This window comes from Eleutherodactylus coqui, chromosome 1, assembly GCF_035609145.1.
Source record: "Eleutherodactylus coqui strain aEleCoq1 chromosome 1, aEleCoq1.hap1, whole genome shotgun sequence".
Lineage (NCBI taxonomy): Eukaryota > Metazoa > Chordata > Amphibia > Anura > Eleutherodactylidae > Eleutherodactylus > Eleutherodactylus coqui.
In genome coordinates this window covers 537042914-537187092 of record NC_089837.1, presented here as the reverse complement: position 1 = coordinate 537187092, position 144179 = coordinate 537042914, and the positions used below count along the sequence as shown (strand labels likewise).

At 53.9% G+C, this 144179-nt stretch overlaps 1 protein-coding gene across 1 annotated transcript; it reads left to right on the top strand.

Moving 5' to 3' along the window:
* The first annotated feature begins 39238 nt into the window (after positions 1–39238).
* On the top strand, positions 39239–133223 carry LCMT2 (leucine carboxyl methyltransferase 2). Its single transcript, XM_066589054.1, has 11 exons — positions 39239–39293; positions 39408–39564; positions 39640–39829; positions 46682–46789; positions 117263–117359; positions 117790–118026; positions 118861–119064; positions 121839–121936; positions 125320–125507; positions 126367–126502; positions 128819–133223. The coding sequence occupies exons 1-11, from the start codon at positions 39239–39241 to the stop codon at positions 128978–128980; spliced, it is 1632 nt and encodes a 543-aa protein (XP_066445151.1). The 3' UTR covers positions 128981–133223.
* The last annotated feature ends 10956 nt before the right edge of the window (positions 133224–144179 follow it).

The following is a 144179-nucleotide window of genomic DNA, read 5'->3' as shown; positions in this document are numbered from 1 at the left end:
TGCTGGTCTTATATCCCCTGTACATTGTGTTTAGCTGTGGTCCATATATATGTGTTGGTATACTGAGGTGTCGGACGGCGCCCCCTGCTGGTCTTATATCCCCTGTACATTGTGTTTAGCTGTGGTCCATATATATGTGTTGGTATACTGAGGTGTCGGACGGCGCCCCCCGCTGGTCTTATATCCCCTGTACATTGTGTTTAGCTGTAGTCCATATATATGTGTTGGTATACTGAGGTGTCGGACGGCGCCCCCTGCTGGTCTTATATCCCCTGTACATTGTGTTTAGCTGTGGTCCATATATATGTGTTGGTATACTGAGGTGTCGGACGGCGCCCCCTGCTGGTCTTATATCCCTGTACATTGTGTTTAGCTGTAGTCCATATATATGTGATGGATACTGAGGTGTCGGACGGCGCCCCCTGCTGGTCTTATATCCCCTGTACACTGTGTTTAGCTGTGGTCCATATATATGTGATGTATACTGAGGTGTCGGACGGCGCCCCCTGCTGGTCTTATATCCCCCTGTACATTGTGTTTAGCTGTAGTCCATATATATGTGATGGATACTGAGGTGTCGGACGGCGCCCCCTGCTGGTCTTATATCCCCTGTACATTGTGTTTAGCTGTGGTCCATATATATGTGTTGGTATACTGAGGTGTCGGACGGCGCCCCCTGCTGGTCTTATATCCCCTGTACATTGTGTTTAGCTGTGGTCCATATATATGTGTTGGTATACTGAGGTGTCGGACGGCGCCCCCCGCTGGTCTTATATCCTCTGTACATTGTGTTTAGCTGTGGTCCATATATATGTGATGGATACTGAGGTGTCGGACGGCGCCCCCCGCTGGTCTTATATCCCTGTACATTGTGTTTAGCTGTAGTCCATATATATATGTTGGGATGGATACTGAGGTGTCGGACGGCGCCCCCTGCTGGTCTTATATCCCCTGTACATTGTGTTTAGCTGTGGTCCATATATATGTGATGGATACTGAGGTGTCGGACGGCGCCCCCTGCTGGTCTTATATCCCTGTACATTGTGTTTAGCTGTGGTCCATATATATGTGATGGATACTGAGGTGTCGGACGGCGCCCCCTCCTGGTCTTATATCCCCTGTACATTGTGTTTAGCTGTAGTCCATATATATGTGTGTATACTGAGGTGTCGGACGGCGCCCCCTGCTGGTCTTATATCCCCTGTACACTGTGTTTAGCTGTAGTCCATATATATGTGTTGGTATACTGAGGTGTCGGACGGCGCCCCCTGCTGGTCTTATATCCCTGTACATTGTGTTTAGCTGTGGTCCATATATATGTGTTGGATACTGAGGTGTCGGACGGCGCCCCCTGCTGGTCTTATATCCCTGTACATTGTGTTTAGCTGTAGTCCATATATATGTGATGGATACTGAGGTGTCGGACGGCGCCCCCTGCTGGTCTTATATCCCCTGTACATTGTGTTTAGCTGTAGTCCATATATATGTGTTGGGATGGATACTGAGGTGTCGGACGGCGCCCCCTGCTGGTCTTATATCCCTGTACATTGTGTTTAGCTGTGGTCCATATATATGTGATGGATACTGAGGTGTCGGACGGCGCCCCCTGCTGGTCTTATATCCCCTGTACACTGTGTTTAGCTGTGGTCCATATATATGTGTTGGGATGGATACTGAGGTGTCGGACGGCGCCCCCTGCTGGTCTTATATCCCCTGTACATTGTGTTTAGCTGTAGTCCATATATATGTGTTGGGATACTGAGGTGTCGGACGGCGCCCCCTGCTGGTCTTATATCCCTGTACATTGTGTTTAGCTGTGGTCCATATATATGTGTTGGTATACTGAGGTGTCGGACGGCGCCCCCTGCTGGTCTTATATCCCTGTACATTGTGTTTAGCTGTAGTCCATATATATGTGTTGGGATGGATACTGAGGTGTCGGACGGCGCCCCCTGCTGGTCTTATATCCTCTGTACATTGTGTTTAGCTGTAGTCCATATATATGTGTTGGGATACTGAGGTGTCGGACGGCGCCCCCTGCTGGTCTTATATCCCCTGTACATTGTGTTTAGCTGTAGTCCATATATATGTGTTGGGATACTGAGGTGTCGGACGGCGCCCCCTGCTGGTCTTATATCCCCTGTACATTGTGTTTAGCTGTAGTCCATATATATGTGTGTATACTGAGGTGTCGGACGGCGCCCCCTGCTGGTCTTATATCCCCTGTACATTGTGTTTAGCTGTAGTCCATATATATGTGTTGGATACTGAGGTGTCGGACGGCGCCCCCCGCTGGTCTTATATCCCTGTACATTGTGTTTAGCTGTAGTCCATATATATGTGTTGGATACTGAGGTGTCGGACGGCGCCCCCTGCTGGTCTTATATCCCCTGTACACTGTGTTTAGCTGTGGTCCATATATATGTGATGGATACTGAGGTGTCGGACGGCGCCCCCCGCTGGTCTTATATCCCCTGTACATTGTGTTTAGCTGTGGTCCATATATATGTGTTGGTATACTGAGGTGTCGGACGGCGCCCCCTGCTGGTCTTATATCCCCTGTACATTGTGTTTAGCTGTGGTCCATATATATGTGATGGATACTGAGGTGTCGGACGGCGCCCCCTGCTGGTCTTATATCCCTGTACATTGTGTTTAGCTGTAGTCCATATATATGTGATGGGATGGTATACTGAGGTGTCGGACGGCGCCCCCTGCTGGTCTTATATCCCCTGTACATTGTGTTTAGCTGTGGTCCATATATATGTGTTGGTATACTGAGGTGTCGGACGGCGCCCCCTGCTGGTCTTATATCCCCTGTACATTGTGTTTAGCTGTGGTCCATATATATGTGTTGGTATACTGAGGTGTCGGACGGCGCCCCCTGCTGGTCTTATATCCCCTGTACACTGTGTTTAGCTGTGGTCCATATATATGTGTTGGTATACTGAGGTGTCGGACGGCGCCCCCCGCTGGTCTTATATCCCCTGCACATTGTGTTTAGCTGTGGTCCATATATATGTGATGGATACTGAGGTGTCGGACGGCGCCCCCTGCTGGTCTTATATCCCCTGTACATTGTGTTTAGCTGTGGTCCATATATGTGTTGGGATGGATACTGAGGTGTCGGACGGCGCCCCCTGCTGGTCTTATATCCCCTGTACATTGTGTTTAGCTGTAGTCCATATATATATGTGTTGGTATACTGAGGTGTCGGACGGCGCCCCCTGCTGGTCTTATATCCCCTGTACATTGTGTTTAGCTGTAGTCCATATATATGTGTTGGGATACTGAGGTGTCGGACGGCGCCCCCTGCTGGTCTTATATCCCCTGTACATTGTGTTTAGCTGTAGTCCATATATATGTGATGGATACTGAGGTGTCGGACGGCGCCCCCTGCTGGTCTTATATCCCCTGTACATTGTGTTTAGCTGTAGTCCATATATATGTGTTGGTATACTGAGGTGTCGGACGGCGCCCCCTCCTGGTCTTATATCCCCTGTACATTGTGTTTAGCTGTAGTCCATATATATATGTGTTGGTATACTGAGGTGTCGGACGGCGCCCCCCGCTGGTCTTATATCCCCTGCACATTGTGTTTAGCTGTGGTCCATATATATATATGTGATGGATACTGAGGTGTCGGACGGCGCCCCCTGCTGGTCTTATATCCCCTGTACATTGTGTTTAGCTGTGGTCCATATATGTGTTGGGATGGATACTGAGGTGTCGGACGGCGCCCCCTGCTGGTCTTATATCCCCTGTACACTGTGTTTAGCTGTGGTCCATATATATGTGTTGGTATACTGAGGTGTCGGACGGCGCCCCCTGCTGGTCTTATATCCCCTGTACATTGTGTTTAGCTGTGGTCCATATATATGTGATGGATACTGAGGTGTCGGACGGCGCCCCCTGCTGGTCTTATATCCCCTGTACACTGTGTTTAGCTGTGGTCCATATATATGTGTTGGTATACTGAGGTGTCGGACGGCGCCCCCTGCTGGTCTTATATCCCCTGTACATTGTGTTTAGCTGTGGTCCATATATATGTGATGGATACTGAGGTGTCGGACGGCGCCCCCTCCTGGTCTTATATCCCCTGTACATTGTGTTTAGCTGTGGTCCATATATATGTGATGGATACTGAGGTGTCGGACGGCGCCCCCCGCTGGTCTTATATCCTCTGTACATTGTGTTTAGCTGTAGTCCATATATATGTGATGGATACTGAGGTGTCGGACGGCGCCCCCTCCTGGTCTTATATCCCCTGTACATTGTGTTTAGCTGTAGTCCATATATATGTGTTGGTATACTGAGGTGTCGGACGGCGCCCCCCGCTGGTCTTATATCCCCTGTACATTGTGTTTAGCTGTGGTCCATATATATGTTGGGATGGATACTGAGGTGTCGGACGGCGCCCCCTGCTGGTCTTATATCCCCTGTACACTGTGTTTAGCTGTGGTCCATATATATATGTGTTGGATACTGAGGTGTCGGACGGCGCCCCCTGCTGGTCTTATATCCCCTGTACATTGTGTTTAGCTGTGGTCCATATATATGTGATGGATACTGAGGTGTCGGACGGCGCCCCCCGCTGGTCTTATATCCCTGTACACTGTGTTTAGCTGTAGTCCATATATATGTGATGGATACTGAGGTGTCGGACGGCGCCCCCTGCTGGTCTTATATCCCCTGTACATTGTGTTTAGCTGTGGTCCATATATATGTTGGGATGGATACTGAGGTGTCGGACGGCGCCCCCTGCTGGTCTTATATCCCCTGTACACTGTGTTTAGCTGTAGTCCATATATCTGTGTTGGTATACTGAGGTGTCGGACGGCGCCCCCTGCTGGTCTTATATCCCCTGTACATTGTGTTTAGCTGTGGTCCATATATATGTGTTGGTATACTGAGGTGTCGGACGGCGCCCCCCGCTGGTCTTATATCCCCTGTACATTGTGTTTAGCTGTGGTCCATATATATGTGATGGATACTGAGGTGTCGGACGGCGCCCCCCGCTGGTCTTATATCCCTGTACACTGTGTTTAGCTGTAGTCCATATATATGTGTTGGGATACTGAGGTGTCGGACGGCGCCCCCTGCTGGTCTTATATCCTCTGTACATTGTGTTTAGCTGTGGTCCATATATATGTGATGGATACTGAGGTGTCGGACGGCGCCCCCCGCTGGTCTTATATCCCCTGTACATTGTGTTTAGCTGTGGTCCATATATATGTGTTGGTATACTGAGGTGTCGGACGGCGCCCCCCGCTGGTCTTATATCCCCTGTACATTGTGTTTAGCTGTAGTCCATATATATGTGTTGGTATACTGAGGTGTCGGACGGCGCCCCCTGCTGGTCTTATATCCCCTGTACATTGTGTTTAGCTGTAGTCCATATATATGTGATGGATACTGAGGTGTCGGACGGCGCCCCCTGCTGGTCTTATATCCCCTGTACATTGTGTTTAGCTGTAGTCCATATATATGTGTTGGTATACTGAGGTGTCGGACGGCGCCCCCTGCTGGTCTTATATCCCCTGTACATTGTGTTTAGCTGTGGTCCATATATATGTGATGGATACTGAGGTGTCGGACGGCGCCCCCCGCTGGTCTTATATCCCCTGTACATTGTGTTTAGCTGTAGTCCATATATATGTGTGTATACTGAGGTGTCGGACGGCGCCCCCTGCTGGTCTTATATCCCCTGTACATTGTGTTTAGCTGTAGTCCATATATATGTGTTGGGATGGATACTGAGGTGTCGGACGGCGCCCCCTGCTGGTCTTATATCCCCTGTACATTGTGTTTAGCTGTGGTCCATATATATGTGATGGATACTGAGGTGTCGGACGGCGCCCCCTGCTGGTCTTATATCCCCTGTACATTGTGTTTAGCTGTGGTCCATATATATGTGATGTATACTGAGGTGTCGGACGGCGCCCCCCGCTGGTCTTATATCCCCTGTACATTGTGTTTAGCTGTAGTCCATATATATGTGATGTATACTGAGGTGTCGGACGGCGCCCCCCGCTGGTCTTATATCCCTGTACATTGTGTTTAGCTGTGGTCCATATATATGTGATGGATACTGAGGTGTCGGACGGCGCCCCCTGCTGGTCTTATATCCCCTGTACACTGTGTTTAGCTGTAGTCCATATATATGTGATGGATACTGAGGTGTCGGACGGCGCCCCCTGCTGGTCTTATATCCCCTGTACATTGTGTTTAGCTGTGGTCCATATATATGTGATGGATACTGAGGTGTCGGACGGCGCCCCCTGCTGGTCTTATATCCCCTGTACACTGTGTTTAGCTGTAGTCCATATATATGTGTTGGTATACTGAGGTGTCGGACGGCGCCCCCTGCTGGTCTTATATCCCCAGTACATTGTGTTTAGCTGTAGTCCATATATATGTGTTGGTATACTGAGGTGTCGGACGGCGCCCCCCGCTGGTCTTATATTCCTGTACATTGTGTTTAGCTGTGGTCCATATATATGTGTTGGGATGGATACTGAGGTGTCGGACGGCGCCCCCTCCTGGTCTTATATCCCCTGTACATTGTGTTTAGCTGTAGTCCATATATATGTGATGGATACTGAGGTGTCGGACGGCGCCCCCTGCTGGTCTTATATCCCCTGTACATTGTGTTTAGCTGTAGTCCATATATATGTGATGGATACTGAGGTGTCGGACGGCGCCCCCTGCTGGTCTTATATCCCCTGTACATTGTGTTTAGCTGTGGTCCATATATATGTGATGGATACTGAGGTGTCGGACGGCGCCCCCTGCTGGTCTTATATCCCCTGTACATTGTGTTTAGCTGTGGTCCATATATATGTGTTGGTATACTGAGGTGTCGGACGGCGCCCCCTGCTGGTCTTATATCCCCTGTACATTGTGTTTAGCTGTAGTCCATATATATGTGTTGGTATACTGAGGTGTCGGACGGCGCCCCCTGCTGGTCTTATATCCCCTGTACATTGTGTTTAGCTGTAGTCCATATATATGTGTTGGATACTGAGGTGTCGGACGGCGCCCCCTGCTGGTCTTATATCCCCTGTACATTGTGTTTAGCTGTGGTCCATATATATGTGTTGGTATACTGAGGTGTCGGACGGCGCCCCCTGCTGGTCTTATATCCCCTGTACATTGTGTTTAGCTGTGGTCCATATATATGTGTTGGTATACTGAGGTGTCGGACGGCGCCCCCTGCTGGTCTTATATCCCCTGTACATTGTGTTTAGCTGTAGTCCATATATATGTGATGGATACTGAGGTGTCGGACGGCGCCCCCCGCTGGTCTTATATCCCCTGTACATTGTGTTTAGCTGTAGTCCATATATATGTGATGGATACTGAGGTGTCGGACGGCGCCCCCTGCTGGTCTTATATCCCTGTACATTGTGTTTAGCTGTAGTCCATATATATGTGTTGGTATACTGAGGTGTCGGACGGCGCCCCCTGCTGGTCTTATATCCCCTGTACACTGTGTTTAGCTGTGGTCCATATATATGTGTTGGTATACTGAGGTGTCGGACGGCGCCCCCTGCTGGTCTTATATCCCCTGTACATTGTGTTTAGCTGTAGTCCATATATATGTGTTGGGATACTGAGGTGTCGGACGGCGCCCCCTGCTGGTCTTATATCCCCTGTACATAGTGTTTAGCTGTAGTCCATATATATGTGTTGGTATACTGAGGTGTCGGACGGCGCCCCCTGCTGGTCTTATATCCCCTGTACATAGTGTTTAGCTGTAGTCCATATATATGTGATGGATACTGAGGTGTCGGACGGCGCCCCCCGCTGGTCTTATATCCCCTGTACATTGTGTTTAGCTGTGGTCCATATATATGTGATGTATACTGAGGTGTCGGACGGCGCCCCCCGCTGGTCTTATATCCCCTGTACATTGTGTTTAGCTGTAGTCCATATATATGTGTTGTATACTGAGGTGTCGGACGGCGCCCCCCGCTGGTCTTATATCCCCTGTACATTGTGTTTAGCTGTGGTCCATATATATGTGTTGGTATACTGAGGTGTCGGACGGCGCCCCCCGCTGGTCTTATATCCCCTGTACACTGTGTTTAGCTGTAGTCCATATATATGTGATGGATACTGAGGTGTCGGACGGCGCCCCCTGCTGGTCTTATATCCCTGTACATTGTGTTTAGCTGTAGTCCATATATATATATGTGTTGGTATACTGAGGTGTCGGACGGCGCCCCCTGCTGGTCTTATATCCCCTGTACATTGTGTTTAGCTGTGGTCCATATATATGTGATGGATACTGAGGTGTCGGACGGCGCCCCCTGCTGGTCTTATATCCCCAGTACATTGTGTTTAGCTGTGGTCCATATATATGTGTTGGATACTGAGGTGTCGGACGGCGCCCCCTGCTGGTCTTATATCCCCAGTACATTGTGTTTAGCTGTGGTCCATATATATGTGATGGATACTGAGGTGTCGGACGGCGCCCCCTGCTGGTCTTATATCCTCTGTACACTGTGTTTAGCTGTAGTCCATATATATGTGTTGGTATACTGAGGTGTTGGACGGCGCCCCCCGCTGGTCTTATATCCCCTGTACATTGTGTTTAGCTGTGGTCCATATATATGTGTTGGTATACTGAGGTGTCGGACGGCGCCCCCTGCTGGTCTTATATCCCCTGTACATTGTGTTTAGCTGTAGTATATATATATATGTGATGGATACTGAGGTGTCGGACGGCGCCCCCTGCTGGTCTTATATCCCTGTACATTGTGTTTAGCTGTGGTCCATATATATGTGTTGGATACTGAGGTGTCGGACGGCGCCCCCTGCTGGTCTTATATCCCCTGTACATTGTGTTTAGCTGTGGTCCATATATATGTGTTGGATACTGAGGTGTCGGACGGCGCCCCCTGCTGGTCTTATATCCCCTGTACATTGTGTTTAGCTGTGGTCCATATATATGTGTTGGATACTGAGGTGTCGGACGGCGCCCCCTGCTGGTCTTATATCCCTGTACATTGTGTTTAGCTGTAGTCCATATATATGTGATGGATACTGAGGTGTCGGACGGCGCCCCCCGCTGGTCTTATATCCCCTGTACATTGTGTTTAGCTGTGGTCCATATATATGTGTTGGTATACTGAGGTGTCGGACGGCGCCCCCTGCTGGTCTTATATCCCCTGTACATTGTGTTTAGCTGTGGTCCATATATATGTGATGGATACTGAGGTGTCGGACGGCGCCCCCTGCTGGTCTTATATCCCCTGTACATTGTGTTTAGCTGTGGTCCATATATATGTGATGTATACTGAGGTGTCGGACGGCGCCCCCTGCTGGTCTTATATCCCCTGTACATTGTGTTTAGCTGTGGTCCATATATATGTGTTGGATACTGAGGTGTCGGACGGCGCCCCCCGCTGGTCTTATATCCCCTGTACATTGTGTTTAGCTGTAGTCCATATATATGTGTTGGTATACTGAGGTGTCGGACGGCGCCCCCTGCTGGTCTTATATCCCCTGTACATTGTGTTTAGCTGTGGTCCATATATATGTGTTGGGATGGATACTGAGGTGTCGGACGGCGCCCCCCGCTGGTCTTATATCCCCTGTACACTGTGTTTAGCTGTGGTCCATATATATGTGATGGATACTGAGGTGTCGGACGGCGCCCCCCGCTGGTCTTATATCCCCTGTACATTGTGTTTAGCTGTGGTCCATATATATGTGATGGATACTGAGGTGTCGGACGGCGCCCCCTGCTGGTCTTATATTCCCTGTACATTGTGTTTAGCTGTGGTCCATATATATGTGTTGGGATGGATACTGAGGTGTCGGACGGCGCCCCCCGCTGGTCTTATATCCCCTGTACATTGTGTTTAGCTGTAGTCCATATATATGTGATGGATACTGAGGTGTCGGACGGCGCCCCCTGCTGGTCTTATATCCCCTGTACATTGTGTTTAGCTGTGGTCCATATATATATGTTGGTATACTGAGGTGTCGGACGGCGCCCCCTGCTGGTCTTATATCCCCTGTACATTGTGTTTAGCTGTGGTCCATATATATGTGATGGATACTGAGGTGTCGGACGGCGCCCCCTGCTGGTCTTATATCCCCTGTACATTGTGTTTAGCTGTGGTCCATATATATGTGTTGGTATACTGAGGTGTCGGACGGCGCCCCCTGCTGGTCTTATATCCCCTGTACACTGTGTTTAGCTGTGGTCCATATATATGTGATGTATACTGAGGTGTCGGACGGCGCCCCCCGCTGGTCTTATATCCCCTGTACATTGTGTTTAGCTGTAGTCCATATATATGTGTTGGGATGGATACTGAGGTGTCGGACGGCGCCCCCCGCTGGTCTTATATCCCCTGTACACTGTGTTTAGCTGTGGTCCATATATATGTGATGGATACTGAGGTGTCGGACGGCGCCCCCTGCTGGTCTTATATCCCCTGTACATTGTGTTTAGCTGTAGTCCATATATATGTGTTGGTATACTGAGGTGTCGGACGGCGCCCCCTGCTGGTCTTATATCCCCTGTACATTGTGTTTAGCTGTGGTCCATATATATGTGTGTATACTGAGGTGTCGGACGGCGCCCCCCGCTGGTCTTATATCCCCTGTACATTGTGTTTAGCTGTAGTCCATATATATGTGTTGGTATACTGAGGTGTCGGACGGCGCCCCCTGCTGGTCTTATATCCCCTGTACATTGTGTTTAGCTGTGGTCCATATATATGTGATGGATACTGAGGTGTCGGACGGCGCCCCCTGCTGGTCTTATATCCCCTGTACAGTGTGTTTAGCTGTAGTCCATATATATGTGATGGATACTGAGGTGTCGGACGGCGCCCCCTGCTGGTCTTATATCCCCTGTACATTGTGTTTAGCTGTGGTCCATATATATGTGTTGGTATACTGAGGTGTCGGACGGCGCCCCCCGCTGGTCTTATATCCCCTGTACATTGTGTTTAGCTGTAGTCCATATATATGTGATGGATACTGAGGTGTCGGACGGCGCCCCCTGCTGGTCTTATATCCCCTGTACATTGTGTTTAGCTCTGGTCCATATATATGTGATGGATACTGAGGTGTCGGACGGCGCCCCCCGCTGGTCTTATATCCCCTGTACATTGTGTTTAGCTGTAGTCCATATATATGTGTGTATACTGAGGTGTCGGACGGCGCCCCCTGCTGGTCTTATATCCCCTGTACATTGTGTTTAGCTGTAGTCCATATATATGTGTTGGATACTGAGGTGTCGGACGGCGCCCCCTGCTGGTCTTATATCCCCTGTACACTGTGTTTAGCTGTAGTCCATATATATGTGATGGATACTGAGGTGTCGGACGGCGCCCCCTGCTGGTCTTATATCCCCTGTACATTGTGTTTAGCTGTAGTCCATATATATGTGTTGGGATGGATACTGAGGTGTCGGACGGCGCCCCCTGCTGGTCTTATATCCCCTGTACATTGTGTTTAGCTGTGGTCCATATATATGTGATGGATACTGAGGTGTCGGACGGCGCCCCCTGCTGGTCTTATATCCCTGTACACTGTGTTTAGCTGTGGTCCATATATATGTGTTGGTATACTGAGGTGTCGGACGGCGCCCCCTGCTGGTCTTATATCCCCTGTACATTGTGTTTAGCTGTAGTCCATATATATGTGTTGGTATACTGAGGTGTCGGACGGCGCCCCCTGCTGGTCTTATATCCCCTGTACATTGTGTTTAGCTGTGGTCCATATATGTGTGTTGGTATACTGAGGTGTCGGACGGCGCCCCCTGCTGGTCTTATATCCCCTGTATACTGTGTTTAGCTGTGGTCCATATATATGTGATGGATACTGAGGTGTCGGACGGCGCCCCCTGCTGGTCTTATATCCCCTGTACATTGTGTTTAGCTGTGGTCCATATATATGTGATGGATACTGAGGTGTCGGACGGCGCCCCCTGCTGGTCTTATATCCCCTGTACAGTGTGTTTAGCTGTAGTCCATATATATGTGTTGGTATACTGAGGTGTCGGACGGCGCCCCCTGCTGGTCTTATATCCCCTGTACATTGTGTTTAGCTCTGGTCCATATATATGTGATGGATACTGAGGTGTCGGACGGCGCCCCCCGCTGGTCTTATATCCCCTGTACATTGTGTTTAGCTGTAGTCCATATATATGTGTGTATACTGAGGTGTCGGACGGCGCCCCCCGCTGGTCTTATATCCCCTGTACATTGTGTTTAGCTGTGGTCCATATATATGTGTTGGTATACTGAGGTGTCGGACGGCGCCCCCTGCTGGTCTTATATCCCCTGTACATTGTGTTTAGCTCTGGTCCATATATATGTGATGGATACTGAGGTGTCGGACGGCGCCCCCTGCTGGTCTTATATCCCCTGTACATTGTGTTTAGCTGTAGTCCATATATATGTGTTGGGATGGATACTGAGGTGTCGGACGGCGCCCCCTGCTGGTCTTATATCCCCTGTACATTGTGTTTAGCTGTGGTCCATATATATGTGATGGATACTGAGGTGTCGGACGGCGCCCCCTGCTGGTCTTATATCCCTGTACACTGTGTTTAGCTGTGGTCCATATATATGTGTTGGTATACTGAGGTGTCGGACGGCGCCCCCTGCTGGTCTTATATCCCTGTACACTGTGTTTAGCTGTAGTCCATATATATGTGTTGGATACTGAGGTGTCGGACGGCGCCCCCTGCTGGTCTTATATCCCTGTACATTGTGTTTAGCTGTAGTCCATATATATGTGTTGGTATACTGAGGTGTCTGACGGCGCCCCCTGCTGGTCTTATATCCCTGTACATTGTGTTTAGCTGTAGTCCATATATATGTGTTGGTATACTGAGGTGTCGGACGGCGCCCCCTGCTGGTCTTATATCCCCTGTACATTGTGTTTAGCTCTGGTCCATATATATGTGATGGATACTGAGGTGTCGGACGGCGCCCCCCGCTGGTCTTATATCCCCTGTACATTGTGTTTAGCTGTAGTCCATATATATGTGTGTATACTGAGGTGTCGGACGGCGCCCCCTGCTGGTCTTATATCCCCTGTACATTCTGTTTAGCTGTGGTCCATATATATGTGATGGTATACTGAGGTGTCGGACGGCGCCCCCTGCTGGTCTTATATCCCTGTACATTGTGTTTAGCTGTAGTCCATATATATATATGTGTTGGTATACTGAGGTGTCGGACGGCGCCCCCTGCTGGTCTTATATCCCCTGTACATTGTGTTTAGCTGTAGTCCATATATATGTGTTGGTATACTGAGGTGTCGGACGGCGCCCCCTGCTGGTCTTATATCCCCTGTACATTGTGTTTAGCTGTGGTCCATATATATGTGATGGATACTGAGGTGTCGGACGGCGCCCCCTGCTGGTCTTATATCCCCTGTACATTGTGTTTAGCTGTAGTATATATATATATGTGATGGATACTGAGGTGTCGGACGGCGCCCCCTGCTGGTCTTATATCCTCTGTACACTGTGTTTAGCTGTAGTCCATATATATGTGTTGGATACTGAGGTGTCGGACGGCGCCCCCCCGCTGGTCTTATATCCCCTGTACATTGTGTTTAGCTGTGGTCCATATATATGTGATGGATACTGAGGTGTCGGACGGCGCCCCCCGCTGGTCTTATATCCCCTGTACATTGTGTTTAGCTGTAGTCCATATATATATATGTGTTGGGATGGATACTGAGGTGTCGGACGGCGCCCCCTGCTGGTCTTATATCCCCTGTACATTGTGTTTAGCTGTAGTCCATATATATGTGTTGGATACTGAGGTGTCGGACGGCGCCCCCTGCTGGTCTTATATCCCCTGTACATTGTGTTTAGCTGTGGTCCATATATATGTGTTGGATACTGAGGTGTCGGACGGCGCCCCCTGCTGGTCTTATATCCCCTGTACATTGTGTTTAGCTGTGGTCCATATATATGTGATGGATACTGAGGTGTCGGACGGCGCCCCCCGCTGGTCTTATATCCCCTGTACATTGTGTTTAGCTGTAGTCCATATATATATATGTGTTGGGATGGATACTGAGGTGTCGGACGGCGCCCCCTGCTGGTCTTATATCCCCTGTACATTGTGTTTAGCTGTAGTCCATATATATGTGTTGGGATGGATACTGAGGTGTCGGACGGCGCCCCCTGCTGGTCTTATATCCCCTGTACATTGTGTTTAGCTGTGGTCCATATATATGTGTTGGATACTGAGGTGTCGGACGGCGCCCCCTGCTGGTCTTATATCCCCTGTACACTGTGTTTAGCTGTGGTCCATATATACGTGTTGGTATACTGAGGTGTCGGACGGCGCCCCCCGCTGGTCTTATATCCCCTGTACATTGTGTTTAGCTGTGGTCCATATATGTGTGTTGGATACTGAGGTGTCGGACGGCGCCCCCCGCTGGTCTTATATCCCCTGTACATTGTGTTTAGCTGTAGTCCATATATATGTGATGGATACTGAGGTGTCGGACGGCGCCCCCTGCTGGTCTTATATCCCCTGTACATTGTGTTTAGCTGTAGTCCATATATATGTGTTGGATACTGAGGTGTCGGACGGCGCCCCCTGCTGGTCTTATATCCCTGTACATTGTGTTTAGCTGTAGTCCATATATATGTGTTGGTATACTGAGGTGTCGGACGGCGCCCCCTGCTGGTCTTATATCCCCTGTACATTGTGTTTAGCTGTGGTCCATATATATGTGTTGGTATACTGAGGTGTCGGACGGCGCCCCCCGCTGGTCTTATATCCCCTGTACACTGTGTTTAGCTGTAGTCCATATATATGTGTGATGGATACTGAGGTGTCGGACGGCGCCCCCCGCTGGTCTTATATCCCCTGTACATTGTGTTTAGCTGTAGTCCATATATATGTGTGTATACTGAGGTGTCGGACGGCGCCCCCCGCTGGTCTTATATCCCCTGTACATTGTGTTTAGCTGTAGTCCATATATATGTGATGCATACTGAGGTGTCGGACGGCGCCCCCCGCTGGTCTTATATCCCCTGTACATTGTGTTTAGCTGTAGTCCATATATATGTGTGATGGATACTGAGGTGTCGGACGGCGCCCCCCGCTGGTCTTATATCCCCTGTACATTGTGTTTAGCTGTAGTCCATATATATGTGATGGATACTGAGGTGTCGGACGGCGCCCCCTGCTGGTCTTATATCCCCTGTACATTGTGTTTAGCTGTAGTCCATATATATGTGTGATGGATACTGAGGTGTCGGACGGCGCCCCCCGCTGGTCTTATATCCCCTGTACATTGTGTTTAGCTGTAGTCCATATATATGTGATGGATACTGAGGTGTCGGACGGCGCCCCCTGCTGGTCTTATATCCCCTGTACATTGTGTTTAGCTGTGGTCCATATATATGTGTTGGTATACTGAGGTGTCGGACGGCGCCCCCCGCTGGTCTTATATCCCCTGTACATTGTGTTTAGCTGTAGTCCATATATATGTGTTGGGATGGATACTGAGGTGTCGGACGGCGCCCCCCGCTGGTCTTATATCCCCTGTACACTGTGTTTAGCTGTGGTCCATATATATGTGATGGATACTGAGGTGTCGGACGGCGCCCCCCGCTGGTCTTATATCCCCTGTACACTGTGTTTAGCTGTGGTCCATATATATGTGATGGATACTGAGGTGTCGGACGGCGCCCCCTGCTGGTCTTATATCCCCTGTACAGTGTGTTTAGCTGTAGTCCATATATATGTGATGGATACTGAGGTGTCGGACGGCGCCCCCTGCTGGTCTTATATCCCCTGTACATTGTGTTTAGCTCTGGTCCATATATATGTGATGGATACTGAGGTGTCGGACGGCGCCCCCCGCTGGTCTTATATCCCCTGTACATTGTGTTTAGCTGTGGTCCATATATATGTGATGGATACTGAGGTGTCGGACGGCGCCCCCTGCTGGTCTTATATCCCCTGTACATTGTGTTTAGCTCTGGTCCATATATATGTGATGGATACTGAGGTGTCGGACGGCGCCCCCCGCTGGTCTTATATCCCCTGTACACTGTGTTTAGCTGTAGTCCATATATATGTGATGGATACTGAGGTGTCGGACGGCGCCCCCTGCTGGTCTTATATCCCCTGTACACTGTGTTTAGCTGTAGTCCATATATATGTGTTGGTATACTGAGGTGTCGGACGGCGCCCCCTGCTGGTCTTATATCCCCTGTACATTGTGTTTACCTGTGGTCCATATATATGTGATGGATACTGAGGTGTCGGACGGCGCCCCCTGCTGGTCTTATATCCCCTGTACACTGTGTTTAGCTGTGGTCCATATATATGTGTTGGTATACTGAGGTGTCGGACGGCGCCCCCCGCTGGTCTTATATCCTCTGTACATTGTGTTTAGCTGTAGTCCATATATATGTGATGGATACTGAGGTGTCGGACGGCGCCCCCCGCTGGTCTTATATCCCCTGTACATTGTGTTTAGCTGTAGTCCATATATATGTGTTGGATACTGAGGTGTCGGACGGCGCCCCCTGCTGGTCTTATATCCCTGTACACTGTGTTTAGCTGTGGTCCATATATATGTGATGGATACTGAGGTGTCGGACGGCGCCCCCCGCTGGTCTTATATCCCCTGTACACTGTGTTTAGCTGTAGTCCATATATATGTGTGTATACTGAGGTGTCGGACGGCGCCCCCTGCTGGTCTTATATCCCCTGTACATTGTGTTTAGCTGTAGTCCATATATATGTGATGGATACTGAGGTGTCGGACGGCGCCCCCCGCTGGTCTTATATCCCCTGTACATTGTGTTTAGCTGTAGTCCATATATATGTGTTGGGATGGATACTGAGGTGTCGGACGGCGCCCCCCGCTGGTCTTATATCCCCTGTACACTGTGTTTAGCTGTGGTCCATATATATGTGATGGATACTGAGGTGTCGGACGGCGCCCCCTGCTGGTCTTATATCCCCTGTACAGTGTGTTTAGCTGTAGTCCATATATATGTGATGGATACTGAGGTGTCGGACGGCGCCCCCTGCTGGTCTTATATCCCCTGTACATTGTGTTTAGCTCTGGTCCATATATATGTGATGGATACTGAGGTGTCGGACGGCGCCCCCCGCTGGTCTTATATCCCCTGTACATTGTGTTTAGCTGTGGTCCATATATATGTGATGGATACTGAGGTGTCGGACGGCGCCCCCTGCTGGTCTTATATCCCCTGTACATTGTGTTTAGCTCTGGTCCATATATATGTGATGGATACTGAGGTGTCGGACGGCGCCCCCCGCTGGTCTTATATCCCCTGTACACTGTGTTTAGCTGTAGTCCATATATATGTGATGGATACTGAGGTGTCGGACGGCGCCCCCTGCTGGTCTTATATCCCCTGTACACTGTGTTTAGCTGTAGTCCATATATATGTGTTGGTATACTGAGGTGTCGGACGGCGCCCCCTGCTGGTCTTATATCCCCTGTACATTGTGTTTACCTGTGGTCCATATATATGTGATGGATACTGAGGTGTCGGACGGCGCCCCCCGCTGGTCTTATATCCTCTGTACATTGTGTTTAGCTGTAGTCCATATATATGTGATGGATACTGAGGTGTCGGACGGCGCCCCCTGCTGGTCTTATATCCCCTGTACATTGTGTTTACCTGTGGTCCATATATATGTGTTGGATACTGAGGTGTCGGACGGCGCCCCCTGCTGGTCTTATATCCCTGTACACTGTGTTTAGCTGTGGTCCATATATATGTGATGGATACTGAGGTGTCGGACGGCGCCCCCCGCTGGTCTTATATCCCCTGTACACTGTGTTTAGCTGTAGTCCATATATATGTGTGTATACTGAGGTGTCGGACGGCGCCCCCTGCTGGTCTTATATCCCCTGTACATTGTGTTTAGCTGTAGTCCATATATATGTGTTGGTATACTGAGGTGTCGGACGGCGCCCCCCGCTGGTCTTATATCCCCTGTACATTGTGTTTAGCTGTAGTCCATATATATGTGTTGGGATACTGAGGTGTCGGACGGCGCCCCCTGCTGGTCTTATATCCCCTGTACATAGTGTTTAGCTGTAGTCCATATATATGTGTTGGTATACTGAGGTGTCGGACGGCGCCCCCTGCTGGTCTTATATCCCCTGTACATTGTGTTTAGCTGTAGTCCATATATATGTGTTGGTATACTGAGGTGTCGGACGGCGCCCCCCGCTGGTCTTATATCCCCTGTACATTGTGTTTAGCTGTGGTCCATATATATGTGTTGGTATACTGAGGTGTCGGACGGCGCCCCCTGCTGGTCTTATATCCCCTGTACATTGTGTTTAGCTGTGGTCCATATATATGTGTTGGGATACTGAGGTGTCGGACGGCGCCCCCTGCTGGTCTTATATCCCCTGTACATTGTGTTTAGCTGTAGTCCATATATATGTGTTGGTATACTGAGGTGTCGGACGGCGCCCCCTCCTGGTCTTATATCCCCTGTACATTGTGTTTAGCTGTAGTCCATATATATGTGATGGATACTGAGGTGTCGGACGGCGCCCCCCGCTGGTCTTATATCCCCTGTACATTGTGTTTAGCTGTGGTCCATATATATGTGTTGGTATACTGAGGTGTCGGACGGCGCCCCCTGCTGGTCTTATATCCCCTGTACATTGTGTTTAGCTGTGGTCCATATATATGTGTGTATACTGAGGTGTCGGACGGCGCCCCCTGCTGGTCTTATATCCCCTGTACATTGTGTTTAGCTCTGGTCCATATATATGTGTTGGTATACTGAGGTGTCGGACGGCGCCCCCTGTTGGTCTTATATCCCCTGTACATTGTGTTTAGCTGTAGTCCATATATATGTGATGGATACTGAGGTGTCGGACGGCGCCCCCCGCTGGTCTTATATCCCCTGTACACTGTGTTTAGCTGTGGTCCATATATATGTGTTGGTATACTGAGGTGTCGGACGGCGCCCCCTGCTGGTCTTATATCCCCTGTACATTGTGTTTAGCTGTAGTCCATATATATGTGATGGATACTGAGGTGTCGGACGGCGCCCCCTGCTGGTCTTATACCCCCTGTACACTGTGTTTAGCTGTAGTCCATATATATGTGATGGATACTGAGGTGTCGGACGGCGCCCCCTGCTGGTCTTATATCCCTGTACACTGTGTTTAGCTGTAGTCCATATATATGTGATGGATACTGAGGTGTCGGACGGCGCCCCCTGCTGGTCTTATATCCCCTGTACATTGTGTTTAGCTGTGGTCCATATATATGTGATGGATACTGAGGTGTCGGACGGCGCCCCCCGCTGGTCTTATATCCCCTGTACACTGTGTTTAGCTGTGGTCCATATATATGTGATGGATACTGAGGTGTCGGACGGCGCCCCCTGCTGGTCTTATATCCCCTGTACATTGTGTTTAGCTGTGGTCCATATATATGTGATGGATACTGAGGTGTCGGACGGCGCCCCCTGCTGGTCTTATATCCCCTGTACATTGTGTTTAGCTGTAGTCCATATATATGTGTTGGATACTGAGGTGTCGGACGGCGCCCCCTGCTGGTCTTATATCCCCTGTACACTGTGTTTAGCTGTAGTCCATATATATGTGTTGGTATACTGAGGTGTCGGACGGCGCCCCCTGCTGGTCTTATATCCCCTGTACATTGTGTTTAGCTGTGGTCCATATATATGTGATGGATACTGAGGTGTCGGACGGCGCCCCCTGCTGGTCTTATATCCCCTGTACATTGTGTTTAGCTGTGGTCCATATATATGTGATGGATACTGAGGTGTCGGACGGCGCCCCCTGCTGGTCTTATATCCCCTGTACATTGTGTTTAGCTGTGGTCCATATATGTGTGTTGGATACTGAGGTGTCGGACGGCGCCCCCTGCTGGTCTTATATCCCTGTACATTGTGTTTAGCTGTGGTCCATATATATGTGTTGGATACAGAGGTGTCGGACGGCGCCCCCTGCTGGTCTTATATCCCCTGTACATTGTGTTTAGCTGTGGTCCATATATATGGGATGGATACTGAGGTGTCGGACGGCGCCCCCTGCTGGTCTTATATCCCCTGTACATTGTGTTTAGCTGTGGTCCATATATATGTGTTGGTATACTGAGGTGTCGGACGGCGCCCCCTGCTGGTCTTATATCCCCTGTACATTGTGTTTAGCTGTGGTCCATATATATGTGTTGGGATACTGAGGTGTCGGACGGCGCCCCCCGCTGGTCTTATATCCCCTGTACATTGTGTTTAGCTGTGGTCCATATATATGTGTGTATACTGAGGTGTCGGACGGCGCCCCCTGCTGGTCTTATATCCCCTGTACATTGTGTTTAGCTGTGGTCCATATATATGTGTTGGGATACTGAGGTGTCGGACGGCGCCCCCTGCTGGTCTTATATCCCCTGTACATTGTGTTTAGCTGTGGTCCATATATATGTGTTGGGATACTGAGGTGTCGGACGGCGCCCCCTGCTGGTCTTATATCCCCTGTACACTGTGTTTAGCTGTAGTCCATATATATGTGATGGATACTGAGGTGTCGGACGGCGCCCCCTGCTGGTCTTATATCCCCTGTACATTGTGTTTAGCTGTAGTCCATATATATGTGTTGGTATACTGAGGTGTCGGACGGCGCCCCCTGCTGCTCTTATATCCCTGTACACTGTGTTTAGCTGTAGTCCATATATATGTGTGTATACTGAGGTGTCGGACGGCGCCCCCTGCTGGTCTTATATCCCCTGTACATTGTGTTTAGCTGTGGTCCATATATGTGTGTTGGATACTGAGGTGTCGGACGGCGCCCCCTGCTGGTCTTATATCCCTGTACATTGTGTTTAGCTGTAGTCCATATATATGTGATGGATACTGAGGTGTCGGACAGCGCCCCCTGCTGGTCTTATATCCCCTGTACACTGTGTTTAGCTGTGGTCCATATATATGTGTTGGTATACTGAGGTGTCGGACGGCGCCCCCCGCTGGTCTTATATCCCCTGTACACTGTGTTTAGCTGTAGTCCATATATATGTGTTGGGATGGATACTGAGGTGTCGGACGGCGCCCCCTGCTGGTCTTATATCCCCTGTACATTGTGTTTAGCTGTAGTCCATATATATGTGATGGATACTGAGGTGTCGGACGGCGCCCCCTGCTGGTCTTATATCCCCTGTACATTGTGTTTAGCTGTGTCCATATATATGTGTGTATACTGAGGTGTCGGACGGCGCCCCCTGCTGGTCTTATATCCCCTGTACATTGTGTTTAGCTGTGGTCCATATATATGTGATGGATACTGAGGTGTCGGACGGCGCCCCCTGCTGGTCTTATATCCCCTGTACATTGTGTTTAGCTGTAGTCCATATATATGTGATGGATACTGAGGTGTCGGACGGCGCCCCCTGCTGGTCTTATATCCCCTGTACATTGTGTTTAGCTGTGGTCCATATATATGTGATGTATACTGAGGTGTCGGACGGCGCCCCCTGCTGGTCTTATATCCCCTGTACACTGTGTTTAGCTGTGGTCCATATATATGTGATGGATACTGAGGTGTCGGACGGCGCCCCCCGCTGGTCTTATATCCCCTGTACATTGTGTTTAGCTGTGGTCCATATATATGTGATGGTATACTGAGGTGTCGGACGGCGCCCCCTGCTGGTCTTATATCCCCTGTACATTGTGTTTAGCTGTGGTCCATATATATGTGATGGATACTGAGGTGTCGGACGGCGCCCCCCGCTGGTCTTATATCTCCTGTATATTGTGTTTAGCTGTGGTCCATATATATGTGTTGGTATACTGAGGTGTCGGACGGCGCCCCCCGCTGGTCTTATATCCCCTGTACATTGTGTTCAGCTGTGGTCCATATATATGTGATGGATACTGAGGTGTCGGACGGCGCCCCCCGCTGGTCTTATATCCTCTGTACATTGTGTTTAGCTGTGGTCCATATATATGTGATGGATACTGAGGTGTCGGACGGCGCCCCCTGCTGGTCTTATATCCCCTGTACACTGTGTTTAGCTGTAGTCCATATATATGTGTGATGGATACTGAGGTGTCGGACGGCGCCCCCCGCTGGTCCTATATCCCCTGTACATTGTGTTTAGCTGTAGTCCATATATATGTGATGGTATACTGAGGTGTCGGACGGCGCCCCCTGCTGGTCTTATATCCCCTGTACATTGTGTTTAGCTGTGGTCCATATATATGTGTTGGTATACTGAGGTGTCGGACGGCGCCCCCCGCTGGTCTTATATCCCCTGTACACTGTGTTTAGCTGTGGTCCATATATATGTGTTGGGATGGATACTGAGGTGTCGGACGGCGCCCCCTGCTGGTCTTATATCCCCTGTACATTGTGTTTAGCTGTGGTCCATATATATGTGATGGATACTGAGGTGTCGGACGGCGCCCCCTGCTGGTCTTATATCCCCTGTACATTGTGTTTAGCTGTGGTCCATATATATGTGATGTATACTGAGGTGTCGGACGGCGCCCCCCGCTGGTCTTATATCCCCTGTACATTGTGTTTAGCTGTAGTCCATATATATGTGATGGATACTGAGGTGTCTGACGGCGCCCCCTGCTGGTCTTATATCCCCTGTACATTGTGTTTAGCTGTAGTCCATATATATGTGATGGATACTGAGGTGTCTGACGGCGCCCCCTGCTGGTCTTATATCCCCTGTACATTGTGTTTAGCTGTGGTCCATATATATGTGTTGGTATACTGAGGTGTCGGACGGCGCCCCCCGCTGGTCTTATATCCCCTGTACATTGTGTTTAGCTGTGGTCCATATATATGTGTTGGATACTGAGGTGTCGGACGGCGCCCCCCGCTGGTCTTATATCCCCTGTACACTGTGTTTAGCTGTGGTCCATATATATGTGTTGGATACTGAGGTGTCGGACGGCGCCCCCTGCTGGTCTTATATCCCCTGTACATTGTGTTTAGCTGTGGTCCATATATATGTGATGGATACTGAGGTGTCGGACGGCGCCCCCTGCTGGTCTTATATCCTCTGTACATTGTGTTTAGCTGTGGTCCGTATATATGTGTTGGTATACTGAGGTGTCGGACGGCGCCCCCTGCTGGTCTTATATCCCCTGTACATTGTGTTTAGCTGTAGTCCATATATATGTGATGGATACTGAGGTGTCGGACGGCGCCCCCTCCTGGTCTTATATCCCCTGTACATTGTGTTTAGCTGTGGTCCATATATATGTGTTGGATACTGAGGTGTCGGACGGCGCCCCCCGCTGGTCTTATATCCCCTGTACATTGTGTTTAGCTGTGGTCCGTATATATGTGTTGGTATACTGAGGTGTCGGACGGCGCCCCCTGCTGGTCTTATATCCCCTGTACATTGTGTTTAGCTGTGGTCCATATATATGTGATGGATACTGAGGTGTCGGACGGCGCCCCCTGCTGGTCTTATATCCCTGTACATTGTGTTTAGCTGTAGTCCATATATATGTGATGGATACTGAGGTGTCGGACGGCGCCCCCTGCTGGTCTTATATCCCTGTACATTGTGTTTAGCTGTGGTCCATATATATGTGTTGGTATACTGAGGTGTCGGACGGCGCCCCCCGCTGGTCTTATATCCCCTGTACACTGTGTTTAGCTGTGGTCCATATATATGTGATGGATACTGAGGTGTCGGACGGCGCCCCCTGCTGGTCTTATATCCCTGTACATTGTGTTTAGCTGTAGTCCATATATATGTGTTGGTATACTGAGGTGTCGGACGGCGCCCCCTGCTGGTCTTATATCCCCTGTACATTGTGTTTAGCTGTGGTCCATATATATGTGTTGGTATACTGAGGTGTCGGACGGCGCCCCCTGCTGGTCTTATATCCCCTGTACATTGTGTTTAGCTGTAGTCCATATATATGTGTTGGTATACTGAGGTGTCGGACGGCGCCCCCCGCTGGTCTTATATCCCCTGTACATTGTGTTTAGCTGTGGTCCATATATATGTGTTGGTATACTGAGGTGTCGGACGGCGCCCCCTGCTGGTCTTATATCCCCTGTACATTGTGTTTAGCTGTGGTCCATATATATGTGATGGATACTGAGGTGTCGGACGGCGCCCCCTGCTGGTCTTATATCCCTGTACATTGTGTTTAGCTGTAGTCCATATATATGTGTTGGTATACTGAGGTGTCGGACGGCGCCCCCTGCTGGTCTTATATCCCCTGTACATTGTGTTTAGCTGTAGTCCATATATATATATGTGTTGGTATACTGAGGTGTCGGACGGCGCCCCCTGCTGGTCTTATATCCCCTGTACATTGTGTTTAGCTGTGGTCCATATATATGTGTTGGTATACTGAGGTGTCGGACGGCGCCCCCTGCTGGTCTTATATCCCCTGTACACTGTGTTTAGCTGTGGTCCATATATATGTGATGGATACTGAGGTGTCGGACGGCGCCCCCCGCTGGTCTTATATCCCTGTACATTGTGTTTAGCTGTAGTCCATATATATGTGTTGGTATACTGAGGTGTCGGACGGCGCCCCCTGCTGGTCTTATATCCCCTGTACACTGTGTTTAGCTGTGGTCCATATATATGTGATGGATACTGAGGTGTCGGACGGCGCCCCCTGCTGGTCTTATATCCCCTGTACATTGTGTTTAGCTGTGGTCCATATATATGTGATGGATACTGAGGTGTCGGACGGCGCCCCCCGCTGGTCTTATATCCCCTGTACACTGTGTTTAGCTGTGGTCCATATATATGTGATGGATACTGAGGTGTCGGACGGCGCCCCCTGCTGGTCTTATATCCCCTGTACATTGTGTTTAGCTGTAGTCCATATATATGTGATGGATACTGAGGTGTCGGACGGCGCCCCCCGCTGGTCTTATATCCCCTGTACACTGTGTTTAGCTGTGGTCCATATATATGTGATGGATACTGAGGTGTCGGACGGCGCCCCCTGCTGGTCTTATATCCCCTGTACATTGTGTTTAGCTGTAGTCCATATATTTGTGATGGATACTGAGGTGTCGGACGGCGCCCCCCGCTGGTCTTATATCCCCTGTACATTGTGTTTAGCTGTGGTCCATATATATGTGTTGGTATACTGAGGTGTCGGACGGCGCCCCCTGCTGGTCTTATATCCCCTGTACATTGTGTTTAGCTGTGGTCCATATATATGTGATGGATACTGAGGTGTCGGACGGCGCCCCCCGCTGGTCTTATATCCCCTGTACATTGTGTTTAGCTGTGGTCCATATATATGTGTTGGTATACTGAGGTGTCGGACGGCGCCCCCTGCTGGTCTTATATCCCCTGTACATTGTGTTTAGCTGTAGTCCATATATATGTGATGTATACTGAGGTGTCGGACGGCGCCCCCCGCTGGTCTTATATCCCCTGTACATTGTGTTTAGCTGTGGTCCATATATATGTGTTGGTATACTGAGGTGTCGGACGGCGCCCCCTGCTGGTCTTATATCCCCTGTACATTGTGTTTAGCTGTGGTCCATATATATGTGATGGATACTGAGGTGTCGGACGGCGCCCCCCGCTGGTCTTATATCCCCTGTACACTGTGTTTAGCTGTGGTCCATATATATGTGATGGATACTGAGGTGTCGGACGGCGCCCCCTGCTGGTCTTATATCCCCTGTACATTGTGTTTAGCTGTGGTCCATATATATGTGATGTATACTGAGGTGTCGGACGGCGCCCCCTGCTGGTCTTATATCCCCTGTACATTGTGTTTAGCTGTAGTCCATATATATGTGATGGATACTGAGGTGTCGGACGGCGCCCCCTGCTGGTCTTATATCCCCTGTACATTGTGTTTAGCTGTAGTCCATATATATGTGTGTATACTGAGGTGTCGGACGGCGCCCCCTGCTGGTCTTATATCCCCTGTACATTGTGTTTAGCTGTAGTCCATATATATGTGATGGATACTGAGGTGTCGGACGGCGCCCCCCGCTGGTCTTATATCCCTGTACATTGTGTTTAGCTCTGGTCCATATATATGTGATGGATACTGAGGTGTCGGACGGCGCCCCCTGCTGGTCTTATATCCTCTGTACATTGTGTTTAGCTGTGGTCCATATATATGTGTTGGTATACTGAGGTGTCGGACGGCGCCCCCTGCTGGTCTTATATCCCTGTACATTGTGTTTAGCTGTGGTCCATATATATGTGTTGGTATACTGAGGTGTCGGACGGCGCCCCCTCCTGGTCTTATATCCCCTGTACATTGTGTTTAGCTGTAGTCCATATATATGTGTTGGTATACTGAGGTGTCGGACGGCGCCCCCTGCTGGTCTTATATCCCTGTACATTGTGTTTAGCTGTAGTCCATATATATGTGATGTATACTGAGGTGTCGGACGGCGCCCCCTGCTGGTCTTATATCCCTGTACATTGTGTTTAGCTGTGGTCCATATATATGTGATGGATACTGAGGTGTCGGACGGCGCCCCCCGCTGGTCTTATATCCCCTGTACATTGTGTTTAGCTGTGGTCCATATATATGTGTTGGATACTGAGGTGTCGGACGGCGCCCCCCGCTGGTCTTATATCCCCTGTACATTGTGTTTAGCTGTGGTCCATATATATGTGTTGGTATACTGAGGTGTCGGACGGCGCCCCCTGCTGGTCTTATATCCCCTGTACATTGTGTTTAGCTGTGGTCCATATATATGTGATGGATACTGAGGTGTCGGACGGCGCCCCCTGCTGGTCTTATATCCCTGTACATTGTGTTTAGCTGTAGTCCATATATATGTGTGTATACTGAGGTGTCGGACGGCGCCCCCTGCTGGTCTTATATCCCCTGTACACTGTGTTTAGCTGTAGTCCATATATATGTGTTGGTATACTGAGGTGTCGGACGGCGCCCCCTGCTGGTCTTATATCCCCTGTACATTGTGTTTAGCTGTGGTCCATATATATGTGTTGGTATACTGAGGTGTCGGACGGCGCCCCCTGCTGGTCTTATATCCCCAGTACATTGTGTTTAGCTGTAGTCCATATATATGTGATGGATACTGAGGTGTCGGACGGCGCCCCCTGCTGGTCTTATATCCCTGTACATTGTGTTTAGCTGTAGTCCATATATATGTGTTGGTATACTGAGGTGTCGGACGGCGCCCCCCGCTGGTCTTATATCCCCTGTACATTGTGTTTAGCTGTGGTCCATATATATGTGTGTATACTGAGGTGTCGGACGGCGCCCCCCGCTGGTCTTATATCCCCTGTACATTGTGTTTAGCTGTGGTCCATATATATGTGATGGATACTGAGGTGTCGGACGGCGCCCCCTGCTGGTCTTATATCCCCTGTACATTGTGTTTAGCTGTGGTCCATATATATGTGATGGATACTGAGGTGTCGGACGGCGCCCCCTGCTGGTCTTATATCCCCTGTACACTGTGTTTAGCTGTGGTCCATATATATGTGTGATGGATACTGAGGTGTCGGACGGCGCCCCCTGCTGGTCTTATATCCCTGTACATTGTGTTTAGCTGTAGTCCATATATATGTGATGGATACTGAGGTGTCGGACGGCGCCCCCCGCTGGTCTTATATCCCCTGTACATTGTGTTTAGCTGTGGTCCATATATATGTGTTGGTATACTGAGGTGTCGGACGGCGCCCCCCGCTGGTCTTATATCCCCTGTACACTGTGTTTAGCTGTGGTCCATATATATGTGTTGGTATACTGAGGTGTCGGACGGCGCCCCCCGCTGGTCTTATATCCCCTGTACATTGTGTTTAGCTGTGGTCCATATATATGTGATGGATACTGAGGTGTCGGACGGCGCCCCCCGCTGGTCTTATATCCCCTGTACATTGTGTTTAGCTGTGGTCCATATATATGTGTTGGTATACTGAGGTGTCGGACGGCGCCCCCCGCTGGTCTTATATCCCCTGTACACTGTGTTTAGCTGTGGTCCATATATATGTGATGGATACTGAGGTGTCGGACGGCGCCCCCTGCTGGTCTTATATCCCCTGTACATTGTGTTTAGCTGTGGTCCATATATATGTGATGGATACTGAGGTGTCGGACGGCGCCCCCCGCTGGTCTTATATCCCCTGTACATTGTGTTTAGCTGTAGTCCATATATTTGTGATGGATACTGAGGTGTCGGACGGCGCCCCCCGCTGGTCTTATATCCCCTGTACATTGTGTTTAGCTGTGGTCCATATATATGTGATGGATACTGAGGTGTCGGACGGCGCCCCCTGCTGGTCGTTTCTCCTCCCTCGATTTTCTTCCACCCAGTGGACAATTCCATTTAGATGGCCAGAGAGGTTATAAGAGTTGAGATAGTGGCTTCTCTTGGGGTCGTGTAGGTCACCAGCCTCTCTTGGGGTCGTGTAGGTCACCAGCCTCTCTTGGGGTCGTGTAGGTCACCAGCCTCTCTTGGGGTCGTGTAGGTCACCAGCCTCTCTTGGGGTCGTGTAGGTCACCAGCCTCTCTTGGGGTCGTGTAGGTCACCAGCCTCTCTTGGGGTCGTGTAGGTCACCAGCCTCTCTTGGGGTCGTGTAGGTCACCAGCCTCTCTTGGGGTCGTGTAGGTCACCAGCCTCTCTTGAGGTCGTGTAGGTCACCAGCCTCTCTTGGGGTCGTGTAGGTCACTAGCCTCTCTTGGGGTCGTGTAGGTCACCAGCCTCTCTTGGGGTCGTGTAGGTCACCAGCCTCTCTTGGGGTCGTGTAGGTCACCAGCCTCTCTTGGGGTCGTGTAGGTCACCAGCCTCTCTTGGGGTCGTGTAGGTCACCAGCCTCTCTTGGGGTCGTGTAGGTCACCAGCCTCTCTTGGGGTCGTGTAGGTCACCAGCCTCTCTTGGGGTCGTGTAGGTCACCAGCCTCTCTTGGGGTCGTGTAGGTCACCAGCCTCTCTTGGGGTCGTGTAGGTCACCAGCCTCTCTTGGGGTCGTGTAGGTCACCAGCCTCTCTTGGGGTCGTGTAGGTCACTAGCCTCTCTTGGGGTCGTGTAGGTCACCAGCCTCACTTGGGGACGACAGGCGGCGGATCCGGAGGCAAGTATGGGTTTCTCTGGGGGCGCCGTGACGGACACCGCTGCGGAATTCCGCTTGCGGAGCCCGTCACGGCCGTGGGCACTGGGCCTAAGGCCTCCTTCCCACGAGCGTGACGGGCTCCGCCGCGTAATATTACGCTGTGAAGCCCGTCACGGCGCCCCCCAGAGCCCCTATACTTACCTGCGGGAGATAGCGTGAAAACGCTTCCCCGCCCACCGCCGTCACGTCGTGTGACACGCCCACCGCGTCACGTGACGAGCCGGCCGCGTCAAATGACGCTGCGGCAGTAGGTGGGGAAGCGTTTTTTCACGCTATCTCCCGCTGGTTACAGCGGGAGATAGCGTGACCGGACGGCTTCCATTGACTGCAATGGAAGCCGTCAGCGCGTACAGCCCGTCCTCACCCGCAGAAAATAGAGCATGCTGCGGGTGAGGACGGGAGAAATCGCGGTGCGTAATTCCGCATCGTGAGCATTGTGCTATTAGGTTCAATAGAACCTAATAGCTGCGGGCAACGCAGCGGATTTTTGCCGCGAATTACGCGGCGGAAATCCGGTCGTGGGAAGGAGGCCTTAGTCTCTTCTTCAGCTCAGATGCCGGCTTATTGCAGCTGTAATTGCTGACAGGCTGCCAGCACACAGTCACACTCGGCTTATTGCAGCTGTGACTGCTGACAGGCTGCCAGCACACAGTCACACTCGGCTTATTGCTGCTGTGATTGCTGACAGGCTGCCAGCACACAGTCACACTCGGCTTATTGCTGCTGTGATTGCTGACAGGCTGCCAGCACACAGTCACACTCGGGTTATTGCAGCTGTGATTGCTGACAGGCTGCCAGCACACAGTCACACACGGCTTATTGCTGCTGTGATTGCTGACAGGCTGCCAGCACACAGTCACACGGCTTATTGCAGCTGTAATTGCTGACAGGCTGCCAGCACACAGTCACACACACTCGGCTTATTGCTGCTGTGATTGCTGACAGGCTGCCAGCACACAGTCACACTCGGCTTATTGCAGCTGTGATTGCTGACAGGCTGCCAGCACACAGTCACACTCGGCTTATTGCAGCTGTGATTGCTGACAGGCTGCCAGCACACAGTCACACGGCTTATTGCAGCTGTAATTGCTGACAGGCTGCCAGCACACATTCACACTCGGCTTATTGCTGCTGTGATTGCTGACAGGCTGCCAGCACACAGTCACACTCGGCTTATTGCAGCTGTGATTGCTGACAGGCTGCCAGCACACAGTCACACTCGGGTTATTGCAGCTGTAATTGCTGACAGGCTGCCAGCACACAGTCACACTCGGCTTATTGCTGCTGTGATTGCTGACAGGCTGCCAGCACACAGTCACACTCGGCTTATTGCAGCTGTGATTGCTGACAGGCTGCCAGCACACAGTCACACTCGGCTTATTGCAGCTGTGATTGCTGACAGGCTGCCAGCACAGTCGCACACACTCGGGTTATTGCTGCTGTGATTGCTGACAGGCTGCCAGCACACAGTCACACGGCTTATTGCAGCTGTAATTGCTGACAGGCTGCCAGCACACATTCACACTCGGCTTATTACAGCTGTGATTGCTGACAGGCTGCCAGCACACAGTCACACGGCTTATTGCAGCTGTAATTGCTGACAGGCTGCCAGCACACAGTCACACACACTCGGCTTATTGCAGCTGTAATTGCTGACAGGCTGCCAGCACACAGTCACACTCGGCTTATTGCAGCTGTGATTGCTGACAGGCTGCCAGCACACAGTCACACACACTCGGCTTATTGCTGCTGTGATTGCTGACAGGCTGCCAGCACACAGTCACACTCGGCTTATTGCAGCTGTAATTGCTGACAGGCTGCCAGCACACAGTCACACTCGGCTTATTGCTGCTGTGATTGCTGACAGGCTGCCAGCACACAGTCACACTCGGCTTATTGCTGCTGTGATTGCTGACAGGCTGCCAGCACACAGTCACACTCGGCTTATTGCTGCTGTGATTGCTGACAGGCTGCCAGCACACAGTCACACTCGGGTTATTGCAGCTGTGATTGCTGACAGGCTGCCAGCACACAGTCACACACGGCTTATTGCTGCTGTGATTGCTGACAGGCTGCCAGCACACAGTCACACAGCTTATTGCAGCTGTGATTGCTGACAGGCTGCCAGCACACAGTCACACTCGGCTTATTGCTGCTGTGATTGCTGACAGGCTGCCAGCACACAGTCACACTCGGCTTATTGCAGCTGTAATTGCTGACAGGCTGCCAGCACACAGTCACACGGCTTATTGCTGCTGTGATTGCTGACAGGCTGCCAGCACACAGTCACACTCGGCTTATTGCTGCTGTGATTGCTGACAGGCTGCCAGCACACAGTCACACACACTCGGCTTATTGCTGCTGTGATTGCTGACAGGCTGCCAGCACACAGTCACACTCGGCTTATTGCAGCTGTGATTGCTGACAGGCTGCCAGCACACAGTCACACTCGGCTTATTGCAGCTGTGATTGCTGACAGGCTGCCAGCACACAGTCACACGGCTTATTGCAGCTGTAATTGCTGACAGGCTGCCAGCACACATTCACACTCGGCTTATTGCTGCTGTGATTGCTGACAGGCTGCCAGCACACAGTCACACTCGGCTTATTGCAGCTGTGATTGCTGACAGGCTGCCAGCACACAGTCACACTCGGGTTATTGCAGCTGTAATTGCTGACAGGCTGCCAGCACACAGTCACACTCGGCTTATTGCTGCTGTGATTGCTGACAGGCTGCCAGCACACAGTCACACTCGGCTTATTGCAGCTGTGATTGCTGACAGGCTGCCAGCACACAGTCACACTCGGCTTATTGCAGCTGTGATTGCTGACAGGCTGCCAGCACAGTCGCACACACTCGGGTTATTGCTGCTGTGATTGCTGACAGGCTGCCAGCACACAGTCACACGGCTTATTGCAGCTGTAATTGCTGACAGGCTGCCAGCACACATTCACACTCGGCTTATTACAGCTGTGATTGCTGACAGGCTGCCAGCACACAGTCACACGGCTTATTGCAGCTGTAATTGCTGACAGGCTGCCAGCACACAGTCACACACACTCGGCTTATTGCAGCTGTAATTGCTGACAGGCTGCCAGCACACAGTCACACTCGGCTTATTGCAGCTGTGATTGCTGACAGGCTGCCAGCACACAGTCACACACACTCGGCTTATTGCTGCTGTGATTGCTGACAGGCTGCCAGCACACAGTCACACTCGGCTTATTGCAGCTGTAATTGCTGACAGGCTGCCAGCACACAGTCACACGGCTTATTGCAGCTGTAATTGCTGACAGGCTGCCAGCACACATTCACACTCGGCTTATTGCAGCTGTAATTGCTGACAGGCTGCCAGCACACAGTCACACTCGGCTTATTGCAGCTGTGATTGCTGACAGGCTGCCAGCACACAGTCACACACACTCGGCTTATTGCTGCTGTGATTGCTGACAGGCTGCCAGCACACAGTCACACTCGGCTTATTGCAGCTGTGATTGCTGACAGGCTGCCAGCACACAGTCTCACTCGGCTTATTGCAGCTGTGATTGCTGACAGGCTGCCAGCACAGTCATACACACTAGGCTTATTGCAGCTGTAATTGCTGACAGGCTGCCAGCACACAGTCACACTCGGCTTATTGCAGCTGTTTTTGCTGACAGGCTGCCAGCACACAGTCACACTCGGCTTATTGCAGCTGTGATTGCTGACAGGCTGCCAGCACACAGTCACACTCGGCTTATTGCAGCTGTGATTGCTGACAGGCTGCCAGCACACAGTCACACTCGGCCTATTGCTGCTGTGATTGCTGACAGGCTGCCAGCACACAGTCACACTCGGGTTATTGCTGCTGTGATTGCTGACAGGCTGCCAGCACACAGTCACACTCGGGTTATTGCTGCTGTGATGGCTGACAGGCTGCCAGCACACAGTCACACTCGGCTTATTGCAGCTGTGATTGCTGACAGGCTGCCAGCACACAGTCACACTCGGGTTATTGCTGCTGTGATTGCTGACAGGCTGCCAGCACACAGTCACACTCGGGTTATTGCTGCTGTGATGGCTGACAGGCTGCCAGCACACAGTCACACTCGGCTTATTGCAGCTGTGATTGCTGACAGGCTGCCAGCACACAGTCACACTCGGGTTATTACAGCTGTGATTGCTGACAGGCTGCCAGCACACAGTCACACTCGGCTTATTGCAGCTGTTTTTGCTGACAGGCTGCCAGCACACAGTCACACTCGGCTTATTGCAGCTGTTTTTGCTGACAGGCTGCCAGCAGACAGTCACACTCGGGTTATTGCAGCTGTGATTGCTGACAGGCTGCCAGCACACAGTCACACACACTCGGCTTATTGCAGCTGTGACTGCTGACAGGCTGCCAGCACACAGTCACACACACTCGGGTTATTGCTGCTGTGATTGCTGACAGGCTGCCAGCACACAGTCGCGCACACTCGGGTTATTGCAGCTGTGACTGCTGACAGGCTGCCAGCACGCAGTCACACACACTCGGCTTATTGCAGCTGTGACTGCTGACAGGCTGCCAGCACGCAGTCACACACACTCGGCTTATTGCAGCTGTGACTGCTGACAGGCTGCCAGCACGCAGTCACACACACTCGGGTTATTGCAGCTGTGACTGCTGACAGGCTGCCAGCACACAGTCACACACGGCTTATTGCAGCTGTGATTGCTGACAGGCTGCCAGCACACAGTCACACGGCTTATTGCAGCTGTGATTGCTGACAGGCTGCCAGCATACAGTCACACGGCTTATTGCAGCTGTAATTGCTGACAGGCTGCCAGCACACATTCACACTCGGCTTATTGCAGCTGTAATTGCTGACAGGCTGCCAGCACACAGTCACACTCGGCTTATTGCAGCTGTGATTGCTGACAGGCTGCCAGCACACAGTCACACTCGGCTTATTGCTGCTGTGATTGCTGACAGGCTGCCAGCACACAGTCACACTCGGCTTATTGCAGCTGTGACTGCTGACAGGCTGCCAGCACACAGTCACACTCGGCTTATTGCAGCTGTAATTGCTGACAGGCTGCCAGCACACAGTCACACTCGGCTTATTGCAGCTGTGATTGCTGACAGGCTGCCAGCACACAGTCACACTCGGCTTATTGCAGCTGTGATTGCTGACAGGCTGCCAGCACACAGTCACACGGCTTATTGCAGCTGTGATTGCTGACAGGCTGCCAGCATACAGTCACACGGCTTATTGCAGCTGTGATTGCTGACAGGCTGCCAGCACACAGTCACACTCGGCTTATTGCAGCTGTGATTGCTGACAGGCTGCCAGCACACAGTCACACTCGGCTTATTGCAGCTGTAATTGCTGACAGGCTGCCAGCACACAGTCACACTCGGCTTATTGCAGCTGTGATTGCTGACAGGCTGCCAGCACACAGTCACACTCGGCTTATTGCAGCTGTGATTGCTGACAGGCTGCCAGCACACAGTCACACGGCTTATTGCAGCTGTGATTGCTGACAGGCTGCCAGCACACAGTCACACTCGGCTTATTGCAGCTGTGATTGCTGACAGGCTGCCAGCACAGTCGCACACACTCGGCTTATTGCAGCTGTGATTGCTGACAGGCTGCCAGCATACAGTCACACGGCTTATTGCAGCTGTAATTGCTGACAGGCTGCCAGCATACAGTCACACGGCTTATTGCAGCTGTGATTGCTGACAGGCTGCCAGCACACAGTCACACTCGGGTTATTGCAGCTGTGATTGCTGACAGGCTGCCAGCACACAGTCACACAGCTTATTGCAGCTGTAATTGCTGACAGGCTGCCAGCACACAGTCACACGGCTTATTGCAGCTGTAATTGCTGACAGGCTGCCAGCACACAGTCACACTCGGGTTATTGCAGCTGTGATTGCTGACAGGCTGCCAGCACACAGTCACACTCGGCTTATTGCAGCTGTAATTGCTGACAGGCTGCCAGCATACAGTCACACTCGGCTTATTGCAGCTGTAATTGCTGACAGGCTGCCAGCACACAGTCACACTCGGCTTATTGCAGCTGTGATTGCTGACAGGCTGCCAGCACACAGTCACACGGCTTATTGCAGCTGTGATTGCTGACAGACTGCCAGCACACAGTCACACTCGGCTTATTGCAGCTGTGATTGCTGACAGGCTGCCAGCACAGTCGCACACACTCGGCTTATTGCAGCTGTAATTGCTGACAGGCTGCCAGCACACAGTCACACTCGGCTTATTGCAGCTGTGATTGCTGACAGGCTGCCAGCACACAGTCACTCGGCTTATTGTAGCTGTGATTGCTGACAGACTGCCAGCACACAGTCACTCAGGTTATTGCAGCTGTGACTGCTGACAGGCTGCCAGCACACAGTCACGCTCGGCTTATTGCAGCTGTAATTGCTGACAGGCTGCCAGCACACAGTCACACTCGGCTTATTGCAGCTGTAATTGCTGACAGGCTGCCAGCACACAGTCACACTCGGCTTATTGCAGCTGTGATTGCTGACAGGCTGCCAGCACACAGTCACTCGGCTTATTGTAGCTGTGATTGCTGACAGGCTGCCAGCACACAGTCACACTCGGCTTATTGCAGCTGTGATTGCTGACAGGCTGCCAGCACACAGTCACACTCGGCTTATTGCAGCTGTGATTGCTGACAGGCTGCCAGCACACAGTCACTCGGCTTATTGCAGCTGTGATTGCTGACAGGCTGCCAGCATACAGTCACACTCGGCTTATTGCTGCTGTGATTGCTGACAGGCTGCCAGCACACAGTCACACTCGGCTTATTGCAGCTGTGACTGCTGACAGGCTGCCAGCACACAGTCACACTCGGCTTATTGCAGCTGTAATTGCTGACAGGCTGCCAGCACACAGTCACACTCGGCTTATTGCAGCTGTGATTGCTGACAGGCTGCCAGCACACAGTCACACTCGGCTTATTGCAGCTGTGATTGCTGACAGGCTGCCAGCACACAGTCACACGGCTTATTGCAGCTGTGATTGCTGACAGGCTGCCAGCATACAGTCACACGGCTTATTGCAGCTGTGATTGCTGACAGGCTGCCAGCACACAGTCACACTCGGCTTATTGCAGCTGTGATTGCTGACAGGCTGCCAGCACACAGTCACACTCGGCTTATTGCAGCTGTAATTGCTGACAGGCTGCCAGCACACAGTCACACTCGGCTTATTGCAGCTGTGATTGCTGACAGGCTGCCAGCACACAGTCACACTCGGCTTATTGCAGCTGTGATTGCTGACAGGCTGCCAGCACACAGTCACACGGCTTATTGCAGCTGTGATTGCTGACAGGCTGCCAGCACACAGTCACACTCGGCTTATTGCAGCTGTGATTGCTGACAGGCTGCCAGCACAGTCGCACACACTCGGCTTATTGCAGCTGTGATTGCTGACAGGCTGCCAGCATACAGTCACACTCGGCTTATTGCTGCTGTGATTGCTGACAGGCTGCCAGCACACAGTCACACGGCTTATTGCAGCTGTGATTGCTGACAGGCTGCCAGCATACAGTCACACGGCTTATTGCAGCTGTGATTGCTGACAGGCTGCCAGCACACAGTCACACTCGGCTTATTGCAGCTGTGATTGCTGACAGGCTGCCAGCACACAGTCACACTCGGCTTATTGCAGCTGTAATTGCTGACAGGCTGCCAGCACACAGTCACACTCGGCTTATTGCAGCTGTGATTGCTGACAGGCTGCCAGCACACAGTCACACTCGGCTTATTGCAGCTGTGATTGCTGACAGGCTGCCAGCACACAGTCACACGGCTTATTGCAGCTGTGATTGCTGACAGGCTGCCAGCACACAGTCACACTCGGCTTATTGCAGCTGTGATTGCTGACAGGCTGCCAGCACAGTCGCACACACTCGGCTTATTGCAGCTGTGATTGCTGACAGGCTGCCAGCATACAGTCACACGGCTTATTGCAGCTGTAATTGCTGACAGGCTGCCAGCATACAGTCACACGGCTTATTGCAGCTGTGATTGCTGACAGGCTGCCAGCACACAGTCACACTCGGGTTATTGCAGCTGTGATTGCTGACAGGCTGCCAGCACACAGTCACACAGCTTATTGCAGCTGTAATTGCTGACAGGCTGCCAGCACACAGTCACACGGCTTATTGCAGCTGTAATTGCTGACAGGCTGCCAGCACACAGTCACACTCGGCTTATTGCAGCTGTAATTGCTGACAGGCTGCCAGCATACAGTCACACTCGGCTTATTGCAGCTGTAATTGCTGACAGGCTGCCAGCACACAGTCACACTCGGCTTATTGCAGCTGTGATTGCTGACAGGCTGCCAGCACACAGTCACACTCGGCTTATTGCAGCTGTGATTGCTGACAGACTGCCAGCACACAGTCACACTCGGCTTATTGCAGCTGTGATTGCTGACAGGCTGCCAGCACACAGTCACTCGGCTTATTGTAGCTGTGATTGCTGACAGGCTGCCAGCACACAGTCACTCAGGTTATTGCTGCTGTGATTGCTGACAGGCTGCCAGCACACAGTCACACTCGGCTTATTGCAGCTGTGATTGCTGACAGGCTGTCAGCACACAGTCACACTCGGCTTATTGCACCTGTAATTGCTGACAGGCTGCCAGCACACAGTCACTCGGCTTATTGTAGCTGTGATTGCTGACAGGCTGCCAGCACACAGTCACACTCGGCTTATTGCAGCTGTGATTGCTGACAGGCTGCCAGCACACAGTCACACTCGGCTTATTGCAGCTGTGATTGCTGACAGGCTGCCAGCACACAGTCACACTCGGCTTATTGCAGCTGTAATTGCTGACAGGCTGCCAGCACACAGTCACTCGGCTTATTGTAGCTGTGATTGCTGACAGGCTGCCAGCACACAGTCACACTCGGCTTATTGCAGCTGTGATTGCTGACAGGCTGCCAGCACACAGTCACACTCGGCTTATTGCAGCTGTGATTGCTGACAGGCTGCCAGCACACAGTCACTCGGCTTATTGTAGCTGTGATTGCTGACAGGCTGCCAGCACACAGTCACACTCGGCTTATTGCAGCTGTGATTGCTGACAGGCTGCCAGCACACAGTCACACTCGGCTTATTGCAGCTGTGATTGCTGACAGGCTGCCAGCACAGTCGCACACACTCGGCTTATTGCAGCTGTGATTGCTGACAGGCTGCCAGCATACAGTCACACTCGGCTTATTGCTGCTGTGATTGCTGACAGGCTGCCAGCACACAGTCACACTCGGCTTATTGCAGCTGTGATTGCTGACAGGCTGCCAGCACACAGTCACACACGGCTTATTGCAGCTGTGATTGCTGACAGGCTGCCAGCACACAGTCACACTCGGCTTATTGCAGCTGTGATTGCTGACAGGCTGCCAGCACACAGTCACACTCGGCTTATTGCAGCTGTGATTGCTGACAGGCTGCCAGCATACAGTCACACTCGGCTTATTGCTGCTGTGATTGCTGACAGGCTGCCAGCACACAGTCACACACGGCTTATTGCAGCTGTGATTGCTGACAGGCTGCCAGCACACAGTCACTCGGCTTATTGCAGCTGTGATTGCTGACAGGCTGCCAGCACACAGTCACACTCGGCTTATTGCTGCTGTGATTGCTGACAGGCTGCCAGCACACAGTCACACGCACTCGGCTGCTGGCTGGAGTCCTCACCTCTCTCCTTTCCAGCCCACCCCGCCACGTCTGTTTCCTGTCCACAGCCCCTTGCAGGCCTAATAACGCAGTTGTTTCATTCGCCTTATCCTGGGGGTGGCGCTGCGATACAAGGATAGCTTTATTTCATCATTGTTGGGGGGAGTTTATTGATTTTTTGGCTTATTTTTGAGTTCTTTAGGGCACTTGAGATGTGATTGAGCACTAGAATAGTACACTGCAGTACTGCGTGACTCCTGTAATGCAGTGCACTATACACATGCTGTCTGATAGGCCCACTGCCGCGCTCTCTGTTGGCTTCTAGCTTCCATGGTTGTGATTGCGTCGTGGGGTGCCGGAGGAGATGTAGAGTGACAGTCCGGCTGTCCGGACCCCCTTCCCCCACTAGATTGCACCGGGGTCGTGTAGTGCTTGGTCACTAAGGGGTTAAGCCATTCTAGATGCGCTCTCCAGACGGTGACCACAACAAGGCATCACGCCAGAGTCCTGCCCTCCGTAAGACGCCGCTGGTAATGGCGCAGGCTGACGGAAGTGGTCGTCTATTGACAGGAGGAACTGTGTGAGGACCTGGCAGAGCTCATACCTTGTTCCCTCTTGTGTGCCCCTTAGACTCCATTGTCTTGGACTCGCCTGACTACAAACTCATCGGGGTGGACCTCGGCGATGTGGACGCGCTGGACTCTGCGCTGGCGGCGGCCGCCATCACATGGGACTGTCCCACCCTCCTCCTGGCAGAGGTGGTGCTGTGCTACATGGATCCCGCCCGGTAGGTAACGGCCAGAAGTAGTTGTGATGTGTAGTCGGTGACCTCTGACCCCACCATGACCTCTCTGCCCCTTAGATCTACGGATGTGATTGGCTGGTCGGCTCGCCGCTTCCCTCGCTCTCGCTTTGTGCTGTATGAACAGTTCTCCCCGGATGACGCCTTCGGTCAGGTGATGGTCGCTCACTTCAAGGCCTTGAATTCTGCCCTGCGCTCTGTGAGTGTTTACCCGCGGCTCCAGGACCAGCAGCAGAGGTTCCTGCACGCGGTAAGTGGCCTCCATACTGCCCTCGTAGACTTCATTCATAGAGGCCACGTTATAAGGCATATATATGACGGCCGGGAGGCGGTAGTATCTGCACCTACGTGATATACAGGGAGGCGGTAGTATCTGCACCTACGTGATATACAGAGAGGCGGTAGTATCTGCACCTACGTGATATACAGAGAGGCGGTAGTATCTGCACCTACGTGATATACAGAGAGGCGGTAGTATCTGCACCTACGTGATATACAGGGAGGCGGTAGTATCTGCACCTACGTGATATACAGGGAGGCGGTAGTATCTGCACCTACGTGATATACAGGGAGGCGGTAGTATCTGCACCTACGTGATATACAGGGAGGCGGTAGTATCTGCACCTACGTGATATACAGGGAGGCGGTAGTATCTGCACCTACGTGATATACAGAGAGGCGGTAGTATCTGCACCTACGTGATATACAGAGAGGCGGTAGTATCTGCACCTACGTGATATACAGGGAGGCGGTAGTATCTGCACCTACGTGATATACAGAGAGGCGGTAGTATCTGCACCTACGTGATATACAGAGAGGCGGTAGTATCTGCACCTACGTGATATACAGAGAGGCGGTAGTATCTGCACCTACGTGATATACAGGGAGGCGGTAGTATCTGCACCTACGTGATATACAGAGAGGCGGTAGTATCTGTACCTCCATCATCTACACAGAGAGACAGGGAGGCGGTAATATCTGTACCTCCATCATCTACAGAGAGAGAAAGGGAGGCGGTAGTATCTGTACCTCCATCATCTACACAGAGAGAGGGAGGCGGTAGTATCTGTACCTACGTGATATACAGGGAGGCGGTAATATCTGTACCTCCATCATCTACAATGAGACAGGGAGTCGGTAGTATCTGCACCTACGTGATATACAGGGAGGCGGTAGTATCTGCACCTACGTGATATACAGGGAGGCGGTAGTATCTGTACCTCCATCATCTACACAGAGAGACAGGGAGGCGGTAATATCTGTACCTCCATCATCTACAATGAGACAGGGAGGCGGTAATATCTGTACCTCCATCATCTACAGAGAGAGAAAGGGAGGCGGTAGTATCTGTACCTACGTGATATACAGAGAGGCGGTAGTATCTGCACCTACGTGATATACAGGGAGGCGGTAGTATCTGCACCTACGTGATATACAGGGAGGCGGTAGTATCTGCACCTACGTGATATACAGAGAGGCGGTAGTATCTGCACCTACGTGATATACAGGGAGGCGGTAGTATCTGCACCTACGTGATATACAGAGAGGCGGTAGTATCTGCACCTACGTGATATACAGAGAGGCGGTAGTATCTGCACCTACGTGATATACAGAGAGGCGGTAGTATCTGTACCTCCATCATCTACACAGAGAGACAGGGAGGCGGTAATATCTGTACCTCCATCATCTACAATGAGACAGGGAGGCGGTAATATCTGTACCTCCATCATCTACAGAGAGAGAAAGGGAGGCGGTAGTATCTGTACCTCCATCATCTACACAGTGAGAGGGAGGCGGTAGTATCTGTACCTACGTGATATACAGGGAGGCGGTAATATCTGTACCTCCATCATCTACAGAGAGAGAAAGGGAGGCGGTAGTATCTGTACCTCCATCATCTACACAGAGAGAGGGAGGCGGTAGTATCTGTACCTACGTGATATACAGGGAGGCGGTAATATCTGTACCTCCATCATCTACAATGAGACAGGGAGGCGGTAGTATCTGCACCTACGTGATATACAGGGAGGCGGTAGTATCTGCACCTACGTGATATACAGGGAGGCGGTAGTATCTGTACCTCCATCATCTACACAGAGAGACAGGGAGGCGGTAATATCTGTACCTCCATCATCTACAATGAGACAGGGAGGCGGTAATATCTGTACCTCCATCATCTACAGAGAGAGAAAGGGAGGCGGTAATATCTGTACCTCCATCATCTACAATGAGAAAGGGAGGCGGTAGTATCTGTACCTACGTGATATACAGAGAGGCGGTAGTATCTGCACCTACGTGATATACAGGGAGGCGGTAGTATCTGCACCTACGTGATATACAGGGAGGCGGTAGTATCTGCACCTACGTGATATACAGGGAGGCGGTAGTATCTGCACCTACGTGATATACAGAGAGGCGGTAGTATCTGCACCTACGTGATATACAGGGAGGCGGTAGTATCTGCACCTACGTGATATACAGAGAGGCGGTAGTATCTGCACCTACGTGATATACAGAGAGGCGGTAGTATCTGCACCTACGTGATATACAGAGAGGCGGTAGTATCTGTACCTCCATCATCTACACAGAGAGACAGGGAGGCGGTAATATCTGTACCTCCATCATCTACAATGAGACAGGGAGGCGGTAGTATCTGTACCTCCATCATCTACAGAGAGAGACAGGGAGGCGGTAGTATCTGTACCTCCATCATCTACAGAGAGAGACAGGGAGGCGGTAGTATCTGCACCTACGTGATATACAGAGAGGCGGTAGTATCTGCACCTACGTGATATACAGAGAGGCGGTAGTATCTGTACCTCCATCATCTACACAGAGAGACAGGGAGGCGGTAATATCTGTACCTCCATCATCTACAATGAGACAGGGAGGCGGTAGTATCTGTACCTCCATCATCTACAGAGAGAGACAGGGAGGCGGTAGTATCTGTACCCCCGTCATCTACAGAGAGAGACAGGGAGGCGGTAGTATCTGTACCTCCATCATCTACAGAGAGAGACAGAGAGGCGGTAATATCTGTACCTCCATCATCTACAATGAGACAGGGAGGCGGTAATATCTGTACCTCCATCATCTACAGAGAGAGAAAGGGAGGCGGTAGTATCTGTACCCCCGTCATCTACAGAGAGAGAAAGGGAGGCGGTAGTATCTGTACCTACGTGATATACAGAGAGGCGGTAGTATCTGCACCTACGTGATATACAGAGAGGCGGTAGTATCTGCACCTACGTGATATACAGGGAGGCGGTAGTATCTGCACCTACGTGATATACAGAGAGGCGGTAGTATCTGCACCTACGTGATATACAGGGAGGCGGTAGTATCTGTACCTACGTGATATACAGGGAGGCGGTAGTATCTGTACCTCCATCATCTACACAGAGAGACAGGGAGGCGGTAATATCTGTACCTCCATCATCTACAATGAGACAGGGAGGCGGTAGTATCTGTACCTCCATCATCTACAGAGAGAGAAAGGGAGGCGGTAGTATCTGTACCCCCGTCATCTACAGAGAGAGACAGGGAGGCGGTAGTATCTGTACCTCCATCATCTACAATGAGACAGGGAGGCGGTAGTATCTGTACCTCCATCATCTACACAGAGAGACAGGGAGGCGGTAATATCTGTACCTCCATCATCTACAATGAGACAGGGAGGCGGTAGTATCTGTACCTCCATCATCTACAGAGAGAGACAGGGAGGCGGTAGTATCTGTACCCCCGTCATCTACAGAGAGAGACAGGGAGGCGGTAGTATCTGTACCTCCATCATCTACAGAGAGAGACAGGGAGGTGGTAATATCTGTACCTCCATCATCTACAGAGAGAGAGGGAGGCGGTAGTATCTGTACCTACGTGATATACAGGGAGGCGGTAGTATCTGCACCTACGTGATATACAGGGAGGCGGTAGTATCTGCACCTACGTGATATACAGAGAGGCGGTAGTATCTGCACCTACGTGATATACAGGGAGGCGGTAGTATCTGCACCTACGTGATATACAGGGAGGCGGTAGTATCTGCACCTACGTGATATACAGAGAGGCGGTAGTATCTGCACCTACGTGATATACAGAGAGGCGGTAGTATCTGTACCTCCATCATCTACACAGAGAGACAGGGAGGCGGTAATATCTGTACCTCCATCATCTACAATGAGACAGGGAGGCGGTAGTATCTGTACCTCCATCATCTACAGAGAGAGACAGGGAGGCGGTAGTATCTGTACCTCCATCATCTACAGAGAGAGACAGGGAGGCGGTAGTATCTGCACCTACGTGATATACAGAGAGGCGGTAGTATCTGCACCTACGTGATATACAGAGAGGCGGTAGTATCTGTACCTCCATCATCTACACAGAGAGACAGGGAGGCGGTAATATCTGTACCTCCATCATCTACAATGAGACAGGGAGGCGGTAGTATCTGTACCTCCATCATCTACAGAGAGAGACAGGGAGGCGGTAGTATCTGTACCCCCGTCATCTACAGAGAGAGACAGGGAGGCGGTAGTATCTGTACCTCCATCATCTACAGAGAGAGACAGGGAGGTGGTAATATCTGTACCTCCATCATCTACAGAGAGAGAGGGAGGCGGTAGTATCTGTACCTACGTGATATACAGGGAGGCGGTAGTATCTGCACCTACGTGATATACAGGGAGGTGGTAGTATCTGCACCTACGTGATATACAGGGAGGCGGTAGTATCTGCACCTACATGATATACAGGGAGGCGGTAGTATCTGCACCTACGTGATATACAGGGAGGCGGTAGTATCTGCACCTACGTGATATACAGGGAGGCGGTAGTATCTGTACCTCCATCATCTACACAGAGAGACAGGGAGGCGGTAATATCTGTACCTCCATCATCTACAGAGAGAGAAAGGGAGGCGGTAGTATCTGTACCTCCATCATCTACAGAGAGAGACAGGGAGGCGGTAATATCTGTACCTCCATCATCTACAATGAGACAGGGAGGTGGTAATATCTGTACCCCCGTCATCTACAGAGAGAGACAGGGAGGCGGTAGTATCTGTACCTCCATCATCTACAATGAGACAGGGAGGTGGTAGTATCTGTACCTCCATCATCTACACAGAGAGACAGGGAGGCGGTAATATCTGTACCTCCATCATCTACAATGAGACAGGGAGGCGGTAATATCTGTACCTCCATCATCTACAATGAGACAGGGAGGCGGTAATATCTGTACCTCCATCATCTACAGAGAGAGAAAGGGAGGCGGTAGTATCTGTACCCCCGTCATCTACAGAGAGAGAGGGAGGCGGTAGTATCTGTACCTACGTGATATACAGGGAGGCGGTAGTATCTGCACCTACGTGATATACAGGGAGGCGGTAGTATCTGCACCTACGTGATATACAGGGAGGCGGTAGTATCTGCACCTACGTGATATACAGGGAGGCGGTAGTATCTGCACCTACGTGATATACAGGGAGGTGGTAGTATCTGCACCTACGTAATATACAGGGAGGTGGTAGTATCTGTACCTACGTGATATACAGGGAGGCGGTAGTATCTGCACCTACGTGATATACAGGGAGGCGGTAGTATCTGCACCTACGTGATATACAGGGAGGCGGTAGTATCTGCACCTACGTGATATACAGGGAGGCGGTAGTATCTGCACCTACGTGATATACAGGGAGGCGGTAGTATCTGTACCTCCATCATCTACAGAGAGAGACAGGGAGGCGGTAGTATCTTCACCTACGTGATATACAGAGAGGCGGTAGTATCTTCACCTACGTGATATACAGGGAGGCGGTAGTATCTGCACCTACGTGATATACAGAGAGGCGGTAGTATCTGTACCTCCATCATCTACAGAGAGAGACAGGGAGGCGGTAATATCTGTACCTCCATCATCTACAATGAGACAGGGAGGTGGTAATATCTGTACCCCCGTCATCTACAGAGAGAGACAGGGAGGCGGTAGTATCTGTACCTCCATCATCTACAATGAGACAGGGAGGTGGTAGTATCTGTACCTCCATCATCTACACAGAGAGACAGGGAGGCGGTAATATCTGTACCTCCATCATCTACAATGAGACAGGGAGGCGGTAATATCTGTACCTCCATCATCTACAATGAGACAGGGAGGCGGTAATATCTGTACCTCCATCATCTACAGAGAGAGAAAGGGAGGCGGTAGTATCTGTACCCCCGTCATCTACAGAGAGAGAGGGAGGCGGTAGTATCTGTACCTACGTGATATACAGGGAGGCGGTAGTATCTGCACCTACGTGATATACAGGGAGGCGGTAGTATCTGCACCTACGTGATATACAGGGAGGCGGTAGTATCTGCACCTACGTGATATACAGGGAGGCGGTAGTATCTGCACCTACGTGATATACAGGGAGGTGGTAGTATCTGCACCTACGTAATATACAGGGAGGTGGTAGTATCTGTACCTACGTGATATACAGGGAGGCGGTAGTATCTGCACCTACGTGATATACAGGGAGGCGGTAGTATCTGCACCTACGTGATATACAGGGAGGCGGTAGTATCTGCACCTACGTGATATACAGGGAGGCGGTAGTATCTGCACCTACGTGATATACAGGGAGGCGGTAGTATCTGTACCTCCATCATCTACAGAGAGAGACAGGGAGGCGGTAGTATCTTCACCTACGTGATATACAGAGAGGCGGTAGTATCTTCACCTACGTGATATACAGGGAGGCGGTAGTATCTGCACCTACGTGATATACAGAGAGGCGGTAGTATCTGTACCTCCATCATCTACAGAGAGAGACAGGGAGGCGGTAGTATCTTCACCTACGTGATATACAGAGATATACAGGGAGGCGGTAGTATCTGCACCTACGTGATATACAGAGAGGCGGTAGTATCTGTACCTCCATCATCTACAGAGAGAGACAGGGAGGCGGTAGTATCTGTACCTCCATCATCTACAGAGATATACAGGAGGGCGGTAGTCTCTGCACGTACGTGATAGATGGGCGACGGTGCAGTCTGTTCCCGCGCCAGCGTTCCTGAGGTCGGGGCATCTTCTCACTGTGTCTATGCCTTTCCTCTTCCAGGGCTGGCAGCAGTGTCGGGTCTTGGACATGAACGAGTTCTCCATGTCTTGCGTTACCGAATCAGAAAAGTTGCGCATTGACACTTTGGAGCCGTTTGATGAGTTTGAGGTGAGTTGCGTGCCGCCTGAAAATAATGACCCAACGCTATAGTGCCCCCTCCAACAGCGCAGCGCCACTCTCAAGAAGCAGGAAAGGATAGTCAGTCAGGTCAAGCCGGTACTCTTCACTCCATGACCCCATGACACTTAGGCAGACCCCTTACCTACCGCTCGCCCATGTACCCCAGATCTAATCAGACTACTCCGGGCATCCCCTGGCCATATACATAAGAATCACTGAGTTTACCCCCTGGATCCGTGCCCTCCTGGCCGTCCTTTTTGGGCATCCCCTGGCCATATACATAGAAAACACAGAGTTTACCCCTCTGGATCAATGCCCTCCTGGTCGGCCCCTCTGGGCAGCCCCTGGCCATATACATAGGGATCATGAAGTTTGCCCCTTTTATCCGTGCCCCCCTGGTCGGCCTCTCTGGGCATCCCCTGGCCATATACATAGGAATCACGGAGTTTACCCCCTGGATACGCGCCCTCCTGGTCGGCCTCTCTGGGCATCCCCTGGCCATATACATAGGAATCACGGAGTTTACCCCCTGGATACGCGCCCTCCTGGTCGGCCCCTTTGGCCATCCCCTGGCCATATACATAGGAATCACGGAGTTTACCCCCTGGATACGCGCCCTCCTGGTCGGCCCCTTTGGCCATCCCCTGGCCATATACATAGGAATCACGGAGTTTACCCCCTGGATACGCGCCCTCCTGGTCGGCCCCTTTGGCCATCCCCTGGCCATATACATAGGAATCACGGAGTTTACCCCCTGGATACGCGCCCTCCTGGTCGGCCCCTCTGGGCATCCCCTGGCCATATACATAGGAATCACGGAGTTTACCCCCTGGATACGTGCCCTCATGGTCGGCCTCTCTTGGCGTCTCCGGTTCAGCAACATCACCTTGTTAGCATTAAAGCAGCAACTTATGTAAGATGCGGGTTGCCCAGCCACAGGGAGGTCTCCAACAAGTCCAAAGAGCCCCCCCTAGGGTGCAGGATCCTCGGGGCCCCCAGGTGAGACTCCATGAATGAGAACGTCCCTTCAATAATCTCGCAGGACACTGCAGTCCCAGAACATTTGCAGAACGGTCCCATCAGCCAACGAGTATCGTGACACGTCGCTGAGGGAAGCGAACCCATACCGTGCAGTCTGGAGGGGGTGTAATATATCTGATGCAAGAACCTGACCTGAATAGGTCTGTCCCTAGCGCTAATCAGGGGGGGCCAGAACCCGCCAGTATGCCCCCAACCCCCACCCGACAACAGATCCGGAATACCAGTAACCCACTTCCGGTGACCCTCTCCTACATCGGAGCCAGATGCTGTATTAGCTGGGCATAGAGACTAGACAGTGGCTTCTCGAAGTTACACAGTGGCGCCAGGCCCTCCACAACCGAGACAGGGACAGTGGTATGGACAGACCTCGACTGAGCCCCGATCAAGTCTTAGCTGGTAGTATCTAAAGTACGAATGGCTTCTCTGCAGTGGTAGGAGCGTGCAGAAGGCACCGTCACTGACTATGGCAGACCCTCACCTCATGAAGGCCCCAGCAGCTGCAGGGCCCTGTGCCACACCTTGGGTGTTACCAGCATGGGAGCGGGTAGAGGGGCAGTAGAAGGGGCCACGCATCAGCATTGCTCTCAGACTCTGATCCGGGCCCGCCACCCTACGCTCCAGGCCACCACCGGGTTGTAATCTGACGAGGACGGCAGGGTGGGGTAAGGCTAGACCTCCCCAGCTCACCGGCAGGCACAGGGTCTCCAGCTGAATCCTGGGGGGACCTCTCCACAGGATGCGTAGTACAAGCCCATGGAGTGTGGAAGTAAAGCCATTTGGAACATGGAAGGGGAGTTATGCAAGACCTACAGAATCTTCAGCGACAGTTTCATTGCCTCCAGGGTTAGCGGTAGAGGCCCAGCGTGCCACCATCCCCCCCGCCCAGTCCAGAAGGGGGAATATATGAAGGTCACCAAAGGCAGAGACATCCACCGACACCCTTCTACCCACATAAGTTGTCTGAGCTGTCCAGTGGGGCAGGGGAAGCTCAGCCGCCGCCGGCTCCACTGCCACAAGGTGAGTTTTGTCCCAATTGACCTGAATGCCAGAGTGTAGGCCAAATGCATCAAACATGGTGAGTGCCGAGACAAGAGACGACTCCGGGTCCTGGAGAAAGAAGGATGGCATCCGCATACAGCGCTAATTGCGCAGTCTGAACCCCCTTATAATCGGCGACGTCCGGACCACAATTTCAATGGGCTCTATAGCAAGGGCGAATAGGGCAGAGGGCAGCCCTGCCGCGTGCCTCTACCCAGGGTAAACTGGGCAGAAACGTCGACATTGGTTCTAACATCGGCCACTGGAGAGTCATGCAAGATCCGTACCCATTTAATAAACGTTGGCCCGAACCGCCGCATCCCCGCCCACAAGTATCTCCATGGAGCCGGAGGCCTGTGCCTGGTCTGTAATCACCAGGGTGCGCCTCCCACAGTTAGTCTTCATAAGTCGCCTTAGGTTCATGTCTACTTCTGCCGGGCATGGAACCTGACTGGTCAGCGTGTATGACCTCCCCGAGGACCAAGTTCATGCGTGTGGGCAGTATTCTTGCAAGAATCTTAACGTCTTTGTTGAGGAGTGTCGGGCCGGTAGGAGCCGCAGCCCGCTGGGTCTTCTCCAGCTTTAGGGATCGTGACCATCAGGGCCCTGCGCATGGCATCCGGCAAGACTCCATCCCGCAGGATCGAGTCCTACAACGTTAGGAGCCGGGGGCCAGGAACTCTGAATTCTTTTATACCATTCCCCAGGAAGCCCATCCACGCCCGGGGATTTGCTATTGGGGGGCGACTTGATGGCCTCCGTTATTTCCTCGATGCTTAGATGGGCCATACTGGACTGGCTCAGCGTAGGAGAGAGTGTCCTCACGATGGCTTGTGGGTTCATCAGCTACGCTTAGAGCTGTAGAGATTTCTATAAAAATGGGCAAACGTTTGGTGGACTAGTTGTGGGTCATCTACCTGGGCACCCAAACCGTCTTGCACCGCCGCAGTTGCTGGCAGCATCTGGTCCTCTGTGGCCAAGTAGGGCCAGCAGGGGGCCATTCTTCTCCCCCTGGTCAAAAACCTGACGTCGGCTGTAAAGCAGTTTCTTTCTGGTGTATTCAGTTGATAGTAGTTTATATTCCCATCGTAAGCTGTTTAGGTCTAGCTATGCTTCTGGGGAGGGATTCGCTATGTGCCTGGCCTCTGCAGCAACAAGACGGCTCTTCAAGTCAAGCCGAGGGGTCCGCAGGGACCTTCTGTACTCCGCTATGGCTGACGTGAAGGACCCTCTAATGAAAGCCTTAAAAGCATCCCATAGAGTTAGCTCTGAGGCCGTCCCCTCGTTAACGTCCCAGTACAATCCCATCTCCTGCTCGGCAGACTCCTGCACCTCTCCCTGACTAGCCATAGGAGAATAAGTCTCCACAAAGGGTGACTACCCTCGGAGGTCAAGGACCAATTGGGGTGTGCAGGCGGTGTCCGACGGGTGTGCAGGCGGTGTCCGACGGGTGTGCAGGCGGTGTCCGACGGGTGTGCAGGCGGTGTCCGACGGGTGTGCAGGCGGTGTCCGACGGGTGTGCAGGCGGTGTCCGACGGGTGTGCAGGCGGTGTCCGACGGGTGTGCAGGCGGTGTCCGACGGGTGTGCAGGCGGTGTCCGACGGGTGAGCAGGCGGTGTCCGACGGGTGAGCAGGCGGTGTCCGACGGGTGTGCAGGCGGTGTCCGACGGGTGTGCAGGCGGTGTCCGACGGGTGTGCAGGCGGTGTCCGACGGGTGTGCAGGCGGTGTCCGACGGGTGAGCAGGCGGTGTCCGACGGGTGAGCAGGCGGTGTCCGACGGGTGAGCAGGCGCCATATTTTCTGCCACAAGTAGGATTGCGCCCATACAGGTACCCGGGCGATCCCGAGGCGGCTGGAGTAAAGCGTTCCCGCACTGAATCCAAAATAAGGTTAAAGTCCCCTACAAATTTTATTGGGGCAGGCTCAAGCAAACCACCCGTGCCATCACTTGGTGGAGGACTCTGATATCAGCAGGGGGTGGCAAATAAACGTGAGAAGCCGCCCCTGAAGGGTGCCTTGAAGGATCAAGAAATGTCCCGCGGCGTCACTGCGGATCTGTCGGAAAGCCAAGTGGGCTGACCAGGACACGGACTCCTCCAGCATCATTGGAGTAGGTAGCGTGGTGCACAGAGCCCATAGGGGCCCGCTAAGTGCAAGTATCCTAGGGCCCACTGAAATGGTATTATATGGGGGAGGGAATCTTAAGAAAAGTGAAAACCAAGACTCTTTTAACTCCTTAAGGACCAGGCGCAGTAAATCTACGGCTCCTAGGCTTATAGTAAAATGACGGCGCGCTTTAAGTCCGCGGGGAAAAGAAGAATTAAGATCTGCAGCGGATCAGCGCCCCCATAGGAATGCATTGACCACAGATAAATACCCGCGGGTCGTCAATAAAAGTGCATTACAAAAAATTCTGGAGCATGAAAAAAAATGGACATGCTCCATTTTCGTGCGGTTCTCCCGCGGGGGGGGGGGGGCTCCCGCAGGCTTCTATGGAAGCCGTCCGGATCCGCGGCACACTCGCACCTGAATTAAACTCACCTGCTCCGGGCGATGCAGGTCTTCCTTCCTTCGCGGCCGTGAGCTTCTTCCTTCGGCCCGGCGGATGTGCCCGGCGCATGTACGCGGCATGCAGCTGGCGTGCCGAGCACATCCGCCGGGCCCAAGAAAGAAGATCCGGCCGCGAAGAAGAGAAGACGGGCACGGCCCGCAGCAGGTGAGTTTACTCTTCTTTTCAGCGCTCATGTCCGCGGGCCTCCATGGAGAATCCGTAGCGGGCCTGATTTTCCCCGTGGACATGAGGCCTAAGCCTGCTTCTGCAATCAATAAGAGGACGGACGGGTTGTCTAACCCAGGGGAGAGGGCAGCGGGGGTATTTAACCCTTTCTGCCTTTTCCTTTGCAGAGTACACAGCGCTCATTGAGCACGATGAACTAGAAAGTGGAAGTGTAGCTTTGACTCCGGGGGCCTGGAGGGTCATGTGACTGCCAGGGCTCCCGGCTACAGCAGAGCTGGAGGGTCATGTGACTGCCAGGGCTCCCTGCTACAGCAGAGCTGGAGGGTCATGTGACTGCCAGGGCTCCCGGCTACAGCAGAGCTGGAGGGTCATGTGACTGCCAGGGCTCCCTGCTACAGCAGAGCTGGAGGGTCATGTGACTGCCAGGGCTCCCTGCTACAGCAGAGCTGGAGGGTCATGTGACTGCCAGGGCTCCCTGCTACAGCAGAGCTGGAGGGTCATGTGACTGCCAGGGCTCCCTGCTACAGCAGAGCTGGAGGGTCATGTGACTGCCAGGGCTCCCTGCTACAGCAGAGCTGGAGGGTCATGTGACTGCCAGGGCTCCCGGCTACAGCAGAGCTGGAGGGTCATGTGACTGCCAGGGCTCCCTGCTACAGCAGAGCTGGAGGGTCATGTGACTGCCAGGGCTCCCGGCTACAGCAGAGCTGGAGGGTCATGTGACTGCCAGGGCTCCCTGCTACAGCAGAGCTGGAGGGTCATGTGACTGCCAGGGCTCCCTGCTACAGCAGAGCTGGAGGGTCATGTGACTGCCAGGGCTCCCTGCTACAGCAGAGCTGGAGGGTCATGTGACTGCCAGGGCTCCCTGCTACAGCAGAGCTGGAGGGTCATGTGACTGCCAGGGCTCCCTGCTACAGCAGAGCTGGAGGGTCATGTGACTGCCAGGGCTCCCGGCTACAGCAGAGCTGGAGGGTCATGTGACTGCCAGGGCTCCCTGCTACAGCAGAGCTGGAGGGTCATGTGACTGCCAGGGCTCCCTGCTACAGCAGAGCTGGAGGGTCATGTGACTGCCAGGGCTCCCTGCTACAGCAGAGCTGGAGGGTCATGTGACTGCCAGGGCTCCCTGCTACAGCAGAGCTGGAGGGTCATGTGACTGCCAGGGCTCCCTGCTACAGCAGAGCTGGAGGGTCATGTGACTGCCAGGGCTCCCTGCTACAGCAGAGCTGGAGGGTCATGTGACTGCCAGGGCTCCCGGCTACAGCAGAGCTGGAGGGTCATGTGACTGCCAGGGCTCCCTGCTACAGCAGAGCTGGAGGGTCATGTGACTGCCAGGGCTCCCGGCTACAGCAGAGCTGGAGGGTCATGTGACTGCCAGGGCTCCCGGCTACAGCAGAGCTGGAGGGTCATGTGACTGCCAGGGCTCCCTGCTACAGCAGAGCTGGAGGGTCATGTGACTGCCAGGGCTCCCGGCTACAGCAGAGCTGGAGGGTCATGTGACTGCCAGGGCTCCCTGCTACAGCAGAGCTGGAGGGTCATGTGACTGCCAGGGCTCCCGGCTACAGCAGAGCTGGAGGGTCATGTGACTGCCAGGGCTCCCTGCTACAGCAGAGCTGGAGGGTCATGTGACTGCCAGGGCTCCCTGCTACAGCAGAGCTGGAGGGTCATACTAGACTCTGCCCAGCTCTGCCAGTGACCAATGTCACTACAGGGGTTACCTCCCCTGTAACTGGGGCTCCTATGGATACCCCGGCTACCATAGAAAAAGTGTCAAAAAAACCCCCTGAATGCCCCCCAGAGGTGTCACGTGACGTCACGGGGACACAGATAGTAAAGCACATACTTACATACATCAGTAAGACAACAATATAGACCTGAGAGAGAAAACAATAATAATAATCTGTATGTGTACAGCACCAACATATCCCGCAGCGCTTATTATATATATATCCCTGTATACTGTGTGCGGAGGGGTACCATATAGATGTATACTGCCCTGTGTACAGCGGGGGGTAATATATCTATATATAGCCCTGTATACTGTGTGCGGAGGGGTACCGTATAGACGTATACTGCCCTGTGTCATGTGTGTGAGTGTATATATATATATAATCTGTATGTGTACAGCGCCACCATATCCCGCAGCACTTATTATATATATAGCCCTGTATACTGTGTGCGGAGGGGTACCGTATAGCTGTATACTGCCCTGTGTCATGTGTGTGAGTGTATATATATATATAATCTGTATGTGTACAGCGCCACCATATCCCGCAGCACTTATTATATATATAGCCCTGTATACTGTGTGCGGAGGGGTACCGTATAGACGTATACTGCCCTGTGTCATGTGTGTGAGTGTATATATATATATAATCTGTATGTGTACAGCGCCAACATATCCCGCAGCGCTTATTATATATATAGCCCTGTATACTGTGTGCGGAGGGGTACCGTATAGCTGTATACTGCCCTGTGTCATGTGTGTGAGTGTATATATATATAATCTGTATGTGTACAGCGCCAACATATCCCGCAGCGCTTATTATATATATAGCCCTGTATACAGTGTGTGGAGGGGTACCGTATAGACGTATACTGCCCTGTGTCATGTATACTGTGTGCGGAGGGGTACCGTATAGCTGTATACTGCCCTGTGTCATGTATATAGATAATAATCTTTATTTGTATAGCGCCAACATATCCCGCAGCGCTTACATAGACAGGGGGATACAGAGAGACAGAAGGACAAACATTACAGAACCACGGTTACATAGTAATCAGCTGATGGAAACAATAGGGGTGAGGGTCCGGCTCCAACGAGCTTACACACTACAGGTAATGGGGTGATAGAGAAGGTAAAGGGGCTGGAGATGTGCGCGGTATGGGGGGCTGGAGATGTGCACGGTATGGGGGGGTGGAGATGTGCACAGTATGGGGGGTGGAGATGTGCACGGTATGGGGGGGTGGAGATGTGCACGGTATGGGGGGGTGGAGATGTGCACGGTATGGTGGGGTGGAGATGTGCCCGGTATGGGGGGGGTAGAGATGGGCACGGTATGGGGGGGTGGAGATGTGCACGGTATGGGGGGGGTGGAGATGTGCACGGTATGGGGAGGTGGAGATGTGCACGGTATGGGGGGGTGGAGAAGGGCACGGTATGGGGAGGTGGAGATGTGCGCGGTATGGGGGGGTGGAGATGTGCACGGTATGGGGGGGTGGAGATGTGCACGGTATGGGGAGGTGGAGATGTGCACGGTATGGGGGGGTGGAGAAGGGCACGGTATGGGGAGGTGGAGATGTGCGCGGTATGGGGAGGTGGAGATGGGCCCGGTATGGCAGGGGTGGAGATGTGCACGGTATGGGGGGGGTGGAGATGTGCACGGTATGGGGGGGTGGAGATGTGCACGGTATGGGGGGGTGGAGATGTGCACGGTATGGCGGGGTGGAGATGTGCATGGTATGGGGGGGTGGAGATGTGCACGGTATGGGGGGGTGGAGATGTGCACGGTATGGGGAGGTGGAGATGGGCACGGTATGGGAGGTGGAGATGGGCCCGGTATGGCAGGGGTGGAGATGTGCACGGTATGGGGGGGGGTGGAGATGTGCACGGTATGGGGGGGTGGAGATGTGCACGGTATGGGGGGGTGGAGATGTGCACGGTATGGGGAGGTGGAGATGGGCACGGTATGGGGAGGTGGAGATGTGCACTGTATGGGGGGTGGAGATGTGCACGGTATGGCAGGGGTGGAGATGTGCACGGTATGGGGGGGGTGGAGATGTGCACGGTATGGGGGGGTGGAGATGTGCACGGTATGGGGGGGTGGAGATGTGCACGGTATGGGGAGGTGGAGATGGGCACGGTATGGGGAGGTGGAGATGTGCGCGGTATGGGGAGGTGGAGATGTGCACGGTATGGGGAGGTGGAGATGTGCACGGTATGGGGAGGTGGAGATGTGCACGGTATGGGGGCTGGAGATGTGCACGGTATGGGGGGGGTGGAGATGTGCACGGTATGGGGGGGTGGAGATGTGCACGGTATGGGGGGTGGAGATGTGCACGGTATGGGGGGGTGGAGATGTGCACGGTATGGCGAGGTGGAGATGTGCACGGTATGGGGGGTGGAGATGTGCACGGTATGGCGAGGTGGAGATGGGCACGGTATGGGGGGGTGGAGATGTGCACGGTATGGGGGGGTGGAGATGTGCACGGTATGGGGGGGTGGAGATGTGCACGGTATGGGGGGTGGAGATGTGCACGGTATGGGGGGGTGGAGATGTGCACGGTATGGCGGGGTGGAGATGTGCACGGTATGGCGGGGTGGAGATGTGCACGGTATGGCGGGGTGGAGATGTGCACGGTATGGCGGGGTGGAGATGTGCACGGTATGGCGGGGTGGAGATGTGCACGGTATGGCGGGGTGGAGATGTGCACGGTATGGGGGGGTGGAGATGTGCACGGTATGGCGAGGTGGAGATGTGCACGGTATGGGGGGTGGAGATGTGCACGGTATGGCGAGGTGGAGATGGGCACGGTATGGGGGGGTGGAGATGTGCGCGGTATGGGGGGGTGGAGATGTGCACGGTATGGGGGGGTGGAGATGTGCACGGTATGGGGGGGTGGAGATGTGCACGGTATGGGGGGGTGGAGATGTGCGCGGTATGGGGGGGTGGAGATGTGCACGGTATGGCGGGGTGGAGATGTACACGGTATGGGGAGGTGGAGAGTGAGGGGTGATATACACATAGACAATGGTCAGACATTTAGCCGTGTGACGGCAGGATCAGTATGACTGCAGGAGCGGTTTATGATGGCTAGCAGGGATTGCAGTCAGTAGGTCAGGGAGCATGTTATCAGGCGGAGTACAGAGAGGTTTGTTTAGGGGATGCGGTATGCCTCCCTGAAGAGGTGCGTTTTTAGAGCACGCCTGAAGTTCTGCGAGTCCTGGATTGCTCTGGTAGCCTTTGGTAGTGCGTTCCAGAGGACCGGTGCTGCTCTGGAGAAGTCTTGGAGGCGGGAATGAGAAGTTCGAATTAAAGGGGCGCTCAGTCTGATTTCGTTAGCAGAGCGGAGGGCGCGGACTGGGTGGTGGATTGAGATGAGGGAGGCGATATAGGGGGGCGCTGCACTGTGGATGAGGGATACAATATAGGGGGCGCTGCACTGTGGATGAGGGATACAATGTAGGGGGCGCTGCACTGTGGATGAGGGATACAATATAGGGGGGCGCTGCGCTGTGGATGAGGGATACAATATAGGGGGGCGCTGCACTGTGGATGAGGGATACAATGTAGGGGGACGCTGTGCTGTGGATGAGGGATACAATATAGGGGGGCGCTGCGCTGTGGATGAGGGATACAATATAGGGGGCGCTGTGCTGTGGATGAGGGATACAATATAGGGGGGCGCTGCGCTGTGGATGAGGGATACAATATAGGGGCGCGCTGCGCTGTGGATGAGGGATACAATATAGGGGGTGCTGCGCTGTGGATGAGGGATACAATATAGGGCGGAGCTGTGGATGAGGGATACAATATAGGGGGGCGCTGCGCTGTGGATGAGGGATACAATATAGGGGGGCGCTGTGCTGTGGATGAGGGATACAATATAGGGGGCGCTGTGCTGTGGATGAGGGATACAATGTAGGTCGGTGCTGTGCTGTGGATGAGGGATACAATATAGGGCGGTGCTGCGCTGTGGATGAGGGATACAATGTAGGGGGCGCTGCACTGTGGATGAGGGATACAATGTAGGGCGGCGTGGTGCTGTGGATGAGGGATACAATATAGGGGGGCGCTGTGCTGTGGATGAGGGATACAATATAGGGGGCGCTGCGCTGTGGATGAGGGATACAATATAGGGGGGCTCTGCGCTGTGGATGAGGGATACAATATAGGGGGCGCTGCGCTGTGGATGAGGGATACAATATAGGGGGGCGCTGCACTGTGGATGAGGGATACAATATAGGGGGCGCTGTGCTGTGGATGAGGGATACAATATAGGGGGGCGCTGCGCTGTGGATGAGGGATACAATATAGGGGGGCGCTGCACTGTGGATGAGGGATACAATGTAGGGGGGCGTGGTGCTGTGGATGAGGGATACAATATAGGGGGTGCTGCGCTGTGGATGAGGGATACAATATAGGGCGGAGCTGTGGATGAGGGATACAATATAGGGGGGCGCTGCGCTGTGGATGAGGGATACAATATAGGGGGGCGCTGTGCTGTGGATGAGGGATACAATATAGGGGGCGCTGTGCTGTGGATGAGGGATACAATATAGGGCGGTGCTGCGCTGTGGATGAGGGATACAATGTAGGGGGCGCTGCACTGTGGATGAGGGATACAATGTAGGGCGGCGCGGTGCTGTGGATGAGGGATACAATATAGGGGGGCGCTGTGCTGTGGAGGAGGGATACAATGTAGAGGGCGCTGCGCTGTGGATGAGGGATACAATATAGGGGGGCGCTGCACTGTGGATGAGGGATACAATGTAGGGCGGCGCGGTGCTGTGGATGAGGGATACAATATAGGGGGGCCCTGCGCTGTGGATGAGGGATACAATGTAGGGCGGTGCTGTGGATGAGGGATACAATGTAGGGCGGCGCGGTGCTGTGGATGCGGGACACAATGTAGGGCGGCGCGGTGCTGTGGATGAGGGATACAATATAGGGGGGCGCTGCACTGTGGATGAGGGATACAATGTAGGGCGGCGCTGCGCTGTGGATGAGGGATACAATATAGGGGGGCGCTGCGCTGTGGATGAGGGATACAATGTAGGGCGGTGCTGTGGATGAGGGATACAATGTAGGGCGGCGCTGCACTGTGGAGGAGGGATACAATGTAGGGCGGTGCTGAGGAGGAGGGATACAATATAGGGGGGCGCTGCGCTGTGGATGAGGGATACAATATAGGGGGGCGCTGCGCTGTGGATGAGGGATACAATATAGGGGGGCTCTGCGCTGTGGATGAGGGATACAATGTAGGGGGGTGCTGCGCTGTGGATGAGGGATACAATATAGGGGGGTGCTGCGCTGTGGATGAGGGATACAATATAGGGGGGCGCTGCGCTGTGGATGAGGGATACAATATAGGGGGCGCTGCGCTGTGGATGAGGGATACAATATAGGGGGGCGCTATGCTGTGGATGAGGGATACAATATAGGGGGGTGCTGCGCTGTGGATGAGGGATACAATATAGGGGGGCGCTGCGCTGTGGATGAGGGATACAATATAGGGGGCGCTGCGCTGTGGAGGGCTTTATGGATGAGGCTGGTGAGTGTGAATTGTATTCTGTATGTAACGGGCAGCCAGTGCAGTGACTGGCACAGGGCAGAGGCGTCCGAGTAGCGGCTGGACAGGAAGATGAGCCTGGCTGCCGCATTCAGGATGGATTGGAGAGGGTAGAGTCTGGTGCGGGGGGCCGATCAGCAACGGGGTGTAATAATCGAGCCGGGAGTGGATGAGGGCAACAGTGAGCGTTTATAGCGCGTCTACAGTGAGAGAAGAGCGGATTCCTGCGATGTTCTTGAGGTGCAGCTGACATGTTCGGGCCAGAGATTGGATGTAGGGGGTAAAGGAGAGATCAGAGTCAAATATGACCCCAAGGCAGCGGGCATGCTGGGAGTTATGGTGCCACACACTGAGATGGAGATGCCAGGAGGAGGGCGGTTAGTGGAGGGTGGAAATACCAGCAGGTCAGTTTTAGAGAGGTTTAGTTTAGGTAGAGAGAGGACATAGTGTTAGAGACAGCAGAGAGACAGTTGGGGATGTTCTGGAGTAAATAACCCCAAACCATCGCCGCACGCGCCCTGTAAACCAAAACCATACGTACCATATATCGAAACGTCCGAAATAACGTTCACATACTTTATTTTAGCATAAATATACAAAATAAAAAAAAGAAGTATAAATGTAAAAAATTAGAGCTGAGCGATCGTCCTCGGTAAGGCGGATTTCACAATCGAGCACCGCGATTTTTGAGTACTTCACTACTCAGGTGAAAAGATTCGGGTGGCGCCGGGGGTGAGCGGGGGATGGCGTGGTGGACCGGGGGGTTGTGGGGGGGAGAGGGAGAGAGAGAGAGCTCCCCCCTGTTCCCCACTGCTACGCCCCGCTCCACCACGCCATCCCCCGCTCACCCCCGGCGCCACCCGAATCTTTTCACCTGAGTAGTGAAGTACTCAAAAATCGCGGTGCTCGATTGTGAAATCAGCCTTACCGAGGACGTCCGCTCATCTCTATTAAAAATCTTTTTTTTTTTTTAGATTTTTACACCCAAATAAAACTAGAAAACGGAAAAAGGAAGTGAAAAAGATACTTAAGGAATCGCCCTATATGTCACGAAAAAAAACACAGCAAAAATAATTTTGGTAGCTGAAGGGAAGCAATACGGCAGTAAAATCCCTAAAGTGTCGGGTCCTTAAGGGGTTAAATTTAGATTTCCAGCCTGTAGTTGCAAGAGACCAGTTTAAGATCCGTGCTAGCCATTGCAGTAGAGTTGGTCATCATCCATGAAGAGCCTAGAGAAGCAGACGGCCTATACATATAACCCCCGGCCCATCCCCCGAACTACGGACCGGTGTACATCCCGTAATTCACAGCTTTTATAAGGGGCGTAAGGCCTGCCCCCAGAACACGAACTAGAACACCTAAAACAGAGAAGGCACCGATAGTCATAGAACCCCCCCGCCAGAGAGTAGGGACAGCATCATGTAGACGGGGGCAAAGAGTAGGGACAACATCATGTAGACAGGGGCAAAGAGTAGGGACAACATCATGTAGACGCGGGCAAAGAGTAGGGACAGCATCATGTAGACAGGGGCAAAGAGTAGGGACAACATCATGTAGACGGGGGCAAAGAGTAGGGACAACATCATGTAGACAGGGGCAAAGAGTAGGGACAACATCATGTAGACGCGGGCAAAGAGTAGGGACAGCATCATGTAGACAGGGGCAAAGAGTAGGGACAACATCATGTAGACGCGGGCAAAGAGTAGGGACAACATCATGTAGACGGGGGCAAGGAGTAGGGACAACATCATGTAGACAGGGGCAAAGAGTAGGGACAACATCATGTAGACAGGGGCAAAGAGTAGGGACAACATCATGTAGACGCGGGCAAAGAGTAGGGACAACATCATGTAGACGGGGGCAAGGAGTAGGGACCACATCATGTAGACGGGGGCAAGGAGTAGGGACAACATCATGTAGACGGGGGCAAAGAGTAGGGACAACATCATGTAGACGGGGGCAAAGAGTAGGGACAACATCATGTAGACGGGGTCAAAGAGTAAGGACAACATCATGTAGACGGGGTCAAAGAGTAGGGACAACATCATGAAGGCGCGGGCAAAGAGTAGGGACAACATCATGTAGACAGGGGCAAAGAGTAGGGAGAACATCATGAAGGCGCGGGCAAAGAGTAAGGACAACATCATGTAGACAGGGGCAAGGAGTAGGGACAACATCATGTAGACAGGGGCAAGGAGTAGGGACAACATCATGTAGACGGGGTCAAAGAGTAAGGACAACATCATGTAGACGGGGTCAAAGAGTAGGGACAACATCATGAAGGCGCGGGCAAAGAGTAGGGACAACATCATGAAGGCACGGGCGAAGAGTAGGGACAGCATCATGTAGACGGGGGCAAAGAGTAGGGACAACATCATGAAGGCGCGGGCAAAGAGTAGGGACAACATCATGAAGGCGCGGGCAAAGAGTAGGGACAACATCATGTAGACGGGGGCAAAGAGTAGGGACAACATTATGTAGACGGGGGCAAAGAGTAAGGACAACATCATGTAGACGGGGTCAAAGAGTAGGGACAACATCATGAAGGCGTGGGCAAAGAGTAGGGACAACATCATGTAGACGGGGTCAAAGAGTAAGGACAACATCATGTAGACAGGGTCAAAGAGTAGGGACAACATCATGAAGGCGCGGGCAAAGAGTAGGGACAACATCATGTAGATGGGGTCAAAGAGTAGGGACAACATCATGTAGGCGCGGGCGAAGGGTAGGGACAATATCATGAAAGCACGGGCGAAGAGTAGGGACAGCATCATGTAGGCGCAGGCAAAGGGTAGGGACAACATCATGTAGGCGCGGGCTGTCCCACTATGTCATATACATGCCTTGATTCCCCGGGGTGACACCCCTAAGGCTCTTTGACTCAAGGAGGGGGAGGTCCACCAGGGGAAGACCACAGAACACTGCTGGGCTCCCGGGAAAATCAGAAAATGGTATCACCATGTAACCGCGTGGGGTCCGGCTGAATAGGATGTATCCCCATGGGTCCGGCTGGATAAGATGTACCCCTGTGGGTTCCGGCTGTATACGATGTACCCCCGTGGGTTCCGGCTGTTTACGATGTATCCGCGTGGGGTCCGGCTGTATGTGATGTATCCCCATGGGGTCCGGCTGTATGCGATGTATCCCCATGGGGTCCGGCTGTATGCGATGTATCCCCATGGGGTCCGGCTGTATGCGATGTATCCCCATGGGGTCCGGCTGTATGTGATGTATCCCCATGGGGTCCGGCTGTATGCGATGTATCCCCATGGGGTCCGGCTGTATGCGATGTATCCCCGTGGGGTCCGGCTGTAGCGATGTATCCCCGTGGGGTCCGGCTGTATAGGATGTACCCCCGTGGGTTCCGGCTGTTTACGATGTATCCGCGTGGGGTCCGGCTGTATGTGATGTATCCCCATGGGGTCCGGCTGTATGCGATGTATCCCCATGGGGTCCGGCTGTATGTGATGTATCCCCATGGGGTCCGGCTGTATGCGATGTATCCCCGTGGGGTCCGGCTGTATACGATGTACCCCCGTGGGTTCCGGCTGTTTACGATGTATCCGCGTGGGGTCCGGCTGTATGTGATGTATCCCCATGGGGTCCGGCTGTATGCGATGTATCCCCGTGGGGTCCGGCTGTAGCGATGTATCCCCGTGGGGTCCAGCTGTATACGATGTACCCCCTTTGGGTCCGGCTGTATGCGATGTACCCCCGTGGGGTCCGGCTGTATGCGATGTACCCCAGTGGGGTCCGGCTGTATGCGATGTACCCCCGTTGGGTCCGGCTGTATGCGATGTACCCCCGTGGGGTCCGGCTGGATAAGATGTACCCCCGTGGGGTCCGGCTGGATAAGATGTACCCCCGTGGGGTCCGGCTGTATGTGATATGCCCCCGTGGGTTCCAGCTGTCTATGATGTATCCCCGTGGGGTCCGGCTGTGTGTGATGTATCCCCGTGGGGTCCGGCTGTGTGTGATGTATCCCCGTGGGGTCCGGTTGTGTGTGATGTATCCCAGTGGGGTCCGTCTGGATGCACTGTATCCCCGTGGGGTCCGGCTGTATGTGTTGTATCCCCGTGGGGTCCGGCTGTATGCGATGTATCCTCGTGGGGGTCCGACTGTGTGCGATGTACCCCCGTAGGGTCTGGCTGCTTATGATGTAACCCCGTGGGGTCCGGCTGAATAGGATGTATCCCCATGGGGTCCGACTGTATGCGATGTACGCCAGTGGGGTCCGGCTGGATCTGATGTACCCGCATGGGGTCCGGCTGGTTCCGATATACCCCCGTGGGGTCCGGCTGTATACAATGTACCCCAGTGGAGTCCGGCTGTATGCGATGTACCCCCATGGGGTCGTACTAGATATGATGTAACCCCGTTGGGTCCGGCTGTATGCAATGTACCCCAGTGGAGTCCGGCTGTATACAATGTACCCCCGTGGGGTCCGACTAGATACGATGTAACCCCGTGGGGTCCGGCTGTATGCAATGTACCCCAGTGGAGTCCGGCTGTATGTGATGTACCCCCGTGGGGCCCGGCTGTATGCGATGTACCCCCGTGGGGCCCGGCTGTATGCGATGTACCCCCGTGGGGCCCGGCTGTATGCGATGTACCCCCGTGGGGCCCGGCTGTATGCGATGTACCCCCGTGGGGTCCGGCTGGATCCGATGTACCCCCGTGGGGTCCGGCTGTTTATGATGTATCCCCGTGGGTTCCGGCTGTTTATGATGTATCCCCGTGGGGTCCGTCTGGATACGATGTACCCCCGTGGGGTCCGACTAGATACGATGTAACCCCGTGGGGTCCGGCTGTATGCAATGTACCCCAGTGGAGTCCGGCTGTATGCGATGTACCCCCGTGGGGCCCGGCTGTATGCGATGTACCCCCGTGGGGCCCGGCTGTATGCGATGTACCCCCGTGGGGTCCGGCTGGATCCGATGTACCCCCGTGGGGTCCGGCTGTTTATGATGTATCCCCGTGGGTTCCGGCTGTTTATGATGTATCCCCGTGGGGTCCGTCTGGATACGATGTAACCCCGTGGGGTCCGGCTGGATACGATGTAACCCCGTGGGGTCCGGCTGGATACGATGTAACCCCGTGGGGTCCGGCTGGATACGATGTAACCCCGTGGGGTCCGGCTGGATGCGATGTAACCCCATGGGGTCCGGCTGGATACGATGTAACCCCGTGGGGTCCGGCTGGATGCGATGTAACCCTGTGGGGTCCGGCTGGATGTGATGTAACCCCGTGGGGTCCGGCTGTATGCGATGTAACCCCGTGGGGTCCGGCTGGATACGATGTAACCCCGTGGGGTCCGGCTGGATGCGATGTAACCCTGTGGGGTCCGGCTGGATGTGATGTAACCCCGTGGGGTCCGGCTGTATGCGATGTAACCCCGTGGGGTCCGGCTGGATACGATGTAACCCCGTGGGGTCCGGCTGGATGTGATGTAACCCCGTGGGGTCCGGCTGAATACGATGTAACCCCGTGGGGTCCGGCTGAATACGATGTAACCCCGTGGGGTCCGGCTGGATACGATGTAACCCTGTGGGGTCCGGCTGGATGTGATGTAACCCCGTGGGGTCCGGCTGAATACGATGTATCCCCGTGGGGTCCGGCTGTATGCGATGTATCCCCGTGGGGTCCGGCTGTATGCGATGTATCCCCGTGGGGTCCGGCTGTATGCGATGTATCCCCGTGGGGTCCGGCTGTATGCGATGTATCCCCGTGGGGTCCGGCTGTATGCGATGTATCCCCGTGGGGTCCGGCTGTATGCGATGTATCCCCGTGGGGTCCGGTTGTGTGCGATGTATCCACGTAGGGTCCGGTTGTATGCGTTGTATCCCCGTGGGGTCCGGCTGTATACAGTATACCCTGTGTATACACTGTATCCCTGTGGGGTTCCGGCTGTATACGATGTACCCTTTGTATATACTGTATCCCTGTGGGGTCCGGCTGTGTGTGATGTATCCCCGTAGGGTCCGGCTGTATGCGATGTATCCCCATTGGGTCCGGCTGTATGCGATGTATCCCCGTGGGGTCCGGCTGTATACGGTGTACCCTGTGTATACACTGTATCCCTGTGGGGTTCAGCTGTATACGATGTACCCCGTGTATACACTGTATTCCTGTGGGGTCCGGCTGTATACGGTATATCCCCGTGTATACGTTGTATCCCTGTGAGGCCTGGCTGTATACGATGTACCCCCTTGTATACACTGTATCCCTGTGGGGTCCGGCTGTATTCGATGTACCCCGTGTATACACTGTATCCCTGTGGGGTCCGGCTGTATACAATGTACAAGGCAGGGAGCGTGCTGGGAGTTATGGTGCCACACACTGAGATGGAGATGTCAGGAGGAGGGCGGTTAGTGGAGGGTGGAAACACCAGCAGGTCAGTGTTAGAGAGGTTTAGTTTTAGGTAGAGAGAGGACATGGTGTTAGAGACAGCGGACAGTTGGGGATGTTTTGGAGTAAATAACCCCAAACCATCGCCGCATGCGCCCTGTAAACCAAAACCATACGTACCATATATCGAAACGTGGGGCCCGGCTGGATACGATGTACCTCCGTGGGGTCCGACTAGACACGATGTAACCCCGTGGGGTCCGACTAGATACGATGTAACCGCGTGGGGTCCGGCTAGATCAGATTTACCTCCGTGGGGTCCGGCTTGATCCGATGTACCTCCGTGGGGTCCGGCTGGATCCAATGTGCCCCCGTGGGGTCCGGCTGTATGCGATGTATCCCCGTGGGGTCCGGCTGTATGCGATGTATCCCCGTGGGGCCCGGCTGGATACGATGTACCCCCGTGGGGTCCGGCTGGATACGATGTATCCCCGTGGGGTCCGGCTAGATACGATGTACCTCCGTGGGGTCCGAATAGATACGGTATACCCCCGTGGGGTCCGACTAGATACGGTGTACCCCTGTGGGGTCCGGCTGTAAGCGATGTACCCCCGTGGGGTCCGGCTGTATGCGATGTAACCCGGTGGGGTCCGGCTGTATGCGATGTATCCCCGTGGGGTCCGGCTGTATGCGATGTACCCCGGTGGGGTCCGGCTGGATACGATGTATCCCCGTGGGGTTCGGCTGCATACGATATAACCCCGTGGGGTCCGGCTGCATACGATGTAACCCCGTGGGGTCCGGCTGCATGCGATGTATCCCCGTGGGGTCGGGCTGGATGCGATGTAACCCCGTGGGGTCCAGCTGGATTTTATGTACCCCCGTGGGGTCCGGCTCTATACGATGTAACCCCATGGGGTCCGGCTGGATACGATGTAACCCTGTGGGGTCCGGCTGGATGTGATGTAACCCCGTGGGGTCGGGCTGGATACGATGTAACCCTGTGGGGTCCGGCTGGATGTGATGTAACCCCGTGGGGTCGGGCTGGATACGATGTATTCCCGTGGGGTCTAGCTGGATGCGATGTAACCCCGTGGGGTCCAGCTGGATTTTATGTACCCCCGTGGCGTCCGGCTGTATACGATGTACCCCCGTGGGGTCCGGCTGTTTACAATGTACCCCCGTGGCGTCCGGCTGTATACGATGTACCCCCGTGGGGTCTGGCTGTATACACTGTTTCCCCGTGGGGTCCGGCTGCTTACACTGTCTTCCCGTGGGGTCCGGCTGTGTGTGATGTATTCCCTTGGGGTCCGGCTGTCTGCAATGTACCCCCCTGGGGTCGGCTGTGTACGATGTATCCCCCGTGGGGTCCGGCTGTCTACGATGTATCCCCCGTGGGGTCCGGCTGAATACGCTGTATCCCCCGTGGGGTCTGGCTGTATACGATGTAACCCCCTAGTGTGCGACTGTATACGATGTACCCCCGTGGGGGTCCGGCTGTGTGCAATGTACCGGTGTATACACTGTATCCCTGTGGGGTCTGGCTGTATACAATGTACCCCCGTGTATACACTGTATCCCTGTGGGGTCCGGCTGTATACGATGTACCCCCGTGCATACACTGTATCCCTGTGGGGTCTGGCTGTGTGCGATGTACCCCCGTGTATACACTGTATCCCTGTGGGGTCTGGCTGTATACAATGTACCCTTGTGTATACACTGTATCCCTGTGGAGTCCGGCTGTATACAATGTACCCTTGTGTATATACTGTAATCCCTGTGGGGTCCGGCTGGATACGATGTATCCCCGTGGGGTCCGCCTGGATACGATGTATCCCCGTGGGGTCCGTCTGGATACGATGTATCCCCGTGGGGTCCGGCTGGATACGATGTAACCGCGTGGGGTCCGGCTGGATACGATGTAACCGCGTGGGGTCCGGCTGGATACGATCTAACCCCGTGGGGTCCGGCTGGATACGATGTAACCCTGTGGGGTCCGGCTGTATGCGATGTATCCCCGTGGGGTCCGGCTGTATGCGATGTATCCCCGTGGGGTCCGGCTGTATGCGATGTATCCCCGTGGGGTCCGGCTGTATGCGATGTATCCCCGTGGGGTCCGGCTGGATACGATGTACCTTCGTGGGGTCCGACTAGATACGATGTACCCCCGTTTGGGGCCGACTAGATACGATGTACCCCCGTGGGATCCGGCTGTAAGCGATGTACCCCCGTGGGATCCGGCTGGATACGATGTACCCCCGTGGGGTCCGGCTGTATGCAATGTAACCCCGTGGGGTCCGGCTGTATGCGATGTAACCCCGTGGTGTCCGGCAGTATGCGATGTAACCCCGTGGGGTCCGGCTGTATGCGATGTAACCCCGTGGGGTCCGGCTGTATGCGATGTAACCCGGTGGGGTCCGGCTGTATGCGATGTATCCCCGTGGGGTCCGGCTGTATGCGATGTACCCCGGTGGGGTCCGGCTGGATACGATGTATCCCCGTGGGGTTCGGCTGCATACGATATAACCCCGTGGGGTCCGGCTGCATACGATGTAACCCCGTGGGGTCCGGCTGCATGCGATGTATCCCCGTGGGGTCGGGCTGGATGCGATGTAACCCCGTGGGGTCCAGCTGGATTTTATGTACCCCCGTGGGGTCCGGCTCTATACGATGTAACCCCATGGGGTCCGGCTGGATACGATGTAACCCTGTGGGGTCCGGCTGGATGTGATGTAACCCCGTGGGGTCGGGCTGGATACGATGTAACCCTGTGGGGTCCGGCTGGATGTGATGTAACCCCGTGGGGTCGGGCTGGATACGATGTATTCCCGTGGGGTCTAGCTGGATGCGATGTAACCCCGTGGGGTCCAGCTGGATTTTATGTACCCCCGTGGCGTCCGGCTGTATACGATGTACCCCCGTGGGGTCCGGCTGTTTACAATGTACCCCCGTGGCGTCCGGCTGTATACGATGTACCCCCGTGGGGTCTGGCTGTATACACTGTTTCCCCGTGGGGTCCGGCTGCTTACACTGTCTTCCCGTGGGGTCCGGCTGTGTGTGATGTATTCCCTTGGGGTCCGGCTGTCTGCAATGTACCCCCCTGGGGTCGGCTGTGTACGATGTATCCCCCGTGGGGTCCGGCTGTCTACGATGTATCCCCCGTGGGGTCCGGCTGAATACGCTGTATCCCCCGTGGGGTCTGGCTGTATACGATGTAACCCCCTAGTGTGCGACTGTATACGATGTACCCCCGTGGGGGTCCGGCTGTGTGCAATGTACCGGTGTATACACTGTATCCCTGTGGGGTCTGGCTGTATACAATGTACCCCCGTGTATACACTGTATCCCTGTGGGGTCCGGCTGTATACGATGTACCCCCGTGCATACACTGTATCCCTGTGGGGTCTGGCTGTGTGCGATGTACCCCCGTGTATACACTGTATCCCTGTGGGGTCTGGCTGTATACAATGTACCCTTGTGTATACACTGTATCCCTGTGGAGTCCGGCTGTATACAATGTACCCTTGTGTATATACTGTAATCCCTGTGGGGTCCGGCTGGATACGATGTATCCCCGTGGGGTCCGCCTGGATACGATGTATCCCCGTGGGGTCCGTCTGGATACGATGTATCCCCGTGGGGTCCGGCTGGATACGATGTAACCGCGTGGGGTCCGGCTGGATACGATGTAACCGCGTGGGGTCCGGCTGGATACGATCTAACCCCGTGGGGTCCGGCTGGATACGATGTAACCCTGTGGGGTCCGGCTGTATGCGATGTATCCCCGTGGGGTCCGGCTGTATGCGATGTATCCCCGTGGGGTCCGGCTGTATGCGATGTATCCCCGTGGGGTCCGGCTGTATGCGATGTATCCCCGTGGGGTCCGGCTGGATACGATGTACCTTCGTGGGGTCCGACTAGATACGATGTACCCCCGTTTGGGGCCGACTAGATACGATGTACCCCCGTGGGATCCGGCTGTAAGCGATGTACCCCCGTGGGATCCGGCTGGATACGATGTACCCCCGTGGGGTCCGGCTGTATGCAATGTAACCCCGTGGGGTCCGGCTGTATGCGATGTAACCCCGTGGTGTCCGGCAGTATGCGATGTAACCCCGTGGGGTCCGGCTGTATGCGATGTAACCCCGTGGGGTCCGGCTGTATGCGATGTAACCCGGTGGGGTCCGGCTGTATGCGATGTATCCCCGTGGGGTCCGGCTGTATGCGATGTACCCCGGTGGGGTCCGGCTGGATACGATGTATCCCCGTGGGGTTCGGCTGCATACGATATAACCCCGTGGGGTCCGGCTGCATACGATGTAACCCCGTGGGGTCCGGCTGCATGCGATGTATCCCCGTGGGGTCGGGCTGGATGCGATGTAACCCCGTGGGGTCCAGCTGGATTTTATGTACCCCCGTGGGGTCCGGCTCTATACGATGTAACCCCATGGGGTCCGGCTGGATACGATGTAACCCTGTGGGGTCCGGCTGGATGTGATGTAACCCCGTGGGGTCGGGCTGGATACGATGTAACCCTGTGGGGTCCGGCTGGATGTGATGTAACCCCGTGGGGTCGGGCTGGATACGATGTATTCCCGTGGGGTCTAGCTGGATGCGATGTAACCCCGTGGGGTCCAGCTGGATTTTATGTACCCCCGTGGCGTCCGGCTGTATACGATGTACCCCCGTGGGGTCCGGCTGTTTACAATGTACCCCCGTGGCGTCCGGCTGTATACGATGTACCCCCGTGGGGTCTGGCTGTATACACTGTTTCCCCGTGGGGTCCGGCTGCTTACACTGTCTTCCCGTGGGGTCCGGCTGTGTGTGATGTATTCCCTTGGGGTCCGGCTGTCTGCAATGTACCCCCCTGGGGTCGGCTGTGTACGATGTATCCCCCGTGGGGTCCGGCTGTCTACGATGTATCCCCCGTGGGGTCCGGCTGAATACGCTGTATCCCCCGTGGGGTCTGGCTGTATACGATGTAACCCCCTAGTGTGCGACTGTATACGATGTACCCCCGTGGGGGTCCGGCTGTGTGCAATGTACCGGTGTATACACTGTATCCCTGTGGGGTCTGGCTGTATACAATGTACCCCCGTGTATACACTGTATCCCTGTGGGGTCCGGCTGTATACGATGTACCCCCGTGCATACACTGTATCCCTGTGGGGTCTGGCTGTGTGCGATGTACCCCCGTGTATACACTGTATCCCTGTGGGGTCTGGCTGTATACAATGTACCCTTGTGTATACACTGTATCCCTGTGGAGTCCGGCTGTATACAATGTACCCTTGTGTATATACTGTAATCGCTGTGGGGTTCGGCTGTATACGATGTACCCCCGTGTATACACTGTATCCCCGTGGGGTCCGGCTGGATACGATGTATCCCCGTGGGGTCCGCCTGGATACGATGTATCCCCGTGGGGTCCGGCTGGATACGATGTATCCCCGTGGGGTCCGTCTGGATACGATGTATCCCCGTGGGGTCCGTCTGGATACGATGTATCCCCGTGGGGTCCGGCTGGATACGATGTAACCGCGTGGGGTCCGGCTGGATACGATGTAACCGCGTGGGGTCCGGCTGGATACGATCTAACCCCGTGGGGTCCGGCTGGATACGATGTAACCCTGTGGGGTCCGGCTGTATGCGATGTATCCCCGTGGGGTCCGGCTGTATGCGATGTATCCCCGTGGGGTCCGGCTGTATGCGATGTATCCCCGTGGGGTCCGGCTGTATGCGATGTATCCCCGTGGGGTCCGGCTGGATACGATGTACCTTCGTGGGGTCCGACTAGATACGATGTACCCCCGTTTGGGGCCGACTAGATACGATGTACCCCCGTGGGATCCGGCTGTAAGCGATGTACCCCCGTGGGATCCGGCTGGATACGATGTACCCCCGTGGGGTCCGGCTGTATGCAATGTAACCCCGTGGGGTCCGGCTGTATGCGATGTAACCCCGTGGTGTCCGGCAGTATGCGATGTAACCCCGTGGGGTCCGGCTGTATGCGATGTAACCCCGTGGGGTCCGGCTGTATGCGATGTAACCCCGTGGGGTCCGGCTGTATGCGATGTAACCCCGTGGGGTCCGGCTGTATGCGATTTAACCCCGTGGGGTCCGGCTGTATGCGATGTAACCCCGTGGGGTCCGGCTGTATGCGATGTAACCCCGTGGGGTCCGACTAGATACGATGTAACCCCGTGGGGTCCGGCTGTATGCGATGTAACCCCGTGGGGTCCGGCTGTATGCGATGTAACCCCGTGGGGTCCGGCTGTATGCGATGTAACCCCGTGGGGTCCGGCTGGATACGATGTAACCCCGTGGGGTCCGGCTGTATGCGATGTAACCCCGTGGGGTCCGGCTGTATGCGATGTAACCCCGTGGGGTCCGGCTGTATGCGATGTAACCCCGTGGGGTCCGGCTGTATGCGATGTAACCCCGTGGGGTCCGGCTATATGCGATGTAACCCCGTGGGGTCCGGTTGTATGCGATGTAACCCCGTGGGGTCCGACTAGATACGATGTAACCCCGTGGGGTCCGGCTGGATACGATGTAACCCTGTGGGGTCCGGCTGGATGTGATGTAACCCTGTGGGGTCCGGCTGGATGTGATGTAACCCCGTGGGGTCCGGCTGGATACGATGTATCCCCGTGGGGTCGGGCTGGATGCGATGTAACCCCGTGGGGTCCAGCTGGATTTTATGTACCCCCGTGGGGTCCAGCTGGATTTTATGTACCCCCGTGGGATCCGGCTGTATGCGATGTAACCCTGTGGGGTCCGGCTGTATACGATGTAACCCCGTGGGGTCGGGCTGGATACGATGCAACCCCGTGGGGTCCGGCTGTATGCGATGTAACCCCGTGGGGTCCGGCTGTATGCGATGTAACCCTGTGGGGTCCGGCTGTATACGATGTAACCCCGTGGGGTCCGGCTGTATGCGATTTAACCCCGTGGGGTCCGGCTGTATGCGATGTAACCCCGTGGGGTCCGACTAGATACGATGTAACCCCGTGGGGTCCGGCTGGATACGATGTAACCCTGTGGGGTCCGGCTGGATGTGATGTAACCCCGTGGGGTCCGGCTGGATACGATGTATCCCCGTGGGGTCGGGCTGGATGCGATGTAACCCCGTGGGGTCCAGCTGGATTTTATGTACCCCCGTGGGGTCCAGCTGGATTTTATGTACCCCCGTGGGATCCGGCTGTATGCGATGTAACCGCGTGGGGTCCGGCTGTATACGATGTAACCCCGTGGGGTCGGGCTGGATGCGATGTAACCCCGTGGGGTCCAGCTTGATTTTATGTACCCCCGTGGGGTCCGGCTGTATACGATGTACCCCCGTGGGTCCGGCTGTATACGATGTATCCCCGTGGGGTCCGGCTGTTTACGATGTATCCCCGTGGGGCCTGGCTGTATACACTGTATCCCCCTGGGGTCGGCTGTGTACGATGTATCCCCCTGGGGTCCGGCTGTCTACGATGTATCCCCCGTGGGGTCCGGCTGTCTACGATGTATCCCCCGTGGGGACCGGCTGTCTACGATGTATCCCCCGTGGGGTCCGGCTGTCTACGATGTATCCCCCGTGGGGTCAAGCTGTATACGATGTATCCCCCGTGTGGTCCGGCTGTATAAGATGTATCCCCCGTGGGGTCTGGCTGTATACGATGTAACCCCCTGATGTGCGACTGTATATGATGTACCCCCGTGGGGGTCTGGCCGTGTGCAATGTACCCGTGTATACACTGTATCCCTGTGGGGTCTGGCTGTATACAGTGTACCCCCCGTGTATACACTGTATCCCTGTGGGGTCTGGCTGTGTGCGATGTACCCCCGTGTATACACTGTATCCCTGTGCGGTCCGGCTGTATACGATGTACCCTTGTGTATATACTGTAATCCCTGTGGGGTCCGGCTGTATACGATGTACCCCCGTGCATACACTGTATTCCTGTGGGGTCCGGCTGTATACGGTGTACCCTGTGCATACACTGTATTCCTGTGGGGTCCGGCTGTATGCGGTGTACCCTGTGTATACACTGTATTCCTGTGGGGTCCGGCTGTATGCGGTGTACCCTGTGTATACACTGTATCCCTGTGGGGTCTGGCTGTATACGATGTACCCTGTGTATACACTGTATCCCTGTGGGGTCTGGCTGTATACGATGTACCCCGTGTATACACTGTATCCCTGTGGGGTCCGGCTGTATACGGTGTACCCTGTGTATACATTGTATCCCTGTGGGGTCTGGCTGTATATGATGTACCCCGTGTATACACTGTATCCCTGTGGGGTGTTGCTGTATTCGCTGTACCCCGTGTATACACTGTATCCCAGTGGGATCTGGCTGTATACGATGTACCCCGTGTATATACTGTATCCCTGTGGGATCTAGCTGTATACGATGTACCCTGTGTATACACTGTATCCCTGTGGGGTCCGGCTGTATGCGGTGTACCCTGTGTATACACTGTATCCCTGTGGGGTCCGGCTGTATGCGGTGTACCCTGTGTATACACTGTATTCCTGTGGGGTCCGGGTGTATACGATGTACCCTGTGTATACACTGTATCCCTGTGGGGTCCGGCTGTATGCGGTGTACCCTGTGTATACACTGTATCCTTGTGGGGTCCGGCTGTATCAGATATACCCTGTGTATACACTGTACCCCAGTGGGGTCTGGCTGTATACGCTGTACTCTGTGTATACACTGTATCCCAGTGGGGGCTGGCTGTATACGATGTACCCTGTGTATACACTGTATCCCTGTGGGGTCCGGCGGTATACGATGTACCCCGTGTATACACTGTATCCCTGTGGGGTCCGGCTGTATACGGTGTACCCCGTGTATACACTGTATCCCTGTGGGGTCGGCTGTATACGATATACCCTGTGTATACACTGTATCCCAGTGGGGTCTGGCTGTATACGCTGTACCTCGTGTATACACTGTATCCCAGTGGGGGCTGGCTGTATACGATGTACCCTGTGTATACACTGTGTTCCTGTGGGGTCCGGCTGTATACGATGTACCCCGTGTATATGCTGTATCCCTGTGGGGTCCGGCTGTATACGATGTACCCCGTGTGTATGCTGTATCCCTGTGGGGTCTGGCTGTATACGATGTATCCCCGTGTATACACTGTATCCCTGTGCGTCTGGCTGTATACGATGTACCCCGTGTATACACTGTATCCCTGTGGGGCCTGGCTGTATACGATGTACACCGTGTATACACTGTATTCCGGTGGGGTCCGGCTGTATGCGATGTACCTCCGTGTATACATTGTATCCCGGTGGGGTCCGGCTGTATACGGTGTACCCTGTGTATACTCTGTATCCCTGTGGGGTCCGGCTGTATACGATGTACCCTGTGTATACACTGTATCCCTGTGGGGTCCGGCTGTATACGGTGTACCCTGTGTATACACTGTATCCCTGTGGGGTTCGGCTGTATACGGTGTACCCTGTGTATACACTGTATCCCTGTGGGGTCCGGCTGTATATGGTGTATACTGTGTATACACTGTATCCCTGTGGGGTCCGGCTGTATACGGTGTACCCTGTGTATACACTGTATCCCTGTGGGGTCCGGCTGTATACGGTGTACCCTGTGTATACGCTGTATCCCTGTGTGTTCCGGCTGTATACAGTGTATTCTGTGTATACACTGTATCCCTGTGGGGTCCGGCTGTATACGGTGTACCCTGTGTATGCTCTGTATTCCTGTCGGGTCCGGCTGTATACGGTGTACCCTGTGTATACACTGTATCCCTGTGGGGTCCGGCTGTATACGGTGTACCCTGTGTATACACTGTATCCCTGTGGGGTCCGGCTGTATACGATGTACCCCCGTGTATACACTGTATCCCTGTGGGGTCCGGCTGTATACGGCGTACCCCGTGTATTCACTGTATCCCTGTAGGGTCCGGCTGTATACGGTGTATTCTGTGTATACACTGTATCCCTGTGGGGTCCGGCTGTATACGGTGTACCCCGTGTATACACTGTATGCCTGTGGGTCCTGCTGTATACGGAGTACCCCTGTGTATACACTGTATCCCTGTGGGGTATAGCTGTATACAGTGCACCCTGTGTATACACTGTATCCCTGTGGGGTCCGGCTGTATACGGTGTGCCCTGTGTATATGCTGTATCCCTGTGGGGCCTGGCTGTATACGATGTACCCCCGTGTATACACTGTATTCCTGTGGGGTCCGGCTGTATACGGTGTATTCTGTGTATATACTGTATCCCTGTGGGGTCCGGCTGTATACGGTGTTCCCCGTGTATACACTGTATCCATGTGGGGTCCGGCTGTATACGGTGTACCCCGTGTATACACTGTATCCCTTGTGTGATCCGGCTGTATACGGTGTACCCTGTGTATACACTGTATCCCTGTGGGGTCCGGCTGTATACGGTGTACCCCGTGTATACACTGTATCCCTGTGTGGTCTGGCTGTATACGATGTACCCCGTGTATACTCTGTATCCCGGTGGGTTCCGGCTGTATACCGTGTACCCTGTATATACACTGTATCCCTTTGGGGTGCGGCTGTATACGGTGTACCCTGTGTATACTCTGTATCCTGGTGGGTTCCGGCTGTATACCGTGTACCCTGTGTATACACTGTATCTCTGTGGGGTCCGGCTCTATACGGTGTATTCTGTGTATGCACTGTATCCCTGTGGGGTCCGGCTGTATACACTGTACCCCGTGTATACACTGTATCCCTGTGGGGTCCGGCTGTGTACGATGTACCCTTGTGTATATACTGTATCTTGGTGGGGTCTGGCTGTATACGATGTACCCCGTGTATATGCTGTATCCCTGTGGGGTCCGGCTATATACGATGTACTCCGTGTATACACTGTATCCCTGTGGGGTCTAGCTGTATACGATGTACCCTGTATATACTCTGTATCCCGGTAGGGTCTGGCTGTATACGGTGTACCCCGTGTATACACTGTATCTTGGTGGGGTCCGGCTGTATACGGTGTACCCCGTGTATACACTGTATCTTGGTGGGGTCCGGCTGTATACGGTGTACCCTGTGTATACACTGTATCCCGGTGGGGTCCGGCTGTATACGGTGTACCCCGTGTATACACTGTATCTTGGTGCGGTCCGGCTGTATACGGTGTACCCCGTGTATACACTGTATCCCGGTGGGGTCCGGCTGTATACGATGTACCCTGTGTATACACTGTATCCCTGTGGGGTCCGGCTGTATACGTTGTACCCTGTGTATACACTGTATCCCTGTGGGGTTCGGCTGCATACGGTGTACCCTGTGTATACACTGTATCCCTGTGGGGTTCGGCTGTATACGATGTATCCCCGTGTATACACTGTATCCCTGTGGGGTCCGGCTGTATACGATGTACCCTGTGTATACACTGTATCCCTGTGGGGTCCGGCTGTATACGGTGTACCCTGTGTATACACTTTATTCCTGTGGGGTCCGGCTGTATACGCTGTACTCTGTGTATACACTGTATTCCTGTGGGGTCCGGCTGTATACGGTGTACCCTGTGTATACACTGTATCCCTGTGGGGTCCGGCTGTATGCGGTGTACCCTGTGTATACACTGTATCCCTGTGGGGTCCGGCTGTATACGGTGTACCCTGTGTATACACTGTATCCCTGTGGGGTCCGGCTGTATCAGATATACCCTGTGTATACACTGTATCCCTGTGGGGTCTGCCTGTATACGCTGTACCCTGTGTATACACTGTATCCCAGTGGGGTCTGGCTGTATACGCTGTACCTCGTGTATACACTGTATTCCAGTGGGGTCTGGCTGTATACGCTGTACCTCGTATATACACTGTATCCCTGTGGGGTCCGGCTGTATACGGTATACCCTGTGTATACATTGTATCCCTGTGGGGTCCGGCTGTATACGATGTACCCTGTGTATACACTGTATCCCTGTGGGGTCCGGCTGTATACGGTGTACCCCGTGTATACACTGTATCCCTGTGGGGTCCGGCTGTATACGATGTACCCTGTGTATACACTGTATCCCTGTGGGGTCCGGCTGTATACGGTGTACCCCGTGTATACACTGTATCCCAGTGGGGTCTGGCTGTATACGCTGTACCCTGAGTATACACTGTATCCCTGTGGGGTCCGGCTGTATACTGTGTATTTTGTGTATACACTGTATCTCTGTGGGGTCCGGCTCTATACGATGTACCCTTGTGTATATACTGTATCCCTGTGGGGTCTAGCTGTATACGATGTACCCTGTATATACTCTGTATCCCGGTGGGGTCCGGCTGTATACGGTGTACCCCGTGTATACACTGTATCTTGGTGGGGTCCGGCTGTATACGATGTACCCTGTGTATACACTGTATCCCTGTGGGGTCCGGCTGTATACGGTGTACCCTGTGTATACACTGTATTCCTGTGGGGTCCGGCTGTATACGGTGTACCCTGTGTATACACTGTATCTTGGTGGGGTCCGGCTGTATACGATGTACCCTGTGTATACACTGTATCAATGTGGGGTCCGGCTGTATACGGTGTACCCTGTGTATACACTGTATTCCTGTGGGGTCCGGCTGTATACGATGTACCCTGTATATACACTGTATTCCTGTGGGGTCTGCTGTATACGATGTACCCCGTGTGTATGCTGTATCCCTGTGGGGTCTGGCTGTATACGATGTATCCCCGTGTATACACTGTATCCCTGTCCGTCTGGCTGTATACGATGTACCCCGTGTATACACTGTATCCCTGTGGGGCCTGGCTGTATACGATGTACACCGTGTATACACTGTATTCCGGTGGGGTCCGGCTGTATGCGATGTACCTCCGTGTATACATTGTATTCCTGCGGGGTCCGGCTGTATACGATGTACCCTGTGTATACACTGTATCCCTGTGGGGTCCGGCTGTATACGGTGTACCCCGTGTATACATTGTATCCCTGTGGGGTCTAGCTATATACGATGTACCCCCTTGTATACACTGTATCCCTGTGGGGTCCGGCTGTATGCGGTGTACACCTTGTATACACTGTCTCCATGTGTGGTCTGGCTGTATACGATGTACCCTGTGTATATGCTGTATCCCTGTGGGGTCCGGCTGTATACGGTGTACCCCGTGTATACATTGTATCCCTGTGGGGTCTAGCTGTATACGATGTACCCCCTTGTATACACTGTATCCCTGTGGGGTCCGGCTGTATGCGGTGTACACCTTGTATACACTGTCTCCATGTGTGGTGTGGCTGTATACGATGTACCCTGTGTATATGCTGTATCCCTATGGGGTCTGGCTGTATACGATGTACCCCGTGTATACATTGTATCCCGGTGGGGTCCGGCTGTATACGGTGTACCCTGTGTATACTCTGTATCCCGGTGGGTTCCGTCTGTATACCGTGTACCCTGTATATACACTGTATCCCTGTGGGGTCTAGCTGTATACGATGTACCCTGTATATACTCTGTATCTCGGTGGGGTCCGGCTCTATACGGTGTACCCCGTGTATACACTGTATCTTGGTGGGGTCCAGCTGTATACGATGTACCCTTTGTATACACTGTATCCCTGTGGGGTCCGGCTGTATATGGTGTATACTGTGTATACACTGTATCCATGTGGGGTCCGGCTGTATACGGTGTACCCCATGTATACACTGTATCCCTCTGGGGTCCTGCTGTATATGGTATACCCTGTGTATATGCTGTATCCCTGTGGGGCCTGGCTGTATACGGTGTACCCTGTGTATACACTGTATCCCTGTGTGGTCCGGCTGTATACGGTGTATTCTGTGTATACACTGTATCCCTGTGGGGTACGGCTGTATACGGTGTACCCTGTGTATACTCTGTATTCCTGTGGGGTCCGGCTGTATACGGTGTACCCTGTGTATATGCTGTATCCCTGTGGGGCCTGGCTGTATACGATGTACCCCTGTGTATACACTGTATTCCTGTGGGATCCGGCTGTATACGTTGTACCCCCGTGTATACACTGTATCCCTGTGGGGTCCGGCTGTATACGGCGTACCCCGTGTATACACTGTATCCCTGTGGGGTCCGGCTGTATATGGTGTATACTGTGTATACACTGTATCCCTGTGGGGTCCGGCTGTATACGGTGTACCCTGTGTATATGCTGTATCCCTGTGGGGCCTGGCTGTATACGATGTACCCCCGTGTATACACTGTATTCCTGTGGGGTCCGGCTGTATACGATGTACCCCTGTGTATACACTGTATCCCTGTAGGGTCCGGCTGTATACGGTGTATTCTGTGTATACACTGTATCCCTGTGGGGTCCGGCTGTATACGGTGTACCCCGTGTATACACTGTATCCCTGTGTGGTCCGGCTGTATACGGTGTACCCTGTGTATACTCTGTATCCTGGTGGGTTTCGGCTGTATACCGTGTACCCTGTATATACACTGTATCCCTTTGGGGTGCGGCTGTATATGGTGTATTCTGTGTATGCACTGTATCCCTGTTTTGGTCCGGCTGTATACGGTGTACCCCGTGTATATGCTGTATCCCTGTGGGGTCCGGCTATATACGATGTACTCTGTGTGTATACACTGTATCCCTGTGGGGTCTAGCTGTATACGATGTACCCTGTATATACTCTGTATCCCGGTGGGGTCCGGCTGTATACGGTGTACCCCGTGTATACACTGTATCTTGGTGGGGTCCGGCTGTATACGGTGTATCCTGTGTATACACTGTATTCCTGTGGGGTCCGGCTGTATACGGTGTACCCTGTGTATACACTGTATCCCTGTGGGGTCCGGCTGTATACGGTGTACCTTGTGTATACACTGTATCCCGGTGGGGTCCGGCTGTATACGGTGTACCCCGTGTATACACTGTATCTTGGTGGGGTCCGGCTGTATACGGTGTACCCTGTGTATACACTGTATCCCTGTGTGGTACGGCTGTATACCGTGTACCCTGTATATACACTGTATCCCTGTGGGGTCCGGCTGTATACGGTGTAGCCTGTGTATACACTGTATTCCTGTGGGGTCCGGCTGTATACGGTGTACCCTGTGTATACACTGTATCCCTGTGGGGTCCGGCTGTATACGGTGTACCCTGTGTATACACTGTATTCCTGTGGGGTCCGGCTGTATACGGTGTACCCTGTGTATACACTGTATTCCTGTGGGGTCCGGCTGTATACGGTGTACCCTGTGTATACACTGTATCCCTGTGGGGTCCGGCTGTATACGGTGTACCTTGTGTATACACTGTATCCCTGTGGGGTCCGGCTGTATACGGTGTACCCTGTGTATACACTGTATCCCTGTGGGGTCCGGCTGTATACGGTGTACCCTGTGTATACACTGTATTCCTGTGGGGTCCGGCTGTATACGGTGTACCCTGTGTATACACTGTATCCCTGTGGGGTCTAGCTGTATACGATGTACCCTGTATATACTCTGTATCCCTGTGGGGTCCGGCTGTATACGGTGTACCCCGTGTATACACTGTATCTTGGTGGGGTCCGGCTGTATACGATGTACCCTGTGTATACACTGTATTCCTGTGGGGTCCGGCTGTATACGGTGTACCCTGTGTATACACTGTATCCCTGTGGGGTCCGGCTGTGTACGGTGTACCCTGTGTATACACTGTATCCCTGTGGGGTCCGGCTGTATACGGTGTACCCTGTGTATACACTGTATTCCTGTGGGGTCCGGCTGTATATGGTGTACCCTGTGTATACACTGTATCCCTGTGGGGTCCGGCTGTATACGGTGTACCTGTGTATACACTGTATTCCTGTGGGGTCCGGCTGTATACGGTGTACCCTGTGTATACACTGTATCCCTGTGGGGTCCGGCTGTATTTGGTGTACCCTGTGTATACACTGTATTCCTGTGGGGTCCGGCTGTATACGATGTACCCCGTGTATACTCTATATCCCTGTGGGGTCCGGCTGTATACGGTGTACCCTGTGTATACTCTATTTCCCTGTGGGGTCCGGCTGTATACGGTGTACGCTGTGTATACACTGTATCCCTGTGTGGTCCGGCTGTATACGGTGTACGCTGTGTATATACTGTATCCCTGTGGGGTCCGGCTGTATACGGTGTACCCTGTGTATACACTGTATCCCTGTGTGGTCCGGCTGTATACGGTGTACGCTGTGTATACACTGTATCCCTGTGGGGTCCGACTGTATAAGGTGTACCCTGTGTATACTCTGTATCCCTGTGTGGTCCGGCTGTATACGGTGTACCCTGTGTATACACTGTATCCCTGTGGGGTCTAGCTGTATACGATGTACCCCGTGTATACTCTATATCCCTGTGGGGTCCGGCTGTATACGGTGTACCCTGTGTATACACTGTATTCCAGTGGGGTCTGGCTGTATACGATGTACCCTGTGTATACACTGTATCCCAGTGGGGTCTAGCTGTATACGATGTACCCTGTGTATACACTGTATCCCTGTGTGGTCCGGCTGTATACGGTGTACGCTGTGTATACACTGTATCCCTGTGGGGTCCGGCTGTATACGGTGTACCCTGTGTATACACTGTATCCCTGTGTGGTCCGGCTGTATACAGTGTACGCTGTGTATACACTGTATCCCTGTGGGGTCCGGCTGTATAAGGTGTACCCTGTGTATACACTGTATCCCTGTGGGGTCTAGCTGTATACGATGTACCCCGTGTACACTCTATATCCCTGTGGGGTCCGGCTGTATACGGTGTACCCTGTGTATACACTGTATCCCAGTGGGGTCTAGCTGTATACGATGTACCCTGTGTATACACTGTATCCCTGTGTGGTCCGGCTGTATACGGTGTACGCTGTGTATACACTGTATCCCTGTGGGGTCCGGCTGTATACGGTGTACCCTGTGTATACACTGTATCCCTGTGTGGTACGGCTGTATACGGTGTACGCTGTGTATACACGTATCTCTGTGTGGTCCGGCTGTATAAGGTGTACCCTGTGTATACACTGTATCCCTGTGTGGTACGGCTGTATACGGTGTACCCTGTGTATACACTGTATCCCTGTGGGGTCCGGCTGTATACGGTGTACCCTGTGTATACACTGTATCCCTGTGGGGTCCGGCTGTATATGGTGTATACTGTGTATACACTGTATCCCTGTGGGGTCCGGCTGTATACGGTGTACCCTGTGTATACACTGTATCCCTGTGGGGTCCGGCTGTATACGGTGTACCCTGTGTATACGCTGTATCCCTGTGTGGTCCGGCTGTATACGGTGTATTCTGTGTATACACTGTATACCTGTGGGGTCCGGCTGTATACGGTGTACCCTGTGTATACTCTGTATTCCTGTCGGGTCCGGCTGTATACGGTGTACCCTGTGTATACTCTGTATTCCTGTGGGGTCCGGCTGTATACGGTGTACCCTGTGTATATGCTGTATCCCTGTGTGGCCTGCCTGTATACGATGTACCCCTGTGTATACACTGTATCCCTGTGGGATCCGGCTGTATACGATGTACCCCCGTGTATACACTGTATCCCTGTGGGGTCCGGCTGTATACGGAGTACCCCGTGTATTCACTGTATCCCTGTAGGGTCCGGCTGTATACGGTGTATTCTGTGTATACACTGTATCCCTGTGGGGTCCGGCTGTATACGGTGTACCCTGTGTATACACTGTATGCCTGTGGGTCCGGCTGTATACGGAGTACCCCTGTGTATACACTGTATCCCTGTGGGGTATAGCTGTATACGGTGCACCCTGTGTATACACTGTATCCCTGTGGGGTTCGGCTGTATACGGTGTGCCCTGTGTATATGCTGTATCCCTGTGGGGCCTGGCTGTATACGATGTACCCCCGTGTATACACTGTATCCCTGTAGGGTCCGGCTGTATACGGTGTATTCTGTGTATACACTGTATCCCTGTGGGGTCCAGCTGTATACGGTGTTCCCCGTGTATACACTGTATCCCTGTGGGGTCCGGCTGTATACGGTGTACCCCGTGTATACACTGTATCCCTGTGTGGTCTGGCTGTATACGATGTACCCCGTGTATACTCTGTATCCCGGTGGGTTCCGGCTGTATACCGTGTACCCTGTATATACACTGTATCCCTGTGGGGTCCGGCTGTGTACGATGTACCCTTGTGTATATACTGTATCCCTGTGGGGTCCGGCTATATACGATGTATTCCGTGTATACACTGTATCCCTGTGGGGTCTAGCTGTATACGATGTACCCTGTATATACTCTGTATCCCGGTGGGGTCTGGCTGTATACGGTGTACCCCGTGTATACACTGTATCTTGGTGGGGTCCGGCTGTATACGGTGTACCCCGTGTATACACTGTATCTTGGTGGGGTCCGGCTGTATACGGTGTACCCTGTGTATACGCTGTATCCCTGTGTGGTCCGGCTGTATACGGTGTATTCTGTGTATACACTGTATCCCTGTGGGGTCCGGCTGTATACGGTGTACCCTGTGTATACTCTGTATTCCTGTCGGGTCCGGCTGTATACGGTGTACCCTGTGTATACTCTGTATTCCTGTGGGGTCCGGCTGTATACGGTGTACCCTGTGTATATGCTGTATCCCTGTGTGGCCTGCCTGTATACGATGTACCCCTGTGTATACACTGTATCCCTGTGGGATCCGGCTGTATACGATGTACCCCCGTGTATACACTGTATCCCTGTGGGGTCCGGCTGTATACGGCGTACCCCGTGTATTCACTGTATCCCTGTAGGGTCCGGCTGTATACGGTGTATTCTGTGTATACACTGTATCCCTGTGGGGTCCGGCTGTATACGGTGTACCCCGTGTATACACTGTATGCCTGTGGGTCCGGCTGTATACGGAGTACCCCTGTGTATACACTGTATCCCTGTGGGGTATAGCTGTATACGGTGCACCCTGTGTATACACTGTATCCCTGTGGGGTCCGGCTGTATACGGTGTGCCCTGTGTATATACTGTATCCCTGTGGGGCCTGGCTGTATACGATGTACCCCCGTGTATACACTGTATTCCTGTGGGGTCCGGCTGTATACGATATACCCCTGTGTATACACTGTATCCCTGTAGGGTCCGGCTGTATACGGTGTATTCTGTGTATACACTGTATCCCTGTGGGGTCCGGCTGTATACGGTGTTCCCCGTGTATACACTGTATCCCTGTGGGGTCCGGCTGTATACGGTGTACCCCGTGTATACACTGTATCCCTTGTGTGATCCGGCTGTATACGGTGTACCCTGTGTATACACTGTATCCCTGTGGGGTCCGGCTGTATACGGTGTACCCCGTGTATACACTGTATCCCTGTGTGGTCTGGCTGTATGCGATGTACCCCGTGTATACTCTGTATCCCGGTGGGTTCCGGCTGTATACCGTGTACCCTGTATATACACTGTATCCCTGTGGGGTCCGGCTGTATACGGTGTACCCTGTGTATACTCTGTATCCTGGTGGGTTCCGGCTGTATACCGTGTACCCTGTATATACACTGTATCCCTGTGGGGTCCGGCTGTGTACGATGTACCCTTGTGTATATACTGTATCCCTGTGGGGTCTGGCTGTATACGATGTACCCCGTGTATATGCTGTATCCCTGTGGGGTCCGGCTATATACGATGTATTCCGTGTATACACTGTATCCCTGTGGGGTCTAGCTGTATACGATGTACCCTGTATATACTCTGTATCCCGGTGGGGTCTGGCTGTATACGGTGTACCCCGTGTATACACTGTATCTTGGTGGGGTCCGGCTGTATGCGGTGTACCCCGTGTATACACTGTATCTTGGTGGGGTCCGGCTGTATACGGTGTACCCTGTGTATACACTGTATCCCGGTGGGGTCCGGCTGTATACGATGTACCCTGTGTATACACTGTATCCCTGTGGGGTCCGGCTGTATACGTTGTACCCTGTGTATACACTGTATCCCTGTGGGGTCCGGCTGCATACGGTGTACCCTGTGTATACACTGTATCCCTGTGGGGTTCGGCTGTATACGATGTATCCCCGTGTATACACTGTATCCCTGTTGGGTCCGGCTGTATACGATGTACCCTGTGTATACACTGTATCCCTGTGGGGTCCGGCTGTATACGGTGTACCCTGTGTATACACTGTATTCCTGTGGGGTCTGGCTGTATACGGTGTACCCCGTGTATACACTGTATTCCTGTGGGGTCCGGCTGTATACGGTGTACCCTGTGTATACACTGTATCCCTGTGGGGTCCGGCTGTATGCGGTGTACCCTGTGTATACACTGTATCCCTGTGGGGTCCGGCTGTATGCGGTGTACCCTGTGTATACACTGTATCCCTGTGGGGTCCGGCTGTATACGGTGTACCCCGTGTATACACTGTATCCCAGTGGGGTCTGGCTGTATACGCTGTACCCTGTGTATACACTGTATCCCAGTGGGGTCTGGCTGTATACGCTGTACCTCGTGTATACACTGTATTCCAGTGGGGTCTGGCTGTATACGCTGTACCTCGTATATACACTGTATGCCTGTGGGGTCCGGCTGTATACGGTATACCCTGTGTATACATTGTATCCCTGTGGGGTCCGGCTGTATACGATGTACCCTGTGTGTACACTGTATCCCTGTGGGGTCCGGCTGTATACGGTGTACCCTGTGTATACACTGTATCCCAGTGGGGTCTGGCTGTATACAATGTACCCTGTGTATACACTGTATCCCTGTGGGGTCCGGCTGTATACGGTGTACCCCGTGTATACACTGTATCCCTGTGGGGTCCGGCTGTATACGATATACCCTGTGTATACACTGTATCCCGGTGGGTTCCGGCTGTATACCGTGTACCCTGTATATACACTGTATACCTGTGGGGTCCGGCTGTATACTGTGTATTTTGTGTATACACTGTATCTCTGTGGGGTCCGGCTCTATACGATGTACCCTTGTGTATATACTGTATCCCTGTGGGGTCTAGCTGTATACGATGTATTCCGTGTATACACTGTATCCCTGTGGGGTCTAGCTGTATACGATGTACCCTGTATATACTCTGTATCCCGGTGGGGTCTGGCTGTATACGGTGTACCCCGTGTATACACTGTATCTTGGTGGGGTCCGGCTGTATGCGGTGTACCCCGTGTATACACTGTATCTTGGTGGGGTCCGGCTGTATACGGTGTACCCTGTGTATACACTGTATCCCGGTGGGGTCCGGCTGTATACGATGTACCCTGTGTATACACTGTATCCCTGTGGGGTCCGGCTGTATACGTTGTACCCTGTGTATACACTGTATCCCTGTGGGGTCCGGCTGCATACGGTGTACCCTGTGTATACACTGTATCCCTGTGGGGTTCGGCTGTATATGGTGTATACTGTGTATACACTGTATCCCTGTGGGGTCCGGCTGTATACGGTGTACCCCGTGTATACACTGTATTCCTGTGGGGTCCGGCTGTATACGGTGTACCCTGTGTATACATTGTATCCCTGTGGGGTCCGGCTGTATGCGGTGTACCCTGTGTATACACTGTATCCCTGTGGGGTCCGGCTGTATGCGGTGTACCCTGTGTATACACTGTATCCCTGTGGGGTGCGGCTGTATACGGTGTACCCCGTGTATACACTGTATCCCAGTGGGGTCTGGCTGTATACGCTGTACCCTGTGTATACACTGTATCCCAGTGGGGTCTGGCTGTATACGCTGTACCTCGTGTATACACTATATTCCAGTGGGGTCTGGCTGTATACGCTGTACCTCGTATATACACTGTATCCCTGTGGGGTCCGGCTGTATACGGTATACCCTGTGTATACATTGTATCCCTGTGGGGTCCGGCTGTATACGATGTACCCTGTGTATACACTGTATCCCTGTGGGGTCCGGCTGTATACGGTGTACCCCGTGTATACACTGTATCCCTGTGGGGTCCGGCTGTATACGATATACCCTGTGTATACACTGTATCCCAGTGGGGTCTGGCTGTATACGATGTACCCTGTGTATACACTGTATCCCTGTGGGGTCCGGCTGTATACGGTGTACCCCGTGTATACACTGTATCCCTGTGGGGTCCGGCTGTATACGATATACCCTGTGTATACACTGTATCCCGGTGGGTTCCGGCTGTATACCGTGTACCCTGTATATACACTGTATACCTGTGGGGTCCGGCTGTATACTGTGTATTTTGTGTATACACTATCTCTGTGGGGTCCGGCTCTATACGATGTACCCTTGTGTATTTACTGTATCCCTGTGGGGTCTAGCTGTATACGATGTACCCTGTATATACTCTGTATCCCGGTGCGGTCCGGCTGTATACGGTGTACCCCGTGTATACACTGTATCTTGGTGGGGTCCGGCTGTATACGATGTACCCTGTGTATACACTGTATCCCTGTGGGGTCCGGCTGTATACGGTGTACCCTGTGTATACACTGTATCCCAGTGGGGGCTGGCTGTATACGATGTACCCTGTATATACACTGTATTCCTGTGGGGTCTGCTGTATACGATGTACCCCGTGTGTATGCTGTATCCCTGTGGGGTCTGGCTGTATACGATGTATCCCCGTGTATACACTGTATCCCTGTCCGTCTGGCTGTATACGATGTACCCCGTGTATACACTGTATCCCTGTGGGGCCTGGCTGTATACGATGTACACCGTGTATACACTGTATTCCGGTGGGGTCCGGCTGTATGCGATGTACCTCCGTGTATACATTGTATTCCTGCGGGGTCCGGCTTTATACGATGTACCCTGTGTATACACTGTATCCCTGTGTATACATTGTATCCCTGTGGGGTCTAGCTGTATACGATGTACCCCCTTGTATACACTGTATCCCTGTGGGGTCCGGCTGTATGCGGTGTACACCTTGTATACACTGTCTCCATGTGTGGTGTGGCTGTATACGATGTACCCTGTGTATATGCTGTATCACTATGGGGTCTGGCTGTATACGATGTACCCCGTGTATACATTGTATCCCGGTGGGGTCCGGCTGTATACGGTGTACCCTGTGTATACTCTGTATCCCGGTGGGTTCCGTCTGTATACCGTGTACCCTGTATATACACTGTATCCCTGTGGGGTCTAGCTGTATACGATGTACCCTGTATATACTCTGTATCTCGGTGGGGTCCGGCTGTATACGGTGTACCCCGTGTATACACTGTATCTTGGTGGGGTCCGGCTGTATACGATGTACCCTTTGTATACACTGTATCCCTGTGGGGTCCGGCTGTATACGGTGTACCCTGTTTATACACTGTATCCCTGTGGGGTCCGGCTGTATATGGTGTATACTGTGTATACACTGTATCCCTGTGGGGTCCGGCTGTATACGGTGTACCCCGTGTATACACTGTATCCCTGTGGGGTCCTGCTGTATATGGTGTACCCTGTGTATATGCTGTATCCCTGTGGGGCCTGGCTGTATACGGTGTACCCTGTGTATATACTGTATCCCTGTGTGGTCCGGCTGTATACGGTGTATACTGTGTATACTCTGTATTCCTGTGGGGTCCGGCTATATACGGTGTACCCTGTGTATATGCTGTATCCCTATGGGGCCTGCCTGTATACGATGTACCCCTGTGTATACACTGTATCCCTGTGGGGTCCGGCTGTATACGGTGTACCCTGTGTATACACTGTATCCCTGTGGGGTCCGGCTGTATACGGCGTACCCCGTGTATACACTGTATCCCTGTAGGGTCCGGCTGTATACGGTGTATTCTGTGTATACACTGTATTCCTGTGGGGTCCGGCTGTATACGGTGTACCCCGTGTATACACTGTATGCCTATGGGTCCGGCTGTATACGATGTACCCTTGTGTATATACTGTATCCCTGTGGGGTCCGGCTGTATACGGAGTACCCCTGTGTATACACTGTATCCCTGTGGGGTATAGCTGTATTCGGTGCACCCTGTGTATACACTGTATCCCTGTGGGGTCCGGCTGTATACGGTGTACCCTGTGTATATGCTGTATCCCTGTGGGGTCCGGCTGTATACGGTGTACCCCGTGTATACATTGTATCCCTGTGGGGTCTAGCTGTATACGATGTACCCCCTTGTATACACTGTATCCCTGTGGGGTCCGGCTGTATGCGGTGTACACCTTGTATACACTGTCTCCATGTGTGGTGTGGCTGTATACGATGTACCCTGTGTATATGCTGTATCACTATGGGGTCTGGCTGTATACGATGTACCCCGTGTATACATTGTATCCCGGTGGGGTCCGGCTGTATACAGTGTACCCTGTGTATACTCTGTATCCCGGTGGGTTCCATCTGTATACCGTGTACCCTGTATATACACTGTATCCCTGTGGGGTCTAGCTGTATACAATGTACCCTGTATATACTCTGTATCTCGGTGGGGTCCGGCTGTATACGGTGTACCCCGTGTATACACTGTATCTTGGTGGGGTCCGGCTGTATACGATGTACCCTTTGTATACACTGTATCCCTGTGGGGTCCGGCTGTATACGGTGTACCCTGTTTATACACTGTATCCCTGTGGGGTCCGGCTGTATATGGTGTATACTGTGTATACACTGTATCCCTGTGGGGTCCGGCTGTATACGGTGTACCCCGTGTATACACTGTATCCCTGTGGGGTCCTGCTGTATATGGTGTACCCTGTGTATATGCTGTATCCCTGTGGGGCCTGGCTGTATACGGTGTACCCTGTGTATACACTGTATCCCTGTGTGGTCCGGCAGTATACGGTGTATACTGTGTATACTCTGTATTCCTGTGGGGTCCGGCTGTATACGGTGTACCCCGTGTATACACTGTATGCCTATGGGTCCGGCTGTATACGATGTACCCCTGTGTATACACTGTATTCCTGTGGGGTCCGGCTGTATACGCTGTACCCTGTGTATACACTGTATCCCAGTGGGGTCTAGCTGTATACGATGTACCCCCGTGTATACACTGTATCCCTGTGTGGTCCGGCTGTATACGGTGTACCCTGTGTATACACTGTATCCCTGTGTGGTCCGGCTGTATACGGTGTATTCTGTGTATACACTGTATCCCTGTGGGGTCCGGCTGTATACGGTGTACCCTGTGTATACTCTGTATTCCTGTGGGGTCCGGCTGTATACGGTGTACCCTGTGTATATGCTGTATCCCTGTGGGGCCTGGCTGTATACGATGTACCCCTGTGTATACACTGTATCCCTGTGGGGTCCGGCTGTATACGGTGTACCCTGTGTATACACTGTATCCCTGTGGGGTCCGGCTGTATACGGCGTACCCCGTGTATACACTGTATCCCTGTAGGGTTCGGCTGTATACGGTGTATTCTGTGTATACACTGTATTCCTGTGGGGTCCGGCTGTATACGGTGTACCCCGTGTATACACTGTATGCCTATGGGTCCGGCTGTATACGATGTACCCCTGTGTATACACTGTATCCCTGTGGGGTATAGCTGTATTCGGTGCACCCTGTGTATACACTGTATCCCTGTGGGGTCCGGCTGTATACGGTGTACCCTGTGTATATGCTGTATCCCTGTGGGGCCTGGCTGTATACGATGTACCCCCGTGTATACACTGTATTCCTGTGGGGTCCGGCTGTATACGATGTACCCCTGTGTATACACTGTATCCCTGTAGGGTCCGGCTGTATACGGTGTATTCTGTGTATACACTGTATCCCTGTGGGGTCCGGCTGTATACCGTGTATCCTGTATATACACAGTATCTCTGTGGGGTCCAGCTCTATACGGTGTATTCTGTGTATGCACTGTATCCCTGTTTTGGTCCGGCTGTATACGGTGTACCCCGTGTATACACTGTATCCCTGTGTGGTCCGGCTGTATACGGTGTACCCTGTGTATACTCTGTATCCTGGTGGGTTTCGGCTGTATACCGTGTACCCTGTATATACACTGTATCCCTTTGGGGTACGGCTGTATACGGTGTACCCTGTGTATATTCTGTATCCTGGTGGGTTCCGGCTGTATACCGTGTACCCTGTATATACACAGTATCTCTGTGGGGTCCGGCTGTATACGGCGTACCCCGTGTATACACTGTATCCCTGTAGGGTCCGGCTGTATACGGTGTATTCTGTGTATACACTGTATTCCTGTGGGGTCCGGCTGTATACGGTGTACCCCGTGTATACACTGTATGCCTATGGGTCCGGCTGTATACGATGTACCCCTGTGTATACACTGTATCCCTGTGGGGTATAGCTGTATTCGGTGCACCCTGTGTATACACTGTATCCCTTTGGGGTCCGGCTGTATACGGTGTACCCTGTGTATATGCTGTATCCCTGTGGGGTCCGGCTGTATACGGTGTACCCCGTGTATACATTGTATCCCTGTGGGGTCTAGCTGTATACGATGTACCCCCTTGTATACACTGTATCCCTGTGGGGTCCGGCTGTATGCGGTGTACACCTTGTATACACTGTCTCCATGTGTGGTGTGGCTGTATACGATGTACCCTGTGTATATGCTGTATCACTATGGGGTCTGGCTGTATACGATGTACCCCGTGTATACATTGTATCCCGGTGGGGTCCGGCTGTATACAGTGTACCCTGTATATACACTGTATCCCTGTGGGGTCTAGCTGTATACAATGTACCCTGTATATACTCTGTATCTCGGTGGGGTCCGGCTGTATACGGTGTACCCCGTGTATACACTGTATCTTGGTGGGGTCCGGCTGTATACGATGTACCCTTTGTATACACTGTATCCCTGTGGGGTCCGGCTGTATACGGTGTACCCTGTTTATACACTGTATCCCTGTGGGGTCCGGCTGTATATGGTGTATACTGTGTATACACTGTATCCCTGTGGGGTCCGGCTGTATACGGTGTACCCCGTGTATACACTGTATCCCTGTGGGGTCCTGCTGTATATGGTGTACCCTGTGTATATGCTGTATCCCTGTGGGGCCTGGCTGTATACGGTGTACCCTGTGTATACACTGTATCCCTGTGTGGTCCGGCTGTATACGGTGTATACTGTGTATACTCTGTATTCCTGTGGGGTCCGGCTATATACGGTGTACCCTGTGTATATGCTGTATCCCTGTGGGGCCTGCCTGTATACGATGTACCCCTGTGTATACACTGTATCCCTGTGGGGTCCGGCTGTATACGGTGTACCCTGTGTATACACTGTATCCCTGTGGGGTCCGGCTGTATACGGCGTACCCCGTGTATACACTGTATCCCTGTAGGGTCCGGCTGTATACGGTGTATTCTGTGTATACACTGTATCCCTGTGGGGTCCGGCTGTATACGGTGTACCCCGTGTATACACTGTATGCCTATGGGTCCGGCTGTATACGATGTACCCCTGTGTATACACTGTATTCCTGTGGGGTCCGGCTGTATACGCTGTACCCTGTGTATACACTGTATCCCAGTGGGGTCTAGCTGTATACGATGTACCCCCGTGTATACACTGTATCCCTGTGTGGTCCGGCTGTATACGGTGTACCCTGTGTATACACTGTATCCCTGTGTGGTCCGGCTGTATACGGTGTATTCTGTGTATACACTGTATCCCTGTGGGGTCCGGCTGTATACGGTGTACCCTGTGTATACTCTGTATTCCTGTGGGGTCCGACTGTATACGGTGTACCCTGTGTATATGCTGTATCCCTGTGGGGCCTGGCTGTATACGATGTACCCCTGTGTATACACTGTATCCCTGTGGGGTCCGGCTGTATACGGTGTACCCTGTGTATACACTGTATCCCTGTGGGGTCCGGCTGTATACGGCGTACCCCGTGTATACACTGTATCCCTGTAGGGTCCGGCTGTATACGGTGTATTCTGTGTATACACTGTATTCCTGTGGGGTCCGGCTGTATACGGTGTACCCCGTGTATACACTGTATGCCTATGGGTTCGGCTGTATACGATGTACCCCTGTGTATACACTGTATCCCTGTGGGGTATAGCTGTATTCGGTGCACCCTGTGTATACACTGTATCCCTGTGGGGTCCGGCTGTATACGGTGTACCCTGTGTATATGCTGTATCCCTGTGGGGCCTGGCAGTATACGATGTACCCCCGTGTATACACTGTATTCCTGTGGGGTCCGGCTGTATACGATGTACCCCTGTGTATACACTGTATCCCTGTAGGGTCCGGCTGTATACGGTGTATTCTGTGTATACACTGTATCCCTGTGGGGTCCGGCTGTATACCGTGTATCCTGTATATACACAGTATCTCTGTGGGGTCCAGCTCTATACGGTGTATTCTGTGTATGCATTGTATCCCTGTTTTGGTCCGGCTGTATACGGTGTACCCCGTGTATACACTGTATCCCTGTGTGGTCCGGCTGTATACGGTGTACCCTGTGTATACTCTGTATCCTGGTGGGTTTCGGCTGTATACCGTGTACCCTGTATATACACTGTATCCCTTTGGGGTACGGCTGTATACGGTGTACCCTGTGTATATTCTGTATCCTGGTGGGTTCCGGCTGTATACCGTGTACCCTGTATATACACAGTATCTCTGTGGGGTCCAGCTCTGTACGGTGTATTCTGTGTATGCACTGTATCCCTTTTTTGGTCCGGCTGTATACGGTGTACCCCGTGTATACACTGTATTCCTGTGGGGTCCGGCTGTATACGGTGTACCCTGTGTATACACTGTATCCCTGTGGGGTCTGGCTGTATACGATGTACCCCGTGTATATGCTGTATCCCTGTGGGGTCCGGCTATATACGATGTACTCTGTGTGTATACACTGTATCCCTGTGGGGTCTAGCTGTATACGATGTACCCTGTATATACTCTGTATCCCGGTGGGGTCCGGCTGTATACGGTGTACCCCGTGTATACACTGTATCTTGGTGGGGTCCAGCTGTATACGGTGTATCCTGTGTATACACTGTATTCCTGTGGGGTCCGGCTGTATACGGTGTACCCTGTGTATACACTGTATTCCTGTGGGGTCCGGCTGTATACGGTGTACCCTGTGTATACACTGTATCCCTGTGGGGTCCGGCTGTATACGGTGTACCTTGTGTATACACTGTATCCCTGTGGGGTCCGGCTGTATACGGTGTACCCTGTGTATACACTGTATTCCTGTGGGGTCCGGCTGTATACGGTGTACCCTGTGTATACACTGTATCCCTGTGGGGTCTAGCTGTATACGATGTACCCTGTATATACTCTGTATCCCGGTGGGGTCCGGCTGTATACGATGTACCCCGTGTATACACTGTATCCCGGTGGGTTTCGGCTGTATACCGTGTACCCTGTATATACACTGTATCCCTTTGGGGTGCGGCTGTATACGGTGTACCCTGTGTATATTCTGTATCCTGGTGGGTTCCGGCTGTATACCGTTTACCCTGTATATACACAGTATCTCTGTGGGGTCCAGCTCTATACGGTGTATTCTGTGTATGCACTGTATCCCTGTTTTGGTCCGGCTGTATACACTGTACCCCATGTATACACTGTATTCCTGTGGGGTCCGGCTGTATACGGTGTACCCTGTGTATACACTGTATCCCTGTGGGGTCCGGCTGTAAACGGTGTACCTTGTGTATACACTGTATCCCTGTGGGGTCCGGCTGTATACGGTGTACCCTGTGTATACACTGTATCCCTGTGGGGTCCGGCTGTATACGGTGTACCCTGTGTATACACTGTATTCCTGTGGGGTCCGGCTGTATACGGCGTACCCCGTGTATTCACTGTATCCCTGTAGGGTCCGGCTGTATACGGTGTATTCTGTGTATACACTGTATCCCTGTGGGGTCCGGCTGTATACGGTGTACCCCGTGTATACACTGTATGCCGGTGCGGTCCGGCTGTATACGGTGTACCCCGTGTATACACTGTATCCCTGTGGGGTATAGCTGTATACGGTGCACCCTGTGTATACACTGTATCCCTGTGGGGTCCGGCTGTATACGGTGTGCCCTGTGTATATACTGTATCCCTGTGGGGCCTGGCTGTATACGATGTACCCCCGTGTATACACTGTATTCCTGTGGGGTCCGGCTGTATACGATATACCCCTGTGTATACACTGTATCCCTGTAGGGTCCGGCTGTATACGGTGTATTCTGTGTATACACTGTATCCCTGTGGGGTCCGGCTGTATACGGTGTTCCCCGTGTATACACTGTATCCCTGTGGGGTCCGGCTGTATACGGTGTACCCCGTGTATACACTGTATCCCTTGTGTGATCCGGCTGTATACGGTGTACCCTGTGTATACACTGTATCCCTGTGGGGTCCGGCTGTATACGGTGTACCCCGTGTATACACTGTATCCCTGTGTGGTCTGGCTGTATGCGATGTACCCCGTGTATACTCTGTATCCCGGTGGGTTCCGGCTGTATACCGTGTACCCTGTATATACACTGTATCCCTTTGGGGTGCGGCTGTATACGGTGTACCCTGTGTATACTCTGTATCCTGGTGGGTTCCGGCTGTATACCGTGTACCCTGTATATACACTGTATCCCTGTGGGGTCCGGCTGTGTACGATGTACCCTTGTGTATATACTGTATCCCTGTGGGGTCTGGCTGTATACGATGTACCCCGTGTATATGCTGTATCCCTGTGGGGTCCGGCTATATACGATGTATTCCGTGTATACACTGTATCCCTGTGGGGTCTAGCTGTATACGATGTACCCTGTATATACTCTGTATCCCGGTGGGGTCTGGCTGTATACGGTGTACCCCGTGTATACACTGTATCTTGGTGGGGTCCGGCTGTATGCGGTGTACCCCGTGTATACACTGTATCTTGGTGGGGTCCGGCTGTATACGGTGTACCCTGTGTATACACTGTATCCCGGTGGGGTCCGGCTGTATACGATGTACCCTGTGTATACACTGTATCCCTGTGGGGTCCGGCTGTATACGTTGTACCCTGTGTATACACTGTATCCCTGTGGGGTCCGGCTGCATACGGTGTACCCTGTGTATACACTGTATCCCTGTGGGGTTCGGCTGTATATGGTGTATACTGTGTATACACTGTATCCCTGTGGGGTCCGGCTGTATACGGTGTACCCCGTGTATACACTGTATTCCTGTGGGGTCCGGCTGTATACGGTGTACCCTGTGTATACACTGTATCCCTGTGGGGTCCGGCTGTATGCGGTGTACCCTGTGTATACACTGTATCCCTGTGGGGTCCGGCTGTATGCGGTGTACCCTGTGTATACACTGTATCCCTGTGGGGTCCGGCTGTATACGGTGTACCCCGTGTATACACTGTATCCCAGTGGGGTCTGGCTGTATACGCTGTACCCTGTGTATACACTGTATCCCAGTGGGGTCTGGCTGTATACGCTGTACCTCGTGTATACACTGTATTCCAGTGGGGTCTGGCTGTATACGCTGTACCTCGTATATACACTGTATCCCTGTGGGGTCCGGCTGTATACGGTATACCCTGTGTATACATTGTATCCCTGTGGGGTCCGGCTGTATACGATGTACCCTGTGTATACACTGTATCCCTGTGGGGTCCGGCTGTATACGGTGTACCCCGTGTATACACTGTATCCCTGTGGGGTCCGGCTGTATACGATATACCCTGTGTATACACTGTATCCCGGTGGGTTCCGGCTGTATACCGTGTACCCTGTATATACACTGTATACCTGTGGGGTCCGGCTGTATACTGTGTATTTTGTGTATACACTGTATCTCTGTGGGGTCCGGCTCTATACGATGTACCCTTGTGTATATACTGTATCCCTGTGGGGTCTAGCTGTATACGATGTACCCTGTATATACTCTGTATCCCGGTGTGGTCCGGCTGTATACGGTGTACCCCGTGTATACACTGTATCTTGGTGGGGTCCGGCTGTATACGATGTACCCTGTGTATACACTGTATCCCTGTGGGGTCCGGCTGTATACGGTGTACCCTGTGTATACACTGTATCCCAGTGGGGGCTGGCTGTATACGATGTACCCTGTATATACACTGTATTCCTGTGGGGTCTGCTGTATACGATGTACCCCGTGTGTATGCTGTATCCCTGTGGGGTCTGGCTGTATACGATGTATCCCCGTGTATACACTGTATCCCTGTCCGTCTGGCTGTATACGATGTACCCCGTGTATACACTGTATCCCTGTGGGGCCTGGCTGTATACGATGTACACCGTGTATACACTGTATTCCGGTGGGGTCCGGCTGTATGCGATGTACCTCCGTGTATACATTGTATTCCTGCGGGGTCCGGCTGTATACGATGTACCCTGTGTATACACTGTATCCCTGTGGGGTCCGGCTGTATACGGTGTACCCCGTGTATACATTGTATCCCTGTGGGGTCTAGCTGTATACGATGTACCCCCTTGTATACACTGTATCCCTGTGGGGTCCGGCTGTATGCGGTGTACACCTTGTATACACTGTCTCCATGTGTGGTGTGGCTGTATACGATGTACCCTGTGTATATGCTGTATCACTATGGGGTCTGGCTGTATACGATGTACCCCGTGTATACATTGTATCCCGGTGGGGTCCGGCTGTATACGGTGTACCCTGTGTATACTCTGTATCCCGGTGGGTTCCGTCTGTATACCGTGTACCCTGTATATACACTGTATCCCTGTGGGGTCTAGCTGTATACGATGTACCCTGTATATACTCTGTATCTCGGTGGGGTCCGGCTGTATACGGTGTACCCCGTGTATACACTGTATCTTGGTGGGGTCCGGCTGTATACGATGTACCCTGTTTATACACTGTATCCCTGTGGGGTCCGGCTGTATATGGTGTATACTGTGTATACACTGTATCCCTGTGGGGTCCGGCTGTATACGGTGTACCCCGTGTATACACTGTATCCCTGTGGGGTCCTGCTGTATATGGTGTACCCTGTGTATATGCTGTATCCCTGTGGGGCCTGGCTGTATACGGTGTACCCTGTGTATACACTGTATCCCTGTGTGGTCCGGCTGTATACGGTGTATACTGTGTATACTCTGTATTCCTGTGGGGTCCGGCTATATACGGTGTACCCTGTGTATATGCTGTATCCCTATGGGGCCTGCCTGTATACGATGTACCCCTGTGTATACACTGTATCCCTGTGGGGTCCGGCTGTATACGGTGCACCCTGTGTATACACTGTATCCCTGTGGGGTCCAGCTGTATACGGCGTACCCCGTGTATACACTGTATCCCTGTAGGGTCCGGCTGTATACGGTGTATTCTGTGTATACACTGTATCCCTGTGGGGTCCGGCTGTATACGGTGTACCCCGTGTATACACTGTATGCCTATGGGTCCGGCTGTATACGATGTACCCCTGTGTATACACTGTATTCCTGTGGGGTCCGGCTGTATACGCTGTACCCTGTGTATACACTGTATCCCAGTGGGGTCTAGCTGTATACGATGTACCCCCGTGTATACACTGTATCCCTGTGTGGTCCGGCTGTATACGGTGTACCCTGTGTATACACTGTATCCCTGTGTGGTCCGGCTGTATACGGTGTATTCTGTGTATACACTGTATCCCTGTGGGGTCCGGCTGTATACGGTGTACCCTGTGTATACTCTGTATTCCTGTGGGGTCCGGCTGTATACGGTGTACCCTGTGTATATGCTGTATCCCTGTGGGGCCTGGCTGTATACGATGTACCCCTGTGTATACACTGTATCCCTGTGGGGTCCGGCTGTATACGGTGTACCCTGTGTATACACTGTATCCCAGTGGGGTCCGGCTGTATACGGCGTACCCCGTGTATACACTGTATCCCTGTAGGGTCCGGCTGTATACGGTGTATTCTGTGTATACACTGTATTCCTGTGGGGTCCGGCTGTATACGGTGTACCCCGTGTATACACTGTATGCCTATGGGTCCGGCTGTATACGATGTACCCCTGTGTATACACTGTATCCCTGTGGGGTATAGCTGTATTCGGTGCACCCTGTGTATACACTGTATCCCTGTGGGGTCCGGCTTTATACGGTGTACCCTGTGTATATGCTGTATCCCTGTGGGGTCCGGCTGTATACGGTGTACCCCGTGTATACATTGTATCCCTGTGGGGTCTAGCTGTATACGATGTACCCCCTTGTATACACTGTATCCCTGTGGGGTCCAGCTGTATGCGGTGTACACCTTGTATACACTGTCTCCATGTGTGGTGTGGCTGTATACGATGTACCCTGTGTATATGCTGTATCACTATGGGGTCTGGCTGTATACGATGTACCCCGTGTATACATTGTATCCCGGTGGGGTCCGGCTGTATACAGTGTACCCTGTGTATACTCTGTATCCCGGTGGGTTCCGTCTGTATACCGTGTACCCTGTATATACACTGTATCCCTGTGGGGTCAAGCTGTATACAATGTACCCTGTATATACTCTGTATCTCGGTGGGGTCCGGCTGTATACGGTGTACCCCGTGTATACACTGTATCTTGGTGGGGTCCGGCTGTATACGATGTACCCTTTGTATACACTGTATCCCTGTGGGGTCTGGCTGTATACGGTGTACCCTGTTTATACACTGTATCCCTGTGGGGTCCGGCTGTATATGGTGTACCTATGTATACACTGTATCCCTGTGGGGTCCGGCTGTATACGGTGTACCCCGTGTATACACTGTATCCCTGTGGGGTCCTGCTGTATATGGTGTACCCTGTATATACTCTGTATCCCGGTGCGGTCCGGCTGTATACGGTGTACCCCGTGTATACACTGTATCTTGGTGGGGTCCGGCTGTATACGATGTACCCTGTGTATACACTGTATCCCTGTGGGGTCCGGCTGTATACGGTGTACCCTGTGTATACACTGTATCCCAGTGGGGGCTGGCTGTATACGATGTACCCTGTATATACACTGTATTCCTGTGGGGTCTGCTGTATACGATGTACCCCGTGTGTATGCTGTATCCCTGTGGGGTCTGGCTGTATACGATGTATCCCCGTGTATACACTGTATCCCTGTCCGTCTGGCTGTATACGATGTACCCCGTGTATACACTGTATCCCTGTGGGGCCTGGCTGTATACGATGTACACCGTGTATACATTGTATTCCTGCGGGGTCCGGCTGTATACGATGTACCCTGTGTATACACTGTATCCCTGTGGGGTCCGGCTGTATACGGTGTACCCCGTGTATACATTGTATCCCTGTGGGGTCTAGCTGTATACGATGTACCCCCTTGTATACACTGTATCCCTGTGGGGTCCGGCTGTATGCGGTGTACACCTTGTATACACTGTCTCCATGTGTGGTGTGGCTGTATACGATGTACCCTGTGTATATGCTGTATCACTATGGGGTCTGGCTGTATACGATGTACCCCGTGTATACATTGTATCCCGGTGGGGTCCGGCTGTATACGGTGTACCCTGTGTATACTCTGTATCCCGGTGGGTTCCGTCTGTATACCGTGTACCCTGTATATACACTGTATCCCTGTGGGGTCTAGCTGTATACGATGTACCCTGTATATACTCTGTATCTCGGTGGGGTCCGGCTGTATACGGTGTACCCCGTGTATACACTGTATCTTGGTGGGGTCCGGCTGTATACGATGTACCCTTTGTATACACTGTATCCCTGTGGGGTCCGGCTGTATACGGTGTACCCTGTTTATACACTGTATCCCTGTGGGGTCCGGCTGTATATGGTGTATACTGTGTATACACTGTATCCCTGTGGGGTCCGGCTGTATACGGTGTACCCCGTGTATACACTGTATCCCTGTGGGGTCCTGCTGTATATGGTGTACCCTGTGTATATGCTGTATCCCTGTGGGGCCTGGCTGTATACGGTGTACCCTGTGTATACACTGTATCCCTGTGTGGTCCGGCTGTATACGGTGTATACTGTGTATACTCTGTATTCCTGTGGGGTCCGGCTATATACGGTGTACCCTGTGTATATGCTGTATCCCTATGGGGCCTGCCTGTATACGATGTACCCCTGTGTATACACTGTATCCCTGTGGGGTCCGGCTGTATACGGTGCACCCTGTGTATACACTGTATCCCTGTGGGGTCCAGCTGTATACGGCGTACCCCGTGTATACACTGTATCCCTGTAGGGTCCGGCTGTATACGGTGTATTCTGTGTATACACTGTATCCCTGTGGGGTCCGGCTGTATACGGTGTACCCCGTGTATACACTGTATGCCTATGGGTCCGGCTGTATACGATGTACCCCTGTGTATACACTGTATTCCTGTGGGGTCCGGCTGTATACGCTGTACCCTGTGTATACACTGTATCCCAGTGGGGTCTAGCTGTATACGATGTACCCCCGTGTATACACTGTATCCCTGTGTGGTCCGGCTGTATACGGTGTACCCTGTGTATACACTGTATCCCTGTGTGGTCCGGCTGTATACGGTGTATTCTGTGTATACACTGTATCCCTGTGGGGTCCGGCTGTATACGGTGTACCCTGTGTATACTCTGTATTCCTGTGGGGTCCGGCTGTATACGGTGTACCCTGTGTATATGCTGTATCCCTGTGGGGCCTGGCTGTATACGATGTACCCCTGTGTATACACTGTATCCCTGTGGGGTCCGGCTGTATACGGTGTACCCTGTGTATACACTGTATCCCAGTGGGGTCCGGCTGTATACGGCGTACCCCGTGTATACACTGTATCCCTGTAGGGTCCGGCTGTATACGGTGTATTCTGTGTATACACTGTATTCCTGTGGGGTCCGGCTGTATACGGTGTACCCCGTGTATACACTGTATGCCTATGGGTCCGGCTGTATACGATGTACCCCTGTGTATACACTGTATCCCTGTGGGGTATAGCTGTATTCGGTGCACCCTGTGTATACACTGTATCCCTGTGGGGTCCGGCTTTATACGGTGTACCCTGTGTATATGCTGTATCCCTGTGGGGTCCGGCTGTATACGGTGTACCCCGTGTATACATTGTATCCCTGTGGGGTCTAGCTGTATACGATGTACCCCCTTGTATACACTGTATCCCTGTGGGGTCCGGCTGTATGCGGTGTACACCTTGTATACACTGTCTCCATGTGTGGTGTGGCTGTATACGATGTACCCTGTGTATATGCTGTATCACTATGGGGTCTGGCTGTATACGATGTACCCCGTGTATACTCTGTATCCCGGTGGGTTCCGTCTGTATACCGTGTACCCTGTATATACACTGTATCCCTGTGGGGTCAAGCTGTATACAATGTACCCTGTATATACTCTGTATCTCGGTGGGGTCCGGCTGTATACGGTGTACCCCGTGTATACACTGTATCTTGGTGGGGTCCGGCTGTATACGATGTACCCTTTGTATACACTGTATCCCTGTGGGGTCCGGCTGTATACGGTGTACCCTGTTTATACACTGTATCCCTGTGGGGTCCGGCTGTATATGGTGTACCCTGTGTATACACTGTATCCCTGTGGGGTCCGGCTGTATACGGTGTACCCCGTGTATACACTGTATCCCTGTGGGGTCCTGCTGTATATGGTGTACCCTGTGTATATGCTGTATCCCTGTGGGGCCTGGCTGTATACGGTGTACCCTGTGTATACACTGTATCCCTGTGTGGTCCGGCTGTATACTGTGTATACTCTGTATTCCTGTGGGGTCCGGCTATATACGGTGTACCCTGTGTATATGCTGTATCCCTGTGGGGCCTGCCTGTATACGATGTACCCCTGTGTATACACTGTATCCCTGTGGGGTCCGGCTGTATACGGCGTACCCCGTGTATACACTGTATCCCTGTAGGGTCCGGCTGTATACGGTGTATTCTGTGTATACACTGTATCCCTGTGGGGTCCGGCTGTATACGGTGTACCCCGTGTATACACTGTATGCCTATGGGTCCGGCTGTATACGATGTACCCCTGTGTATACACTGTATTCCTGTGGGGTCCGGCTGTATACGCTGTACCCTGTGTATACACTGTATCCCAGTGGGGTCTAGCTGTATACGATGTACCCCCGTGTATACACTGTATCCCTGTGTGGTCCGGCTGTATACGGTGTACCCTGTGTATACACTGTATCCCTGTGTGGTCCGGCTGTATACGGTGTATTCTGTGTATACACTGTATCCCTGTGGGGTCCGGCTGTATACGGTGTACCCTGTGTATACTCTGTATTCCTGTGGGGTCCGGCTGTATACGGTGTACCCTGTGTATATGCTGTATCCCTGTGGGGCCTGGCTGTATACGATGTACCCCTGTGTATACACTGTATCCCTGTGGGGTCCGGCTGTATACGGTGTACCCTGTGTATACACTGTATCCCTGTGGGGTCCGGCTGTATACGGCGTACCCCGTGTATACACTGTATCCCTGTAGGGTCCGGCTGTATACGGTGTATTCTGTGTATACACTGTATTCCTGTGGGGTCCGGCTGTATACGGTGTACCCCGTGTATACACTGTATGCCTATGGGTCCGGCTGTATACGATGTACCCCTGTGTATACACTGTATCCCTGTGGGGTATAGCTGTATTCGGTGCACCCTGTGTATACACTGTATCCCTGTGGGGTCCGGCTGTATACGATGTACCCCTGTGTATACACTGTATTCCTGTGGGGTCCGGCTGTATACGGTGTACCCTGTGTATACACTGTATCCCTGTGGGGTCTAGCTGTATACGATGTACCCTGTATATACTCTGTATCCCGGTGGGGTCCGGCTGTATACGGTGTACCCCGTGTATACACTGTATCCCGGTGGGTTTCGGCTGTATACCGTGTACCCTGTATATACACAGTATCTCTGTGGGGTCCAGCTCTATACGGTGTATTCTGTGTATGCACTGTATCCCTGTTTTGGTCCGGCTGTATACACTGTACCCCGTGTATACACTGTATTCCTGTGGGGTCCGGCTGTATACGGTGTACCCTGTGTATACACTGTATCCCTGTGGGGTCCGGCTGTATACGGTGTACCTTGTGTATACACTGTATCCCTGTGGGGTCCGGCTGTATACGGTGTACCCTGTGTATACACTGTATCCCTGTGGGGTCCGGCTGTATACGGTGTACCCTGTGTATACACTGTATTCCTGTGGGGTCCGGCTGTATACGGTGTACCCTGTGTATACACTGTATCCCTGTGGGGTCTAGCTGTATACGATGTACCCTGTATATACTCTGTATCCCGGTGGGGTCCGGCTGTATACGGTGTACCCCGTGTATACACTGTATCTTGGTGGGGTCCGGCTGTATACGATGTACCCTGTGTATACACTGTATTCCTGTGGGGTCCGGCTGTATACGGTGTACCCTGTGTATACACTGTATTCCTGTGGGGTCCGGCTGTATACGGTGTACCCTGTGTATACACTGTATCCCTGTGGGGTCCGGCTGTGTACGGTGTACCCTGTGTATACACTGTATCCCTGTGGGGTCCGGCTGTATACGGTGTACCCTGTGTATACACTGTATTCCTGTGGGGTCCGGCTGTATATGGTGTACCCTGTGTATACACTGTATCCCTGTGGGGTCCGGCTGTATACGGTGTACCCTGTGTATATTCTGTATCCTGGTGGGTTCCGGCTGTATACCGTTTACCCTGTATATACACAGTATCTCTGTGGGGTCCAGCTCTATACGGTGTATTCTGTGTATGCACTGTATCCCTGTTTTGGTCCGGCTGTATACACTGTACCCCGTGTATACACTGTATTCCTGTGGGGTCCGGCTGTATACGGTGTACCCTGTGTATACACTGTATCCCTGTGGGGTCCGGCTGTATACGGTGTACCTTGTGTATACACTGTATCCCTGTGGGGTCCGGCTGTATACGGTGTACCCTGTGTATACACTGTATCCCTGTGGGGTCCGGCTGTATACGGTGTACCCTGTGTATACACTGTATTCCTGTGGGGTCCGGCTGTATACGGTGTACCCTGTGTATACACTGTATCCCTGTGGGGTCTAGCTGTATACGATGTACCCTGTATATACTCTGTATCCCGGTGGGGTCCGGCTGTATACGGTGTACCCCGTGTATACACTGTATCTTGGTGGGGTCCGGCTGTATACGATGTACCCTGTGTATACACTGTATTCCTGTGGGGTCCGGCTGTATACGGTGTACCCTGTGTATACACTGTATTCCTGTGGGGTCCGGCTGTATACGGTGTACCCTGTGTATACACTGTATCCCTGTGGGGTCCGGCTGTGTACGGTGTACCCTGTGTATACACTGTATCCCTGTGGGGTCCGGCTGTATACGGTGTACCCTGTGTATACACTGTATTCCTGTGGGGTCCGGCTGTATATGGTGTACCCTGTGTATACACTGTATCCCTGTGGGGTCCGGCTGTATACGGTGTACCTGTGTATACACTGTATTCCTGTGGGGTCCGGCTGTATACGGTGTACCCTGTGTATACACTGTATCCCTGTGGGGTCCGGCTGTATTTGGTGTACCCTGTGTATACACTGTATCCCTGTGTGGTCCGGCTGTATACGGTGTACCCCGTGTATACACTGTATCCCTTCGTGGTCCGGCTGTATACGGTGTACCCTGTGCATACACTGTATCCCTGTGTGGTCCGGCTGTATACGGTGTACCCCGCGTATACACTGTATCCCTGTGTGGTCCGGCTGTATACGGTGTACCCCGCGTATACACTGTATCCCTGTGTGGTCCGGCTGTATACGGTGTACCCCGTGTATACACTGTATCCCTGTGTGGTCCGGCTGTATACGGTGTACCCTGTGCATACACTGTATCCCTGTGTGGTCCGGCTGTATACGCTGTACCCCGTGTATACACTGTATCCCTGTGGGGTCCGGCTGTATACGGTGTACCCCGCGTATACACTGTATCCCTGTGTGGTCCGGCTACACACAGGGTTACTGCTTCATCATGTAGTGTGTTTTAATTCATTGACAGCAGCAGAGATCTTTAAAATGTGTATCGGAGCACGAAGTCCATCAGACAGTTGTGGACCTGTGTCTGTGATGGCTGCGCTCGCGGGTGGTACCCCTTACATGTTGCTGTCAGTCCTGCCAGTGGCATTCCAGGTCAGTGACCCGCAGGACGACTTGTCGTGGAAGAAGCCGTCGCATCAAACAAAGCCTCGTGTCCCCTCCATTATATGTCCTGATTGACCCCACACACCGAGCGCCGCCCAGAAAAACAGGCGAATTCAGAGTTACGTTTTTTATTCCCGTCTCCAAGAAAAATACTGAACAAAAAACAATCAAAAAGGCGCATGAACCCCAAAATGGTCCCAAGGAGGGACGTATCTCTTATGAATCTTCCAAGAGTCCGGCAGTGCCAATTCATACGCCATGGGATTGACATCCTAGGGACCGGGAGAGGTCCCACAAACCGCGGCGCCAGCTTCAGTGCGGGAACCCTTAATTTAAGATTCTTGGAAGATAAACCAACTGAGCAGAGTCGGCGCCCGCGCGTCTGTCCTCGTTACTCCTCAGCATGACCCTCGGAGGATGCTGCAGATTACCACGCACCTCACCCCAAATCTCCTGAAGCCTCTTGACCATAGAATCCGCCGAAGGATTGCCAGAGAAACAGAAGAGGAACACCGGGATGATGGCCAGCGGTGCAGAATTACAGTGATTATTAATGGCAAGCTCTGCCAACGCCCCAAAAATGTGCCCGCTGATCCTGACGATCGCTGACATATAGCCTGAGGTACTGAATCAGTGCTTGGTTCCTGCGCTCAGTCTGCCCATTGGATTCAGGGTGAAAAGCAGTAGAGAACGACAACCCAACCCTGAGGTTTTTACAAAATGCACGCGAAAACCGGCCTACAAACTGAACCGCTCGGTGCGACACCGCGTTCTCAGGAATGCCGTGTAAGCGCACTACTTCCTAGATGAAAATGGAAGCTAATTCGGGAGCCAACGGTAACTTCTCTAGAGGGACAAAATGTGCCATCTTATATAACTGCCCCCCATATGACCGAGTGTCCCTGAGACACAGGGAGGTCCATGGATAAATGCAACCATGGTCTAGATGGCACCGGGAGTGGCAGAATGGGCATCTGCGGCCACCAGTACAGACGTCTGCATAATTCCAACGAGCCACGAATACCGCGGTCGCCTGCCAAAACAGTTGCATGAACCTCTTCTAAGACAAGTAAGCGCAAGGCACTGGGTACAACCGATCTCCCTTCAGGAAGGGCACTCTGAGCTCCCTGTTGGGCCGCACCAATGGGGAGGAGATGTCAGACGACAAAGCCGCCGCTACCACCACCCCAGGAGATAGGATACTCTCGGGTTGAGGATCTTCCTTTCAGGCACCCCTATGGGATAGAGCATCGGCCCTGACGTTCTTCGACCCTGGTACATGCGTAACTACAAAATTAAAACGTGAAAAAAATAAAGCCCACCGGGTTTGTCGGCGTTTGGACGCTTAGCGGACTCTAGATAAATCAAATTCTTGTGATCCGTGAAAACAGTAATCTGATGTCTGCCCCCTGCAGGAGATGCCTCCATTCCTCAAATGCCCGTTGGATAGCCAGCAATTCTCTATTGCCAAGATCATAATTCCATTCAGCCGGACTAAACTTCCTAGAGAAGACGGCACAAGGCTGAAGATTGGAGAGCGGCAGATCCCTGGGACAGCACCCACACCATGCTCAGAGGCGTCCACCTCCACAACTAAGGGACATTTGAGATTGGGTTGTACCAATACCGGGGCAGTAGAGAATGCCTTCTTTAGTTGTAGGCTTCCTTAGCCTCAGGTGACCAGACATTTGCCTCAGCACCCTTCTTGGTAAGGTCCGTCAGAGGTTTGGCCATAACTGGAAAATTACTAACGGATTTACAGTAAAAATTAGCAAAACCTAGAAAGCGTTGCAGAGCCTTTACATTGGTGGGTTGACACCATTCAGTTATGGCCCGGACCTTGTCTGAATCCATCTGAGTAGCTGATGGGGTTGTGACATACCCCAAAAAAGAGATCTCTTGGACCCCAAATTTACACTTCTCCAGCTTAGCGAACAAAAATGATGCTCTCAAAGAGGAGAGAGCACAACACGTAAATGACTCGGATACGTCTCCCAATCGGGGGAGAGAATCTAAGTATCATGGAAAATGGCGTTCATGAAGCCCTGAAAGACGGCCGGGGCATTGCATAAGCCGAACGGCATCACTAAACACTCGAAATGCCCGAACGGAGTATTAAATGCCGTCTTCCATTCATCCCCTTCTCTAATTCTAATCAGGTTGTGGGCTCTCCTAAGATCGAGTTTGGAGAACCATCTGGCACCAATAACCTGATTAAGGAGATCGGGGATCAGCGGGAGTGAGTCGTGATTCTTAATCATAATCTTGTTTAATGCTCAATCGATACAAGGCCGGAGACCACCATCCTTCATCTCCACGAGCCCAGCCCCCGCAGGGGTCTCAGAGGGACGTATGTGCCCCTTGACCAAACTCTCGGTTACATACTCCTTCATGGCCTCCCGTTCAGGGACAGTAACATCGTAAATCCCCCCCTTGGGAATCTTACCCCCAGGAACAAGATCAATTTTGCAATCCCATTCCCTGTGCGGGGGTAACACTTCTGAGAGTCGCTTGGAAAATACATCAGCGAACTCCTCTAGGTATTTCGGCAGGGCAGGAGCCTCGCAGTTGGACGGATGTTAAATGATCTCCACAGCCCGCTTCCCACTACATCAACTCAGAGGCTGCCCAATCAATAACAGGGTTAGGAAGATGTAACCACGGTAACCCCAAAACGATATCAACTGATAGATTCTCCATGACTAGAAAAGTACAGGTACGTAAGTATGTAGGGCCCCCACGGAAAACCAAACAATGGAACGAGGCAGAAGCAACTTAGAAGTACCCGGAAGTACCTGAGCTCCTAGGCGATCCCTCCGGACATCACCTAGGAGAGAAGTTTTCCCGCGGCTGTCTCTTGTCACGGGTGGCGACCCGATGTCCAGGATCCCCGCAGCAGAAACACCGACCGTTCTTTAGGCGGAATGCCTTACGATCTGGAGGTGACGTACCCCAGTTCCATGGCTTCAGTATGGTTGCTGGGTAGAACAGGATTCTGCTCCTTCGGTGTGGGGGAGGAGCTCGTAGATCTAGGGTTACGCCTGGCCCTAAGACGACGGTCAGTCCGAACTGCTAAGGTCATGGGAGTCTCTAATGTCTTAGGCTCAGGATGAGACAACAGCAGGTCCTTCACTGCCTCGGACATCCCGGTAAGGAATACATCTTTTCAGGCCCGGTCATTCCACCCAGAATCTACACAGGACTGTCGGAACTGAGAACAAAGCTCTTCGGCTGAGCGCTTACCCTGACGGAGACTTAACAACTTAGTCACGGCATAGCCTGCTCGGTCTGCTTCATCATATATCTGACCCAGAACTGCGAAGAAAGCATCCACGGTCTGACCAGAGGGTGATTCAGGTGGCAATGAAAAGGCCCAATTTTATGGATCACCCCTTAAACAAGAGATAATAATACTCACCTTCTGGTAATCCGACCCAGAAGAATGTGGACGCAAGCTAAAGTATAGCCTCCATCCTTCACGAAGCACGAAAAACACCTTCCGGTCACCAGGAAAGAAGTCGGGTAGTGCAGCTTTGGGTTTGCATACTGATACAGGATCCGGGGAAGACCCAGCAGGGGCACCAGCTACAACTTGCTCCTGGTGCTGGAGACGGGCCGACAAATTCTGTACCACCTCGATCAAGTTTGCACCTGGTTACCCAATGCAGTCGCAGCCTCCATAGCCGGGATTGCTTAGGGCTAGAAAATACAAGACTCGAAAATTGTATGGCCAGTGTTTCTGTCAGGACTGGCTAGGAACCAGGGGGTACGGAAGTCCCTACGTCAGCCCTCTCCCCTGTCCCTGCCTACTTGCCTCCTGGGCTAAACCCCAGGGCAACAATTGGGTGGCGCTTCCTACTCTGCACTAAGGGCGACTCCGTAAGGGAAGGGACAGATAAGACCAACTAACAAAAACAGACAAAAACCCATAACCTCAGAGTCAGGGAAAAGCAGGGTCAAGCCAACCTGGAACGTCAGACCGAGGGAGAAGAGAGGTCAGAGTCAGGGAAAGTCAGAAAACTAGAGGCAGAACTGATATCGCGGGTGTTAGCTGGACAAGACCAAATCAAACACTGGCGCTGGGATCCAGTATCAGACAGGCTAAATACAGAAGTCCCCACCTAGAGTGGGGCAGAACATGATGACGCGCCGGCCGGATGTGACACCGCCGACCAGCCCGAGTGACCACCAGCACGGGGAAAATCCGAGCAGAGACTCCCGCAAGCACACCCATGCTGAGCACCAGCGCCCCAGCAGTGGGCCCCTTCCTAACAGCTGCTTTACAGGAAAGGGGAATCCCCTTGATTGAGCCGAAAAGTGTTTGGTAGCGCTCCCCCATGCAGACCGCCCACTGTGTCCCTCCTCCCAGACCCCATCAGTAGCAGAAACAAACGGTTCGAACCCCAGGTTTTGAATGGTACTGATTCCACTTTTGCGCCGTCGCGGCCTCCTTATTTCTCTGTGGACGGCGCTCTGTAAGGGCTGCATGTATCTTGCGTGACCAGCGGTCGTTCCTATTGGTAGCATTGGACAGAAAAATGTTCAAAAACAGATTTTGGCTTTTTTTTTTTGTAATGTTTGTCATTTTCATGTTATTGTACTGCATTAATGCTTCTCGTCGCAATCGCTGGCCGTGTGTGGAGCGCCCTCGCTCTGTGAACTGATTGTGGCATGTAAGGGGTTAATAGCGCATTGATCCGTATTCTCGCCACGTCCTGCTGTTGGCGCCAACTGTCCGTTACTGCTGTGGTTGTCGCAGGCTCCGCTGCTGAGACATCCTGGGGCAGGAAGGTGTTAACAGGGTATTCCTATCTCTGCAGTGGGGGCCCCTATACTTTCTCTGGGGGTCCCATCTCCACAGGAACTGATTTCCTATTCTATATCTCTGACTTGGGGAACGCTATAGCGCCTATAAACATTGCCGCTGTTCCTGTCTCATCCCTGTCTTGCTCCGTTTTCCTCAGCAATGGCGGGGGGACCCAAATACCACGTGCTACCTCGGCATCTTCCAAGGGGATCAAGCGCGACCGACGTGCAGCAATTCTGCAACAAGCCGCGAACGGCTGAGCTGTGCCAGGCAGCGCTGGGGACAAAAGCCCTGTTGGCGTTGGCATTACAGTCCGATTGTAACGCTGTGGCGGGTCGTTGACTGATAATGGGGTCTGCCGGTGCAGAAACTGTGGTGCAGGTCATCACCTTGTAGGGGGACAGGATGAGGTGCAGCGTCATCACTTTGTAGGGGGACTGGATGAGGTGTGGGATCATCACTTTGTAGGGGGACTGGATAAGGTGCGGGATCATCACTTTGTAGGGGGACTGGATAAGGTGCGGGATCATCACTTTGTAGGGGGACTGGATAAGGTGCGGGATCATCACTTTGTAGGGGCACTGGATAAGGTGCGGGATCATCACTTTGTAGAGGGACTGGATGAGGTGTGCGGTCATCACCCTGTAGAGGGACCGGATGAGGTGTAGGTCATCACCTTATAGAGGGACTGGATGAGTTGTAGGTCATCACCTTGTAGAGGGACCGGATGAGGTGTAGGTCATCACCTTATAGAGGGACTGGATAAGTTGTAGGTCATCACCTTGTAGAGGGACTGGATGAGGTGTAGGTCATCACCTTATAGAGGGACTGGATGAGTTGTAGGTCATCACCTTGTAGAGGGACTGGATGAGGTATAGGTCATCACCTTGTAGAGGGACTGGATGAGGTCTAGGTCATCACCTTGTAGAGGGACTGGATGAGGTCTAGGTCATCACCTTGTAGAGGGACTGGATGAGGTCTAGGTCATCACCTTGTAGAGGGACTGGATAAGGTCTAGGTCATCACCTTGTAGAGGGACTGGATGAGGCGTGGGGTCATCACCCTGTAAGGGGACTGGATGTGGCGTGGGGTCATCGCCTTGTAGAGGGACTGGATGAGGCGTGGGGTCGTCGCCTTGTAGAGGGACTGGATGAGGCGTGGGGTCGTCGCCTTGTAGAGGGACTGGATGAGGCGTAGGGTGGTCGCCTTGTAGAGGGACTGGAGGAGGCGTAGGGTGGTCGCCTTCTAGAGGGACTGGATGAGGCGTGGGGTCATCACCTTGTAGAGGGACTGGAAGAAGTGTAGGTCATCACCTTGTAGAGGGACTGAAAGAGGTGTAGGTCATCACCTTGTAGAGGGACTGGAAGAAGTGTAGGTCATCACCTTGTAGAGGGACTGGAAGAGGTGTAGGTAATCACCTTGTAGAGGGACTGGATGAGGTGTAAGTCATCACCTTGTAGGGGGACTAGATGAGGCATGGGGTCACCACCCTGTAAGGGGACTGGATGAGGCGTGGGGGTCATCATCCTGTAAGGGGACTGGATGAGGCGTGGGGTCATCGCCTTGTAGAGGGACTGGACAAGGCATGGGGTCATCGCCTTGTAGAGGGACTGGATGAGGCGTGGGGTCATCGCCTTGTAGAGGGACTGGATGAGGCGTGGGGTCATCGCCTTGTAGAGGGACTGGATGAGGTGTGGGGTCATCGCCTTGTAGAGGGACTGGATGAGGCGTGGGGTCATCGCCTTGTAGAGGGACTGGATGAGGCGTGGGGTCATCGCCTTGTAGAGGGACTGGGTGAGGCGTGGAGTCATCGCCCTTTAAGGGGACTGGGTGAGGCGTGGGGTCATCGCCATTTAAGGGGACTGGATGAGGCGTTGGGGTCATCGCCCTTTAAGGGGACTGGGTGAGGCGTTGGGGTCATCGCCCTGTAAGGGGACTGGGTGAGGCGTTGGGGTCATCGCCCTGTAAGGGGACTGGGTGAGGTGTAAGGGCAATCACCTGTAGAGGGACTGGATGAGGTGTAGGTAATTGCCTTGTAGGGGGACTAGATGAGGCGTGGGCTCATTACCTTGTAGAGAGACTGGATGAGGCGTGGGTTCATCACCTTGTAGAGAGACTGGATGAGGTGTGGCGTCATCACCTTGTAGGGGGACTGGATGAGGTGTGCGGTCATCACCTTGTAGGGGGACTAGATGAGGCATGGGGTCACCACCCTGTAAGGGGACTGGATGAGGCGTTGGGGTCATCATCCTGTAAGGGGACTGGATGAGGCGTGGGGTCATCGCCTTGTAGAGGGACTGGACGAGGCATGGGGTCATCGCCTTGTAGAGGGACTGGATGAGGCGTGGGGTCATCGCCTTGTAGAGGGACTGGATGAGGCGTGGGGTCATCGCCTTATAGAGGGACTGGATGAGGCGTGGGGTCATCGCCTTGTAGAGGGACTGGGTGAGGCGTGGGGTCATCGCCCTTTAAGGGGACTGGGTGAGGCGTGGGGTCATCGCCCTTTAAGGGGACTGGGTGAGGCGTGGGGTCATCGCCCTTTAAGGGGACTGGATGAGGCGTTGGGGTCATCGCCCTTTAAGGGGACTGGGTGAGGCGTTGGGGTCATCGCCCTGTAAGGGGACTGGGTGAGGCGTTGGGGTCATCGCCCTGTAAGGGGACTGCATGAGGCGTAAGGGCAATCACCTGTAGAGGGACTGGATGAGGTGTAGGTAATTGCCTTGTAGGGGGACTAGATTAGGCGTGGGCTCATTACCTTGTAGAGAGACTGGATGAGGCGTGGGCTCATCACCTTGTAGAGAGACTGGATGAGGTGTGGCGTCATCACCTTGTAGGGGGACTGGATGAGGCGCAGGGTCATCACCTTGTTGAGGGATTGGATGAGATGCGGGGGGTCAACACCTTGTAGAGGGACTGGATGAGGTGCAGGTCATCACCCTGTAAGGAGACTGGATAAGGCGTGGAGTCATCGCCTTGTAGAGGGACTGGATGAGGCGTGGGGTCATCGCCTTGTAGAGGGACTGGATGAGGTGTGGGATCATCAACTTGTTGAGGGACTGGATGAGGTGCGGGCTCATCACCTTGTAGGGGGACTGGATGAGGCGTGGGGTCATTGCCTTGTAGAGGGACTGGATGGGGCGTGGGGTCATCGCCTTGTAGAGGGACTGGATGAGGCGTTGGGGTCATCGCCCTGTAAGGGGACTGGATGAGGCGTTGGGGTCATCGCCCTGTAAAAGGACTGGATGAGGCGTTGGGGTCATCGCCCTGTAAAAGGACTGGATGAGGCGTTTGGGTCATCGCCCTGTAAGGGGACTGGATGAGGCGTTTGGGTCATCGCCCTGTAAGGGGACTGGATGAGGCGTTTGGGTCATCGCTTTGTAGAGGGACTAGGTAAGGTGTGGGGTCATCGCCTTGTAGAGGGACTGGATGAGGCACGGGGTCATCGCCTTGTAGAGGGACTGGATGAGGTGTAGGTCATCACCTTGTAGAGGGACTGGATGAGGTGTAGGTCATCACCTTGTAGAGGAACTGGATGAGGTGTACATCATAACCCTGTAGAGGGACTGGATGAGGTGTACATCTTAACCTTGTAGAGGGACTGGATGAGGTGTACATCTTAACCTTGTGGAGGGACTGGATGAGGTGTAGGTCATCACCTTGTAGAGAGACTGGATGAGGCGTGGGGATGAGGTATGGGCTCATCACCCTGTAAGGGACTGGATAAGGTGTGGGTCATCACCTTGTAGATAGATTGGATGAGGCGTGGGGTCATCACCTGTAGAGGGACTGGATGAGGTGCGGGGTCATCACCTTGTAGAGGGACTGGATGAGGTGCGGGGTCATCACCTTGTAGAGGGACTGGATGTGGTGAGGGGTCATTGCCTTGTAGAGGGACTGGATGAGGCGTGGGGTCATCGCCTTGTAGAGGGACTGGATGACACGTGGGGTCATCGCCTTGTAGAGGGTCTAAATAAGGTGTAGGGTCTTCACCTTGTTGAGGGACTGGATGAGGTGCGGGCTCATCACCTTGTAGGGGGACTGGATGAGGCGTGGTGTCATCGTTTTGTAGATGGACTGGATGAGGCGTGGGGTCATCGCCTTGTGAGGGACTGGATGAGGTGTGGGGTCAACGCCTTGTAGAGGGACTGGATGAGGTGTGGGATCATCGCCTTGTAGAGGGACTGGATGAGGTGTGGGATCATCGCCTTGTAGAGGGACTGGATGAGGTGTGGGATCATCGCCTTGTAGAGGGACTGGATGAGGTGTAGGTCATCGCCTTGTAGGGGGACTAGATAAGGCATGGGCTCATCACCTTTTAGAGAGACTGGATGAGGAGTGGGCTCATCACCTTGTAGAGGAACTGGATGAGGTGTGGGTCATCACCCTGTAAGGGGACTGGATACGGTGTGGGTCATCACCTTGTAGAGAGACTAGATGAGGCGTGGGGTCATCACCTTTAGAGGCACTATATGAGGTGTGGGGTCATCACCTTGTAAGGGAACTGGATGAGGCGTGGGGTCATCACCTTGTAGAGGGACTGGATGTGGTGCGGGGTCATTGCCTTGTAGAGGGACTGGATGGGGCTTGGGGTCATCGCCTTGTAAAGAGACTGGATGAGGCGGGGGGTCATCGCCTTGTAGAGGGACTGGATGAGGCGTGGGGTCATCGCCTTGTAGAGGGACAGGGTGAGGTGTAGGGTCATCGCGCTGTAGGGGGACTGGATGAGGCGTGGGGTCATCATCTTGTAGAGGGACTGGATGTGGTGCGGGGTCATCGCCTTGTAGAGGGACTGGATGGGGCTTGGGGTCCTCGCCTTGTAAAGAGACTGGATGAGGCGTGGGGTCCTCGCCTTGTAAAGAGACTGGATGAGGCGTGGGGTCATCGCCTTGTAGAGGGACTGGATGAGGCGTGGGGTCATCGCCTTGTAGAGGGACTGGGTGAGGCGTGGGGTCATCGCGCTGTAAGGGGACTGGATGAGGCGTGGGGTTATCGCCTTGTAGAGGGACTGGATGAGTCGTGGGGTCATCACCTGTAGAGGGACTGGATGAGGTGTGGGGTCATCGCCTTGTAGAGGGACTGGATGAGGCGCGGGCTCATCACCTTGTGGAGGGACTGCAATGAGGTGCAGCTCTTCACCTTGTAGAGGAACTGGATGAGGCGCGGGGTCATCCCCTTGTAGACTGAGTGGAATGAGGTGCAGCTCTTCAACTTGTAGAGGGACTGGATGAGGCGTGGGGTCCTCACCTTGTAGAGGGACTGGATGAGGAGTGGGGTCCTCACCTTGTAGAGGGACTGGATGAGGAGTGGGGTCCTCACCTTGTAGAGGGACTGGATGAGGAGTGGGGTCCTCACCTTGTAGAGAGACTGGATGAGGTGTGGCGTACTAGAAATATCACAGTGTCTGCTCAGCTGCACGACTGACTTCACCCCAAGTGTTGACTTTGGGCCGGTGGCTTCTCTCTCGACTCCGAGGGGCTGCTTCATAGTTTAGTTTTGTCTTTGTTTTATTTTATACTAATAAATAGATTTTAAAGTTAATGCATTTTTTTTCTTTAATTAACCATTTATATAGCGAAGATGGTCGCCGTCCGTCTGCTGGCACGTCCATGGTGTAGTGAAGCTCACTGTATGGGGGAGATCTGTAAGGAGAATTTATGTGTTTATCAAGGAGAAGACGATCCCAGATCTCGTGCAGAAGTCTGGGCCCAGGAGAAATACAAATTACACCAGCCTGTGCGGTATCAAGTGATTTCTACTTTATTCTGAGGTGGACAAAGCCTATATACCCTAAATGACATCACAGCAAAAAGTATATACCTCCAAGATGAATAGAATACATAATAGGCTAAAACAAAAATGATTAACATAAGTTACACCTCCTTAAGTGTATCTATTACATACAATAAGACCGTCATAAATTCAGGAGAAAGGAAGGCCTGGGAAGCGCCTTACAGTCTACCCCGTCTTCCTGTATACATTATCTATAAACATACATGGGTGATTTAGCAGACTGTCTTATCTTCTAATCTTTCTTCCTCAGAAGACATGCAGGCCTATAGAAGGGTTTCGTTTAACCCCTTCACTGCTATATATTCCTAGTCTACAATGCAATATAGAATAATTAACTGATATATTGATCTACAATTTTCTTAACAAGATCCAATAGCAAATGCATTTTGTGTTTGCAGGAGCTTCATCTGAAGTGTTCTCATTACTTCATCTCTGTGGCATCACAAGGCGACCTGGCGGACCCTCCAGCACTGCGGCCCCTCTCTGGAATTACAGGTACTGCAGGAAGTTGGATGTCCGCTGTCAGTCATACCTATAGGGGGCCGACTCCATCCTGTCGCCATCTGTAGGATGGTTGCCACCTCCGTCGGGTCGCTCGCAGGTGGGAGATGGGCACTGCCTTTGTCGGGTTGCTGTCTTCAGGGGGTGGGTGCCGCCTTCTTCGGGTCACAGCCTGGCGGTGCAGGGGTTAGGGCGCTGCCTTCGGGGGGTGGATGCTGCCTCTGACACGTCGCTGCCTGTCGGTGGGGGGTGGGTGCCGCCTCCGACACGTCGCTGCCTGTCGGTGGGGGGTGGGTGCCGCCTCCGACACGTCGCTGCCTGTCGGTGGGGGGTGAGGGCTCTGCCTCCCCCTTTCTGTCGGTGTGTGCATTTGGTGTATCTGTGGCTTTTTCCTCCTAATGTCGTATTTCTGCTCTTTCCCCAGGGTTCGCTGTGTCACCCGCTCCCACGACCAGAGGCGCGGTTCTTGCTAGGCGGCTGTCGCCGGCTGACCTTGGTGTACGGCGCTTTGGTCATCGGTCCTGTTTAGTTTCCTCACGGCTCATTGTGACGACTGGCGGGTTTGGTGAAGAAAATGGCAAACACCAAAGATTAAGAGAGACCCATCTGCTGGTGCAGGAGCCGGAGGCCTGGAGTTGGCGGGGGTCGGCAAGCCAATGGGGTGAGTAGGGGATGAATGGTGGCCAGAGGGGTAACTGGGTGTATTGTTGGGGTCATGCGTGGTCCGGACCGAAGGCTGGCCGCTAATCCTCACCATCCGTGTCTGCGGTTTACCGCTTTGGGCCGTGTGGGAATTCGCAGTAGGATCTGTACATCATAGAGACGGGGACGTTCAGCAGGGGGGAGGACGGGAGGCGGGGGGTCCTCGTGAGGCAGAGCAGCGGTTTAGGCCATCAGGGGTCTTGGGCTGTTGACCCGTCGCTGCTGGGAGGAAGATTCTCCACTCGGTCGGCTTCTCGCAGTTTTCAGTGTTTTAGCTGCTGGTCGGGTGTTTCTGCGGTTACTGGAGTACATTTGCGCTCCGTCACATCTGCGTTGCGGCTTCAGTCACAATCGTGTTCTGTTCTTGGAGCAGAAAAAAGGAATTAAATGATTTTGATGCTTGAGTTTGTTTCTGTTCTTGTCCGTCCTGAAAGGGGAGACAACCCCAGAAGTCGTGGTGCACCCCCAGGGAGGGGTTGTCTTAGTCACATGCCGGTGTCTGTCCTGTCAGGGGGAGGTGCAGAAGTCCTTGAGGGTCAGCGGTGTAAATATGGGGTCTTGGCCGAAAGTTCATGGATTTATCGATAAAAGTGTAAAAACATCTATAATCTTCTAATTGTACTGCAGTAACCATAGAAACCCCTGACTGACCGCACCGAGAACCCTGAAGAGCAAGCTGTCTGCATGTCTAAGATGTTTTGGCCCCCGCGGTCGTCTGTGGGGTCCCGCCAGCCCGCGCTGATATAGCATTATGTTGTGGGTTCTCACCTCTCATGTTGTCTTCTTGCTGCAGATGGTCGTCTCCTGCACTCGCTCACCCCCCTGTCAAACGGCTGCGTCTTGGTACTTGGCGGTCGTTTCTCCCCGACTCGTCCGGCTGCTGACGCTCAGATCCTCATGTATGACCAGGTGACGGGTGCTGTGACCATAACACGAAGAGACCTGCAGCCGGCACTCCGGCGATGGAGGCACACAGCCACCGAGGTTTCTCTGTGCGGTAAGGAACTGTCCAGAAGCTGTATTCTCAATTATGCATTGACAAAACAGCATGAGGGGCGCGTGTGCGAGAGAGGGGCTCGTGACTCTGGCAGCGCACACATGAGAGAGAGGGGCTTGTGGTGGCGGCGTGTGTCAGAGAGGGGCTCGTGACTCTGGCAGCGCACACATGAGAGAGAGGGGCTTGTGGCGGCATGCAAGTGTGAGAGAGGGGCTTGTGGTGGCGGCATGCAAGTGTGAGAGAGAGGCCTGTGGTGGCAGCATGCAAGTGTGAGAGAGGGGCTTGTGGTGGCGGCATGCAAGTGTGAGAGAGAGGCCTGTGGTGGCGGCATGCAAGTGTGAGAGAGGGGCTTGTGGTACGGGCATGCAAGTGTGAGAGAGGGGCTTGTGGTGGCGGCATGCAAGTGTGAGAGAGGGGCTTGTGGTACGGGCATGCAAGTGTGAGAGAGGTTCTTGTGGTGGCGGCATGCAAGTGTGAGAGAGGGGCTTGTGGCGGCATGCAAGTGTGAGAGAGGGGCTTGTGGTGGCGGCATGCAAGTGTGAGAGAGGGGCTTGTGGTGGCGGCATGCAAGTGTGAGAGAGGGGCTTGTGGTGGCGGCATGCAAGTGTGAGAGGGGCTTGTGGTGGCGGCATGCAAGTGTGAGAGAGGGTCTTGTGGTGGCAGCATGCAAGTGTGAGAGAGAGGCCTGTGGTGGCGGCATGCAAGTGTGAGAGAGGGGCTTGTGGTACGGGCATGCAAGTGTGAGAGAGGGGCTTGTGGTGGCGGCATGCAAGTGTGAGAGAGAGGCCTGTGGTGGCGGCATGCAAGTGTGATAGAGGGGCTTGTGATGGTGGCATGCAAGTGTGAGAGAGGGGCTTGTGGTACGGGCATGCAAGTGTGAGAGAGGGGCTTGTGGTGGCGGCATGCAAGTGTGAGAGAGAGGCCTGTGGTGCCGGCATGCAAGTGTGAGAGAGGGGCTTGTGGTACGGGCATGCAAGTGTGAGAGAGGGGCTTGTGGTGGCGGCATGCAAGTGTGAGAAGGGCTTGTGGTGGCGGCATGCAAGTGTGAGAGAGGGGCTTGTGGTGGCGGCATGCAAGTGTGAGAGAGGGGCTTGTGATGGCGGCATGCAAGTGTGAGAGAGGGGCTTGTGGTGGCGGCATGCAAGTGTGAGAGAGGGGCTTGTGGTGGCGGCATGCAAGTGTGAGAAGGGCTTGTGGTGGCGGCATGCAAGTGTGAGAGAGGGGCTTGTGGTGGCAGCATGCAAGTGTGAGAGAGGGGCTTGTGGTACGGGCATGCAAGTGTGAGAGAGGGGCTTGTGGTGGCGGCATGCAAGTGTGAGAGAGGGGCTTGTGGTGGCGGCATGCAAGTGTGAGAGAGGGGCTTGTGGTGGCGGCATGCAAGTGTGAGAGAGGGGCTTGTGGTGGCAGCATGCAAGTGTGAGAGAGGGGCTTGTGATGGCGGCATGCAAGTGTGAGAGAGGGGCTTGTGGTGGCGGCATGCAAGTGTGAGAGAGGGGCTTGTGGTGGCGGCATGCAAGTGTGAGAGAGGGGCTTGTGGTGGCGGCATGCAAGTGTGAGAGAGGGGCTTGTGGTGGCGGCATGCAAGTGTGAGAGAGGGGCTTGTGGTACGGGCATGCAAGTGTGAGAGAGAGGGGCTTGTGGTACGGGCATGCAAGTGTGAGAGAGAGGGGCTTGTGGTACGGGCATGCAAGTGTGAGAGAGAGGGGCTTGTGGTGGCGGCATGCAAGTGTGAGAGAGGGGCTTGTGGTACGGACATGCAAGTGTGAGAGAGGGGCTTGTGGTGGCGGCATGCAAGTGTGAGAGAGGTTCTTGTGGTGGCGGCATGCAAGTGTGTGAGAGAGGGGCTTGTGGTGGCGGCATGCAAGTGTGAGAGAGGTTCTTGTGGTGGCGGCATGCAAGTGTGAGAGAGAGGGGCTTGTGGTGGCGGCATGCAAGTGTGAGAGAGGGGCTTGTGGTACGGGCATGCAAGTGTGAGAGAGAGGCCTGTGGTGGCGGCATGCAAGTGTGAGAGAGGGGCTTGTGGTACGGGCATGCAAGTGTGAGAGAGAGGCCTGTGGTGGCGGCATGCAAGTGTGAGAGAGGTTCTTGTGGTGGCGGCATGCAAGTGTGAGAGAGGGGCTTGTGGTGGCGGCATGCAAGTGTGAGAGAGGGGCTTGTGGTACGGGCATGCAAGTGTGAGAGAGAGGCCTGTGGTGGCGGCATGCAAGTGTGAGAGAGGTTCTTGTGGTGGCGGCATGCAAGTGTGAGAGAGGGGCTTGTGGTGGCGGCATGCAAGTGTGAGAGAGGGGCTTGTGGTACGGGCATGCAAGTGTGAGAGAGAGGCCTGTGGTGGCGGCATGCAAGTGTGAGAGAGGGGCTTGTGGTGGCAGCATGCAAGTGTGAGAGAGGGGCTTGTGGTGGCGGCATGCAAGTGTGAGAGAGGGGCTTGTGGTACGGGCATGCAAGTGTGAGAGAGAGGCCTGTGGTGGCGGCATGCAAGTGTGAGAGAGGGGCTTGTGGTACGGGCATGCAAGTGTGAGAGAGGGGCTTGTGGTGGCGGCATGCAAGTGTGAGAGAGGGGCTTGTGGTACGGGCATGCAAGTGTGAGAGAGGCGCTTGTAGTGGCGGCATGCAAGTGTGTGAGAGAGGGGCTTGTGGTGGCGGCAGTGGCGCACATGTGAGAGAGAGGCGGGGGTTCATGGCATGTGTGAGGGGGGGCCGGGCCCAATTCCAGCTCAGTTTCAGCAGGCTGCGTTCCATCACCGCCGGTGACGTGAGCTCTGTGTTCTCCGCAGGTCACTTTTACGTCTTTGTGTTTGGAGGTCGATCCACGGAGTCACCAACTCCTCCAGCGGCCGCGTTCCTTCACACTGAGGACTTCTCCTGGGCTCAGGTCAGTCCATAGCAACTGCTAGGATGAGATCAGTCTGTGATGTGTGAGATGCTCTGCAGTGTTGTATGATCAGTCTGTGATGTGAGATGCTCTGCAGTGTAATATGATCAGTCTGTAATGTGTGAGATGCTCTGCAGTGTTATATGATCAGTCTGTGATGTGAGATGCTCTGCAGTGTTATATGATCAGTCTGTGATGTGAGATGCTCTGCAGTGTTATATGATCAGTCTGTGATGTGTGATGCCCTGCAGTGCTGTATGATCAGTCTGTGATGTGAGATGCTCTGCAGTGTTATATGATCAGTCTGTGATGTGAGATGCTCTGCAGTGTAATATGATCAGGCTGTAATGTGTGAGATGCTCTGCAGTGTTGTATGATCAGTCTGTGATGTGAGATGCTCTGCAGTGTTATATGATCAGTCTGTGATGTGAGATGCTCTGCAGTGTAATATGATCAGGCTGTAATGTGTGAGATGCTCTGCAGTGTTGTATGATCAGTCTGTGATGTGAGATGCTCTGCAGTGTTTTATGATCAGTCTGTGATGTGTGAGATGCTCTGCAGTGTTATATGATCAGTCTGTGATGTGAGATGCTCTGCAGTGTAATATGATCAGTCTGATGTGAGATGCTCTGCAGTGTTATATGATCAGTCTGTGATGTGAGATGCTCTGCAGTGTTATATGATCAGTCTGTGATGTGAGATGCTCTGCAGTGTTGTATGATCAGTCTGTGATGTGAGATGCTCTGCAGTGTTATATGATCAGTCTGTGATGTGAGATGCTCTGCAGTGTTATATGATCAGTCTGTGATGCTGTGATGTGAGATGCTCTGCAGTGTTGTATAATCAGTCTGTGATGTGAGATGCTCTGCAGTGTTATATGATCAGTCTGTGATGTGTGAGATGCTCCGCAGTGTAATATGCTCAGTCTGTGATGTGAGATGCTCTGCAGTGTAATATGATCAGTCTGTGATGTGTGAGATGCTCTGCAGTGTAATATGATCAGTCTGTAATGTGTGAGATGCTCTGCAGTGTTATATGATCAGTCTGTGATGTGAGATGCTCTGCAGTGTTATATGATCAGTCTGTGATGTGAGATGCTCTGCAGTGTTATATGATCAGTCTGTGATGTGAGATGCTCTGCAGTGTTGTATGATCAGTCTGTGATGTGAGATGCTCTGCAGTGTTATATGATCAGTCTGTGATGTGAGATGCTCTGCAGTGTAATATGATCAGTCTGTGATATGTGAGATGCTCTGCAGTGTAATATGATCAGTCTGTGATGTGTGAGATGCTCTGCAGTGTTATATGATCAGTCTGTGATGAGATGCTCTGCAGTGTTATATGATCAGTCTGTGATGTGTGAGATGCTCTGCAGTGTTATATGATCAGGCTGTGATGTGAGATGCTCTGCAGTGTTATATGATCAGTCTGATGTGAGATGCTCTGCAGTGTTATATGATCAGTCTGTGATGTGTGAGATGCTCTGCAGTGTTATATGATCAGTCTGTGATGTGTGAGATGCTCTGCAGTGTTATATGATCAGTCTGTGATGTGAGATGCTCTGCAGTGTTATATGATCAGTCTGTGATGTGAGATGCTCTGCAGTGTAATATGATCAGTCTGTGATGTGTGAGATGCTCTGCAGTGTAATATGATCAGTCTGTGATGTGTGAGATGCTCTGCAGTGTAATATGATCAGTCTGTGATGTGTGAGATGCTCTGCAGTGTAATATGATCAGTCTGTGATGTGAGATGCTCTGCAGTGTTGTATGATCAGTCTGTGATGTGAGATGCTCTGCAGTGTAATATGATCAGTCTGTGATGTGAGATGCTCTGCAGTGTTGTATGATCAGTCTGTGATGTGAGATGCTCTGCAGTGTTGCATGATCAGTCTGTGATGTGTGAGATGCTCTGCAGTGTTATATGATCAGTCTGTGATGTGAGATGCTCTGCAGTGCTGTATGATCAGTCTGTGATTTGAGATGCTCTGCAGTGCTGTATGATCAGTCTGTGATGTGAGATGCTCTGCAGTGCTGTATGATCAGTCTGTGATGTGAGATGCTCTGCAGTGTTATATGATCAGTCTGTGATGTGAGATGCTCTGCAGTGTTATATGATCAGTCTGTGATGTGAGATGCTCTGCAGTGTAATATGATCAGTCTGTAATGTGTGAGATGCTCTGCAGTGTTATATGATCAGTCTGTGATGTGTGAGATGCTCTGCAGTGTTATATGATCAGTCTGTGATGTGTGAGATGCTCTGCAGTGTTATATGATCAGTCTGTGATGTGAGATGCTCTGCAGTGTTATATGATCAGTCTGTGATGTGAGATGCTCTGCAGTGTTATATGATCAGTCTGTGATGTGAGATGCTCTGCAGTGTTATATGATCAGTCTGTGATGTGTGAGATGCTCTGCAGTGTTATATGATCAGTCTGTGATGTGAGATGCTCTGCAGTGTTATATGATCAGTCTGTGATGTGAGATGCTCTGCAGTGTAATATGATCAGTCTGTAATGTGTGAGATGCTCTGCAGTGTTATATGATCAGTCTGTGATGTGAGATGCTCTGCAGTGTTATATGATCAGTCTGTGATGTGAGATGCTCTGCAGTGTTGTATGATCAGTCTGTAATGTGTGAGGTGCTCTGCAGTGTTATATGATCAGTCTGTGATGTGAGATGCTCTGCAGTGTTATATGATCAGTCTGTGATGTGTGAGATGCTCTGCAGTGCTGTATGATCAGTCTGTGATGTGAGATGCTCTGCAGTGTTATATGATCAGTCTGTGATGTGTGAGATGCTCTGCAGTGTTATATGATCAGTCTGTGATGTGAGATGCTCTGCAGTGTAATATGATCAGTCTGTAATGTGTGAGATGCTCTGCAGTGTTATATGATCAGTCTGTGATGTGAGATGCTCTGCAGTGTTATATGATCAGTCTGTGATGTGAGATGCTCTGCAGTGTAATATGATCAGTCTGTGATGTGAGATGCTCTGCAGTGTTATATGATCAGTCTGTGATGTGAGATGCTCTGCAGTGTTGTATGATCAGTCTGTAATGTGTGAGATGCTCTGCAGTGTTATATGATCAGTCTGTGATGTGAGATGCTCTGCAGTGTTATATGATCAGTCTGTGATGTGAGATGCTCTGCAGTGTTATATGATCAGTCTGTGATGTGAGATGCTCTGCAGTGTTGTATGATCAGTCTGTGATGTGAGATGCTCTGCAGTGTAATATGATCAGGCTGTGATGTGTGAGATGCTCTGCAGTGTTGTATGATCAGTCTGTGATGTGAGTTGCTCTGCGGCGTCCTGAGATCAGTCGGGGGAGGGGGGTGTCTTGTTGGATGGCGTGTGACCCCCCCCCCCCCTCCTTGTTGTCAGGTTCCGGTGGCGGGCCCGGCCCCGTTGGGTTGTCACAGTCACAGCTCCTGTGCGTGGGAAGGCGGCGCGGTGCTCTCCGGAGGACTTCTGGGGTCCGGGGCCCCGTCGGGCTCCATCACCTTCCTGAAGGCAGCGCCCTCTCACTTCTCCTGGGAACCCTTGGACACCACGCCCCCGCTAACACCCAGGTGACCGGCAGTGTGCACTGACACCCATCCCACCCGCGTGGGGTCATTGGGGTTCCTTCTCCAACGTCCCATCATCCTCACTGGGATCCCGGAAGCTGAGATACGTGGAATCTGTGATACACTCATTGTCATTAACCCTTTCCAATCCAATTTGCATCCTGGTTTCCTAGGGGGGCTTACTCTTTTTCTGCTGTTATACAACAGCGCTATCTGCTGGTTAAAGCCGGTACTGCATGAGGTGACACATTGGATAGACTGACAGCAGAGAGGCTGGCAATATACAGTAAGAGAACCCCGAATGACATCTTCCATCATCAGAGCTGTACAGCCTTACATCATAATGTCTTCAGAGGTCAGACAGTGGGTTGGAAAGGGTTAACACCCCTTCCCTGGAGGCTCTAGTACCCTGTTGTACCACCTGTAGCTTGGATACAAAATGTGATACGGGCGGGCATGAAGGCTCTAGTACCCTGTTGTACCACCTCTAGCTTGGATACAAAATGTGATACAGGGGCATGAAGGCTCTAGTACCCTGTTGTACCACCTCCAGCTTGGATACAAGATGTGATACAGGTGGGCATGGAGGCTCTAGTACCCTGTTGTACCACCTCTAGCTTGGATACAAAATGTGATACGGGCGGGCATGGAGGCTCTAGTACCCTGTTGTGCCGCCTCTAGCCTGGAGGAAGGATGACCAGTGGTGACCACAACTCAGGGGTCAATAATGCCGCTGACCAGTGTGAGAATCCCGCATACAGTCCCCCCAGTCTCAGCTTCCTGGATCTGGATGGCCCGCAGTGTCAGGTGAGTGCTCTAGGCTGGAGGTTGTCTGATTTTTGGTGTCTTCTTGTCTGCCCAGGTACTCTCACAGCTCACACGTCATTGATAACAAGTTGCTGCTGGTTGGTGGGGTCTGGATTCACGCTCGGGGGGTCCCAGGACTGACTATAGTGGATCTCCTCACCGGACACGTCTCTGAGTACCAGATCAGCACTGTGAGTCTAGAAGCAACTCATGTCACCGAGATTACCTCTATCCCATACATGATGGTCACCCCCGTCCCGTACAGAGCGGTACAATATTACCTCTACATGGTGGTACCGTCACCCCCGTCCCCTACATACCAGTACCATATTACCTCTACATGGTGTTGCCGTCACCTCCGTTCCCTACCCAGCACTACGATATTACCTCTACATGGTGGTACCATCACCCCCGTCGCCTACACAGCAGTACCATATTATCTCTACATGGTGGTACCGTCACCCCCGTCCCCTACATACTAGTACCACATTACATCTACATGGTGCTGCCGTCACCCCATCCCCTATACAGCAGTACCATATTACCTCTACATGGTGTTACCATCACCTCCGTTCCCTACCCAGCACTACGATATTACCTCTACATGGTGGTACCATCACCCCCGTCCCCTACATACTAGTACCACATTACATCTACATGGTGCTGCCGTCACCCCATCCCCTATACAGCAGTACCATATTACCTCTACATGGTGGTACCGTCACCCCCGTCCCCTACATACTAGTACCACATTACATCTACATGGTGCTGCCGTCACCCCATCCCCTATACAGCAGTACCATATTACCTCTACATGGTGTTACCATCACCTCCGTTCCCTACCCAGCACTACGATATTACCTCTACATGGTGGTACCATCACCCCCGTCGCCTACACAGCAGTACCATATTTACCTCTACATGGTGGTACCCTCACCGCCGTCCCCTACACAGCAGTACTATATTACCTCTACATGGTGGTGCTGTCACCCCCGTCCCCTACACAGCAGTACCATATTACCTCTATAGGGTGGTACCGTCACCGCTGTCCCCTACACAGCAGTACCACATTACCTCTACATGGTGGTGCTGTCACCCCGTCCCCTACACAGAAGTACCATATTACTTCTATCCCCTACATGGTGTTACCGTCACCTCCATCCCCTACCGAGCCGTACCATATTAGCTCTACATGGTTGTACTGTCACCCGTGTCCCCTACACAACACTACCATATTACCCGTACATGGTGGTACTGTCATCCCTGTCCCCTACACAGCAGTACCACATTTCCTCCACATGGTGGTACTGTCACCCCTGTCCCCTACACAGAAGTACCATATTACCTCTACATGGTGGTGCCGTCACCCCTGTCCCCTACACAGCAGTACCACATTACCTCTACATGGTGGTGCCGTCACCCCGTCCCCTACACAGAAGTACCATATTACTTATTTCCCCTACATGGTGTTACCGTCACCTCCATCCCCTACCGAGCCGTACCATATTAGCTCTACATGGTTGTACTGTCACCCCTGTCCCCTACACAGCGGTACCATATTACCTCTACATGGTGGTGCCATCACGCCCCCTACACGGTAGTACCATATTTCCTTTACATGGTGGTACTGTCACCCCCGTCCCCTACACAGCAGTACTATATTACCTCTACATGGTGGTGCTGTCACCCCTGTCCCCTACACAGCAGTACCATATTACCTCTATAGGGTGGTACCGTCACCGCTGTCCCCTACCGAGCCGTACCATATTACCTCTACATGGTGGTGCCATCACGCCCCCTACACAGTAGTACCATATTTCCTTTACATGGTGGTACTGTCACCCCCGTCCCCTACACAGCAGTACCATATTACCTCTATAGGGTGGTACCGTCACCGCTGTCCCCTACACAGCAGTACAATAATACCTATATGCCCTACATGGTGGTATCATCACCCCTGTCCCCCTAATAGCAGTACCATATTACCTCTACATGGTGGTGCCGTCACCCCTGTCCCCTACACAGCAGTATCATATTACCACTATGTGGTGGCACAGTCACCCCTGCTTCCAACACAGCAGTAAAATATTACCTATATGCCCTACATGGTGGTACCCTCACCCCTGTCCCCCTAATAGCAGTGCCATATTACCTTTACATAATGTTACCGTCACCCCTGTCCTTGACACAGCAGTATGATATTACCTCTATGTGGTGACACAGTCACCCCTGCCTCCCACACAGCAGTACAATAATACCTATATGCCCTACATGGTGGTACCCTCACCCCCGCCCCCCTTATAGCAGTACCATATTAGCTCTACATGGTGGTACTGTGTTACCCCTGACCCTTTCATGATCGTTCCATGCCCTGTTCCCTGTATAGGGGTGCCATGTTACCACTTCCTCCTACATGCGTTTGCCATCGCCTCCACCCCCTGGACCCTTGGTGAGTCGTCTGGTTCTGGCTGACCTCCCTATTAAGGCTTTCTTGCTCTTTCCTGCAGACCTTGCTGGAGTGGCCCCTGATGCTGCACGGCCACAGCTCTGTTCTCCTGCCGGACCAGCGCTTGGTAGTCGTCGGTGGCGGCGGCTCCTGCTTCTCTTTTGGGACTCATCTGAACCCGCAGCCAGTCGTCTTGGAGCTCCCGTGTGAGGCGCTGCTTTAATGCCGGATGTGCTGCTGAACTACCTGCCTCAAGAGCAGCGTTCCTTCCTGGGGGCAGATACTTGTCCACAGCTGGTCATCCAGCCCCGTGTGTTGTTTGGCCATCTTGACATAGGTGGCTATTGACTTCTATTTGCTCCTCACGTCGTCTTGTGTGTCAGTGTCTACTGCTGATTTAAGTATATGTTGATGGGGCTGAGGGTCCTGAGATTGGATAGTATTAATTAGAATATAGGTCTACCCCCATTACCCATAAACCCCAGCTACATAGACATGGTCCGTTCAGATAGTGCTGGTGACATATATACGTCCATCAGACGTGACGCTGAATGCTATATACAGCGCGTGCGCATAATATCCCCACTGCATGGGGTAAGGATATGGCCGTTGTTCAGAGGAGCCGCCTATCAATGCCCGATTAGTATCAGGATACGATATAGCGCGTGCGCAGTATTGGAACTGCGCGCAGTGAGGGCATGGGCATTGCCCTGATTGGCTGCCCACTAATGTCCGTGCATAATGAAAATGAGGTTCCCGGCGTCAGTGGGCGCTTGCGCAGTATGCATGGCTTGCCTAGAGCGGGTATGGGCGCGGCTTCAATTGGCTGCTTGGTAGCGCCTGCTTCTACTGTAGTGAAAATAGCTTCCGCGGCACGGCCGGCGCATGCGCACTGTTGACTGCCGGCTAGTGTGGGTATGGGCGTATGCTTCATTGGCTGCCTGATCCACACATGCGCAGTTTAGCGCGCCAGACGCGGATAATGATGTATACCAGTGTGTATCGGGATGGCATATGGAGGTCCTGTATTGGTTAATCTATCGCAGCTGTCACCTGTTTGCGCCTGGACCAATCATGCTCCATCGGTGGTTGTATGGGCGTGTACATTCTTATTGGGGGTGGTTGCCCTCGTTGCCCTCAGGCTGCATGCTGGATACAGACCTGTTCCATCCGGTCGAATCGTTGCAGCTTTTTATGCAATTGACTGGGGAATAAAGAAGACGATTCTTTTTGCAAAAATGTCCAGTGTGGCTCCATCGTTTTACTGAATTTCTTCTGCCATCACGCCCCGTGTCATCAGAGAGCGTGGGAGGAAACCAGAGCAGAACATGCGAGCGCCAGGCAGATGATGCCATTGGTTGGATTCGAACCCAGGACCCCCATGCTAGCCACGCCCCATACCTCGTCATTGATGAGGTCAGCACTGTCCTCCAGCTCTTGTACTCGCAGATGTCCCTGCCTACACAAAGTCTCCACACCCCCTTCACTGGCGGCAGCTTGAGCTCCATGCCAGCCCCCGTGGACCTTGAGCTTCTGTTTTATGACGGGGCCGTATGATTTTCCTCTGCTGCCCCCGTGGGTTGGTGTGGCCAGTGCCCCTTGCACCATCATCGCCCACGACTGATAAGTTTCAGCGCTTCTAGGATTTTTCTAACAGCTTTGAGCCTTTATTTTATCTGCCCCCTTTTGCCGTGAGTGTGTGAGCGGAGGAGGTGAGCCGGACCTCCTAGTCTACAGCAGCGCTGACCACAGGGCCACCTCATTATCAGCAACAGAGCAGCTCTATGGCTCTTCCCCGCTGGCGACACTTTCCTGCGATGCGAGAAAACACATGATAATGATATTCAGTGGCTTCACGCTCATTAGTGAGGTCTTCACTCAACCTCGCAGCGCCATCTGCGCCATCAATGGAGCCAGCGTCAGCCCCATTGTAAACATCGCGGACTGTGACAGCGATGTCAGGGGATTCCCTCTTCACTGTGGGGGCCGCTGGGATGAAGGCATCCCCTGTCACAGCCGTGGCACTATTCTGTGATGCTATCCCATTGCTTTCAATGGGGCCACTGCTCCTCAGCCATTCATAGAAGTCAATGAAAGCAGAAGAGGACTGCCGGGGCTGGAGAGAAGAGCTGGACGGCTCTTGTAGGAGGGTCACGGTTTGGGGGGTTTTCTACAGCTAACCATGATTCTTCAGGGCCGGGTGGTCTTCATTCCATTCTTTCAATGGGGTGCAGCAGCGCCGGCCTTATTAAAAGCAATGGGACAGCATGGCGGGCCTCTGTCACAGCTGTGATGGGACATTCCTTCATCCCAGCGGTCCCTGCGGGGTGAAGGAATCCCCTGCCATAGCTGTCATAGCTGTAGCAGAAGTCCCAATGTACTCCCTATGTTTCCAGTGGGGCTGCCACCCACCCCATTGAGGACAATGGCGATAGCGCAGATTTTTCTTAGCGCTGCGAGTGATGAGTGAAGACCTCGCAAATAAGTGTGAAACCATTGAAAATCATTGGTTTGATAATCATGCGTTTTCGCTCACTCCTGCATCGCAGCGGCTGCGAGGGGCCCTCATGTGTCCACGGCACACTCGGGATCCGACTGTGCCCGCTGCCATGGACATTGTCTTACCTCTCGGGATCCGCTGCAGGTCTTCTCCGTCCCAGCCGGATCTTCTTTCTTCTACACATACGCATGCGCCGTGCTTTTAAAAAGAAAAAACTCCCGCTTTTCCGCGGATCCGCGGCCCGTCCGGATGAAGGTGGGCGGCCGCGGATCGGACGGCCTCTATTGACTCCAACGGAAGCCGTCCATGCAGAAATCCGCAGAAAATGGAGCATGCTGCGATTTTTATCCTGAGCATGCGATCGGCAGGTATTTAGGGAGCTGCGCTGCCCAATGATAGTCTATGTAGACACGCCTGATTCTCAAGGCAAGGAGAACAAGATGCTCAGCCCGGCTCTGAGGTCCAAGACCTCATCTGAGAAGGTCTATGCCGTCCCGGCAGCATGGGATGCATCGGGCTTACGCTCCATATTCCCCCATAGTGATGATCGGTCACAACGTCTTGGTGTTTCTTTTACTATGGAGGAATATAGAACAGAAGCCGTATTCCCCTCATGCTGCCGGGACTGCATAGATGTTTCTCTGATTGTCTGTGGGCTGAGTGAACTGCGGATCGTCGCGCCGGTGTAGCCTAAAGACATGAGGCTTAAGCCACATCTAGACGGAATGAGTAGTTGGCCAAACGGTGCCGGACAGCGCGTCGCAATGATACTGCTAAACAAGGGCAAGCACTGCTGGCATAGAGGCGGGGCGGCCGGGGAGCGCAATAACCCTGCTCGCTGAAAGCGCTGCTGGCATAGAGGCGGGGCGGCCGGGCAGCGCTCTCACCCTGCTCGCTGAAAGCGCTGCCTGCATAGAGGCGGGGCGGCCGGGGAGCGCAATAACCCTGCTCGCTGAAAGCGCTGCTGGCATAGAGGCGGGGCGGCCGGGCAGCGCTCTCACCCTGCTCGCTGAAAGCGCTGCTGGCATAGAGGCGGGGCGGCCGGGCAGCGCTCTCACCCTGCTCGCTGAAAGCGCTGCTGGCATAGAGGCGGGGCGGCCGGGCAGCGCTCTCACCCTGCTCGCTGAAAGCGCTGCTGGCATAGAGGCGGGGCGGCCGGGGAGCGCAATAACCCTGCTCGCTGAAAGCGCTGCTGGCATAGAGGCGGGGCGGCCGGGCAGCGCTCTCACCCTGCTCGCTAAAAGCGCTGCTGGCATAGAGGCGGGGCGGCCGGGGAGCGCAATAACCCTGCTCGCTGAAAGCGCTGCTGGCATAGAAGCGGGGTGGCTGGGCAGCACTCTCACCCTGCTCGCTGAAAGTGCTGCTGGTATAGAAGCGGGGTGGCCAGGAAGCGCAATAACCCTGCTTGCTGAAAGTGCTGCTGGTATAGAACTGGGATGGCCAGGGAGCGCTCTCACCCTTGTTAAGGGTTAATCTTGTAACATATCATAAGAAAAATAAGGATAAATAGAACAATGAAGACATTAACTTAGAAGTTGCCTTTTTAGTCTGGACCTTGCACCAAGGACATTGTGATAAGACACAAGGCGCCAGATAAGGAGTCAACAGACAAAGAAAGCTATGTTAACAGAGAAGACACACAATTATTATAGAACTATTGTCTAGGACCAGCAATCTCCTGACTTCGGTAATTTTGTGTCTGAGCTTTGAGACTATTTGGTAGATGTCAATAAGTCCTAAGTAGTTTCACCTTTGTACCAGTAAGTAGTTTCACCTTTGTACCAGTAAGTAGTTTCACCTTTGTACCAGTAAGTAGTTTCACCTTTGTACCAGTAAGTAGTTTCACCTTTGTACCAGTAAGTAGTTTCACCTTTGTACCAGTAAGTAGTTTCACCTTTGTACCACTAACCTTTGTACCAAGCAACATAAGAATTGGCAATGTTCACAATAAAGTAGAATTCATTCACTTGCTGTGTGTGTAGTGGCTTCTTATGGTTCTCCGAGTACTCTCTACAACTTTCCTTTGAATTTGGACTCAGGCAATATCAGCACTGGTCTCTGTTGAAGACCCCCGACACCCTGCTCGCTGAAAGCGCTGCTGGCATAGAGGCGGGGCGGCCGGGAAGCGCTCTGCTCCTGCTCGCTGAAAGCGCTGCTGGCATAGAAGCCGGGTGGCCGGGGAGCGCCCTCACCCTGCTCACTGAAAGCGCTACTGGCATACAAGTGAGGTGGCAGGGGAGCACTCTCACCCTGCTCGCTGAAAGCGCTGCTGGCATGGGGGCGGGGCGGCCTTGAAGGGCTCTCACCCTGCTCCCTGAAAGCGTTGCTGGCATAGAGGCGGGGCGGCCGAAGAGCGCTCTCACCCTGCTCACTGAAAGCGCTGCTGGCATAGAGGCGGGGCGGCCCGGGAGCGCTCTCACCCTGCTCGCTGAAAGTGCTGCTGGCATAGAAGCGAGCCTGACCGGGGAGCGCTCTCACCCTGCTCGCTGAAAGCGCTGCTGGCATAGAGTCGGGGCGGCCGAGGAGCGCCCTCCTCCTGCTCGCTGAAAGCGCTGCTGGCATACAAGCAGGGCGGGTGGGGAGTGCTCTCACCCTGCTCGCTGAAAGCACTGCTGGCATAGTGGAGGGGCGGCCGGGGAGCGCTCTTACCCTGCTCACTGAAAGTGCTGCTAGCATAGAGGCGGGGCGGCCCGGGAGCACTCTCACCCTGCTCGCTGAAAGTGCTGCTGGCATAGAAGCGAGCCTGACCGGGGAGCGCTCTCACCCTGCTCGCTGAAAGCACTGCTGGCATAGTGGAGGGGCGGCCGGGGAGCGCCCTCACCCTGCTCGCCGAAAGTGCTGCTGGCATAGAGGCGGGGCAGCCGGTGAGCGCTGCCCTCCTGCTCGCTGAAAGCGCTGCTGGCATAGAGACTGGCAGCCGTGGAGCGGTCTCGCCCTGCTCGCTGAAAGCCTTGCTGGCATAGAAGCGGGCCTGGCCGGGGAGCGCTCTTACCCTGCTCGCTGAAAGCGCTGCTGGCATAGAGGCGGGGCGGCTGTGGAGCGCTCTCACCCTGCTCGCTGAAAGCACTGCTGGCATAGAGGCGGGGCAGCCGGTGAGCGCTGCCCTCCTGCTCGCTGAAAGCGCTGCTGGCATAGAGACTGGCAGCCGTGGAGCGGTCTCGCCCTGCTCGCTGAAAGCCTTGCTGGCATAGAAGCGGGCCTGGCCGGGGAGCGCTCTTACCCTGCTCGCTGAAAGCGCTGCTGGCATAGAGGCGGGGCGGCTGTGGAGCGCTCTCACCCTGCTCGCTGAAAGCACTGCTGGCATAGAGGCGGGGCGGCCGGGGAGCGCTCTTACCCTGCTCGCTGAAAGCGCTGCTGGTATAAAGGTGGCGCGACCAGGGAGCGCTCTCAACCTGCTCGCTGAAAGCGCTGCTGGCATAGAGTCCCTGCTCGGTGAAAGCGCTGCTGGCATAGAGGCGGTGCGACTGGGGAGCGCTCTCCTCCTTCTCATTGAAAGTGCTGCTGGCATAGAAGCGGGATGGCCGGGGAGCGCTCTCACCACGTTCGCTGAAAGCGCAGTTGGCGTAAAAGCGAGGTGGCCGGGGAGCGCTCTCGCCCTGTTCCCTGAAAGCGCTCCTTGCATAGAGGTGGGGCGACCGGGGAGCGCTCTCACCCTGCTCGCTGAAAGCGCTGCTATCATTGAAGCGGGACGGCCCTGGAGCGCTCTGCTCCTGCTCGCTAAAAGCGCTGCTGGCATAGAATCGTGGTGGCCGGGGAGCGCTCCCACCCTGCTCGCTGAAAGCGCTGCTGGCATAGAGGCGGGCCTGGCCGGGGAGCACTCTCACCCTGCTCGTTGTAAGCGCTGCTGGCATAGAAGCGGGGTTGCCGGGGAGCGCTCTCACCCTGCTCACTGAAAGCGCTGCTGGCATACAAGCAGGGCGGCCGGGGAGTGCTCTCACCCTGCTCGCTGAAAGCGCTGCTGGCATAGAGGCGGGGTGGCCGGGGAGCGCCCTCCTCCTGCTCGCTGAAAGCGCTGCTGGCATAGAGGTGTAGCGGCCGGGGAGCGCTCTCACCCTGCTCGCTGAAAGCACTGCTGGCATAGAGGAGGGGCGGCCGGGGAGCGCTCTTACGCTGCTCGCTGAAAGTGCTGCTGGCATACAGGGGGAGCGGCCGAGGAGTGCTCTCCTCTTGCTCGCTGAAAGCGCTGCTGGCATAGAGGCGGGGCGACCGAGAAGCACTCTCACCGTGCTCGGTGAAAGCCTTGCTGGCATAGAAGCGGGAGTGGCCGGGTAGTGCTCTCCTGCTTGCTGAAAGCGCTGCTGGCATAGAGGCAGGGCGGCTGTGGAGCGCTCTCACCCTGCTCGCTGAAAGTGCTGCTGGCATAGAGGCAGGGCGGCTGTGGAGCGCTCTCACCCTGCTCGCTGAAAGTGCTGCTGGCATAGAGGCAGGGCGGCTGTGGAGCGCTCTCACCCTGCTCGCTGAAAGTGCTGCTGGCATAGAGGCAGGGCGGCTGTGGAGCGCTCTCACCCTGCTCGCTGAAAGCGCTGCTGGCATAGGGGAGGGGCGGCCTTGAAGCACTCTCACCCTGCTCGCTGAAAGCACTGCTGGCATAGAGGCGGGGCGGCCGTGGAGCGCTCTCACCCTGCTCACTGGAAGCGCTGCTGGCATAGAGGCGGGGCGGCCGTGGAGCGCTCTCACCCTGCTCACAGGAAGCGCTGCTGGCATAGAGGCGGGGCGGCCATGGAGCGCTCTCACCCTGTTTGCTCAAAGCACTGCTGACATAGAGGGGGGGCGGCCGGGGAGCACTCTCGCTCTGCTTGCTAAAATCGCTGCTGGCGTTGAGGCGGGGCGGATGTGGAGCGGTCTCGCCCTGCTCACTGAAAGAGCTGCTGGCACAGTGGCGGGGGGACCGGGGAGCGCTCTCGCCCTGCTCACTGAAAACGCTGCTGGCATAGAAGCGGAGTGGCCGGGGAGCGCTCTCACCCTGCTCGCTGAAAGTGCTGCTGGCATAAAAGCGGGGTGGCCAGGGAGCGCTCCCCTCCTGCTCGCTGAAAGCTCTGCTGGAATTAAGGCGGGGTGGCAGTGGAGCGCTCTTGCCCTGCTCGCTGAAAGCGCTGCTGGCATAGAAGTGAGGTGGATGGGGAGCGCTTCTCTCCTGCTCGCTGAAAGCGCTGCTGGCATAGAGGCGAGGCGGCTGGGGAGCGCTCTCCTCCTGCTCGCTGAAAGTGATGCTGGCATAAAAGCAAGCCTGACAGGGGAGTGCTCTCCTCCTGCTCTCTGAAAGCGCTGCTGGCATAGAGGCGGAGCGGCAGGGGAGCGCTCTCCTCCTGCTCGCTGAAAGTGCTGCTGGCATAGAAGCGGGATGGCCGGGGAGCGCTCTCGCCCTGTTCCCTGAAAGCGCTCCTGGCATAGAGGTGGGGCGACCAGGGAGCGCTCTCGCCCTGTTCCCTGAAAGCGCTGCTGTCATTGAGGCGGGGCGGCCCTGCAGCGCTCTGCTCCTGCTCGCTAAAAGCGCTGCTGGCATAGAAGCGGGGTGGCCGGGGAGCGCTCTCCTCCTGCTCTCTGAAAGCGCTGCTGGCATACAAGCAGGGCGGCCGGGGAGTGCTCTCACCCTGCTCGCTAAAAAGCGCTGCTGGCATAGAGGAGGGGCAACCGGGGAGCGCCATCACCCTGCTCACTGAAAGCGCTGCTGGCATAGAGGCGGGGCAGCCTTGAAGCACTCTCACCCTGCTCGCTGAAAGCGCTGCTGGCATAGAAGCGGGGCGCCCGGGGAGCGCTCTCCTTCTGCTCGCTGAAAGCGCTGCTGGCATAGAGGAGGGGCAACCGGGGAGCGCCATCACCCTGCTCACTGAAAGCGCTGCTGGCATAGAGGCGGGGCAGCCTTGAAGCACTCTCACCCTGCTCGCTGAAAGCGCTGCTGGCATAGAAGCGGGGCGGCCGGGGAGCGCTCTCCTTCTGCTCGCTGAAAGCGCTGCTGGCATAGAAGCGGGGCGGCCGGGGAGCGCTCTCACCCTGCTCGCTGAAAACGCTGCTGGCATAGAGGCAGGGCGGCTGTGGAGCGCTCTCACCCTGCTCACTGAAAGCGTTGCGGGCATAGAGGCGGGGCGGCCGGGGAGCGCTCTTACGCTGCTCGCTGAAAGCGCTGCTGACATAAAGGTGGGGCAACCAGGGAGCGCTCTCACCCTGCTCACTGAAAGTGCTGCTGGCATACAGGGGGAGTGGCCGAGGAGTACTCTCCTCTTGCTCGCTGAAAGCGCTGCTGGCATAGAGGCGGGGCGGGCGGGGAGCGCCATCACCTTGCTCACTGAAAGAGCTGCTGGCAAACAGGGGGAGCGGCCGAGGAGTGCTCTCCTCTTGCTCGCTGAAAGCGCTGCTGGCATACAAGCAGGGCGGGTGGGGAGTGCTCTCACCCTGCTCGCTGAAAGCACTGCTGGCATAGTGGAGGGGCGGCCGGGGAGCGCTCTTACCCTGCTCACTGAAAGTGCTGCTAGCATAGAGGCGGGGCGGCCCGGGAGCACTCTCACCCTGCTCGCTGAAAGTGCTGCTGGCATAGAAGCGAGCCTGACCGGGGAGCGCCCTCCTCCTGCTCGCTGAAAGCGCTGCTGGCATACAAGCAGGGCGGGTGGGGAGTGCTCTCACCCTGCTCGCTGAAAGCACTGCTGGCATAGTGGAGGGGCGGCCGGGGAGCGCCCTCACCCTGCTCGCCGAAAGTGCTGCTGGCATAGAGGCGGGGCAGCCGGTGAGCGCTGCCCTCCTGCTCGCTGAAAGCGCTGCTGGCATAGAGACTGGCAGCCGTGGAGCGGTCTCGCCCTGCTCGCTGAAAGCCTTGCTGGCATAGAAGCGGGCCTGGCCGGGGAGTGCTCTTACCCTGCTCGCTGAAAGCGCTGCTGGCATAGAGGCGGGGCGGCTGTGGAGCGCTCTCACCCTGCTCGCTGAAAGCGCTACTGGCATAGAGGCGGGGCGGCCGGGGAGCGCTCTTACCCTGCTCGCTGAAAGCGCTGCTGGTATAAAGGTGGCGCGACCGGGGAGCGCTCTCAACCTGCTCGCTGAAAGCGCTGCTGGCATAGAGTCCCTGCTCGGTGAAAGCGCTGCTGGCATAGAGGCGGTGCGACTGGGGAGCGCTCTCCTCCTTCTCATTGAAAGTGCTGCTGGCATAGAAGCGGGATGGCCGGGGAGCGCTCTCACCACGTTCGCTGAAAGTGCAGTTGGCATAAAAGCGAGGTGGCCGGGGAGCGCTCTCGCCCTGTTCCCTGAAAGCGCTCCTTGCATAGAGGTGGGGCGACCGGGGAGCGCTCTCACCCTGCTCGCTGAAAGCGCTGCTATCATTGAAGCGGGACGGCCCTGGAGCGCTCTGCTCCTGCTCGCTAAAAGCGCTGCTGGCATAGAATCGTGGTGGCCGGGGAGCGCTCCCACCCTGCTCGCTGAAAGCGCTGCTGGCATAGAGGCGGGCCTGGCCGGGGAGCACTCTCACCCTGCTCACTGAAAGCGCTGCTGGCATAGAGGCGGGCCTGGCCGGGGAGCACTCTCACCCTGTTCCCTGAAAGCGCTCCTGGCATAGAGGTGGGGCGACCAGGGAGCGCTCTCGCCCTGTTCCCTGAAAGCGCTGCTGTCATTGAGGCGGGGCGGCCCTGCAGCGCTCTGCTCCTGCTCGCTAAAAGCGCTGCTGGCATAGAAGCGGGGTGGCCGGGGAGCGCTCTCCTCCTGCTCTCTGAAAGCGCTGCTGGCATACAAGCAGGGCGGCCGGGGAGTGCTCTCACCCTGCTCGCTAAAAAGCGCTGCTGGCATAGAAGCGGGGCGGCCGGGGAGCGCTCTCCTTCTGCTCGCTGAAAGCGCTGCTGGCATAGAGGAGGGGCAACCGGGGAGCGCCATCACCCTGCTAACTGAAAGCGCTGCTGGCATAGAGGCGGGGCAGCCTTGAAGCACTCTCACCCTGCTCGCTGAAAGCGCTGCTGGCATAGAAGCGGGGCGGCCGGGGAGCGCTCTCACCCTGCTCGCTGAAAACGCTGCTGGCATAGAGGCAGGGCGGCTGTGGAGCGCTCTCACCCTGCTCACTGAAAGCGTTGCGGGCATAGAGGCGGGGCGGCCGGGGAGCGCTCTCACCCTGCTCACTGAAAGTGCTGCTGGCATACAGGGGGAGTGGCCGAGGAGTACTCTCCTCTTGCTCGCTGAAAGCGCTGCTGGCATAGAGGCGGGGCGGCCGGGGAGCGCTCTCACCCTGCTCGCTGAAAGCGCTGCTGGCATAGAGGCGGGCAGCCGGGGAGCACTCTTGCCCTGCTCGCTGAAAGTCTTGCTGCCATAGAAGCGTGCCTGGGCGGGGAGTGCTCTCACCCTGCTCGCTGAAAGCGCTGCTGGCATAGAGGCAGGGCGGCTGTGGAGCGCTCTCACCATGCTCGCTGAAAGCGCTGCTGGCATACAAGCAGGGCGGGTGGGGAGTGCTCTCACCCTGCTCGCTGAAAGCACTGCTGGCATAGTGGAGGGGCGGCCGGGGAGCGCTCTTACCCTGCTCACTGAAAGTGCTGCTAGCATAGAGGCGGGGCGGCCCGGGAGCACTCTCACCCTGCTCGCTGAAAGTGCTGCTGGCATAGAAGCGAGCCTGACCGGGGAGCGCTCTCACCCTGCTCGCTGAAAGCGCTGCTGGCATACAAGCAGGGCGGGTGGGGAGTGCTCTCACCCTGCTCGCTGAAAGCACTGCTGGCATAGTGGAGGGGCGGCCGGGGAGCGCCCTCACCCTGCTCCCCGAAAGTGCTGCTGGCATAGAGGCGGGGCAGCCGGTGAGCGCTGCCCTCCTGCTCGCTGAAAGCGCTGCTGGCATAGAGACTGGCAGCCGTGGAGCGGTCTCGCCCTGCTCGCTGAAAGCCTTGCTGGCATAGAAGCGGGCCTGGCCGGGGAGTGCTCTTACCCTGCTCGCTGAAAGCGCTGCTGGCATAGAGGCGGGGCGGCTGTGGAGCGCTCTCACCCTGCTCGCTGAAAGCGCTACTGGCATAGAGGCGGGGCGGCCGGGGAGCGCTCTTACCCTGCTCGCTGAAAGCGCTGCTGGTATAAAGGTGGCGCGACCGGGGAGCGCTCTCAACCTGCTCGCTGAAAGCGCTGCTGGCATAGAGTCCCTGCTCGGTGAAAGCGCTGCTGGCATAGAGGCGGTGCGACTGGGGAGCGCTCTCCTCCTTCTCATTGAAAGTGCTGCTGGCATAGAAGCGGGATGGCCGGGGAGCGCTCTCACCACGTTCGCTGAAAGCGCAGTTGGCATAAAAGCGAGGTGGCCGGGGAGCGCTCTCGCCCTGTTCCCTGAAAGCGCTCCTTGCATAGAGGTGGGGCGACCGGGGAGCGCTCTCACCCTGCTCGCTGAAAGCGCTGCTATCATTGAAGCGGGACGGCCCTGGAGCGCTCTGCTCCTGCTCGCTAAAAGCGCTGCTGGCATAGAATCGTGGTGGCCGGGGAGCGCTCCCACCCTGCTCGCTGAAAGCGCTGCTGGCATAGAGGCGGGCCTGGCCGGGGAGCGCTCTCACCCTGCTCACTGAAAACGCTGCTGGCATAGAAGCGGGCCTGGCCAGGGAGCACTCTCACCCTGCTCGTTGTAAGCGCTGCTGGCATAGAAGCGGGGTTGCCGGGGAGCGCCCTCACTCTGCTCGCTGAACGCGTTGCTGGTTTAGAGGCGGGGCAGCCGGGGAGCGCTCTCACCCTGCTCGCTGAAAGCGCTGCTGGCATAGAGGCGGGGTGGCCGGGGTGCGCTCTCCTCCTGCTCACTGAAAGCGCTGCTGGCATACAAGCAGGGCGGCCGGGGAGTGCTCTCACCCTGCTCGCTGAAAGCGCTGCTGGCATAGAGGCGGGGTGGCCGGGGAGCGCCCTCCTCCTGCTCGCTGAAAGCGCTGCTGGCATAGAGGTGTAGCGGCCGGGGAGCGCTCTCACCCTGCTCGCTGAAAGCACTGCTGGCATAGAGGAGGGGCGGCCGGGGAGCGCCATCACCCTGCTCGCTGAAAGTGCTGCTGGCATACAGGGGGAGCGGCCGAGGAGTGCTCTCCTCTTGCTCGCTGAAAGCGCTGCTGGCATAGAGGCGGGGCGGCCGGGGAGCGCTCTCCTCCTGCTCGCTGAAAGCGCTGCTGGCATAGAGGCGGAGCGGCAGGGGAGCGCTCTCCTCCTGTTCCCTGAAAGCGCTCCTGGCATAGAGGTGGGGCGACCAGGGAGCGCTCTCGCCCTGTTCCCTGAAAGCGCTGCTGTCATTGAGGCGGGGCGGCCCTGCAGCGCTCTGCTCCTGCTCGCTAAAAGCGCTGCTGGCATAGAAGCGGGGTGGCCGGGGAGCGCTCTCCTCCTGCTCTCTGAAAGCGCTGCTGGCATACAAGCAGGGCGGCCGGGGAGTGCTCTCACCCTGCTCGCTAAAAAGCACTGCTGGCATAGAGGAGGGGCAACCGGGGAGCGCCATCACCCTGCTCACTGAAAGCGCTGCTGGCATAGAGGCGGGGCAGCCTTGAAGCACTCTCACCCTGCTCGCTGAAAGCGCTGCTGGCATAGAAGCGGGGCGGCCGGGGAGCGCTCTCCTCCTGCTCTCTGAAAGCGCTGCTGGCATACAAGCAGGGCGGCCGGGGAGTGCTCTCACCCTGCTCGCTAAAAAGCACTGCTGGCATAGAGGAGGGGCAACCGGGGAGCGCCATCACCCTGCTCACTGAAAGCGCTGCTGGCATAGAGGCGGGGCAGCCTTGAAGCACTCTCACCCTGCTCGCTGAAAGCGCTGCTGGCATAGAAGCGGGGCGGCCGGGGAGCGCTCTCCTTCTGCTCGCTGAAAGCGCTGCTGGCATAGAAGCGGGGCGGCCGGGGAGCGCTCTCACCCTGCTCGCTGAAAACGCTGCTGGCATAGAGGCAGGGCGGCTGTGGAGCGCTCTCACCCTGCTCACTGAAAGCGTTGCGGGCATAGAGGCGGGGCGGCCGGGGAGCGCTCTCACCCTGCTCACTGAAAGTGCTGCTGGCATACAGGGGGAGTGGCCGAGGAGTACTCTCCTCTTGCTCGCTGAAAGCGCTGCTGGCATAGAGGCGGGGCGGGCGGGGAGCGCCATCACCTTGCTCACTGAAAGAGCTGCTGGCAAACAGGGGGAGCGGCCGAGGAGTGCTCTCCTCTTGCTCGCTGAAAGCGCTGCTGGCATAGAGGCGGGGCGGCCGGGGAGCGCTCTCACCCTGCTTGCTGAAAGCGCTGCTGGCATAGAGGCGGGCAGCCGGGGAGCACTCTTGCCCTGCTCGCTGAAAGTCTTGCTGCCATAGAAGCGTGCCTGGGCGGGGAGTGCTCTCACCCTGCTCGCTGAAAGCGCTGCTGGCATAGAGGCAGGGCGGCTGTGGAGCGCTCTCACCATGCTCGCTGAAAGCGCTGCTGGCATAGAGGCAGGGCGGCCGTGGAGTTCTCTCACCATGCTCGCTGAAAGCGCTGCTGGCATAGAGGCAGGGCGGCCGTGGAGTTCTCTCAACCTGCTCGCTGAAAGCGCTGCTGGCATAGAGGCGGGGCGGCCGTGGAGCACTCCCACCCTGTTTGCTCAAAGCACTGCTGACATAGAGGGGGGGGGCGGCCGGGGAGCGCTCTCGCTCTGCTTGCTAAAATCGCTGCTGGCGTTGAGGCGGGGCGGATGTGGAGCGGTCTCGCCCTGCTCGCTGAAAGCGCTGCTGGCATAGAAACGGGGTGGCCAGGGAGCGCTCTCACCCAGCTCGCTCAAAGCGCTGCTGGCATAGAGGCCCTGCTCGCTGAAAGCGCTGCTGGCATAGAGGCGGGGCAGCCAGGGAGCGCTCTCCTCCTTGCTGAAAGTGCTGCTGGCATAGAAGCGAGGTGGCTGCGGAGCACTCTCACCCTGCTCGCTGAAGAGCTGCTGGCATAGAAGGGGGTGGCCGGGGAGCGCTCTCCTCCTGCTCGCAGAAAATGCTGCTGGCATAGAAGCAGGGTGGCCGGGGAGTGCTCTCGCCCTGTTCCCTGAAAGCGCTGCTGGCATTTAGCGGGAGTGGCCGTGGAGCGCTCAACTCCTGTTCTCTTAAAGCGCTGCTGCCATAGAAGCGGGGCAGCCGGGGAGCGCTCTCCTCCTGCTCGCTGAACGCGCTGCTGGCATAAAGGCAGGGCGGCCGGGGAGCGCTCTCACCCTGCTTGCTAAAAGCACTGCTGGCATAGAGATGGGGCGGCCAGGGAGCGCCCTCACCCAGCTCGCTGCAAGCGCTGCTGGCATACATGCAGGGCGGCCGGGGAGTGCTCTCACCCTGCTCGCAGAAAGCACTGCTGGCATAGAGATGGGGCGGCCAGGGAGCGCTACCCTCCTGCTCGCTGAAAGCGCTCCTGGCAAAGAGGCGGGGCGGCCGGGGAGCGCTCTCGCCCTGCTCGCTGAAAGCCTTGCTGGCATAGAAGCGGGCCTGGCCGGGGAGTGCTCTCACCCTGCTCGCTGAAAGCGCTGCTGGCATAGAGGCGGGGCAGCCGGGGTAGCGCTCTCCTTCTGTTCGCTGAACGCGCTGCTGGCATAAAGGCAGGGTGGCCGGGGAGCGCTCTCGCCCTGCTCGCTGAAAGCGCTGCTGGCATAGAAGCGGGAAGGCCGTGGAGCGCTCTACGCCTGCTCGCTGAAAGCGCTGCTGGCATAGAAGCGGGGTGGCCGTGGAGCGCTCCCCTCTTGCTTGCTGAAAACACTGCTGGCATAGAAGCGGGGCGGCCGGGGAGGCTCTCCTACTGTTGGCTGAAAGCGCTGCTGGCATAGAGGCGGGGCAGCCGGGGAGTGCTCTCCTCCTGCTCGCTGAAAGCGCTGCTGGCATAGAGGCGGGGCAGCTGGGGAGCGCTCTCACCCTGCTCGCTGAAAGTGCTGCATGCATAGAGGCAGGGCGGCCGGAAAGCGCTCTCCTCCTGCTCGCCTCCCTTCACAGTAAGCAGCAGGCATTCAGTCTCTGCATGCATTTACACAAAGCAGCAGTAATGTGAGTGGTCAACCGTTGTCTCATCATG

What these genes read in the sequence shown, in the direction of transcription:
- LCMT2 (XM_066589054.1), top strand. Translation starts at nt 39,239, where the DNA reads ATGCGCTCTCCAGACGGTGACCACAACAAGGCATCACGCCAGAGTCCT. An exon ending in AGCAGAGGTTCCTGCACGCG is followed by an intron (nt 39,830 to 46,681) that starts GTAAGTGGCCTC and finishes TTCCTCTTCCAG; the next exon opens with GGCTGGCAGCAGTGTCGGGT. An exon ending in ACGCCCCCGCTAACACCCAG is followed by an intron (nt 125,508 to 126,366) that starts GTGACCGGCAGT and finishes TTGTCTGCCCAG; the next exon opens with GTACTCTCACAGCTCACACG.